Here is a 144,179-nt window from a genome sequence, read left to right on the forward strand (position 1 = left end):
AAAATATACCTGACAAGTCTTAGTGAGAAGCTTTCGTTAATTTTAATTAGTGCTTCTGGAAGTCTTGGAGCGCCTTTCCATAAGTGGTGTGAATGACAAGTGTTACTCTGACAACCTTGTTCACACATTTAATTGTCGTTTGCTGTTAAGGCAGCTGCAAATAACAAAATACTTTTAAGTCCCCCTCTCCAAAAACACAAAAAACATAAACCAAAAAGAACCACAAAATCAATAAAACGCAAAAAACCCAACAAAACAAAACTGGAAGAATTAGATGTGTATGTATGTACTTCTACAATTTTTTTTTTTTTAGTGATTTGTGAACTCTGAAAAGAGAGCTTTCTTACTAGAATATGATTCTCTTTGTGTAAAAAAAACATGTAATTTAGAGCCTATTCTTCACATTTACTTTTTTCTCAAAACTGAGCTGGGGATGAGAATGGGGGTGAGAAACTTATTTTTAAAAACATTCATGATTGACAAATGTGTAAACTAACAAAGTCTCCCAAATCATGCCTGCATTGCTAAGGTATTGATTTCGACAGTGATTTACCATACTTTAAAAATGTATGCAAACCTCATTGAAATTCTTGCCATTTAATTGTTTTAAATCTCAATGACCTGTTAAAACGTTTTGACTGATTGTGTTTGATAAATTGAAATTAGTATTGCAAAATAGTGACTATAGTTTTTCATTTGGGATGTTTTGGTTTTTTGTTTGGGTTTTAAAGAAAAATACTCAGAAAAAAACAAGCCCACCTTATTAAATATCAACTGGGAAACTTAGGCAAGGTTTAGATGCTTTTATTTGAAACTTTGCTGTGTAAATCTTTACCATGAATCACCCATTAATAGCTGTTGAGAGCTTACTGTCTGTTTGGACCTAATCTTGTCACTGTAGGCCTCTAGAAGTTTAAAATGTTCTCATTTTGGGGAGATAATATTATCACACAAAAAAACAGCATAGCACAATGCATTCAATGAACACATTGAACAGTATGTTCTACTTTTGTCTTGTAAGCAAGTACTAAGAGGCTCAAAACAAAAAGTAGCAAAGCAGTCTAATATCAAACAGAAACTTCTAATAATTTTACTGCTTTGAAAACTTTGAAATACTACAAATATATACTTTTTATAGGTTTCTTTACTACACATTCCTTCGATACCTACTCTCAACCTTTAGTTTTCTCAAGATGATGATGTGATGCGGTTTGCCTTCCTCCTTGAACTGAAGAATTACTTTTCAACTTTAATTTGTGAAGCATGACATATATGTACACCAAGGTAGTCCTGAAATTTAGGTATTTCCATGTATAACACTGTCATAGAATAAATTAAATATATGCAAAGACAAAACCTTTGCTTTCAAACTTTAATTGACTAGAGTATAGAGTCAAATTTAAAACACCAGAATAAATGAAGTATCTGTGGGAAGCAAAGTTTAAAAAGGTGTATTTTAGATGAGGTACTGATATTGACTAATAACAATTAATAACGAGTAGCAATTATTTATTGAGCACGTTACATACCTGAGAGTGTGCTAAGTGCTCAGGGTATAGGAGAGAAAAAATATTTTCTGTCTCCTAGAGTTCAGAGCTGGGGAGTAGGTAGATAAATAGACTAATAAAGTATGTGATAAGTACTATGGAAGACAAATGTAGGATACCTAACTCAGACTGAGAGGAACCTTGGAAAGTTTCCCCTGAGAAGAAACTTTAGCATGACTTTTGAAAGATGTGTAGATGCTAAAGGATAGAAGAGAAAGGGAGCCATTTTAGAGAATAGGAGGATTGCTCCTCCAGTAAGTTGGCTTTCGTTGCTTCTATGCTAGTAGAATTATACAGAGCGCTAAGGGAAGAGGAGACTGGAGACGTCAGGCAAAGGTCAGATGATCATATTTGATCATTATGTTTTGGGTTAAAGTGTGAATGAAAATGGATTTGTTAAAAATGTGATTGGTTTTAAAAAATGGAATGAATGAAGAGATTGTTATAAGGGGTAAAAATGATATAACCAAGGGAGGTTGACAGTAGGAATTAAAGATGACTAACAGGTTTCTGCCTTTAGCACCTTTGTGGATGGGTAACGAACATAAGCACTGACAGAATTCTGTAATTGTAGTGCTGGTTATTTTAAGGAATGGCAGATTATAAAACGAATTTTTTTATCTATTTTGAATATTTTTGACATGAGATGCCTGTATAGTGCCCAAGTGTGGTAGCAGTAGGCTATGTGAGAGAAGGATCTTTAGATGAAAGATACACATTTGAAGTTAGTAAGTAAATATATGGTGGGAAATTACCATAAGAGGATAGATAAATTCACTAAAGAAAGGAATATTTTAGAATCAGAAAATCATTGAGAATACAATTTGGGAAACAAAAGGAACAGAAAGTCAAATAAGAATTTTTTTAAAAAAAATTGGACCGCCCTGGTGGCACAGGGTTTAGATCTCAGTGCTATCAAGCCACTGTGCCATGAGTTCGATCCCCAGCCAGGGTGCTAACTCACATGGTGCCACAGTCCTGTCCTGTCTCACCCACTGCTCCCCCTCAGCAGTGTATTTCAGTAGATCTGCCTGTTATGCTCCCCACTCTGTCTCTGATGAATCCTCTCATCCCCTGCATCTCTGGCTTATATCCCAGTTCTTGCCTGCATAAATACATAAGAATAAATCTTTTTTAAAAAAGAAATAAAAAAATTTCAACTGATTTTACTAATAGTGGTTTATTTGTGGCTTTGTTTAGGGCAGATTTGATAGAACAGTAAAATAAAAGTCAAATAGTTGTGCTTAGAATTGAATGGCAAGTGAAGTTGAATATTCCAAAAAGGAAGACCATTTTACATTTTTGAAAGCTTTGCAGTGAAGCGGAGTAGAGGAAAAGGACAAAGAAAGAAAGAAAACCAAAGTGACTCCATCTTGTATCAATGCCATTACTTAGGTCTATGACCGATAATTGCCCTACCCTGGGAAAATAGCCAATTTCCCCCATTGTTTCTTTTATGTGTGTTAACCTGTACTTGTAATCCATATGCAACTCTATTAATCTTAGTAGAACAAAGATGCACGTGACACAACTCCCTGGACATCTGGCATCATTAGTCTTAAATCAGAATGATCACACACACTAAAAAGTGTGTAAGAATAACCCTTTCAAAGTATGTGGTGTGGATACTGCCTTGACCTGAAGTCCTGTCCACTGGCTCTGGCACCAAGAAGCCCTGTATGTAAGCTGCTCTTCATAAAATTTAATTATGATTAATGGAAGTGACTACTTCACAAAATTACCTTCTCAATTTGAGGGAAATTATTCGTTCCCACAGTCACGCAATTATATTTATGTGCATCTATTTCTGGACTCTTTACTCTGTTCTGTCTATTCTTTTTCTAGTATGAATCCTCTTGATTTTTGTACCTTTATTGGAGTCTTAAAGTCAGATAACTTCAGTCCTCCAACTTTGTTCTTCAGTATTATGTTGGTTATTCTGAATATTGTTCAGGTAGATACCTATAGGAGTGGAATTAGTAGGTCAGATGGCAGAACCATTTTCAGTCTTTTGAGATATCACCGTACTGTTTTCCATAAGGCCTGCAATCAGTCTGCATTCCCAACAGTGTAGGAGACTTTCCTCTTCTCTACACTCACCAGCACTTGTTGTTTCTGGTCTTTTCTATATGTGCCGTTCTCACATGTGTGAAGTGGTATCTCCTTGAGGTCTTGATTTGCATTTCCCTGATGATAAGTGATGGTGAACCTCTTTACATATGCCTGTTTGCAGTCTGAATGTCTTTGGAGAAGTGTCTGCTTAGTTCTTCTGGCCATATTTTGATTGGGTTGTTTTCTTTTTGTTGAGTTGAATATTCTTGTCTTTTAGATTTCAGTCAATATATTCTGATGGATCAGTTTTTCTCTTTATTGCTAGCACTTCATAGATAGGTTTGTCAATACCTTTTTACAAGTTTGATTCCCCAACAAAATGTCTTTGTTTGTCAAAAGACAAGAGTGTCAACATCATTTTTTTGTCGTTGTATTTTGTCTTGAATTGTGATTGCAATCTAGGGGAGGGTGTGTCTATTATGAGTTTACTTTATACCACATGTAACTCTTACTACTTTTTTAGTCACTGATTATTTCTTCTTTGTTTTAATTGCTGATACTTGATTATGGATTCTTTATTTTTAGTTTTGCTATTAAGTTTTCATATTTATTAATCTTTTAGAAAAACAACTTCTGGTGTTTGTTTTTAATTTTTCACCACTGAGTATGGTGTTTGCTAAAGGTTTGTCATATATATATTGCCTTTTTTTATGCTGAGATAGGCTTCTTTTAGTCCCAACTTATTAATTTATTGAGGGTTTTTTTTTTATCATAAATGGCTGCTAGATCTTGTAAAATGCTTTTTCAGCATCTGGATATAATCATAGGATTTTTATATTTTTAAGTTTTGATGTGGTGCATTGTATTGATTGACTTGTGTATACATTGAGCCATCCATTCTTCTCTGGGATGAATCCCATCCAGCAATATTGTTTTGATAATATATTTCTGTATTTCATTTGCCAAGATTTTTTTACATCGCTGCTCATTAATATATTATGATATCCATTTACTTTCTTTTACTAAAATTCCCTGGTAAATGAAGGACTTTAATATTACAAGTTTTCTTAAATTGTTTTATCCAAATTGTCATCAAATATCTGAATTAAAAATCCTTTTAATCCACCAAGAGGAAGATGTGCTTTAACTGCTGAGAGACATTTAATCATATTACTTACTAATTCAGCTCAACATGGATGAGTGAAACCATTTCCTAATATAATTTCGATTTCCTGCTTTAGGAATCTTGAAACTGTGGATCATCCATATAAGCTTTGATAACCTGATTTAGATGTTTTATTTTCTGGAAGTCCTGCAACTATCCTAAACATTGAAAGTATTGTAGAACAGACCTATGGTAAGTGGTTTTTCCCCCTCCTTTTTCTTCTGTCGGTTTCATGTTCAAGTTAAGTCTTATGAATGTCGTAATGCTGCTCCCTGCTGGACACAGTATAATTTTCTAAAGTTGGCACTTAATAGATGAGCATATAAGTAAGTGGATAGCTGGGCCCACTAAGAAGAGGAATGCTTAGTGAGATTCACACACACAAAAAACTATATACAACAAAAGCAACTCTTATCTATTTTTTTTTCACCTTTTAAAAGGACAGGTTTATTAGAGAAAGGAGAAAGAAAAATAAAAGCGCCTGCATAATCACAGGTGGGCAGGAGAGCTGCAAACTCTATTATATTAATATGTGATAATGAAAGTTCTGATTGTTTTGCTTCTAAATTTTATTGTTGGTTTCCTGTTTAGTAGCATCTAAAAGTTAATGAATTCATTGAAGAGTGTTTGGAGGTAATAGATCTTTTAAAATTTCTAAAATTGTGTGCATGTTTGTAGTGTAAGTTTAATTTTTTAAATTATTGCTGTGGTTGTTACTTCTTTTGTAATAATTTAAATTCCCTATGCTTTTGTTTGTCCGAAGGAAATATTTAAAACATCTCCAATTTAATTTGAGGTAGATATTGTTGGATCTGTTTTGAATGAGTCACCCTATATTACATTTTGTAAAGTGGACTTTAAATGTAAGTTTATCCATAATCCTGCTCACTTGTCTTCTGCCACACAGAGCGAATCATACTTACATAGAGTGACACTAAGCTGGTACTCAACTGTGGTGTCTCTGTCTGTCATAAACTTTCACATTGTGTGCGTACATAGATGCTCACAAGATTGTCTTTAAATGTGTGATAATTGAAAGTGTTTTTCTCCCAACTTTTGAGTTAAAATACTATACTTTTTGGAGGGTAGCCTGAATAAAATTATTACTTGGTTGTGATTTTGATTTTTTAAAAGTGAACACACATTTTCTTGATAAGAAGAGGAAATGATAGAAACAACATTGAGCTAAGCAGATATTAACAGGACAAACTGATTGCATATTCCTTAACAATCTAGCAATTGGGAGGGGGTAGACATTGGGAAATCTTGTGAAATACACTCAATTAGGATTTAGGGGAGTTAGGCATAGTAACTTACTTCTTTGTTACTAAAATGTTGTAGTAAAAATTAGTAATGTCAACCCCAAAAATAAAAGTGTTGTTAGAAAAAGGAAGAGCCTATATTTTTTCATCAAGAATATATTAATAGGGGCCTCCCCTGGTGGCACAGTGGTTGTGCGCTGGGCTGCGAAGCTGCCTGCAGCCTCTGCAGTGCCGGTTCGATCCCCACCAGCGAGGGTCCCACATGGCGCACAGACCTCTCCTGCCGCGCCCACTGCTCCCCTCAGCAGTGTATTTCGGTCCATCTGCCTGTTCTGTTCCCCTCTCTGGCTCTAGTGAATTCTCTCACCCTCCTGCACTTCTGACTGTACCCAGTACTTATATAAATAAATAAATAAATCTTTAAAAAAATTAGGTTTAAAAAAATACATATTAATACTTCAGAAAATATATCATTTAAAACTTTCATAGTAATAGGTAACAACATATATAAATATTAGCATATAGCAAAATGAATATGCATAAAACAAATATCCATTTATTCAATACTGGTATCCCAGAAACCCTTGATATAGTCTTCCTTTCTTTGGAGGTAATTAATATCCTGATTTTATGTTAATTTTTCTGTAATTCTCCATATAATGTTATCACTTTTTTTTATTTTTATTTTTTTAAAAGATTACTTATGCATACAAGAGCTGGGCTACAGGCCAGAGATGGGGGGGGGGTAGTTAAGGATTCACAGTGGGGAACAGAACAGGCAGACTGACTGAAACACACTGCTGAGGGGAGCAACTGGCGAGACAGAAGAGATCAGCTTCTCCATGTGGGTTTCTCTCTGGCCCACCGGGAATCTAACTTGTGCTGCAGAGGCTGCGGATTGCTTCATAGTGCAGTGCTTAACCCCTTGCGCCACCAGGGCGGCCCTAATGTTATCACTTATACATGTTCTAAGCATTGTGTTTATGTTTTACCTGTTTTTAATCTTCGAATTAATCTTTTTTAATCATATGAATTCTTTTGGCGGGGGAAGCATTTTTTATTTTATTGGAAATGTTTTTGTTATTTTGTGGGGAATACTATGAAGAAATAGAGATCTCAGAGTAAAATCAAAGATGATTGTTTCTAGTGTACTGGGAAACTTATGGATAGTGGGAGTTGTAAGAACTTAGATGTAGTATCAATTAGGTTGAGACAGGGTGGGTCAAGACTTGTGGCCTTTTAGGGTTAAGTGGGAGGCAGAATAGATTCTAAAAGGTCAGCAACTCAGAAAATAGGTAGACGGCATTATCCTTATGAGGTCTGTTGTGATGTGGTCAGAGGACAGTAATCACATTGAGTTGTCTCATCTGCACTGGCTACAATTCCCCAAACTGGTTCATCTGTGAGATGGTGGACATGTCTGAGATGTACATGTGGTGGAAATGAAAAAATGTGACAAAATGATACAACCCCATAAAAGACAAAATTGGTAATTTCTAGAAAAAGACTAATTTATTTACATTTTGTTATAGTCCCAGATTTGGGAATATATTACCAATGTAACATTGTACTAATGTAGAAAAATGTAAGTGTAGGAGTTTTCACTGTAAAGTTGTTTGTAGCAAGAGATTGGAAACATCCCCAATGTCTATCTGTGGGTTACTGGTTAGAAGAACAATGGCATATCTGTACAATGAGATACTATACTGCTGTAAACAATGAAAAGATGTTCTATGTATGTGGAAAGTTTTCAAATATACATTATTCCCTCCCCCTTTAATCAGTTGTTTTTTTATGGAGGTAACATTGGTTTACAAAATTGTTTATGTCTTAACACTATAGGATGTCCCCTTCAGGTGTTACCACATCACACCCACCACCACATCACGCATAGTCATCTACCATAGCCCATTGTGCTCCTTCCCCATGTTCTCTTAACTCTTCCTTCTCCCCTGCCTCTGGTTGCCTGAGTTCTACAGTCAGATTTCTAGGTCTTGCTATTAGTTTGGCTTGATCTGACCTTTTGTTTTGTTTCTGTATATTCCACATATAAGTGATGTCAGATATTGTGGATATATATCACATCTTTCTGATTTACTCGTCTGACTTTTTGATGTGTCATTTTCACAAGTGTGAGGTCAAATGCACATTGTTATTTGACAAACGAAGAGTTCAAACTATTGTAAACTACTTCTTGTATAAAGAGGTGTGCAATAGCATTTGCATAAAGAAAATCTGGAGGGTGTAAACTATCTAAGCCAGTTGTGTAAATGGGTGTGGAAACAGAATAGGTAGAATATTTTATATATTTTTAGCTTATTTTAATATTGGAATATGTGAATATATCCGTAGTTTAAGATAGTTTTGTTACTGAGGCAACCAAAAGACAAGGGTGGTGGAGTGGGAGTGGGGTAAGGAGGTCCCATGGTGGAGGATTATTTGGGCTTTGGTGGTTAGTATGATAAAGAGTTTATGAAATTTGAGGGCAAAGTTGGGGAGGAATGCAAGCATACATTGTTTATACTTCCTTGTCTCTGTGCTACTTTAATTTCCCACATAAGGGCAAATTTTCAGTCCTGAGACTATTTTGGAAACCTATTAAAAATTGCAGCAGCAGCTGCAGCATGTACTCCTGACACAAGGACCAGTTATCTCTGAAAAATGGAATTATAGGTTGGGGGATGAGAGAAGATGGTTTAGATCATAATCCAGAAAGACAGAATTCTCCAACACCAGAATCCTGAAGTATGAAATTTCAAAGATCACAAACCCGGAAGATTGAAATGCTTAGGTTGAAATCCAGAATGGCACTATTCCTGTGGGGCAGGGAAGTGGCTTAAGAGTTGAGAGCCAAATTGGTCACAGATGGGTGCTTCAGCTCTTCCAGAGAAGACATCTATGAAACTGGGAGGAGTTCTTTTGGAATTTTGACTTCAGGGTTCTGGCATTTGAGACTGTCTTTTGGCATTAAGATCAAGCACTAAAAGATAATAATGGAGTGAATGGCTACTGCTGCTCCATTTATAAGAATCCAGGACTTTATTTCAGCTATTGAATTGAAAGTTTTATTATTCAAATTAGTATCATAAAATCCTCCATTGTTCCTAAATTTCTTATAACGGGAATTTTGACATTACTGTGTATTTGTCTGTAAAACTGACTGATTGAATGTGTGTCCATCCATCCGTCCATCAATCCAATATATGTTTATTTATCTGCTTATGTTTTTATTCAGGTAACAGTGGTTTACAATACTATTACTTGTTTTAACAGCATAGGTTCTCACCTCTTCAAATGTATGTTACCACATGACATCCATCACTGAAGTATCAATAGCCATCCACCAGTCTGCTGAATTCCCTCCAACTTTTGCTCCCAATCCCTTTCTAAGTCTCTATTAGCCTAAATTCTGCAGTTAGAACAGAAGAGTTTAATTTTGTTTTTTTATTTTCCTTTGCTTTGTTTCTTTATAGTCCATGTGTCAGTAAAATCACCCCATATTTGTCTTTCTCCTGACTGACTTTTCGCATAATCCTGTCTAGTTTCATTAATGCTATCACAAATGGTTTTTGTCATTTATGGCCTTTATTATGTAGAAGAGGACATTATTATGTTCTTTCTCTTCCCATTTTATTGAGTTTTTTTAAAAAATCACAAATAGATGCTGAATCTTATCAAATGCTTTCTCTGCTTTTATTGATAGGATCATGACTTTTCATTCCTTTCATTCTTGTGACAAGTTACATAGATTGATTTGTGCATTGATTTCATTATAATTTGCATATATACACCACTTTTGTTTCTAGTTAGTCATTGGACACATAGGTGGTTAACATATCGTGGCTATTGTAATAGTATTGTAATAAAGATAGGCGTGCATGTGTACCTTTTTAATATACCTGATTTCAAATCTTTAAATCCATTTTGAATTAATTTTTTGTGTATAGTGTGAGTTAGAGGTTTAGTTTCTTTTTTTTTTTTTTTGCAAGTAGTTGTCCAGTTTTTCTAGTATTTGTTGGAAACCCCTCCTTTCTTCAGTGTATGTTTTTAGATTTTCTGTTGTAAGTTAATTGTCCATAGAAGTGTGAGTTTGTATGTAGACTCTCAGTTCTATTCCATTAACTTGTTTGTCTATTTTTATTCCAGTGTCAAGCTCTGTAGTATAGCTTAAATAATGCCATAGGACTATTTGATAGGATTGTATTCAATTTACTTATTGCTTTGGGTCAGATGTCCATTTCAATAGTGTTAATTCTTCCAATCTATGAACATAGTACATCTTTCTGTTTCTTTATAGCTCTTCTATTTCTTTTTTTTTTTTAAAGATTTATTTATACAAGAACTGGGGTACAGTCAGAGGCACAGGAGGGTGAGAGAATTCACCAGAGACAGAGTGAGGAGCAGAACAGGCAGACGGACTGAAGACACTGCTGAGGGGAGCAGTGGGCGAGGCAGGAGAGGTCTGTGGCACCATGTATGTTTCTCCCTGGCCGGCCGGGAATCGAACCTGTGCTGCAGAGGCTGCGGACAGCTTCACAGTGGGGAGGCCCTTTCTTCTATTTCTTTTAACAGTGTCTTACAGTTCTCATTCTACAGGACTTTCACCTCTTTTGTTAAGCTTATTACTAGGTATTTTAGCATAAAGGTGTTCACAGTAGTCTCTTATGATCTTTTGTATTTCTGTTGTCACTTCACTTTCATTTCTGTTTCAATTATTAGAGATTTCTTTCTTTTCTCTTAGTAGTCTAGCTAATGGTATGTCAATTTTGTTTATCTTTTCTAAGATCCATCTCTTTGTTTCATTCATCTTTTGTATTTTCTCTTTGATTTCTATATCATTTTTTTCTGCTCTAGTTTTTATTTCTTTCCTTCCACTGACTTTTGGTTTCATTTGTTCTTCTTTCCCTAGTTCTAATGGTATGAATTAGATTGTTTATTTGAGATTTTTGTTGTTTGTTGATGTAGGTCTTAGTTGCTATAAATTTCCCTCTTACTACTGCTTTTGCTGCATCTCATAGCTTTTGATCGCTTATGTCATTTTTGTTTGTCTCCAGGCAATTTTTGGATTCTCCTTCGATTTCCTTGTTGATATAATAGTTCAATAGCATATTGCTTAGTCCCCACATATTTGAGATATCCATATTTCTTTTGGTGATTAGTTGCTCCTTATACCATTGTGATTAGAAAAGATGCTTGTTATTATTTCATTTTTTATGAATTTATTGACACTTGTTTTGTTACTGAACTTGAGACAAATGACAGTGAAAGGAATTCACCTTCATTAAACCAGCCTTGAAAGTAACACTAAAGTGTAGATACAGCTTTGTTGTGCCTGTGAGGAGCAACTTCAGGACACTGCTAGTTTGTCATATATTGTGTATGGAAAAGTGATACATCAATTATTAAATGTCACCAAATATAGCAATATTGGATTACCAATTTAACAGCCAGATGGAAGAGATTCATAGGATATTTGTGTGAGGGGGCTTGGCTCTTTCTTCCCTTCTCTGTGTGCTGCTTGCCCCAAATCTCCATGTGTTCATCAAACCAGAAGCACTAAAACTGCCTTTTAAAAAGAAAACTACATGTATAGAAAAGTGCACATAAGTAGATGGTTCAGTGGATTTTTCATAAGCCAAATATATCCATGTAGTCAGCACCTAGATAAAGAACATGTCAATACTCTAAAATACACTTCATGCTCCCTTCCAGTCACTATTTCCCTGCCTCCCACAGGATAACTACTATCCTGATTTTTAATAGCATAGTTTAATAGAGCTTATTTTTTATATGTTTGTATTTATATGTATAATATATACAGTGTAATATTTTAATGATTGATTTCCTTTTCTCAATATTTTCTTGAGATTCATCCACATTATTGCATGTAGTTGCAGTTTGTTCATTTTCATTGTTCTAATTCACTATATGAGTATATCACAAATATTTTTATACACTATTATTAATGGCTACTTTGTGTTTTCCACTAATGCTACTTGAAACATTCTAATACATATCTCTTGATTAATATATTTATGTTTCTTTTGGGCATATGTCTAGGAGCAAAATTACTGGATGATAAGTATGTATAAGCTTTAATCAGTTCTGCATGTTTTCTAAAATGCTTTACATTCATGGAGATTTGTTTTTCCATATCTTTGCTAACTCTCAGTCCTCTCCTCCATCTTTTTCATTTTTCAAATTCTGGTGGGTACAGAAGAGTAAACCATTATCTTTTAATTTCTAGTTCCCTAATGATTAATGAAATTGCATGCTTTTCAATGTGTATATTGACTATTTGTTTTTTCTCTTTCATGAAGTGCCTGTTTGCTTCTATTACCCACTTTTTTGTCTGTCTTTGTCACTGATTTGTGGAAGTTCTTAATTTTTCAGAGTATGAGTTTTTGACTAAATATAGGCATTGCAAATATTTCTCCTATTCTGAGGTTTGCCTTTTTTACTCTATTAATACTTCTTTTCATGAATAGACATTTGTCTTTAAATTTTAGTTTATAATTTATGTGTATTACTTTTCATGTCCAATTAAGAAATACTTTTCTACTCTGAGGATTTTCTGTGTTCTGTGTTTTTCCTTAAAACTGCTAATGTTTACCTTTCATATTATAAAATTTTAGACTATATTTTTATGTTATACAAATTTGCTGTGTTTTTAAAACTTACTCTATATCTCTAGACAGAAAATAAGAGGTGGACTTGGGCTAATGACCATAATTATGTACTTGTACCAAATATCTATTTAAGAAAATGTGTTTATCTATGTTTACCTTACCTGCAGCTTTAATGTACTGCTTTATTTGTTTGTTTGCATTTAAGGAGAGTCTTCTCAGGGAAGAATTTTTGGGATGGGAAAATAAATGTAATGATTTTCATTATTTTTAGTAATACTAGTATACATGAAAATATTAATTCTTGAAACATAAAATTTTGTGAAGTATTTATAGACATAATTGCAGTTACCTTTTTGAGTATCATTCTCTCTGTTAAAGTTTAAGATACTTATTTGAGGGGGAAAGTGTGTTTTAAGACATTTCCAAAGCAATATAAAATACTGGATGTTGTATTTGAAAATTATTTTTATAAGCTTTCTTTAAATTATTTGGATTTTATGTCAGATTTCTTGTTAGCATCTATCTGTGTGCAAGTTTTGAACATTTAAAGGACTTTCAGTGATACTTTTTGTTAATCAAAAACATTCTTGATCTATGTTCTGATTGTGTGTTATTATTTATATTGTAGAAGGTCTTTTTATATACCCTGGTATTTTAGTTTTTATCTTATCAATGTTTACTATTAATTGTATGATATTGTACTACTTAATCTTGTAATTTTATAATGAGAGTGATTTTCTATTTAAAAATGTATTTTGTCTCTGATCACAGTGCTGCAATAAAAGAAAGGTGATTGTATTTGACTCTTAACTAAACACAGATATTTTTCACTTGTCAACTATATATTTTAGTTTAAAGCATCAAATTAAATATTTTATCCTGGCTTTTATTTTAATTCATGCAGTTAAAAACTCAAATTCAGATAAAAGATAGTTTCAAAATAAATTCAGTATATTATTTATGAGTGGAGCAACACATTAGCATTGGGTTCACAATAGATCATATCGCTTTTATTCCATCTTACAAGCTTAGCAGCACAAACAGAATAATCAACATATTATTTGGCTGTCATCTGCTGAACAGAAACCAGAGATCACAAGGAGGTTTTCCCTAGCTGTGGTGATGGCCTTTTTGTTCCAAGCCCCCATCTGGGAGGGCCATGGTGTGTTATCATATGGAACGCGGGGTTTTCTGTAATCTGCTTAGCTGCACTGCAGTTTGAATCTTCATTCCATGTTTGTGTAATTTATAATTTTAATGAGACCATGGCTCTTGTGGGCTTTGAAATATATTAAAAGCTCTTTTGTGCATATGCTTTTGTTCTTGCTTAATAGGCTCAGTGTATTTAAAACTGATGAATTTTTATTCATGAATTTGGATGTCAGGGGATTAACAGACTGAATATCATTGCACTCATCTATTGATATTTAGAAAGTTTTTTTATTGTTATTTTGTTTTCTTTAGTGTGTGTGTGTGTGTGTGTGTGTGTGTGAGAGAGAGAGAGAGAGAGAGAGAGAGAGAGAGAGATACTTGAAACTAGAAAATGAAGGAACTTATGTAATTTTAAAAGGCTAGGGAAAATGGCACAGCTAGGTCATAAAGAAATGATTTAGATTTTATCTGTGTTTCTTTTTTTATCGATACTTATGTTTCATCTTTAGTTTTAGTATTTTAGATAATTATCATAAAGCAATAATTACAGAAAAGCTACTTTTAAATGAGTTGATACCTTACTCAGTGCTGTTTATGTTGATATAATATTCCAAGGTGTGACAAAGATAGACTTTGTATTTTGATTATATAATACCACTTGTCTGTGGTCATACCAAATTAGACATTAACATTCTTGAATTTAATTAGATATATATTTTATATTTCGGCTCATTACACTTTTCCTTATTTTTGTAAAATCTTTTTCAATAATGGATTTGTATATAATGAAAAGACCAACCTAAAAACAGCCTTCTAATAATATATAAAATTGACCTTTTTTCTTTTGCTAAAATTCTGAAATATACTGACTGGTTCAAAATTCTATAGTTGTTACTTAAAAAAATTTAAATATAAATGATTTTATAGCACTAGGGGGAAAAAAATTTATGACCCTTTCTAGATCCAGGCTGTAGTTGTTGTCTCTTGAACACAGTGAGGGGTGTTATATAGACCTTACTGTGAAGTTTTTATGAAGTTGCAAAAATTGCTTTTTTTAAAAAGCCTATATTTGCTGGACCACAGCCTTTTTGTAACTATAAAACATCACTCTTTTTTGGTACACAATGGTCAGTAACTTGGCAGATTCTTCTTCTCTACTACTCTCAAGCTAGAAATATCAAGTAGAGGTTAAAATGACAGCATTTTATACTTTCTTTACTAAGCTTACCTATAAAATTCGACACTAGAATGTTTATTCTTCCATAACAACTCTTTGCTTTAGTACTTTTATTAGTTATAGAATTTCAATTAGTTTAGGAATATATTATTGAAAATATCTGATCAGCTAAAGTGGCGCTGTCCATTAGATTATAATGTGACTTGCACATGTATTTTATTTAGCCCACTACTTCTAAAATCTTATCTTTTCAGCATGTAATCATCATGAAATATTTTTTGTACTGTTCAAAATCCAGTGTATATTATGTGTTTATAACACAACTCAGATTTGACTAGACACATTTCAAGTGTTCAATTGCTATATGAAGTTAGTGGTTGTTACCTTATTGGACGGTGTAGCTCTAAAATATTATACATAAATACATATAACAGAAATGTATATTTTTCCGCCTTCGTTTTTTTTCGAGTAAACTCTTAAGACAATCATTATTTATGTGCATTGTAGTTGAACTTACATACAGTGTAACTTCCTTCGAGCTCTGCCATTGGTACTATTGAGGTATATCTGCCTGATTAATACACCAACTCAAAATTTTATCACCTGACGCCTGAGTGATGATAAAGAGATAATGGCTAATGTTATGAATGTGTTATATTCCTCCAAATTGTGGGCAAATCCAACTTTACAAATAAACCATATTTTAAGTTTATTATAGAGTTTAGTTTTACAAGAATCCCATGGGAAATCTTGTACCTTTTTTGTTTGATTATGCTCGAACTCCTCATCTTATCCTTAGCATTTTTCTGGATATGTATTTGTGTGACTATATAGGACTCTTTCATAAAAGTTTGCTTAGAATTGGTATTGAACTTCTTGGAAGCAAAAAAAAAAAACAAAGCTGTATATTGAGTATTTTTTCCTAAATACCTCTAGGATTCTATGCATTTTAAATATTATGTGTGTGTGAAAATATAAGGAGATTACTAAATGCTTTAAAAATACACAGTTAAGAATTACAAACCTTGACTTATGATTGATTTGGACAAGTAAAATATTTTAAAGTATGAAGTGATCAAAGAAACATTAAAAATATTGCTGCTATATGTATTTTATAAAATGTAGAGGCCTTCTTTTCCTGTGTAATCACCTTGCTCAAGTATGGCTTAGAGAAAATTCATGTGAGCTCTGATTTTTTCACATTTTCTAAATTTCGATGAAAATGACCTAATTTTTATTGTAAGCTAACTTTTATGTAGGTATGAGCTGGTGCCTATTGTATTCTTTTACTCACTTAAGTTTTTATTGACTTCTTTCTGTGACTTCTGTATTTAAAGTGTTGGCACAAAATGTTAAACTATTCTTTAAACAATACCTCTAGTTTCTTGTAGATGATAAATCCATCCATTGATTTCCTAATTTTATTATGTACACAGTCAATTGTAATCCAAGATTACAGCAAACAAGATGTTAATTTTGAGACATAATCTATGTACATTTCAATTACAGAGCATGATTGTTACAGAAGCACAGAATAAAAAGGAATAACATTTGTGCTATCCTCACAGGAGCTGTCAATAAAAGATGTAATAGGGGATTTAGGAATCTGGAAATGGCCAACTAATTTATGTGAATCTATTTTATTTCAGCTAGAAAGACCAAGCTCTTTTTCGTCTGCACTGCATATTGCAGAGCACAGGCTGTATATAGAAAACCAGGCGGCTGCATATGGATAGTCCCTTGATATCATTCACTTGCTGTGTAATCTTATTATGCAAAGTTCTAATCTTCACCTAGAATGAATGCCTCTGGGTCAGAATATAGTCATATCAGGGTTTTTGAGGTCATGTTTTGTGATCCTTAGCTTATTCTTCTAAGTAGGACTGGGATTTAAAGGGTATTCCCCAGACGCTAGCAGAGATAGACAGCAGAACCTGCTGCCTTTTTGGAAGACAAGACCAACATGAGGTCCCTGGTAGGATTAAAGTTGATTTGTAGCTGTAGGATTTTTTAACAGATGTATTATTGGACAGGGAATAGGGGGCCACCAGCACAGCAAAATTGAATCACGACTGGCATTCTCAGGGAGTTTGCTGCCTGCTAAAACAGCAGCTGCATGTGGATTTGACTTCTTTCAGGTGAAGCGACTTCCAGTCATTTGGAAAGGATGGGATGAAAAGGAACCTTGGTGATAATTTTGATGTCTGCAAGATTTGGTACCAGTGTAATGGGATTATCGGTAACACCTTCACTGCAGAAAAAGCCACCTGGCGCTATAACTGGCAGCAACTGAGAACTAATCCTTTCCCATCTCTTGGATGTCATTCATGAAGCTCAAAGCGATTTCTATCCTGCTAACTGTGATTAATTTTATAAACAACAACAAAAAATTCAGGTGATCAAGGCAAAGAATATGTTTTACATTAATTATTTAAAATACATAGACTTATTATAGACAATATGACTTATAAATTATGTGAGACATATTTAAATTATGAAATGCTACGTATGACTTAAAATTTATGGAAATATTCAAATAGAAAAGTAGATTACTAATGTCCTTTGTACTTTTCCAGTTAAATGGCATAAAGTATTTGCTACTGGTAAAGATTTATATTTGAGATTAAATATTAATTTAGATACTTTGTGTTTTTTTGGCTATAAGGCCAGTATCAATAATATAATCCAAATATGTTTTGATATAAGGAATTGGGATAATTTGTTATACATTTTACTTGCTTACATGACTGCTCCATTCATGCTAACTAAATATTATTAGTGAGTAAAACATTTAATGATAGGAAGTATATAGACACATATATTTTTAAAAATTAAAGTAATGCTAGATCAAGCTACTGATGAAAAAGGCTCTTCATGAAAGTGTATGATTATAATGTAGAAGTCCTAAAATAGTTAATACTGAATAATTTATTTTTTTATTTAGAAATCTTAGTCAAATCTTCCTTTAACAAATGGGGTTTGGTTATTTGTGATGGAATCATGCATTATTTAGTAGAGTTTTTTGGCATTTAATATCAACTAAAAACTTTTATCAAGTACTTTGTTTAGAGGTGTTAATTATTTTAATATTCTTCTCTTACATGGTCCAGAATAAACTGAGAGAAAATGAAGTGAAATTATCCCATCAGTCACCCAAACAGTATGCAACATAACTGCCAAGACTAGAAAAGATAATTAGTGTTGTCAGTATTATGATCCTGGAGTACTTACTTTTAAAATATTTATTCATAGAACTTGATTTTCATCTTACCATGTTTTTGACTTAGTTGCTTTACATTTAAAAAAATTGATGATAAAGCCTTAATCTTAAGGTTTCAAATCTTAAAATCTTAACTAAATATAGGTGACTAAAATATTTTTTTAAATTATAAGAATAATTAAAATATAAATATCCATCATGCATAATGTATTGGCTTCCTTGTAGCCAATGTGAGATCTTTATTAGAAAAATCAGTAACTGAAACATAGTGAACTTATATATAATTCTTTCATCCAACCTACATAACAGATGTTATTTTAAATGTATTTTGTTTTAACTGGTTTTAAACTGTTGTATTTCAATATGTGTTTCTTCATTCGTTATCATATTTTAAATGAATAAATGAGAAAATTTAACTGTATTACTATGGAACTGCACTTACTTACGTTTATAAAGGACTTCTTGAGCCTTTATGCTTTTACTATTTGAAAAGCTGTTTATTTAAAAAATATGCTATCACAGTGAAAAGATGTATCCGTGAAGTTAATGGACTAAAGCTTTTTCCTTATCCTTATAGCACAGCTACTTGTATTTTAAATATAAAATATTTGCTTTATGTGTAATTTCAAATTGTTTTGCCAGGTGGTATATTTAATCAAGGTAATTTCTGTGGTAGTTAATAGTATCATTTAATGTTTTTTAAAGAAACTTTTCTTTCAAAACAAAATTTGTTGGAAATATTTGTTAAACCTCATCACTGCTTACTTTGCAACTTTTTTATTTATCAGTTTGGTGAATGGCTTTGAGGATATTTTTTCCTTTTCCATTCTAGCATCATTTTTATTTGGTTAGAGATGATTATTTCCTTTGTAGTGTCCCAAGTAAACTTAGTTAAATTCAGTTAAGATAGACAAGGTCTTCTCACTGATTACATTCTTTATGCTAGTCATAAGATTCTTGCATTTAATATCTTATTGATATTTTATTAGAAATTTGGCTCATCTTTAAAATCTATAAATATTTATTTTATTACACAGGTAGCTCATGGTGATGTCAGGAAGTGTTAAGGGAGGTTGGAAATAAGAGAAAGGGATGTAGGGTGAGAGATAAGGAGTTTTTTTTTTTTTTTTTTTAAAGTAAGTCATGTGTAACTAAAGAGCAAGTTGGGAATTACAGAAATTTTTGATTATTTATGAGATGATAAAGTTTTTTCTCTTCTGGTTATTCATGAGACTTAATATCTTTCTGGGCTACACAAAAACTGTAGACTGGCACAGAGACAGCTGCCTATGGTAATGCTAAATGATATTTTTTCCATTTGAATGAATACACTTCAACGATTGCTTGTACAAGTTGTATATTGTTCTGAAATAGATGGATCATATAGCCATCAGGGGGTTATTGGTGGATGAATGGGGTGATTTTGATTTGTCAGTGTTTGGAGACTGGTACTTAATTGCATTAATAGTGTCAACTGCTTATTCTTTCTAAACATAAAATGAGCTTTGATTTTTGGATATATGTATGTGTATATTGCGACTTCAGACAATAATACTGTATTTATTAAATTCATTGAAATAATAGCATTATAACGTGATAAAATTTATGGAAACATCCCAGCATTAACATTCAGTTTAAAAATAACAAATGGTTAAGTTTTGTAAAGTTTCTAAAGTATCCCTCAGTTGTCTGAAAAAGCACAAAATCCTTTACTGAATATCCTTTTTTTGAGAGCTTATTAAAACTACAGATTCTGCAGCTTTGTTCCCATAGATCCTCATTCATTAGTTCTATGATGGGAGCCTGGGAATTTGAATTTTGAATTAGGTTCTCAAGTTATTTTGTTGCTGCAGTCAGACTGAAAGCCTACTCATTGCTTTAAACCTTAAAGTGATGGTAATTATTTCTTCTAGAATGAATCAATATCAATAGTTTTCAATAAAATTTTGTGGGGATCCTCGAATTTGCAGTTCTAGAAAATAAAATAAACTCCTTTGCACGTGTCTTCACTGTTAATTTTTTTTTTTAAGATTTTTTTTTTATTTATTTATACAAGCACTGGGTACAGTCAGAAGCGCGGGAGGGTGAGAGAATTCACCAGAGCCAGAGCGGGGAGCAGAGCAGGCAGAAGGACTGAAGTACACTGCTGAGGGGAGCAGCGGGTGGCAGGAGAGGTCTGCGCGCCATGTGGGACCCTCCTCAGGTGGCCGGGGAGCAGCCGGGGATTGAACCGGCGCTGCAGAGGCTGCGGGCAGCTTCGCAACCCACCGCTCAACCGCTGCGCCACCGGGGAGGCCCATTCACTATTAATTTTTTGATAATGTACATAGGCTCCCTTTAAAGGTCTTGATTCTCTATATTAATGACTCAACTTTTCAAAAATGGAAAGGTCTAGATAAAGAATAAAAATTAAAAAGTTCTGTTCCTTGGGTCGAATAAGAATATTTTATGCCAATGTTTTCTAACTTTTTTTCACAGCACGTGGAATATGGTAAGTTATATGGCAAACAGCACTAAACAACCAAGTCAGCAATGCTGCTCAAGGCTGGAGGTGGCCCTTGGCTACTTTGAGAGTTTAGAGTAATAGTTCTCAAATGTCACTGTGCTTCAGAATCACCTGGGGAAGCATCAGGTTGGAAACTGAGAACGGAATGGAAGGCATTTGTCAAGGAGTCTGAAAAGGAGTCTAAATAATTCCTGCCTGATTTATAATATTTACTACATAAGTTTATAATTCTTAGGCTTGTTTTTCTTATCTATAAAATGAGGATGATAATACCTACTTTATAAAAGTTAATTTGTAAACCCTGACATATGGCAAGTATTGAGCAAATATTACATATTGTTATCATTGATGTATTTTAGTAAAATCTGAGAATAGCATATTAGCCTAGGCTTAAGCCTTAGACCATAACTTGAGAAATGCTTAAAACATAGTTGAACAGGGCCTCCCCGGTGGCGCAACGGTTGAGCGCTGGGTTGCGAAGCTGCCCGCGGCCTCGGAGGCGCCGGTTCGATCCCCGGCTGCTCCCCGGCCACTGGAGGAGGGTCCCACATGGCGCGCAGACCTCTCCTGCCGCCCGCTGCTCCTCTCAGCAGTGTACTTTGGTCCTTCTGCCTGCTCTGCTCCCCGCTCTGGCTCTGGTGAATTCTCTCACCCTCCCGCGCTTCTGACTGTACCCAGTGCATGTATAAACAAAAAACAAACAAACAAACCAGCAAACAAATAAATAAAGCATGCGTCTATAAAAAAAAAAAAAAAAAACGTAGTTGAACAGTTTGTTCAACAGGTAAATACAATAGTTGCAAAAGGTAAATAGAAAGTAAGGCACAGGTAGTAGGACCAATTTAGATGAATAATATTAATGTTTTAAATATATATAGCTTTTCAAAATACATGGTTCTTTATGTTGTCTCATAATATTCATGTTTATTATCTCAATAGTTAATTGCTGACAACTGAATGTAACTTTATAATTTACAAAGCACTTTGACATATGCTATGAATTTGACTCCCAGAACCAATCTGTGAGATATATTTTCATTTTATTATGGCTCAGAGAGGTTAAGTAGTTTGTTGAAGATCACACAAGTTAACAAACCAATTTAAAATTTGCATTTCTGGGCCTCCCCAGTGGCGCAGCAGTTGAGCGCTGTGTTGCGAGGCTGCCCGGGGCCTCTGTGGCACCAGTTCGATCCCTGGCTGCTCCCCGGCCACCGGAGGAGGGTCCCACATGGCGCGCAGACCTCTCCTGCCGCCCGCTGCTCCCCTCAGCAGTGTGTTTCGTCAGTCTGCCTGTTCTGCTCCCCACTGTGGCTCTGGTGAATTCTTTCACCCTCCTGCGCTTCTGTTTGTACCCGGTGCTTGTATAAATAAATAAATAAATCTTTAAAAAAAAATAAAATTTGCATTTCTGTACACCTGCTCTAGTGCTTTCCCATTTATATCACATCACATTATGACAAGAACTGATAAAGTGTAGTAAGCAACAACTTTGAAAGAGTTACTCTCTTTTCCTAGTTATCTACCTTAATGCCAAGAATAAAAAGGAACAGACAAGTGTGAAGTCTCATTCATATATAAACTAGTGATTTCTGGATTTAATCTCAGATCAAAATGTTAGTGGCTATAATTTGCCATTTAAAATATCTAGCAGAAATGAAAAGAATGGCACTACTTTTCTGTACCAAGCTGAATTTGACATTTAATACATTCTGGATCATTATAAAATATTTGACAATAAAACTGTTTCTTAAATGTTTTAAAATAGTATTGATCATGAAACTTTTTAAAATTTATCATCAGGCCAATGGTGGCAGAGACTACATAGAAATATGCATCGTGGTGTTCTGGGAAAAACCTTTCGACTTGTTGGCTATACTATTCAGTATGGCTGTATAGCTCATTGTGCTTTTGAATACGTTGGTGGTGTTGTCATGGTAAGTTTTTACGTTCAAGAACAACCATTTTAAATTTATACTTAAGAGCTGAATAAGAGATGTTGTCCTCTTATTAATTAATTAATTAATCAGAGTAATTAATGAAATGAATAAAGTGTGAAAGTTAAAACAAAATCATTGTAAATTTTGGGATATAAATCATTCTAATTTTTTGGATGAATTGACACATATAAATATCTAAGAACCATTACTTAAATATGGTTCTATATTCTGTTGGGATGGAGCACAAAACTTCCTATTAATAATAAATAACAATAGATTTTGGCACTTATTGAATGCCACTTACTGTGTTTCTGAATGTGTTTGAGGTTTTACATTTATTAACTTATTTGATTTCTCACACTTTCTGAGATACTTATTTAGAAATCCACTGTGTATAAGAGGAAACTGAGCCTGAGAAGATGACTTAAGTAACTTGCTCTATGTTTTACAATTAGTAACAGACTTGGAATTTCAACACAGATTTCTACAATTTTCAGAACTTCTATTCTTAACCTTTGTGTTTAGTATTATTAAAACGAATTATTCTGCCTGTGTCAAAATTAAAATGTGGAGGTTGATCACCTCATGCCAATGCTTTTTCTTAGCATTGCATCACATAACTCAAAATCACAGTTATGCTAACCTTTCTTCATGTAAACAAAAGAATAAGTTAGTTGAGTGGCAAATCAATGGGTTTTGGTGATGGTGGTGGTGGTATTTTTATCAGGTTTATTCTAACAGAGTCAGTCATATACCCTCAAGTTGAGCTGGTGTAATGCAGATAAATATATTTAACTGAAATTTTCTGATTTTTCAGTTACATTGGTACTTCCAGAGGGCCACAAAAGTATTATTTAAATTTTCATTGTTTTATTTCTGTTGGAATAGAAAGTTTTAAGTAAAAAGTGTTATTTACATATTAAGTAGAATAAATGCTGACTTGAATTTTGACTTTTTGAGTGGCTAGAATACTTAATACAGTTTTGAGGTCTTTGCAGTGCATCCCATTACACTAGCAATTTCCAATAGAACCTGAGTTGCAGCCCCATCACATGATTAAGCTATTGTCTTAGACAAAAAGGAAAGGCATCAACTCATTAGGAAGAGTGTGATACCACTTAATAAATTACCAACATGGGCACTGTATGAATTTTGACATTTGTAAGAAAATAAATAAATCATTAATTTATTCATTCAACAGATAATTATCAAGGTTATGTCAAGCACTGTTTGATTTTAGTTATATAGGACAGGAGAGTTAACTTTCTTGCCCTGGAACTTATATTCTATACATTGGCCAAATTTTTGGAAACAGTATTATTTTATTCATGTATTATAATGTAACAGCAGTTGCAAATAACTATAATATCAGTTACAAATAACTATTTGTGAAGTGTTTACCTGTGTTTCCAGACTTGTTGGTCTATAGAGTTGAACTTGTCTGGGAACTGCCAATTATTAATAGTTATGAGTCATCCTGTAAGACTGAAGAACATTTGTTTTGATTTTTTTTATTTCAATCTTGCTCATATGACTTACATTAAATTTTAAAAATTTTGAACTCAATTTACCTCTCTTTTTAGTGTTCTGGACCATCAATGGAGCCTACAATTCAAAATTCAGATATTGTCTTTGCAGAAAATCTTAGTCGACACTTTTATGGTATCCAAAGGTAAATTGCTGTTTGCAATGAAAACATGTGTACGCATTGTCTTTTCTATGATTTCTTAACTTTATCTTTAAAAACTCTTGGAAATAATCATGTTAATGACCAGCCAGAAAATATTTTGATTCAAACATCTTTTTTTCGAGAAGTTTTAATAGTTTCTATAAGCATGAACAGCCTCTTGTGTCAGTGTGTCCCTTGCATTGTTGTCCAAATTAGATAACAGGTCCTCTTATAATATGCATTTAAGCTTATTTTACTTTTTTTGATGGTGGGAATTGGGGGGTGTTCTAGAATGTTTTAAATCAAGAACTGAGGAATTAGAAATTACATTACATATCCAAATCAATCATTTGGAATATTAATACTTAAAAATAGTCCTTTTTTAAATTGATTGTCTTCTTATTCTCTATAGCCTGTGACAGGCATTGTGTATAGCTGGGAGCCAGGAATATTACTTGTTATGGTTCTTTTAATTACTTACATTGCGTTGAAAAACTTGGCAAATATTGTTTGCCAGTAAACCTATTAAAATCCTATTCTAACTGGTGATACCAAATGATTTCTGGTGCTGATAACAAATACATTTATTAAATCCTTTCAAGTATGTGTATTAGTTAACATTCACTTAATGTCTGTTTTATACAGAAAGAGCACTGAGTTGTTGGGTTGCACATTAGTCCTACATTTTTGTTCCCTTCTTTTCCATGTATTTTTCTATTACATGTGAATTGTTCCTTCTTCCGTGAATCGTGTCTTCCATATATATGATATGCCAATTTATTTATTATGGAGTATGTTTAGGCAGCTTTTAGCATTTTATTTGATTGTATCTTTTGATAGTTTTTCTCTAATTTGCCTTTTTTAGCTTTACGATAAATTATCTAGGTTTTATAACTTAACATACCGCAATTCCTCAATTCTTTGAACTCTAGGGAAACACAGTTGATATTTCTACCTTCTTATGTGCTATACAGTCAATCAATACTACTAGAAAGGCAGTAAAAATTATTACATGATTTTGTGGTATTTACATGGAATTGTTTTTCCATAACTTTGCCTATGAAAATTTAGATACAGAAATAACAGTGCAAAAAGACAATTTTTGTAGGACCATTAGAAATTTTAGAATCTTCAAATAGCTTTTCTAATTCTCTCATTGTTGGATTCTGACCCCCTAAAAGTTAGTCACTGAGTTTCTAACTACTGGCAAATATATGGGAGTGTCAGTATGTTAGAGGATAAAGTGTGTAACTTTATTTGAGTTGCTTTATAAAGGTATTATAGCAGTGGCATGCATGTGTTTATGCTTAACAAATAATAACACTGACGCTTTTTTTTACTTTTTTCTCTCTCAGAGGTGACATTGTGATTGCAAAAAGCCCAAATGATCCAAAATCAAATATTTGTAAAAGAGTAATTGGTTTGGAGGGAGACAAGATCCTCACCAATAGTCCATCAGATTTCTTTAAAAGTCATAGTTATGTAAGTAACATTTCAATTATGTTATTCATTGGTATTGTAGTTGACTAGTATTAACTGAATAGACGGACAAAAGAGAATAACTTTTTTCATATTTTGAATATAAAATACTTCATTCAGTAGAATTTAATATATTTGTATCAAGAACAGTCTGGTCATTATATTGTTATACTTTAATTCCTTTTATAAATATCTCAGTAATAATAATGTAGGTAAGATTCACCAGTGGATGCTAGAATAATTGGGTAAAAGTTTGAGGAAAAAATAGTATATTTATATAGTTTCAAAGTATCTTTTCTGAAATATTTATTACAAAAGGAAAACTAGTAACTTCCTAGAAGAGGAACTTGGTACACATCACTTGAACTTAGTAGTCTAGGTTAATTTCACCAATAATAAGCTATATCAACATAATGTAGTCCTTAAATTGAAGTACTGGAAAGGTACTTTGGTGGTTTTCTTGCAAAAAAAAGGTATAAGTTCACTTTAATCATGAGAAAACAGACAAACTATGAGTTTTGCAACATGACTGACCAATAATCTTAAAAAAATCAAGGTTATAAACAACAAGAAAAGACTGAGAAACTTTCATAGATTAGAGGAGACCAAGGAGTCTGGACAACTAAACCCAATCTAAGCTTGTGGCTTAGGAAGTATTTCAACTGACTTGTTAGAGTAAAATCTGGTAAAAATCAAATAAAATATGAAGTTTAATTTTTAAAATCCTTTAAAACATTTTAGAATAAAATTACATATCATAGTTGATCTAGTCAACTTACCTATCCAGTTTGAAAAGAGAGCAAGGGTAGTAGAATGGAAGAATGAAGAGTAGATATATGTAATTTTTGTTTGTTTCTTTCACCAATTACATGGCTGCTGACAGAGTTGATTGTGGAGAAAGGTTACCTTTTTAATAAATGTTCTATGTCACTACCAAATTGTTAATACAGCTGTTACATCTATTATCTAATCTTAACTTTGAAAGGCCCTAAACATATACATAGGGTCTCCTGGTGGCCTAGGGGTTAAGTCTCAGCTCTGTCATTGCTATGGCCTGAGTTCCATTCTTGGGCAGGGAGCTAACCCACATATGGCAGAGCAGACCTCTCCTGTCTCTTCCCCTGTTCCCCTCACCTTGTATTGCAGTCAATCTGCCTATTCTTTTCCCCACTCTGTCTCTGGTGAATCCTCTCACCCCTGCACCTCTGACCTACACTCAGTCATTCTACCAAAAAAATAAAGTGGGATACCTGTTTCATCTTAAAAAAAATAAACATATAATTAAGGGTTAAATTGTCTTCATCATCGGAAATTTATTTTGAACGATAATAGCCCTCTAAGTAAGTTTGATCAATAGACTATTAAATAATCTATTATTTAATAGACTATTAAATAATCTAACTATCCATAATACACAATGGTTCAGCTGTGCCAAAGTTTTGTATATTACTGCAGTGCTAAACATACCAGTAATTGTTGGCTGATGGTGATGATGTTGAAAATGACAGAGTTGTATCAGGTAACCAGATTTCTTTGGCCTATGTCATGAACATTCTATCTTTTTATTCTTCAAAAATGTACGCTTTTGACACAATAGTTTCACCTGCATGTGACTATTATCATTTCATAAGGCAATTTAGTCATTCTAAGTTGCTTTAGAAACAAGCCCATACTTCAGACCATAAATAATTTTATCAACAGAACAAATAAATGATGTCATTCACTAATTACATGCTTAAACACCACATATTTGTTGTGGATTTTGTTGTTTTATTTTTTTAAGGGTTATTAGAGGAACAGTGTCAAGACAAAGGAGCTTAGATGAAATCTCTGTTAAGTAATCCTAGAAGACTGGAGATGTAAAATTTTTGAATATTATATTTAAGGAAAACATTCATTGAATTTTTATGTTTGGTGAATGGATAAATTAGAGGACACTGCCATTTGTTTGTTCTAGTTGTAGTCACTTCAGTTTGGTTTGCATGTTTACATGTGTACAAACATAAAAATTTTGTGATAATATTGTCCGACACTTGTTATGTACTTATACTGTACGAGGCGCTGTTGAACCTCTTTGTAAGTATTAATTTATTTAATCATCATGATGCCAACCCAATAGGTAGGGAATAGTGGTGCTTGACAGATGGGAAAACTGAAACACTTGGAGGTTTAATAAATTGCCCACTTTTAACAGTTTGTGAGAAGAGCAGTTGGAATTCAAACACAAATAACCTGGCTCCATCCAGAATCTGTACTCCTTACCGTGCCACTATGTCTCCTCTCCAAATATTCTCTACTTATCTAATTATTGTTTCTACTCCTATCTCATCTAATCTTACTCTCCTTAAAATAGATGTCTTTGTTATTTTAAAAAAAGAAAGGAAACTATTTCTGATCAGGATAGTATTCAGGGTTCTTCAAGAGAAGCCAGTAGCTTTTTTTTTTTTTGAAGATTCCCCCTTTCCTTGTAACCTCCAGTTTTTTAGGCTGTTATTCAGGCCATAAGACTTGTGTAGCTTTTACAGAACCATTTTAGCAAATGTGTTACATTCATCAAGGTGATTTATAACTAAAATTCATCCAAGTTTAGAGCACTCTGAAAAGATATCCATACTGTTTGCAGGGTCTCTCCCTCTAGAGTGTTCCATTTTCATATATCTGAGAAGCACAGTGGTGCTGTAGTTTTAGAATTAATGTTTTCTTCCCCTCACTTACCCTTTCTCTTAGAAAAATCATTGTTTATAAGATAAAGATATTATTGTTCAGATCTTGGTTGAACTGCACAGGAAAGATGATAAATATTAAAACTTGTGCAAAAAAACCCCATTATTTTCCTAAGTAGGTGTTTCCGAAAGCAAAACACCAAAAATTGTCATTTGGAACCTAGAAAGTAGGGTTTAGCATATGAAAGAAATAGCATTGTTCATAAGTTGGCAAAAAAAATATATAAACAGCTCATTGGTTAAGTGATGTGGAACCGTTTTATTCACTTCAGAGTTCTAAAAGTCCATGTAGCAAGCAACATTTAAAACCATGATTTATTTTTTACATTAAGCATTTGAATACCCAGTAGTCCCTATCAAGGTGCTATTGCAGTGGGTTTTGCTTATTTAGCACAGAGGCCAATAATTCTCTTTGGATTATGGACTAAGCATTGACTACTAGGATATGAACGTAATCTGTGACTCTCAAACAAAATAAATTGTTCTCAGCTCATATATCTTGAATAACTTGCTTTTTTGAACTACAAGAACTGTTCAATTTGCTGCTAGAAACCACCACTTGCCAAAAAATAACTTTTTGGAAGTAGATGCATTTAGCAAATAGGATATTCATAAAATGAAATGGTATTCTCCTGCTGAATCACACAGTAGGCAGAAGGCAGTGTAAAAGCCTATTTAATGTAGTCTCCATTTCCCCTGGGGAATATAGGGCCAGGGCTAGGAAATACAGCAAAATTTAGTTATAAAGCTAACAAAGGGCTAAATAAAGAAAAGCAATTTATAATTTTTTCTGAGGAAAACATTGTACGATATGTGATTTTAGTCCATAGTGCAACTGTGCTACATTTAAGCATTTTGAAATTCAGTAAATTCCCATTGACAAACAAACGTGCTATAAAATCTCACATATAAACAAACAGACTCCTTTGACACCACATCCTCTCACAGGGCAGAGTTGTGCATATTCACTGATGCCACTCTGGACTTCATATTACCTCTTGAACTCATCCAGTTTCAGGTTCGGTTACCACCACTTCACTGAAACAGTTCTTGTCAGTGGTGCCCAGTGACTTTTCTGTTATTGATCCTCTGGTCAACTTTTAGCCCTCATTTTATATGCAATATCAAAATAATTCTTAAAACTTGTTTTCCCTTAGTTTTGGAGACATCATTTTCTACATTTTCTTCCTCTCCTTCTGCTTTCGACTTTCCTTGGTTGGTTCCTCTAGACATTGGAGTAACTAAGAGTTCATGATTTAAAACTTCTTTTTTTTTGGTAGGTTGCCTCATATCTTTTTTTTTTTTTTTTTTTATAGAGGCATGCTTTATTTATTTGTTTGCTGGTTTGTTTGTTTGTTTTGTTTATACATGCACTGGGTACAGTCAGAAGCACGGGAGGGTGAGAGAATTCACCAGAGCCAGAGCGGGGAGCAGAGCAGGCAGAAGGACCGAAGTACACTGCTGAGGGGAGCAGCGGGCGGCAGGAGAGGTCTGCGCACCATGTGGGACCCTCCTCTGGTGGCCGGGGAGCAGCCGGGGATCGAACCGGCACCGCAGAGGCTGCGGGCAGCTTCGCAACCCAGCGCTCAACCGCTGCGCCACCGGGGAAGGTTGCCTCATATCTGATGCAACTCTTCCTGCAACCTGTTTATAAACTTTTATTGGAATACAAGCATGTTGTCTGTCACCGCGTTCACTCAAACAGTAGATTTGATTAGTTGTAATAGAGACCATGTAGACCATAATGATTAGACTGTTTACCATCTGGTTTTTTAAAGAGAACTACTGAACCTTGCTCTAGAATATAAGAATATAAGGTTCTTGAGAGCAGGGATTTGTTTTGATTGTGGCTGATTCCCTAGCACCTAAAGTATTGTTTGGCATCTTAAAAAAATGCCTTAAGAGTAAACGTATATGTACGAATAGGCTCCAACCATGTTTTCTTCTATCAATAATTCATTTCTGCTTACTTTCTATTACTAGTTTCTGCTGTAAACCTGCTCCCAAGTAAGTGCATCATGTTAGTATTTTTCAGTAAGATAGGTAGGTGTTCCTGTACCTCACTATACTGTATGCTCCTGCTGAAATTGTCAATTTGTGTTCATTCTGGTCTTTAGAGAAGACTTGAAAGCTTAGTTACTTCCGTGGCAGGGCAACCTGACCACCTTCTGCAGCTCCAGGTGAAAGTTGCAGAAAGTAGTGGAATGTGCCTGTTTCTTGTACCAGGACAAAATGCTGATTAAATGTCTCCTTCTTCAAGTGACTTCTAAAGGAGTAGTGGAATAGAGGTACCCTGGCTCTATCTTGCTTTTGAGGGTCAATGTGGTGCCCCAGAAATGCTATGATGATTTTATTATGATGAGGCTAAGTTGTCCTTGCAACATACAATACCTCCCAATTTGGTTGTATGGTAATGAGAGTTTTCTACATTTCAGTAGAAAATGTGTCTTTTAGACATATTTAGAGTACAGGTATTTTATACTTTGACCCACTTATTGGTTGCTGATTAATGATGGTAAAGTTGTTACCTGTAAAGTAACAACTTTACCTGGTAAAGTTGAAACCTTCTTTTCAGTGTCTATTTCATTACAAAATGAAGAATTACTTAAAAAATCTTCCAGTATTTAAACTATTAAATTATAGTTCCTCACCCATGAAATGAAAGGCATAGTAATAAAAATATGATTATGGAGATTTCAGAATATCACAATAGTTAAAACAGAGCACTCTTGCTATTGTTAAAGGAAACATCTATACTTATTAGAAAAATGCTTTTTTACTTTTATTATCAGTTATCAAAATATCAGGATATTTAAAGCTTTTTGATTGTTGATACCAGGTTCCAGTGTTATACACAGTTACATGATGTTTACCAAAGGATAGTTTGTTACCTTAGCAGAATGATGATGGATGAAGAAGGAATATAGTATTTCTTACATTTGTTTGAATTGCAGAGTATGTTATTAACAATAACATTGTTATTTTCAGAAATGTAAGAAATAGAAACAATATTACATTCCAGAAAGACCTGCTTAAGTGTTTTTACGATGTACAGGTGGTATAATGTTCTTTAAAGGAGAACTTGAAATGGGACAGTATTCTAGTAATAAAGCTGTTTTACAGTGTGTTGGAAAATATTTAAGTAAAACTGATTGACAAACTGAAAAACAGTCTCACTAATTGGACAGGATTAGAAAATAGTCACTTTGTTTAGTTAACGCTAATAGCCTCTTCATGTGTACTGTGCATTTAGGTTATAGTTCAAATCCTTGAATATCCTAATGCTGTTTTTCTGTTTGTTTAAATGTCATTTACTTTAGCTAAAAGACACAACCATATGGTCTTCTATTACCACTTGTATTATAAACAGAAAAAATACTTCTGTGTAGGGAGAGGAATCATCAGATTGAAAGGGCTTGTTTATTATAAGCTGCTGATACACTAAATCCTTGTCATTTAAATAGAAGAAGTACCTAATAATGTCACTTATTACAACAAGGATATCTAAACAAGGGATTTGCTTTTTGCAGACTGTAGTGATAAAAACCTGTGCTACACATCCATTTCTCAGCAACGGCTCCTGAGATAATCAATCATGGCATACTGTTAATGCCTTGATTGCCGCTGATGTGGAGGAAATATGTTTACTCTTTTGCTAAAGTGAAATTCACTGCGGTGATGACGTGACTTTTTCATCCTATAGTTAACACAATTCTGAAGATAAATTTGACTTCTTGTTTACAATTTCAAGGTGTTTTCCTTCAGATGTTAGCATTAAAGAATTGTGTTTGGGGTCACTACCACCTAAGCATTTTCTGATGTGTTCTCTGAACATTTTCAGAGAATTTGATCTTAGTTTAACTATAACATGGAATTTATAGAATTTCATTTTACAGAAATATATTTTTAGTATGTTTGGATATGTGTGTGTGTGTGTGTGTGGGTGTGTGTGTGTATGAAGACCAGTCTCTTGTCTCCCTGAAACTAATATACTTTGCTCACCAGAAAATATTGTAACCACTAAAATTGAGGAGCCAGTGCCACTGGTGTGAATCTCGGAGGGCAGTATGTGATACAATCAAATGCAAATTTACATGTGCTTGTATTAGCAAGTCGTGTTAGACTTCTGTATTTTAAGGTTACCTGAAAGTGAGTGGGAGAAGTTAAGAAGACTGAAATTGTTACACAGCTTTTCAGTGTAGACATCTGAACCAGATAGCAATTCTGATGGTATTTAAGGGAATATATTCCAAGTTTCAAGTGGCTTTCTAACCTGATAACATTGGTCATCTGGAAAGCTGTTATTGACTAGGTGGAATATGTTCAAATGTCTTTTGAAGTTAAGCAGAGAAGACAATATAGATCTTGTGTTACCATTTTTGGTAATTAAAATTCTAAGGCTTCTATATACTACTTAATTTTTCCCTATAAAAGCATTCTTACTCCATTGTTACCTGTGCAAACAGGTGGGCTCTTGGGAGTGTCCCCTCAAGAATGCAATGAGAACTCAAGATGCTGAGTGTCAGTGGGAGCACCATAATCTATTGAAAGTGAAAGAGCAAGACATAGAGCTCCAGCGATATCACTTCAAAGAGAAGATTCTGTCAGGTGCCCTGTAGAGATTATATGGGTGAGGGTCCCAGTTGTCTCTGCCTTGTCTTGCTCATTTTCTCCCCCTATTTTTCTGATTAATTATTCTTTTCTCTATTTAGTCAGATTCACTGGTCACAATGTCCAATGAATTCACATTTTCTGGGCTTACACTCACTTGAAAATCTGTCATATACTTGAAATATACTCAAAATATACCATGAGCCCTCTGGTGCCCACTCCCAGCCCCCTAGTGGGGAGCATAATAAAGACACTGCATGATGTTTTGCAAGAATATAAGGGGTGGCCGTCTACTAAGGGCCTGCAACTTCCTTAGCTTGTGATCTCAGCAGGATGTTCTGCTTTGCTCCACTTACCACAGTCATGTCCAATTATGTTTGTGGTCAGATGGGGGCTCCATCATTTGTTCCAGTTACAATTGGTGGTTTTCCTACTCCTGTCTCACTATTAGACTATTTACCTAAAATAACAGTGGAAGAGAGGAAGGAATAACACACAAAAGCAAATGTATATATTATAAGACAGATACAGTAAATTAACAAAAAAAATTGGCATTACTAGCCATTGTACTGCTATCCTAATCATGTGAAAATGTTTTCCTCCTATGTTAGAATTTTCATAACTACTTTAACAAAATTTAGGAATCTTTTAGTTTGGCATAGCAAGTGCTTGCATCTCTGCTAAACACTCATGCAAAGCCAACAAGAGACAAAGTATTTAAAACTGCAGGGTAAATAATTAAAAAATCTAATATGCAATTAAAGATTCTGATCTACTTCCTGTACATTGTGTATGTGAATCCCTAAAGCAGGAAGGATTAGAGAAACCTGTTGTCTGAAGAGACTTGAAATTTGACCTGACTTTGCTATGTAAAGAAAAGTCAAAGTAGATCTAGAGAAATAGATTGATAAAGACTTCTGTCCTTAACTCAAATATACCTAACCTCAAATCAGGCCCGGCATTTAGACATCTTCCTTAATAAAGCTGAACTTCAGGGGCAGCCAGAATCCCTGGACTTGGGGGCAGGGAGGTGGGGTGTGAGAGAAGACTTAAATGGCCTTCAGGTGAGGTAAGACTAAATTTTCCAGACATTACCTTCACAACTTTCCTTTTGCTTTTATTTATTCAGGCATTCATAATTCCACATACATATATTGAGTGCTTGAGGGCCAGCACCGTGTTATAGTAGATCACAGCCCTGCTTATAGCACTGTCTAAAGGAAGTTTGCAAAAATGGAATATCCTATATCTATCATCCTTTATACCAGCCACTAGGCACCCGTGGCTCTGGAGCACATAAAACATGGGTAGTGTATGTTAAGAAACTGAATTTTTACTTTTATGTAATTTGTAAAATTTAATACCTTCCTGTGCTACTAGAAGCTACCAGATTGGATAGTACATCGTTAGCAGCTTGTAGTCAAGTTGGAGGAGCAGGCAAGGAATTACAATATAGCAGAATTAAATACAAGGTGCTATATGACATAAAAGGATATTTATCTAGACTGAAGTAGGTAGGATTAGACTAGGCAGGTGAAACCAAAGTTTCACCTAACTTTAGAGGCTCTACACGATAAGTAGGAATTAGCCAAAGTAGCAGCATATTCAGAAGGCATAGAAGGGAGCTTTCAAATATTTGGGAATAAATCTAACAAAAAGAGGTAAAGGACCTATATAAAGAAAACTATAAAACACTGTTAAAAGAAATAGAAGAAGACACAAAGAAATGGAAAGACATCCCCTGCTCATGGATTGAAAGAATAAACATTATTAAAATGGCCATCCTACCAAAAGCAATATACAGATTCAATGCTATTCCAATCAAAATTTCAAAGTCATTCTTCAAAGAAATAGAACAATTATTGATGAAATTCACATGGAATCACCAAAAACCCCGAATAGCCAAAGCTCTCCTGAAAAAAGAAAAGAAGGGAATGGAGGCATCGCACTTCCAGACTTCAAACTATACTACAAAGCCATAATCATCAAAACTGCATGGTATTGGAACAAGAGCAGACATACAGACCAATGGAATCAAATAGAAAATCCAGAAATAAACCCACAGATTTATGGTCAACTAATCTTTGACAAAGGAGCAAAGACTATGCAATGGAGCAAAGAAAGTTTGTTCAATAAATGGTGCTGGGAAAACTGGGTCGCTACATGCAAAAGAATGAAGCTTGACCACTACCTCACACCATACACAAAAATCAACTCAAAATGGATTAAAGAACTAGACATAAGACCTGAAACCATAAAATACATAGAAGGAAATATAGGCGAAACACTACGTGATATTCACATCAAAGACATCTTTACAGACACATCACCCAAAGCAGTGATAGTGAAGGCAAAGATAAACAGCTGGGACTGCATCAAATTAAAGAGCTTCTGCACAGCAAAAGAGACAATAACAAAAACAAAGAGAAACCCCACCAACTGGGAGAACATTTTTGCACACAACACTAATGATAAAGGACTGATCACAAAAATCTGCAAAGAGCTGATGAGACTCAACAACAACAAAGAAAATAATCCAGTCAAAAAATGGGCAGAAGAGCTAAAAAGAAACTTCTCTGAAGAGGAAATGCAAATGGCCAACAGGCATATGAAAAAATGTTCAACATCACTTGCAATCAGGGAAATGCAAATCAAAACTACTATGAGATACCATCTTACACCAGTGAGAATGGCACATATTAAAAAAACTAGCAACAACAAATGTTGGCGAGGGTGTGGAGAAAAAGGAACTCTCCTGCACTGTTGGTGGGAGTGCAAACTGGTCCAACCACTATGGAGAACTGTGTGGAGATTTCTGGACCTACTAAACATAGAGCTTCCATATGATCCAGTAATTCCACTCCTAGGTATTTACCCAAAGGACACAGAAACATCAATTCCAAAGAGCACCTGCACCCCTATGTTTATAGCAGCACTGTTCACAATAGCTAAGCTTTGGAAACAGCCCAAATGCCCAAAAATAGATGACTGGATCAAGAAGATGTGGTACATACACACCATGGAATATTACTCAGCATTCAAAAAAGATAAACACATGCAATTTGCAGCAACATGGATGGCGCTGGAAGGGATCATGCTCAGCGAAATAAGCCAGAAAGAAAAAGAAAAATACCGGATGGTCTCACTCATAGCAGGAACCTAGAAAACTTAAATAAGGGACCAGGAAAATGAATAACTATGAGAAAGTGAAAATCAAAATCAACAAAAAAACTATGAACCAGAGACACTCTATGGAGGGTAGGGGGTGGGAGGGGAGGGATTGGGGTCAAAATAAGGGGGTTGCAATTGTATGGGGAATATAAAAATAAAATTTATTATAAAAAAAAAGAAGGGAGCTTTCAGTATTGTATTTTGGGGAACTGCCAAAAGTAAGTCAAAGAGTTTTGACTTTGGGAAGAATTATTTGGAATCCCAAAATCCAAATTTCGGTGGTAAAATATTAGTACATGTTTTACATAGAATGCATCTGAGAGCAGGTGAAAACTCATTAATTATAGTCTTATCACTTTATTCTACTACTCTTTGAGATACGTTGTATTTCATTAAATTAGGCTCATTTTTTTTTGGCATATGAGAACCAGAGTATACATCAGGCAGTGTTAAAATGAAAGTGCATGGTCTTGAAATGAGAATATAGGTTGATGCTGCTTTTAAATACTAATCTAAAAACAGCAGGTGTCATTTTACAAATGAAACAAAAAAGAAGTCAGAACAAAGTTGTCCCAGAAAAACTGCAACACTGGGACATTAGTATTAGTTATCTAGGGTATTTACCGGCTTTAGTCCCAACCCTTTTTTCCTTTCTTCACCTCCTGGATAGTTGGTAAAGAGATCTGAAGGAAGAGCTGAAGCATTTGATACTTAAAAAATATTGCTTGATGAAAATGCCTGTTAATAATATATTTCATTAATAAACTAAATTTCATTAAATCGATTAGCATTATTAATATGGCACTTAATTAATGTATATTTTCAATTATAATGATTCAATTTGAAGTCCTGGAAATAATCAGATCTATATAATTGAATGCAATGTAAAAGAAAATAAACAAAAATCATTACCAAAGTAAAATTACAAAGCACATAGAAAACTGGGTAGATAGGTAGACTATATAAGAGACGGTAAACAAAGGATGCCCAGCAGGCATCATTTATACCAGCAGCTGGGGCAACTGCTAATAACAACCACTAATGTTCAGTGAGTGTTTGCTGGGTGCCAGGAGCCCTATGCATTATTTCATTTGATTCTCATACTCTTTCTGCAAGACATTTATTATTCCCAGTTTTATAGAGTAAAGGTTAAATAGCTTGTCCAAGGTGCTTAACTAGTAAGTGGCTGAACTATATATAAATATATATATTTATATATATATAAAACTATATATATATATGTTTTTTTTTTTTTAAATTTTTTTTTTTTTTTTATAGAGGCATGCTTTATTTATTTGTTTGCTGGTTTGTTTGTTTTTGTTTATACATGCACTGGGTACAGTCAGAAGTGCGGGAGGGTGAGAGAATTCACCAGAGCCAGAGCGGGGAGCAGAGCAGGCAGAAGGACCGAAGTACACTGCTGAGGGGAGCAGCGGGCGGCAGGAGAGGTCTGCGCGCCATGTGGGACCCTCCTCCGGTGGCTGGGGAGCAGCCGGGGATCGAACCGGCGCCGCAGAGGCCGCGGGCAGCTTCGCAACCCAGCGCTCAACCGCTGCGCCACCAGGGAGGCCCTATATATGTTTTTTTTTACCCCAGTACATAATTTTATTGTCTGGTTCACAACTGAAATACATTAACATTTCTCTTCTATAGCACTTAAAATAATTGCAAAGTGCAGAAAACATAATTAAGAATTCTTGCTGGGGAAATTTAGAAAACATTTTTCTCCAAGAAGACTTCATTCTTTTTATATATTGAGAAAAAAGGAATGTCCTTGTATCATAGATTTTCTATGGATGATAGAAGCTTGCCCTTAAACTTAGCTTTTTAACTTACCAGTTACTTTCCTCTGTCCTGCCCTTCCCCAAAAAACTAACTTAAAAAGTAAGCTGTATCTGCTTTATCTGCATTGTGCCCAAGTCCTGCCTCTCTCGATAAGTGTAACTCTACCAAAGACTTCCTGTGTTTTAAGCAATTAGATACTATCTTCAGATGATTTACAGGCTAATCCTAATGTGGAACTGAGGATGAAGTTTTGAATAGACTTTCAAATCAATCAAGACAATGTATTGAAAAGAAAAGGAAAGGAAGCATCTTTAAGGAGAGTAAATGAGAGGGGAGGGGTTGATTTGAGGGCCAGGATGCTGGGGTAAAGGGAGGTTGTGGGTGCACTAGGCTGGCTATGTAGAGAAGAGGAAGCAAATGAACTGTATTTTTAACTCAGGACTATGGCTTAGTGATCTCCATCTTTAACCACCATGCTAAACAACCCTGCAGGGATTTTTCTTCAGACTCTGAAGGTATTGAGTACTTAGGGAGAAGATGAAGGAGCTTAGCTTGAAATAGCTATGAGATTGAGCAAGTCTTAGACTAAGCGCTGAACCTACCCAGCAGGGAAAAAGCTCAATAAAGAAAGAGAACCTCCTAGTAAAAAGCATCCATCTTCATTACCCCCACCCAGTGCTGTAGGTGTAGCATACTGGAACTTTGGTATAAATTCTTTTTTGGTGATAATTGGCTATGTATGTACCAAAGGTGGCTCCGTTTTTAAGTAAGAAAGGACAGTAACAGTCCCTAGGTATGATACAAATAGAATGTTAATGAGTTGGAATTTAAATGGGGAGAAAAAGAAGCAGGACTATATAGTACACATTGAAATAATCAGTGATATCTGTTCTGTGCCTGGTCCTTATGTTAGTCCATTTGTAATGCATTTGGAGATACTTCCATCAGGATTCCACATATCCCAATTGCTTCAGCTCAGACAGACAAATGTGGTCAAGAAGTTGTGCTGGGAATGTCAATGAAAATAGAATAAGAGAGAAACTGTTCCTTGAGTTTTACTTTTGAAGATATCCATAACTCACACTTCAGACAAACCTATTTTTTTATGTTAAAGATTAATAACATTATTTCAGTTTTATGCTCTTAAAAACTCTCCTACTTGATTGTTTTTTGGGAGGAATTTAATCATTTTTTTCAAATATGTCTGTTTATAGCTTTTGTTAGTGTTGTAGGAAGGGTAAACTCAGTTATCTACTGATGATGTTTCTAATTTTGCTGTTGCATGAATCAAATACTGTTTTTTTAAGTTCTCTATAAAACTATGTATTAATAAATTATTAAATTATACTAGCAGCTGAGTAGTTCTCTCTAGTAGCTTGCATGCATAGCACCTTACCATGGCTTCATTTTGGTAATATAAGTCACGATTAAGTAGACTAAGCATTAGTCTCATAATATAGTAATTTGACTTGGTTCTGCTTACCTGGAGGATAACAAAACATATAATAAGTACTAATTGTTAGACTGAAATGATATGTTATAAATGTGCATTCATTTTCCTGGGCAGGAAAAAAGTTTATTTGCATTTATCATTTCATTAGACACAAACACTTTAAAATATATGTGGAAAATGAAAGATTTTTAAGATTACAGTGTTGATGTGTCAGTCCCATTTGCTTTTGCCAAAAAGAAACTACCCAGTTGTTTTCCTAAAATCTATGTGCTTCTTTTTTTCTTATATAGTTCAGGAACAAAAATAATGTCAAAAGAGGATTCCCAAAATGTCATACTCTCCTTGCCTTTTATGCTGTTTGTTTCTGTACTACCCATTGCATTCTTTTCATCCAGTTATTTTAGAAGAATCAGTAAAGACAGGGCAGGTATACACCCTGCCTTTGCTGGTTTTAAACTATAAAATATGTGGCAAATAAAGGGTTAATTAAAAATCAATCTATTATTAGGATTTTGTGTTTCTTGAAACTTTTGAAAGGTTAAACATACAACTATTTTACCCTTCAGTCAGAACTTTTTCTTAATTCAGTCAACTTTGTCTTTGCTTAATCAAATAAATGAGTTTGATTATAGTTTAGTAAATGTGTTATTTGATATTGTGGACTCTTTCATCAGATTTCACTGGAATCAAGAAAGGTAACACCTGTAGGTTGTTTCACAAAAGCCTCTTTTGTTAGATGGACACCCGCAGGCCATGAGGCAATTACATTTGTTGCTTGTACTATAAAAGAGGCACTTAACTAGACCTCAGTAAGTATAGCTGGGAACTAGAAGCTTGATTCTTTTGTCCAGTCCTGAGATTAGGTTTTACCATAGCTTAGGAAGTAAACCTCTGACGTAGAAAGGAAAAACAGGAATGATTTAAGGGTTCTTTAAATGCTTTAGAATTTAGCTCTAAAGCTAGCTATATCTGAGATCCTAGAAAAATTCAGATTTGAGCAAAATCAAAATTTTCTATATGGCATTCATTGTAAAACATATATTCTTATTCAGTTGTATGCATTCATTCAACTTGGCATGGCAGATTTACAAAAGTATAAAAAGGAAAAGTAACTATTTTTTTAAAGGTTTTGGTTATGAGAAATAATGAACAAAGACATGGAATAAAGGATTTCCATTTTTAGTAATTTATAAAACATTTATTATAAATGTATTAAAGTAATATCCTTTACTACTTTACCTGAAAAGTTATAATAGCTTTTTAAAAATATGTTAATGTTTTATTATATTGCCACAGAATTTTTTTCGCTTATCTAGTTTGAATTTTCAGTTTAGTGATAATTAGTAGGTTAATCCAACAGACAATAACTGTGTTTTGAGTTAAAAAGGAAAAGTGTTCTGTTCCTTGCCTCACTTCATACCAGAAAGGTCAGATTTTCATTTTCAGGTCCATACTAAAGATGTGTTGTATTTCATGTTTGTTTAAATTAGTTCTTAACTGGACTTATATTTTAATTATCCAGAGATCTGATGACAATATTGCTAATTGCAGTCATGACTTACACTACAAAAAGAAACAGAAACTGCTTTGTGTATTAGAAGTTAGCCTCCACCCCTACCAAAGGGGCGGGTATGCCATTTTAGAAAATTCATCAAAGCAACTGTAGTCATGTAAAATCTTTCCATTAGTATATATATATATATATATATATATATATATATATATATCTGTCTGTTACATAAACTATATTTAACCTTTGCCTACTGAGGCATATTTATATTGTTACCAATTTTGAGATAAGCAATAGCTTGGTGAATTGTTCATACAGAATTGTATGCTGAGTTTGACAGATCTTTTCTAGAGATTTTGATAGGGAAAGGGTAAAAGAAATACACAGAGCAGATGCCACCGAAGAGTACACAAGGTGGCAATACCAAGGGAACACTTTACTTGCATAAAAAATTTTAGTTTCCACCAAAAGGATTCTCTTCATATTGTTACAAAATTCTCTTCATATCATTAAAAAATTTTACTTTAAAAATTTGATGATTTGAGTATCTTCATCTGGCAATGATGGAGTTTCTGGTGCTGAACTTGCCTTCCTGCCACTAAAGAGCAAGAAAATTGTACAAAATTGTTAAAGAACTATTTTCAGAGATTTCACCACAGACTGTATAAGACAGATCCCTGAGAGAAACAAACAAGGATGCCCTATATGTCTCCAACTTCTGCCTTAAGGCAGTTTTCAAATGGTACAAGGAAAAGAAAATTCAAACACAGCACAGTGGTCTTGATGAGTTGAGATAATAGATTACCACAGAGGGAAGTTTAAGAGATTGGAATTTACTATGCAAACTACCAGGGGATGACAGAGCTACAAAAATTCCAGAAATCTACATAGGTATATCCGTAGTTGGGGACTGAATACTAAATTGTGCTTATTTACGTTCCAACATAAAGGCGATGCAAAAAATATCAACCAGTGGGGACCTGAGCAATTCCCGGCACTCACATAGGGCTGAGAGGCTTTTTAAATTCTGACCAACCAGAATAGACAGATCTCATTGAATATCCAGAGCATATTCAGTAGAGACCCTGAAGTATCATGCCTTAGCAATACGGCTAACATAGCCTTAGAGCACAACCTAACAAGATGAAAAATAACCTTTAAATAATAATCCACAGCTAATATAACTGTCTTCCAAAAAACAAACAAACAAACAAAACAAAAGACCAACACAACTCCAACATTCAGCACTTTCTGAAGAATACAATCCCTTCATCAAATGAATTCCAAGCTCAATCACAAATACTAGATACGTGAAGTAGGAAAATGTAACCCATATCCTATACAAAGTAAGTTAAATAGATCCAAATATGGACAGAGATCATGGAATTAACATGGGTATGCTCTAAACCATCAATTTTAAATATGCTCAAGGACCTAGAAAATGAGCATAAAAATGGTAAATATAAAAAAGAACCAGGTGAAGTTTCTAGAGTTTAGAAATATATTGTATTGGTCTTTACATTAGAGTTGAAACTGCAAAAAAGGAAAGATTGGTGAATTTGAAGACATGGCAATGGAAATTATAGAAACTGAAGGACAAGAAAATACTGGGGGGAAAAAATGAATAGCCTCATAACTCATGGGACAATATTGATCAGATTAACATATTTGCTATGGAAACCCTAGAACAATGGGAGGGAAAGTAGGTCACCATACTTTTTTGTTCAAATTTGATCCAACAAGTTCAGAAAGTGTTTCTGGCTCAAAGATAGAGCAGGTGACATCATTATCAAATGGCAGAAAGTGAGTGATAAAGAGAAATATCTTCAAAACTACCAGAGAAAAATACACATTACATACAATATGAGCATAAAGAATTTCCTCTTTATCACCAGGCGCTAAGTAAGATAGATGACTATGGAATGAAATCTTTAAAATGTTAGAGGAAAAAACACTGTTCATCTAAAATTCTATATCTGGTAAAAATATCTTTCAAAAATGAGGGTAAAAAGAAAGGTATTTTCAAACAAACGATGAGAAAATTCACTGCCAGCATTCTCAAATATAAGAAATAGCAAAGGATGTTTCTCAGGCTAAAAGTGATAGAAATTTGAATTCACAAAAGAATATAAAGCCCTAGTAATACTAAACATATGGGTAAGTATAACAAACTTTTGGTTCTTGTTTTAAAATAATTTTAAGATTAATTAAATAAAAAGTAATAATTTACTGTGGGATTAATGACATGAGTAGAAGTAAAATGTTTAAAAACTATAGCTCAAAGACTAGGGGTAGAGATGGGGGATGGAAATACAGTGTTGTAAATCATACATAAAGTGGTATAGTATATGAAGATATTAATACTTGCTTGTGAAAATACTGATTAAAGATGTATATTGTGTAAATGTAGAACAATGATTTGAAAAAAAAGATGTATTTTGAATGTGCCAACAAAGAAAATAACATTTCAAAAAATACTCATTCCAAAGAAAAGAGAATGCGAACAAAAAGTAGATGCAACAACAAATACCTTACACCACACCAGAAGTTATCTTAAAATAGATCATATAACCTAAACATAAAGCTTAAACTATAAAACCTGTAGAAGAAATGTAGGATATATTTTCATGATTTGGGATGGGTAAACATGTTAATACTAAATATGCATGAAGCATAATAGGAAAAAAAAAGATTAATTAGACCTCAGCAAAAGACACTTGCTTTTCAGACATTTTGAAAATAAAAAGGCAGTTCACATACTGGGAGGAAATACTTGCATTACCTGTCAAGGGAAAAGTACTTAAGGTATGTAAAAGATTCAAGGTAAGGGCCTCCCCGGTGGTGCAGCGGTTGAGCGCTGGGTTGCGAAGCTGCCCACAGCCTCTGCAGCGCTGGTTCCATCCCCGGCTGCTCCCCGGCCACTGGAGGAGGGTCCCACATGGCGTGCAGACCTCTCCTGCCGCATGCTGCTCCCCGTGCAGACCTCTCCTGCCGCACGCTGCTCCCCTCAGCAGTGTACTTCGGTCCTTCTGCCTGCTCTGCTCCCCGCTCTGGCTCTGGTGAATTCTCTCACCCTCCCGCGCTTCTGACTGTACCCAGTGCTTGTATAAATAAATAAATAAATAAATCTTTAAAAAAAAAAAAAGATTCAAGGTAAGACAGACAACCCATCATAGAAATGGGCAAAACACTTCAATAGACACCTCACAAAATATGCTTATTACAGAAATGCAAATGCAAGTGAAAAATGCAAATGAAAAAAATCACAATGTGATATCAGTAGCCTACTAGAATAGCAAAAATAAAATTAAATTAAAAATTAAACTGATGGCGCGCAGACCTCTCCTGCCGCCCGCTGCTCCCCTCAGCAGTGTACTTCGGTCCTTCTGCCTGCTCTGCTCCCGCCCTGGCTCTGGTGAATTCTCTCACCCTGCCTCTATAAAAAAAAAAAAATTAAAAAAAAATTAAACTGAAAATAACAAGGTTGTGGAGCAACAAGAAGATTTGTACATTATTATTGGGAGGATAAAATGGTATAATCACTTTGGAAGACTGCAGTTAAGCATACTTTACCCAGAAATTCCACCCATAGGTATTTACTAAAAATAGACTTGCACAAGAATCTTAATAGTGCCATACTTGTAATAATCCCAAAGTACAAACAACTCAAGTATCCATCAACAGGTTTATGTATAAACATTGTAATGCACAGTAGACTACTCAGCCGTAAGAAGGAATAACTGATACATAGAACATAGATGCCATAAAAAGTTGCAAAGGAGGCACTGTGAGAAGTTAAGTGTACTATCACCACCCCAGCCTATCTTGGGGGTTCTGGGTTCCTTAACCCACCCAATTCTAGCAGGCCTCCAGAGCCTGTAGCCAACCCAGGGCTTCATGGGGGAGGATGATGTGTTGTATTCAGCACCAGTGCTGTGCAGGCAGCTAGCAGAATTCAGCAAAAATCCAATGGCAGTGTTTTCAGTAGGTATAATAGTTGACAATGATCTCTACCAATGGGAAGTCCTTGTTATAGGTCCTCCAGATGCATCTTATGAGTTTTTAAGGTAAATCTCACTTTCCCGAAAGATTATCTGCCCCCACCCCCACCCCTTGGCCTCCTAAAATGAAATTAATTACTGAAAAGATAGCACCCAAATGTTGATAAAAATGCTTATGTGCATTTCTAGTCTTCATGAGTCTGGGGAAGATAAATACAGTTATGGAAAGCCAAAGGAACACTGACTCCCTATTGATATCATGGAAACCGTCATGAGTGCGGTGCCATTTCTAGACTGGCAGACCCTTAATGGAGACTCACATGCTGATGTTGATGCTGCAAAAGGAAGGAGGGAAGACAGAAATAAGAGAATTCAAAAGGAAAGTGCGCACTGTGTAAGAAAAAGTGAAAAGACTGCTTTTAAGTGACATTTCATCAACAGCTTTAATTTCACTTATTTCAGGGTCTCCAATTGAAACAAGGCACAATTTTTCCTGCACTTACCTACCTATTGCTGGACTTCTGTTGTAACAAGTTGGCAAACACTGGTTGGAACTGGGCCGCAATAAAACATGCTGGTATTAATGCTGACAAAAGTCTAATGTTCCAATTTATAGATTATGCACTTCGAATTCTATTGAATTTAAAATTTTTTAAAAATTTTTATTAAGGTAACTTGTACTCTACCGTGCATGATTTAGGGCATTGATTGACACTTCTTCAGATGTTATTACACCACCACCAAAACACCCATAATCTGCCATCATTGCCCATTGTTTACCCCTTTACTCTCAAGCCCATACTCTCCCCACCTCTGGTAGCCTCACTTCTGCAGTCAGATTTCTAGGATTTGCTTTGTTTCCTTATATTCCACATTAGTGAGATTATCCAATATTTACCTTTATTCTTCTGACTATTTTGCTTAGCATAATCTCCTCCAGTTCTCCCCATGTTGTTGCAAATGGTATTATTCTCTCTCTTTTTTTTTTAATAGCTGAGTAGTATTCTATTGTGCATATATACCGCACCTTCCTTAATTCACTCAACTGTCATTGGACAGCTGGGTTGTTTCCATAACCTAGCTATTGTAAACAGTGCTGCAGTGAACACAGGAGTTCATATATATCCCTTCCAGTTACTGTTTCTGTATTCTTTGGGTAGGTACTTAGGGGTGGAATTGCTGATCAGAACTGTTGTAACCTTTGAGAAGAGTTGTAAAGACTTGTACATAAAACATGATTCCGATTGAATATATGCTTATTTATTATATATATAAACTGTTCATATATATCCACAAGTGTACCTTTTACCACAAGTGTATATCCACAAGTGTACCTTTTACCAAATAATGCTTTCTTGTAGAATAAGAATTGTGTAAATCTCAAAGATTTCAGTAGGGTTTCTTTCCCTATTATTTCTTTTTCTTTTTTTTTTTTTTTTTTTTGTGGGACCCTCGCCGGCGGTTGGGGAATGAACCGGCACTGCAGAGGCTGAGGGCAGCCTCGCAACCCAGCACTCAACTGCTGTGCCACCAGGGGAGGCCCCTCCCTATTATTTCTTAACAGTTTTAAAAGACTCCTTAAAGCATGTCACATGAAAAGCAATTAGGATGAAAAGTTTCCATATAATTTCCTTTAAACCATCAAGGCTTCATTAAACTCTCCTCTTACTAAACTTCTGTATCGTCTTTGTTTTGACACCCTCCTTTCTGCTTATGTCTCTTCTATCTGCCAGAAAGGTTTTTAATCATTTAGTTCAAATACTGAAATATTTAATAAGCAATTACTTGATTTTTAGTAACTTCGGAGGAGAGGTCTTCACTTGGTGCTTTGTCCTATATTCTAGTTGCATCCACTGCTTGGATTGGATGAAGCAACAACGTATTTTGGTTGTTGAGAGTTCTCAATCCCAGTCATTAGTCAAGAACTGAAATGAGTTGGTTGTGAATTAAACTCATTGATAATTAAAAACAAAAATTAAAAAAAAAACACCAAAAAACAAAAGAAAATTTCCCCTAACAGAAAATTCTGATTTGTTTTTACTTTTGCCCTGCACTTACCTAATGGTAAGGTTGGAGGAATGAAGTTTGCATAGCCCCAGGCTTTGAATTTAATTTCAGGGTTTGCTGTTAAAAATGCGTTTACCATCACACCCTTTTGGCCTTTATATTTCTCTGCCTCAATTTTTCTCTATTGCATTTTCCCCTATCTACTGTACAAAGGAATTGTAGCATTTATTTTCATTTCATATTTGTCATTGTAGTGATTCTTTCCAAAATATTTTACCAATAATTGTCAAGTTGTTGGCTTTTACTGTATTGAGTGATGGCTATAATTCTTTTTAAAATTGCTGAATGAAAGTCAGACACAAAATATTATGTACTGTAAATCTCATTCACATGTAATTTAGGAAGAAGTAAAATTTGTCTTTAGTTACAGATCACTAGTTGCCTGGGAGCAGATATAGGCATGGTAGGTTGACTGGAACAGAAGGGAACTTTTTGGCATGTTGGAAGTATTTTGTATCTTGACTGCAGTTGGTAGTTCCATAGGTATGCACATTTTTTCAAAATTAGTATCAAAACTTTAAAAAAAAAGAGTGCGTGTTACTCTATAAAGTGTACCTCTATAAAATTGATTTGAAAAGTACCCTCACCCCATACAAAAATAACTGTTTTAAAAGTGGAATAATTTCAAACATTATAGGTTTTTTACTGGGTAACTGAATAATCGATAGAAGCAGTCAGAAAAGGTGACTGCGTCAATTTTAAGACCCACACTTAAAGGTTTTCTTGTTTTTCAAGAAGCTTTTATTAAAGTTACCATCAGTGGTGAGGTTATTTTCTTGGTTTGTGTGCTTGATATCAAGTGTTGAGGTCTGTGAGATGTAGAGGTTATTCTTTCGCAGTTATATAGGTGGGGAGACATTCCAAGACCCCTGAAACCACAGGTTGATTGAACCCTATATATTAGTTTGTGTGTGTATATATGTGTGTGTATTTTTTCCTATACATACATACTTATGATAAGTCTAATTTATAAATAGGCACAAAAACTAATAAAATAACAATTACCAACGAAAACTAATAAAACAAATTCACAATCTGCTGTAGTAAAAGTTATGTGAACATTGTGGGTTTTTTTTCTCTGAAAGTGTCTTATTACACATAATATTTTCAGACTGGGGTTGACCACGAGTAGCTGAAACTGCATAAAAATAAAACCACAGTAAGGGAAGATGTACATGGATGCATGTATGGACTTCCACTACATAGGAGTTAGCATGTTCCATATTTGAACCTACTTCTATTAAATATTAGTAACAGTATTTCACAGGTTGTTTTAAGAATCAAATGAACTTTGTAAAATTGACTACACCAAAAAGCCATATATTTACATGCTGTTTACATTACTCTTCCTCATTTTTGTTCCACCCATTGTGCTTCACAGCACATAGGTAGGCAATGGCTTTGCTATTGCCTCTAGAACCTGCAACTAGTTTCCCTAATAAAAATGAGTTGATCTTAAATGTCTTTGTCTATAAATACAGATGTAACACTTAAGTATGTTAAGTGAAAATAATTAGCTTGAAGGCTTTTGGCAAATATTTCTACATAATATAGTCCAGAATTATATAATCTAATATAAAGTTAAATTTAAAATTTACGTTCTTGTTTAAATTTATTTTTTCAAAAGAAAACAGATCACCAAATGTTTTTAAGGACAATGAAAATACCCTTCTTCTGTAATGATGGATACATTTCATACACTCATCCAAACCCATAGAATGTACAACACCATGACTGAGCTCTAAGATAAAACTATGGACTTGGGTGATTATGATGTGTCAGTATAGGTTCACCAGTATAACAAATATACCACTCTGATGGGGGATGTCAATAACGGGAGTGGCTATGTATGAGTGGTGGCAGAGGGTATATGAGAAATCTCTGCTTTTCAATTGTGCTGTGAACCTAAAAAAAGTCTTTTAAAAAAACAATTTGTGACATGAAAACATGTAGTCATTTCTTATTAAATCCAATAGGAACATTTTCTTTCATATAAGGTTCCCAAGTAAAAGCTAGTCAGAAGAATAGTGCAAATACATTTGGGTTTGGTCAATAATTCAATTTTGCTGGATAACAAAAACTTGTAAAATGCTGTTGTAATGATTGTTGGATAATTTATAAAGTTTATATTGAATAGATATTAATGGGCAAATGTCTTGAGAGACTTTTCTAAATATTTTTATGATTTTCATTGAGTAAAAAATTAAACTTACATTACTTACCAGTTTATATAGGACATATAGGAGATAGGGTCTTTTAATATAGTAGAAGGTCACCATCATTAATTTTACAACTGATGATTTTATAATAGGTCCTTCTAGGTTTTGATGGTCATTATTGAAGTATAATGCATGAAAGATACGGCTTGTACAAAAGAAGAACAGGAATCTTAATTAGAATTCTGACAGGCCTGCTCCAATAAAATGATGAGATTATTTGTAATTGATGTCACAATCAATTACCATTTAGTTCATCATGAGCATTCTAATAGGTCTGGCCTTGGTACTGGCCCCAGGATGTTGCTGAGTGAGTGGCTGCCCTGCTTATGCTGTTATTGAGACAGGAGGGCACATTTTTAGTCAGCATCCTAATGACCTCTTTTGAAGTCTATTAAATTAATGACCCTGTCACACTATTTGAGCTCTTATAACCCCAGTTTGGGGATTGTGTAACAAATTAATGTTTGGGGACCATATGGCAAAAAAGATAGGTCTTTTCAAATAGTTGAAATTCTAATATCACTTGCACATATTTAGTAAAAGTTATTTTCCTTGTAAGGATAAAAGCAAAAATGCAAATTATTGGTTGTATATCTACCAGAAAAAAGACAAGTTTAGGACATTTCTCCCTAATCTGAAAGACATGCTTTTTATATAGTACCTCTTTTTTTTGTTTTTGTTTTTTAAAGGGGCTGTTTTCTTCTTAATTGTAGGTGCCAACAGGTCATGTTTGGTTAGAAGGTGATAATCTACAGAATTCTACAGATTCCAGGTACTATGGGCCTATTCCATATGGACTAATAAGAGGACGTATATTTTTTAAGGTACTGTTTTCTGATTAAAACTAGGCTTTCTTCTCTTAGTTGAAAAAATTCTTTTAAAATAAACTTTGAAATCATCAGGCTGCCAGTGGACTTCACTGTTGCAGTAACTACACTGTATGAATAAGTTGGCCTTTATAGCTATAAACATTACTCCTTCCCTAGATGAGTAATTTGAGATTTTTTTGCTTGACTTATAAAGTTCAAACTACCTTTATTGTAGCATTAAAAAAACCTTTAATTTGAATGGCCCCAAACATATATTACTCTGCATTTGTAGAAGCGCAGTCTAGAGTTAAACTATCTGTAATGCAGGGATATTACAGCTAATTCAGTGAGTAATTGACTCACCATAGTGTAGAAAATGTATGAACCTTAGGAAAAATTACTGTTTTCACAGGCTTCTTCTTTTTGTACATGCAGTAAAAATAAAAACAGACATGAATACTAGGGGTTGTTGGATAATTTACAGGATTCTTTACACTTAAACAGATGTTAGATTCAAGTACTTACTTTACAGTTAATTCTTATTTGAGGGTTAGTAAAGAAAACAGACACATTCACACACTGCAAACCTATAATTTCTTATATATTTGAATGTTCCAAACTTTAGAGTTTAAATACACACACACACACAAATTTATTTTAAAGTCTTATTTTCATGTAGAAAATTTGTTTCTGGCAGGAGAATGAGGAGGAGGTATGGCATAGAGAAAAGGGATACATGAAATAAAAAAGTATGATGATTCTGTAACATCACCTTCATTAATTATCTTCAATCACATTTTGATTTTACAGATATGGCCTCTGAGTGATTTTGGATTTCTGCGTGACAGCCCTAATGGCCACAGATTTTCTGATGATTAGCAAGCATTTATTTTGATCTGATTACTGTCTCCTGTTCAAGTTAATTTCTTATTGCTACTGAAACCATGTACCTAATAATAAACTATTTGTATTCAGCTTTAGTTATTTTTAATTGGGAAAAATAATTCAACACACACTGTGAAAGCTACAGTACTTCAAAATATATGGATAAAAATGTAACCCCAAATCATTTAAATTTTGATAGAGTTAAAATATTTTTAGGGGGAAAATCTGGATGACTACCTCACTGAATTTTTTGTTTTATAGGTAAAATGAGAGTATCTCCTCTTGAATATGCCTCATACTTTAGCTACATTTACAAATCAGATTAGTAATAGTGTCATTTTTAAGTCTAATCCAACAATAAATACCAGTTTGTTCTAATAAAAAGTTGCTATGTCACATGCTTTGCTTACTCATTTGAAATAGAAGTTTAAACAATCCCCAAAAGAACCCTAAAGTTCTTTAAATATGTACTCATATTGTACATAGAATATGAACTATATAGAAAAATAAAATCTTAAGACTATTAAAGTCATTAACAATATATATAAAAGTCTGTTTCATCATAACAGCAATGCAGTGGTTTCTTATTCACAAATATAGGCATTGCTACTCTAATACTTTGAATAATGTACCTGTTTCAAATTATTTTCTTTTAAGCTACCATTTCCTAAATCACATTTAAAGTTGTGGACGGTAGTGCTGAAGAGCATGTTCCCATTAATACTGCCACATGAAGATTTTGAATACAATGCTAAGGTTGAAGTCAAGTCTTCTGATTCCAAAGCTATATTTTTTTACAGCTGCCACTTTGCCTTCTTTATTAACTTTTATTTACTTTATTAACTATATCTCATGAAAACCCCTATCTACTCTTTATTATGGAAGAACTAAGTTTATGCTATTCACAAAGATTATAATTTACTTTCAGTGACTTGAGAATTTGAAATAAGTATACAGTAGGCATGCAGCTTTAGCAGCTAGAAACATCATCTATTACATCAAAAACGTAGTAACTACAAAGGCACATGATAATCCTATGACCCATTAAAAAAAGGAGCTATGAGTATTTAAAAAACAAAATTTTTATTTTGTACCAAGGAAAAAAGGATACAATAATAATACAAGTTCTCAGATGGGAATTTATGAAATATAATTTATAGTTCATGTTCTCCCCTTTTTGGTGACCTGTAAAATATAAATTATAAATACACAGAAAAACCTAAAATGAATTTTCTATTAATATGCGGTGGCCTTTGTTTGACAATTTCATATTTTCTGTGCAAATATGAGCAGATTGAAAAAGAAGCCCACTTCTTATCAGCTTTATACATTTGCTTGATGCACAAAGTTGGAACGGATTTTTCTCAGCCTGTCTGTATACACAGTGAAAGAAAACATTATGTGAACAATTTCAGCTATAATGAAGTATTTCTATAATTAGTGAACATGTATCACAAGAAACCAGGGTAACTTCCTCTGCTTCCTCCTTGGAAACACTGTATGTTCCACCACATCGGCAACTTAGAGAAAAAGAGTGATCATCTGCAAAGAAAACAAAAGAACACTTTAAATGAGTACAGTGGGTCCTCCCTGGTGGCGCAAGGCGTTAAGATGCAATCTATGAAGCTGTCCTCAGTCAATGCAGCATGAGTTCGATCCCCAGCCAGGGAGGTGGCCCACATGGAGCAGCAGACCTCTCCTGTCTCACCCGCTGCTCCCCTCAGCAGTGTATTTCTGTCAATCCGCCTGTTCAGTTTCCCACTCTGTCTCTGATGAATCCTCTCAGGCTCTGCACCTCTGGGCTGTACCCCAGTTCTTGTATGCATAAATAAATAAATCTTTAAAAAAATGAGTACTAGCATTTTAAAAAATGCTGTTTGTTATACACACACACAAAATGCAAAGCAAAAGAAGTAAAAAATGTATAAGATGTATGTAAATGAGAACTCAAAAAAATATTCTTGTCAAAGGGGCAGTGTTTCTAAAAATCATCTACTGAAGCATCTTTATCTGCACAGGAGATGAGACAAAGCTAAGAATCAATAGTTAAAGTACTTGGGATGACAACATGCTGCAATTAACTTGAAATCTTTGGTTGAGTTCCTCAAAACTCATATAAATTTTACATTCTTTTCAATATGGTATTTGTCAAAAATATTATAATGATAAAATAAAAACAGTCCTACCATCTTACTGTTACCGTTTTACTGTTTTTTGTTTTGTTTTGTTTTTTTTACCATTTTATTGTTAAGAAGGATGCTTTTGCCTAGATTATATCCTTTTAGAGAAAATTGCTAACTTGACTATTAGCTTCAAGTTTGAATACCAGCTGCTTTGGTATCACATTATTTCAAGAATTATTTCAAAAATACTATGGTGTTTTTGTATGTGTGGAGGGTGTGTGCACCTATTTGTTTGTTGTTTACAAGCAGCTTAAGAACCAACAGAATAATCAGAGATACTCAAGGGAAGCAATTTGATGTAACATTCAGCCTACTAATAATGGTGGGTATTTTATTAAATCATCTTCTGGGAAGCTGAATGCTTGGACCTTTGATTGAAAGAATCTCTTATCTACTGGTCAGTTTTACTGTCACTGTGAAATGACTGTCAAAAATAACTATTGATCACATTATTTTTAGACATAAATGATGTCTTTCATAATTTTTACACATAAATGAACTAAGTCTCAAGACATGATTTCCTACAATCAAATATAGTTAATTGTTAAACCTCATTTTTTAACACTTCAAGCTCAGATACCAATGAAAGAAAGAAGAAAGGAAAAAAGGGAGGAACGAAGGAAGCAAAATTCAACTGTTTTGTAATTGTTCTCTAACCCAGTTTACCTTGGAAAAATTAATTAAATTAATTTTAATTTTTTGAAAGTTTCTTTTATTAATTTAAAAATCATGTACTCATTCACTCAAGCCTGCTTTTTATTTTATTTTTTGCCACAATGCTTTTCTTCTCCATTTAGAAAAATGGAGAATTTTAAAATGCTAACATCTTCCCCGTGGAAGCTAACATACATATTTCGGACAGCATACTTTCACAGTGAATTGTTTTTTTTTATTATTATTATTATTAAATTATTTAACAATGTACATACCCTAACCATTCCTGTTCTTAAGCTAACTCTCTTGTTTTTTTTACTACCTCAGTGAATGGGGAGAGAGAATCTGAGGTGACGTGGACTCAGTAAATGAGGCAGATTCCATCTTAGGCTACTGTGGGGTTTTGTCACAGATGATTCCAAATATTAGTATTAATGTTCACTAAAAACTCCCATCTTGTTAAATTTCTTCTTATTCGTCCGTCATTTCACAAAGTGATATCGTCACATGAATCATTTTAAATATACTTAATGAAGATGCACAAAATGAAGTTACATGACAGGATAACTGCAAGGGGAAAGATTAACTTCAATCTCCTAACAGTTTTTCAGGTATGCCTTTTATGCATAAGGTAACACATTGTTTCCTAGAGCCCTTGGATTGAGAGGCTGACAATTTGGCTATTTTTATCTGTAGGATTTTACCCACTTCTTTCTTGTAGATTTTCACTTGGAAAATGACCAATTAAGGAACCCTCCATTTTTCACTTGCCCAGTTGATCATATTTTTATTTAACTTCATCTGCTGAGACTGTTCAATTGCAAGGAACAATTCAAAATTGCAAATTCAATTGCAAAACTTACATGGCTGGATTTTAAATATTCCTGCAAGAATAATGGCATGCAGCTGCTCAGTATTTTCTCTCACAAGGATAAGGATTATTTCCGGCTTTACAATTATAAAAAGCCCTTAATTTAAATAAGCTTCTAAGGACATCTTATACTTTTAAGATTAACTGTAGCTGCTTATAACTGATTCATTGGTTGTGCTTAGGATTCTTCTATATATTTTTTACAGTCAAGTTTAGGGAGTCCCAAGGACAACAACACACAATAACTCTTGATGATTTCACATTGTACATTTCCTTCAATATCTTGGCAGGTTCCCTTGTATCAGAAAGCTCACATATTTGTTGATGGCACAGATGCTTGAACCACCGATGCCTATTCTTTATTTAAAATGTGTTGTTATACTTTTAAAAGATTACAGAAGGACAATTTACAAAAACCAGGTTTCACTATTTTCACATTATAGGAACCATTAGTAAACAAAATAGATTTGACCTGTCAACTACAGGAAGAACTAATTTATCCAAAAAGAGATTGAATGCACACACACATAACTGATAGAGGAGGTGGATGCACTGTATTTTTAAGAAGTATTTTTAGCTGAATGGATCTTCCTTATTGATGACATATTCTACTCCATCCCTTTCATGACCTAGCAGTGAAAGTCAATGTCACTAGTCTATGTTCATAGCAATAGCTCTTTCTGTTATGTCTGATGAAATTATCACCATCACTGACCAGGAAGCCTCAAAACACAAAACCTCAAGTTTTTCAATCATTCACTGCAAATGAGAATTTACCCTAGAATTTCAATTGGGGGTTTAGCAGCAGTGTAGTCCTTAGGCAAAAACATACCGACCAAGTAATAGAGCTTGTGCTCCAACTTTCTATGAGCACTCATAAGAATTTGCCATTAAAAAATATCCTAGTTTACTTGGTTTCAGGAAGAATGGCCTTTTTTATCTTTTACGTATTCCCAATCATTAGTAAATTTTTATAGACCCATAGGGAATCTGTACCCCAGGTTGAACAGTAAAGTTATAAAGTATATATATAGGAAATATTATTATTATTCTCATATTACACAGAGTAAACCAAAAACCAGAGTAGTTTAATAACAAAAACCTTATGAAACCTTCTGTCTCTAACATCTAATTAGAATGGGAAAAATAACTGGAAATGAGTCACAAAGGGAGATATCAATTATTAAAGTTTAGGAAATAGTAAGATTTTCTAGAGAAACATGGAAGTGCATTGCCTTCTTAGTTAAAGGAGAAATTTAAAAAATTTTAAATTCTAGTAATAGGGAAGAGGGAAAGACATAACTTCATGAGGTTTAAGAGGAGTAACAAATTTTCGTTGCTTCCTAGTACACAGTCAAGAGGCGGGTACATCCAAACTCCATTAGACAAGACCTGATATTTCCATGCTTCATATAAAGAAACAAACAAAATTCACAGGAATTCTTCTAAAGTATTAAATAAGGCTGGGGAAAATGATCTTTAACTTTTTTCTCATATTACACAGAGTAAACCAAAAACCAGAGTAGTTTAATAACAAAAACCTTATGAAACCTTCTGTCTCTAACATCTAATTAGAATGGGAAAAATAACTGGAAATGAGTCACAAAGGGAGATATCAATTATTAAAGTTTAGAATGAAATAAAAATTCTCTAAACCAAAACACCACACACATATATAGAAAGCCAAGCTATTATTTCTTTTTAAGATTTCCAAGTATCCTATGAAGGTCCTTTTGTTTCCTCACAGAAAATCCCCCATGTTTTTTTATCAGTATAGTCGAGAGAGAAAAAAAAAAAAATCCAACCTTCATTCCAAGACATTTCTTCAAGATATACTTGAGCATCTACTGGTCCCAAATTTCTTAAATCATTTTCTGTAAAATACAAAATGAGTGACTTAATTTTGGTACTTTAACCATGGAGAATGATGGGAAGGCAAGTCCAGTGCCTTCACTACAATTCAAACTTAACATTTAAAAGCTTTCTACTTTTTTTTTGAAAAAAAAAAAAAAGATTTATTTATTTATTAATACAAGCACTGGGTACAGTCAGAAGCACGGGAGGGTGAGAGAATTCACCAGAGCCAGAGCTGGGAACAGAACAGGCAGATTGACGAAACACATTGCTGAGGGGAGCAGTGGGTGTGGCAGGAGAGGTCTGTCGCACCACGTGGGACCCTCTCCAGGGGCCAGGGATCGAACCAGCACTGGAGAGGCTGGGGGCAGCTTCACAGCCCAGCACTCAACCACTGCGCCACCAGGGGAGTCCCAGCTTTCTACTTTTGACAGCAGTTTTAAGGCAATCTGAATTCAGCTAACTGAAAGACCCAGAACATATCAGTTTTAGTAATCTTTAACAGTAAAAATCTACCCCATCTTTTAAAAATATGCAACATGAGAAGCCTTGAAGTGGATTTTGGTAATTCCTTGTGATATTCTAATGATCTCTATTTTGTGATAGGAAAATTTTTTTGTTGATAAAGTATATCTAACTAAGAAAGACAGTGTGGAGTTGGGTAAAAACTCTATTTGAACCTCAGTTGTAATATTTTACTAGTTTTCTAACCTGAGGCACAGTGTGTTATCTCTTCCCTATCAACCTTAGAAGGGCTGCTATGGCCTGAATTATGTCTTCCCCAAATTCCTATCTTGAAGCCCTAACCCCCAATTGTTAGGAGCTACTTATGGTTAAATGAGGTCACAAAAGTGGGGTCCTAATTTTATAGAATTGGTGATCTTATAACAGAGAGGTCCCTCCACAGTCAAGTACCAAATTAAGTATCAGGAGAGACAAGAGGCTTTCTACACGCCAGGAGGAGAGTCCTCGCCAAAACTATATTGACTGGCACCTTGATCTTGGACTTCCCAGACTACAGAACTTTAAGAAATGAATTTCTGTTGTTTAAGATACCTGTTTAAGGACTTTTTTTTATGGCAGAGCAGATTAATATGATTATTCTTCTAATCAAATGAGATTAAAGTACTTTGAAGAATAAAGGTGTATCCAAATGTAAGTGGCTATTAGTCATCTGATTTTTAATTGCTTGCAATAGAATACAAGCAACTTAAAGCAAAAATTACTTTAAAATATTTCAAGAGCCCTTTAACACATCTGTATTGTATTGATGTTCCATTGCTGTTTTCTGGGTCCAAGTTTTTCCTAATAAAGAGCAGGTCCAAAGAAGCCTGGAAGTCCACTGACCTGAGTAAGAATATGACCTAGGTAGGAAAAGCATGTACTCTTACTTAAAACAAGTGTACTTTGGGACAAAGAAAGCAACTATAGATGAGAAGCACTTGTCTTTGTTTTTAAAGGCATGTTATATTTCCTGTATGCTTTTATTGTTCTTCTAGAAGTCAATGCTAAAAAGAAACTACTCAAATCCACCCCCTACCCCAATGAAAATTTCTTTAGCTGTCTCACTAGTCTCTTGTTCACTTGCTGAGAATGCTTTCCTTTGTTCTGTTGTGTGAATGCCTGCAATTTAATTATATTTAATAACTGCCTGTTCAAAATTTATTGGTGAGTTACACAATTTTAAAATAGATGAAAAGATTATACAATATTTTGAACTCACCATAGATTTATATTAAGGTATGTCAAATATTATATTACTTTACATTTACTGGGTATCAACAGTCTATTAAACTGTTCCTAAAATTCAAAGATATAGACGTATGCCCAGTGGTCAAAGACAGATCCTCTATTTACACGTGCCCACTAAAGGGCTTCTGTGGACTTTATCAACATGCTAAGTATTTTCTGAATACAACAACTGAATTTCTGCATTCCACATGAAGTATACTTGACAACAGATTACTCCGTATACCTAAATTTAAGGAAAAAAATTCTGCCTAACAATCTCACAGATGGAGGAAAAAAAGCTGTTATCATGTTTTAATTTCTTATTCAGGAGGACCAGAGCAGTCTCCTTGAATGGAGGAAACACTGTTTTAGATTTGAGGTATGGGAGTAATTGGTACTGAACAGTCATTTTAGGAGGAAAACAAGTAAATAATTTACAGTCAAATTGTATATATGCCACGGTATCTTACAGATTTTTAAAGTAGTTTTGATATCAAAGCAATCAGACAAGGCTATGGCAATGACAAGATAAATAAATAAACCTTATTCTTACCTATCCTGGACACCTATAACATATTAATTGTAAAAATAGTGAATCTCGGGCCTCCCCAGTGGCGCAGCAGTTGAGCGCTGGGTTGCAAAGCTGCCCGCAGCCTCTGCAGCGCTGGTTCGATCCCAGGCTGCTCCCCGGCCACCAGAGGAGGGTCCCATATGGCGCGTAGACCTCTCCTGCCACCCGCTGATCCCCTCAGCAGTGTACTCTGGTCTTTCTGCCTGTTCTGCTGCCCGCTCTGGCTCTGGTGAATTCTCTCACCCTCCCGCGCTTCTGACTGTACCCAGTGCTTGCATAAATTTATGAATGAATGAATGAATGAATCTTAAAAAAAAAGTGAGTCCCCGTTATGGTATATTTATTTTATTATTTTTTTAAAATTTATTTATTTATGCATACAAGAGCTGGGGTGTAGGCCAGAGTTGTGGGAGGGTGAGAGGATTCACCAGAGACAGAGTGGTGAGCAGAACAGGTGGATCCACTGAAAATACACCGCTGAGGGGAGCAGTGGGCAACACAGGAGAGGTCTGCTGCGCGGTGTAGGTCAGCAACCTGGCTGGGGATCGAATTCATGCTGCAGTGGCTGTAGATTGCTTCACAGTGCTGAGACTTAACCCCTTGTGCCACCAGGGAGGCCCTGGTATATTTATTTTAAAATAATATATGATAACTATCTAGACAAATACAACTGCCAGACAAGTCAGTTTCATATTGTTCTATGGACTGGGAAGCTATTGTTTTTCTCACCTAGTCACTATTTCATGTGAAACCCTTCTTGTTATTCTACCTAATTAAAAAATTGACTTCTACATTTTCACTATTTTTTCTTCTTTAATTACAGGGACTGCACATAAAGGAGAGTTAGAGTAGCTACCTATTCCTTAGCTGAAAGGTTGTATCTTACGGTCAAAGGGAAAGCAACATAAAAATAAGTAGTACCATCCCCAAAGTCAGTGTTAAAAGGAATATATAAAATATTCTTTCGTTTTTGTGGCTGCCTAAACACGGATTGATTGATGCTTCTGTGGTGATTCTGGTTTTAAGTCAGTATCTGACACTAAAGAGACCATACTATATAAATACCCATTATAGAAAATGAAATAAGCAAAATTACTTAGTGGTGTTGGGTACGGGGCAGTGAGTGGTGACTAGGAGTCACAGGAGACTTCGGGTGCTCATTAGAGGGCATGTTTACTGTGAAAATCCACCACGCTATACATTTAGGATCTTTGTACTTCTCTGCGCGTATATTCTCTGTATTACACTTCAGTACACTTCTTCTGCATTATACTTCTCTGTGTTACATTTCAATAAAAGATTTAAGGGTAGTGTACTGGGACTCTAATGATACAATTTTTCACAGAAATAAGAAAAATTAGGGGAGATAAGAGTCTCAAATAGGCTAGGGTGATTAACTCAGGGGAAAACCGAATCCCTCAAGAACTGTATAATGAACAGGGAGTACATACAAGTAAAAGGTGAATCTAAATGGGGAGGGGAGAGAGGAGGTGACCAAGATCCTTTGTTGAGAGGCAGGTGTCCAGGGAATGGGGCAAGAGCAACACCCGACCCCCTCCACTATTATTACAAGGAAAGAGCACAAACAAATCAATGTTGTTGTTTTTTCAACAATGATCTCTGCTTGTCCACCATTGTAGTTATAATTAGAAAACTTAATTCATCCCTAGCCCTTAAAGTAACTCACAGGAACCCTGTAATTAGCTTTGATAATTGTCTACTAATCAGGCATGGCATCTGCAAAACAGATAAGTTCCTTTTCTTTTGAGTATAACATTATAAATATTTTTGTCTATTACAATGAAATATTTTAATAGATATATGAAAATGTAAATTCTACCTCAAAATTCTCCTGTTAATATAACACTACTAAAAGTGTTGCGAAAACAGACTTAGAAAGTCACTAAATTAAAGGAACAAATCCAAGATGTAAATCTGAAATTGTAGCTACAGAATGGTAATAAGTGGAAAAAAAAATCTAGACATTTACAAAGAAAATGTATTGCCTAGCATTTGGTGTACTCTATTTTGAATCCAATGACACTACACAATTCCTAATTCTTTTGAAGTGTATGGGTTCAACATTTTTTACACTTTCTAGTAGCAATAAGGTTCAGTCATTCATTCACACCCTGTGTTGTGCTTGCAAGCTTAGCCAAATATGTAGACAAGAAAAAAATTCAAATACACATACATATAGAAAGCATATATAGATTCTTGAGGACTATAATGATAAAATCAAATAATTTATGTGGTTACTTGAAAAAGAATCTTTCAACCTTTAGAAGTTTAGGCCCTTCTGACCTTGTGTTCTATTGGATTTGTCTGACAACAAGAGGTGAAAGAATTCTGTGGCTCCATTGTCTCAACGGTGGGATCTAAGAAAACACTGGCAGGACTCATCAGAGAGGTTTATGAGCCTGCAATTCAAAGAGATTAAAAGGAAAATCTAGGGAGATTCTTTCACACTGAAGAATAACATTAAATAACGATTAGCAGCTTGGTTCAGTAAAGCTTACTAGAGCTCTCGCTGGGTCATTCACAACTTTCTAAAAGAGGAAAGGTTTTTTTCAGCTCCATTTGGGAATCAAATATTTCTTACTTCTTACAAGACAATGGAATTCCAGTCTTTTAAAACTTCCTCCTAATGATAGTAAAATTTCTAAAACAACTCTTTGCTGTCGAAATAATTACACTTCCTAATCCCAAGAAACCTTTTCTAACTGTAGCTACAATTCAAATAAATAAGTAAAAATAAATAAATAACAGCAACAAAAAGCTATAGAGGGAGGAATTTAATTTTATTCATTATAGCTGAGATTCCTAAAAGTCTCATTCAACCCCATATTGACCAACAGATCAAGTCCATCTGCAGCTCTGTCCCTACCATTCATTCCTGTGTAGCAATGTCATGCTACTCAAGTGGTCAAGTCCCCAGAATGCTCTCTGTTAGCCATTAGTCCACTGGTTTATTTTCATGCCACTGAAAATACTTAAAGTTTATTTCAACCTAAGGTTATCTATGTGTGTTCAGTTAAAAACAAACAGTAGTGTTTTCCTCCAGGTCTACCCAAATAATTTAAACAATTATCTTGTTCTTTAAAACCATTTCAGTATACATAGTTCAAGTTTTCATGTCGGAACTAACTTAAAGGTAATCAGTTTCCTTATCCTGTTCTTGGAACAGTCTCTACCTTGATAAGAAGAGATTCAGGAACAAGCAACATTTAATTTGAAACCTGCTCATTTAATCATAAACTCCACAATCCTTTTCCTAGATGAAATTAAGAGTGCAAAGCCTGCCATATTGAAGAAAAATTACAAACTTGGGAGTTTAATTACGGACTAGAAGAACTGCAGTGCTTTGATAACTGAGTATAAACTCGGTGCTGATGAAAGGTACCAAATGAAACCTTGAAACTGAATTCCATGCTTCACTACAGGACAGGTAGAGCAGCAGACACAAGCCTGGTCTTTCGTTCTAAGGCTAAAACAAACCTTGTTCATGACAATTTGTAACTAAAAATAGCAGGTTGTACACACCTATTCAAAACTATTCAAGCCCAGAACAGTGATTAAAAATGGCTTTGAATTCTTAGAGAGAATGGCTCTGAATTCCCCTCTATCAATTACTAGCTATGTGACCTTAATCAAATTACTTATCATATCTGAACCTAGACTTTCTGAAAAACAGATATTAATATCGCCTCCACAAAGTTGTTAAAAAATGATTATAAGACAATTACCACAGTTCTAGTTTCAATAAAGGCAGCTGTTTTAACTGTTACTATATCACAATACTTGTGTTGACCTGTCAATTCCAGACCATAACAAACGGACTAAACACCAATCCATTATTAAGAAGGAAAAAACCTCCAGTACCACAGTGTAGGAAGGCAGCAACTCTTGACGCTGCCTGGATTTCTAAGACTGGTATTAAGTTTGAAGTACTTTGCTGATATTGGTCCCATTAAAAATGACCCATTATTATTAAAATCATTGGTTATATAATTAAGCTTTGGAAAATATCAAACACAGGACCAAAAGATGGGACTCACAAGAGGGAAAAATCAGAATAATTAATTTGTATATAAAATTCAGTGGGTAGAATTGAAGGATTAGAATGTTAGGGAAGGCTCTTTGTAGGGAGTTGGGGGGGAAGAGAAGAGAGGAGGATTTGAGTTGGACCTACAGCAAAGAATAAGTGGTGACGAATATAATGGATGGATGTTCTAAGTAGTGACAAATAGCATGAGCAGATGTATTTATTCGCAAACCCCTAAATGGACCAGGGGAGAAGAGTCACATTAGTTCTGAAATTGGACATGAGGTTGGAAAAGGTTAAGAGCTTCTGCTCCATTTAGATTCCAGTGACTGGGTAAATGTTTCGTTGAGGGTTGGTGGTTATAAAAGTTTTTAAACGAGGAAGTGAAAATAAAAAAAGCTAAGCCAATCACAATGTAAACAATGTGGGAGAAGGCTAGCAGCATGGAAATAACCTGAATGTGTTATAATCTGGGCATGGAGTGTGGTAGCTGTGAGAATAAAAAGATCACATAAATAAAAAAAATTAAAAAGTAAAACATTGAAAAAGAAATGTCAACACTCATTTCAAATTCATTGGTTGTAATTTAACAAAGTAGAAGCAATCAGGGTATCATATGAAACTAAGATTTCAAGTCTGAGGAAGATAAAGCAATGAGAAATGACCCAGTTTAGTGTTGGACACACAGATTTCAATTGGGTCGAGTAGAAACTAGGAGAGAGGTTATAGGTGGTGATAAAAACTTTCTAAAATCCTAAATCTCTATTTAAGTTAAAACTTCCAATATGTCCAAGTATACCAGAATTATATCTATAATTCTATTCATAGTTTTCTATAATATTTGAAAATAACCAAATTTTTATTCCAAATCATTGAGAAATTGTCTTAATATATTTTCATTGCAAAAAACAGTTACTTGCATTCAAATAATAAGAGTAACAAATAATGTTAACTGTCACCTTCGTGTGGAAATAAGATGGAGCAGAATCTTCACAGAAATTTTTATCATACTCGCTTCTTCCTCTGAAGAAAATGCCAGTCCCTAACTGTCTAAGTGGATTTTCTGCATCATTTCACATACTTACTTTTCCCAGAAACAGTCACCAAAAAAAATACCCCCTGATGCTTATCTGCAAGTTTTACCTGAAGCGCATTTTTATAGCCAATTTTCAAATTCCTAAAATGAAATGGAAATACCCTTACAATCATAAGTGGAAACCCTATTGTGATCAAAACAAATACTTTGTAAGGGTCAGTTTTAGCACACAGTTTAATATAAATATCTATTGGCTTAATGGCTAAAGTCATTCCTATCAATTAACCCAAATTTACATTATCTGCATTTAAAAGTATTATTTCCTTTCGTAGGGAGTTAATCAATCTTTAAGATCAAATTGCTTTTCAAGAAAGATTCTTATTTTGAGTTTAAGAAATAACATGTTAATTCATTTATAGGATACATGCATCTTAAGCTGTGTTCCTCAGTTGGTCCAAATTTTTGCTTACCTACTATTCTCAGAAATTTATCCTAATCAATACCAGAAATGATCCTTTATTCCTACCTAAGGGAGAGTAGCTGATTAACTTTAAGTGAAAAATAACTTTCCAATGTCTCAAAATTCTGAGCCAGTCTGTTTTGAGTATTTAAGTATTTGGCCAATTGAGTAGAATGAAGAATTCACATTACCAAAATAATTCATTAATAGAGAGCCAACATACATCTTAGTATAAAATAATATATCAGCAAGGATTTCAAACACAATCCACTTATTTTTTTAACAGCATTAATTTGACTGATTTCATTTGAAGACAATTTATTCCTCTTTAGGTCATAGAGAAGTAACCTATTTCAATACTATAACAGTCTCTAAAGCCACTGGCACATCAGGTATCTGTGTGAGACATTACCAAGTTATTGCAAGAGCCTTCCTATTTTCCCATGAGATGCTTTCTGTTTTATAATGTGTTTAATCTACAAGAAAATTCTCCACAAGAAAATTTAGGCACCAAAATCTATTTAAAAGATATTATAAATGTAAACATTTTGTAAATCCTGGAAAGATTTTTCCAAAGTGCTCCTCTGGTTGTCTGAAATCCAAAGCCTAATCTTGAGTAACTACATGCTTTTCAAGGGAACATAGGAAGCAGTCTTTGAAAACATCCTTAGAAACAATACGGTAAATATGCCAACTGGAACTAATTGATTAAATTCACTAGCTGACATTGCTTTCAAAATGTATATCTGGGAACTGAATATTACTCATTTTTTAGATTTGCTTTTCTTCAGCCTGGTCAACATTGCCCTAAAATGTCAACTAAGTACATATGGGAGTAGGGAAGAAAAAAAACCCATGTAATATACTTTAGCTATCTGCCCCAGGCTTTTCCTTGATTTAAAAAGAATACATTTGATAAATTCTTTTGTGAAGCAAAGAAATATGGATGTCAAGGGCTCCTTTAAATGATCTTTTAAAGAAATAAATGGTTGTGCACAATATCGATGTGGTTTTCATTACAACAGATCAACTCTGAGTTGTGAAATACAAGAAGGCATTCAACATCCATCAGCCAATAAAACACCTCCTGCCTCCTTCCATATTACAGAGCCCAAATTTATTTTATACTGCAAGTTAATGGAGGACAAGAAACAAACTTATTTAAAGTACAATCTATTGAAAAGAAAGTTCTATAATGAACTATCACCACATGCAAAAGGGTTCTGTATAACAAAGCTATTTCTATGACCCCAGGGGGTGCCCCGGGGAAAAAAGTGCTTTGACCTGGTTATAACAGATTCTCTCTCTCTTAGTAACTTATCCTGCTCTTTAACAAATTATCACTCTCAAAGGTTTTCCTTCTATCAAATCCAAATCCTCACGGTTAGAAGTTCAAGTTCATTTCCTTCTTTTGAGGAGTCATTTATTGAAATGTTGATTCAAAAAAAGTGACAACACAAAACTAAGCTTTTATGAAATTTTTAAAAGAAATCTAAAATGGCCAGTTTAATTTGGGTAACGGACTTCTCTACTTATCATCTAAACGGTAAACAATCTCAATTTGAAACTGAAAACATTCTCACTTTTGGATTCTCTAGCCAAAAAAAAAAAAAGGGAAACATTTAGCTTGTAGACTGAGGTCCGAAATAACATGAAAAGTTCTATTTCTAATGTCCTTTTAGTATGCAGCTCAATTCAGTATTTACCTGCCTGAAAAATTTGCAAAGTAAACTGACATTATATAAACTCTAAACAGAAGATCTGCCTACATATCTGAATCATGAATGAGGTCCAACTTTTACTGTACTTGTTTTGTCTAAACTTGGCTGTGAACTGATCAATGATCTACATACAAGAATCCCAGTGATATAGTGGAGTACATAGCTGCTTCCTTAAAACCAAGGGGCTCAAAGCACAAAAGAAATTACCATTAAAAACAAGTGCTTCAGGGCCTCCTCCTGGTGGCACAGGAGTTGGACACAACCTATGAAGCTGTCCTCAGCCACTGCAGCATGAGTTTGATCCCTGCCAGGGAGCTGCCCACATGGCACAGCAGACCTCTCCTGACTCGCTCGCTGCTCCCCTTAGTAGTGTATTTCAGTCAGTTTGCCTGCTCTGTTCCCTACTCTGTCTCTGGTGAATCCTCTCACCCCCACCCCGGCCCCCGCACCTATGGCCTGTACCCGAGCTCTTGTATGCATAAATAAGTGAATCTTAAAAAAAAAAAGGCATAAAACAAACCAAAACAAAACAAAAATCACAAGGGCTCCAGTATTTAAACAAATCATTTACGAAGTCTAGGTATCACAGCACAATGCTTATTAAGGAATAATATTACCAGGGGCCTCCCCGGTGGCGCAGCGGTTGAGCGCTGGGTTGCGAAGCTGCCCGCAGCCTCTGAGGCACCGGTTCAAGCCCCGGCTGCTCCCCGGCCACAGGTGGAGGGTCCCACATGGCGCACAGACCTCTCCTGTCGCCCGCTGCTCCCCTCAGCAGTGTACTTCGGTCCTTCTGCCTGCTCTGCTCCCCGCTCTGGCTCTGGTGAATTCTCTCACCCTCCCGCGCTTCTGACTGTACCCAGTGATGTATAAACAAAAAAAAAAAAACCCAAATAAATAAATAAATAAATAAAACATGCCTCTATTAAAAAAAAAAAAAAAAGGAATAATATTACCAGTACAACTTCCTCTGAAAATAAACATGGATATTCTTTCTATATGTACCATTGGCTCTATCCTCTAATGTGCTTTACCAATAAAGTCTTATTTCTCAAATCAAATTGTCATAACTTTAGTAGTAGGAACCTTGAAATCATTTTGTGTGGTTTGATGATAGGCCAGAGCAGGGCATGGAAGGAGTCAATAATCAACTATAGAGACAGCAAGCTTTTATCAACACATGCGAGTCAATGCTGAACCTGGACAGCTATTGCAGAGTGCAATTGAGTGTTTTCCCCACAGGCTATAACTGATTATTGACTCTCCCCATTAACATGTAGGGTGCATATTGAATAAAAGGCTGAGGGACTCCTATCCCTCGGCCAGTGCTGAAAGACAGACTATCACTTCATGTAACTGCAGTCCATGTGTGACAAACCTGACCTACATTTCTCCCTTTCTTTTCCACAAGAGCTTGTCACTGTTTTAAGAAGCAATTTTCTGAAATGCATATAAGAAATGACTTTTAAAACTTCCTAGGAGATGTGTAGTCCTAAAATATCATTTATAGTAATCTCTTAAGGAATAGTTTACCCAGGTGGTAATCATGAAACCCAGCCTAAAATATGATCAGAGACAGAAAAGATGTTATGATGTTATCCTATATAGTATCTTCCTTTAGAATGTCATTTATACAGTATTTAGTCTTAAAAGTGCTACAGTTAAAATTTTAATCAGTACATAATTAAACTTAATAAAAAAGTTTTTAAATATATAAAACAACAATTAGGAATGTATAATTAAACATTTTTCATTAGTTATAAAAAGTAGCTTTCACAGCTTCACAAGAAGACAGCTCCTAGTAGTTTTGTTAACTTCTCAATGGATACACAATAATCACTACTAAGAATAGGGCATAATTAAAAACAATGATGGAGGGGAGGAGTACAGAAGACAATAATAACTTAGTGCAAATGCTGGAAAATGCTCCCCAGGAATGGCTGCAGATTGTGATTCAGAGGTGCCAATGTGCTGTGGCTCCTCACCACAAGTACCTACCGAGGCGCTGCAGGTCATACTCTTTTTTTGTCTCTTCATTCCCTAGAATTTTCCATGCTTGATCAATTTCGATGAACTTCTGTATACATTCCTCCACTGTTTGTGCTGACACATCTGCACTTTGTTTATCTGGATGATACTGCCAATCAAAAATAAGGGGGGCAGTGAATAGAGAGGATTGGGTGGCGGTAGGTAAATTTAAAAAAGTGTACTCTGAGCTTTAGTTAAGAGAAGGTAATGAGGAGACGAAAACTAAGATGCCAAGGCAACCAGACAACAGTGTTGGGCACAGGAGACAACTGCCAGGTTAATTAGACCACTGGAGTAGCTATAAATCCACCAGTGACATGATCTGTCACAACGTGCAAAGACAGCATTTTCTGGATAATTTGCTAATGGAATCACTGGTCTCATGGACAATTTACCTAGAGAGGATGACTAACACAAACAGAAATAGGTACGTGCAGAGGAGCAGGACATGACAAAAAAAAAAAAAAGCACAAACTATTCAGAGGCTGAAGCTTTCCTAATATAATGTGCTTGGCTTTAGATATCATTACAAATAGACTCCTAGGTTTTTCTTTGGAAATTAGATTGCACAATCATCATTTAAAACAAAACATCTTTCATCTTCTAACTCAACCTGAAGATTTCTTAAATTATAAATCCCCAAATATAAATGTTTACTGAAAACTGGCTATTCTAGGGCAGATTTATAAGAAAGAACTTTAAAAAACTCAATAAAAAATTCAAATATAAACTAATTCATTGGTGAATCTTACCTGTATCCTCTAAGAAAATGTTAAGATTATTTTCAATGTCAATTTTTTCTTTAATAACATTTCATCAAAATCAGAAAATCTTATGCCAATTCATCAATTTTCAAATGCTAATGTAAATGTGACTTACTGGGAACTTTACTTATAGTATACCTTCCTTTCTTTCTATGTTCTCTCATTTCTTTTTATCTATACATACTTCTGAAAGAATCTCTATTTCATTTACTATTCAGCAGTCTCTAAACAAACAAGTAAGGAAAGTTTATCTAAATTTACAGACATTTCTTAAGTAAGCTGGGAGTAACACCAATAGATATTCAGGTATGTAATCCTTACACTCTGAAGAAATAAGGAACCACTTGAATGTATTCATTTATAATTTTCAACTAATAATTTTACTCTGAACACTTTATCAAATACATTGCAGAACATAATTTTAAAACTTCAGGAATTTCTTTTGAATTAGAATAGTTTCCCCCCTTTATTTCTAATACTCCCCTCTCCAGTTTTAATAACAGGCAAATTGCCATATCCATATTTTAAGACATGAGTGTTAGTTCACATATTCATCCATTAATGGTACAACTGTATACATTCTTTCATTAACTGTTTTATACACACTGAAATAGCACAAAAATTTAAAAGTACATGTCGTGATTATTTAAGTCGCTAAGGCCAAAGTTAACCAGTAAATTGTAACAAATAACACGAAGTCAAATGACTTCAATTTTCAATCCAGAATTCAGAAAGTATCCAGTTTGTAATCATAAAGTAGATTATTTTGGCTTTGAAAGTGGATCCATTTTCATGCTGAAATTCCCCACACTGATGATCCTCACCAGCAGAGCAAAAGCCATTGTGATATTTTGGTTGCATCAGAACAGATAAACATCTTGCATCATCTTGCATGCTGGGAGAAAGATTACAGGGAAACAAAGAGGCTTCCATTTTTCCTTTTGGCAAATTCTAACTCCTTCTATGCTGACTCTATCAACACTTAAATATTTAAACTAATATAAAGTTTCAATTACAGGTCTATTAGTAAAACAGTGTTATTATCATGCACATTCTTAACTTTAATATCTGCAATGAGATTCTTACTGCCCATGAGAAACCAAGTCCCTAATACGAGGTTCTGAGATTTTCCAATTCTAAAGTGAGTGTTAATTTTTTCCCCCTTAATATTTCTGTATCTGACACCTCAGAAGGAGGCTCAAACATTCATTATCATTCTATATGACTACAGTCATTGTCTTTATGTTGTTAGGGCTTATTTTATTCTTTGCCTTTTTTTCTTTAATCTTCACTAGTTCAACCTTCCTACTTTTTTCTTGTGGGTGATAACAGAATTTTCTTTTTTAAAAATAATTTAATGCATCAATAACATATACACAGTTGTTATCAATTGAACTTTGCCTCCAATGTATTTCTAAACAATACTAAACACTATTGTACTTGCACCGATTACACTGTTTTGTTTGTTTTAAACAACAATGACATACAGTTACTTGACAGCCCAAAGCTGTTCTTAGTCATTCACTGATCCAAGGAAAGATATGTAAAATTTAAAGCATTATATATATAGGGTCTTACTATATAACTGAGAAGCCAGAAGCAGCCACACACACCAAACACTTGTATGTATTCCTTATTTTAGAAAAATGGCAGCTAAATCATAAACACAACAGGGAATTCTGCAGAAACATTCTCTAATCAAAAAGAAAATACTAAAACACTAAGGAACAGAATAGATATGTACTAACATCAGTGTGGCCAAGTTCATTTATTTTAACTAACATCCGTTTTCTTCCAGCACTAAATTGAAATTCCTTTTGTTGAAAATGGAAGAATTTAAATACATGAACACAAAGAATGCAAAATCAGTAAATTTTGCAGCAAATGAAATTCTAACTAACAATGTGATCAAGAAAAAAATACCAGGAAATATTCTGGAATACACCAAATGAATGATGTAAAATACTTCTACACTGAAAATTCACGAAAGCCACTGAAAGAAATCAATGAAGACCTAAATAGAAAAAAAAATAAGTTCATGGGTAGGAAGAACATGTCCATTTTCCTTAAACTGATAGATAAATATAATGCAATTCTCATCACAGTTCCAGAGGGCTACTTTGAAGAAGCAGACAGGATATTTATATTTAGTAGACAGAATGATTATCATATTTACATGGAAATACAAAAGATCTAAAACAGGCTAAGACTCTTGAAAAGGAAAAAGTAAGAGAAATCAATTACCTGACTTTAAGAGTTATAAAGTTACAGTGATTATAGTACTGGCATAAATAAAAACAATCAGATCACTGGAAAGGAATAAAGAGCCTAGAAATAGACCCTAAAGACACAATCAGTTCATCTTTAACAAACGTGCCAGGACAATTCAAAGGTAAATGGATAGTCTATAACAAATGGTGTTGGAACAACCCAATGTTGATATGGTAAAAAATTAACCTCAATCCCTATCACATTCAATACACAAAAATCAGCATGAATCGTAAACAAATACAAAACACAGAACCATAAAGTTTTTTTTAAAGACTTTTTTAAAATTTATTTTTGTGTAGAACTGAGGTGAAGGCCAGAGCTGGGGGCGGGGTGGTGAGAGGATTCATCAGAGACAGAGCGGGGAGCGGAACAGGCGAATTTACTGACATACACTGCTAAGGGGAACAGCACACGAGATAGAGGTCTGTTCACCTCTCCACATGTGGGTTAGCAATCTGTCTGGGATGGAACTGAGGCTGCAGTGGTGATAGTGCTGAGACTTAACCCCGAGGCCACCACAGAGGCCCCAGAACCATAAAGTTTCTAGAAGGAAATACAAAAATTATTTCTGGTCTTTGGAGTGGGCATAAGTTGCTTTGACAGAAAAAAAAAAAGCAAAAACTATTTGATGCAAAATTAATAAATTGAATTTCATCAAACTTCAAATCTTTCTGTTCATCTCTCCCATGGATTGGAGATGAGGGAAGGAACTGACTAAATACTTACCTAACAAAGATCTTGTATCCAGATTATGCAAAACCAAATCTTATAAATTCATGTTAAAAAATATATCCAGGGCCTCCCCGGTGGCGCAGCGGTTGAGCGCTGGGTTGCGAAGCTGCCTGCGGCCTCTGCGGCGCCGGTTCGATCCCCGGCTGCTCCCCGGCCAGCGGAGGAGGATCCCACATGGTGCGCAGACCTCTCCTGCCACCCGCTGCTCCCCTCAGCAGTGTACTTCGGTCCTTCTGCCTGCTCTGCTCCCCACTCTGGCTCTGGTGAATTCTCTCACCCTCCCGCGCTTCTGACTATACCCAGTGCATGTATAAACAAAACAAACAAACAAATATAATAAATAAATAAATAAAAACATGCCTCTATAAAAAAAAAAAAATAAAAAAAAATAAAAAATATATCCAAAAAATTTTTTCCAAAAATCTTCCAAAAACAGACACTTAGGAAACAGTGCTCAAACTTTTTCAAGAGTTGTCAGGAAACAGTTTGTTTCTGTTCATATTAAAATGGGTAAAATAAAAAAGACTGGTAATACCAAATGTTGGAGAGGAAAGGGATTAACAACTCTCATTTGTTGTTGGCAGGTTAACTATTTAGCAATTTCTTATAAAGTTATACATACATCTATTCTGTGGCCAGTCAATTTCACTTTAGATATTTTTCTGAGAGAAAACATAAAAATGTATGTCCACAAAAAGTCTTATTAAAAGATGCACCAACAAAACATAACAGCCAAAAACTGGAAGCAAAGGTCTATCAATAGGAGAATGGAGAAGCAAATTATAGCATGTCCACAAAAAGAATTCTATTCAACAACAACAAAAAATCCACAAAAACCCAACAACTATGATAGACTCAGTAATATATATAGATCAATTCTAAAACATTATTTCGAGCAAAAGAAGAAAGAACAAAAAAGCATATACCATATGATTATGTTGATAGGAAATTCAAACTCAGACTAAATTAATCCACAGTGAGAAAAATCAAAAGTTGGTTTCCTGGTGACATCAGGTGGTATGAGTTCACTGAAAAGGGTGTGGGAAATTTTCTGGAGTAATTAAACTGTTATATATTTTGTGGCAGTTACATGGTATCAAATATCTCCAAACTGAAGACTTACCATCTATTCATTTACCATTGTATGTTACCACATCTCAATAGAAAAACATCTTTAGAAATGTCTACATTTTTTAAAAGGAATTTAGCAAAAGCTTTCTAACCATAAAGGAAATGCGAGACATTTCTTCAAATATTAATACAGAAAAAGTACAATAAAAACATTGAACAATAATGAAAAGACTAATAGGAATTGGTCAAAAGTTTGAATAATAGACTAGTTTATGGAAGTGTAACTTTATTACTTTCAAGTACATATAGCAACCTCCATACATTTTAAAACATTTAAAAAAGTTAAGTATTGTCAAATAGAGAACTAATGCATACAAAATTAAAATATCAAAAAATAATTCAAAATTCTAAGAACCTGCCTAGTAATTAATTATTGCACTCATACAGAGGTATCTTTTTGTAAAGTTTTAGCAAATTGCTTTTTATAATATTCCCAAAATGACTTGACATTCATAGGATATATGCTTTTTAAATTCCTATGTCTTTTGCCATTTGAGGAAGAGAAAAATGAACAGAAACACAAGATTAAGAAATAGTTTTACATAAAAATATGAGACCACTCATGATACCAGGAGATATCAAAAAATGATGCCAAGATTGATACACACATATTATCTTTTTCATAACAGATGACCTATCTAATTGGTAACCAACACACTGAATATGAACTCAATTCTGACTAGCTGAGATTTTATAGTAATGGCTTGTTTGATATGAAACATTTGATTTTGATTTTAGATTTTCTCTATATAACACATCCAAGAGCTTTCTAAACTACTAATACTGGAGTGACTATCACAATGTGTCTGCCCTATGCTACTCAAACTCAGGTTTTCAGTGTCAGCATTATCTTTTTTAAAAAATTAATTTATTTATTTTCTTACATTGTGGTCATTTTTTTATAGTTACTGTTCCCCTTAGGTGCAGTATCAGCATTATCTGAGAGCCTGATAGAAGACAGCCCGGTCTACAGAGCTGGCCCTGAAATCAATGTTTGCCAAATTCCCCAGGCAATTATTAGGTATGCTTAAGTCTGAGAAGTACACCTAGTCTCAGCAGCTTTAAATATGGAATTAAATTCAAGTCAGAAAATTAGTGCTCCATGAAAATTTTCTGTTGACAGGTGCATCCTTCCAAGCATGTATAAAAAAAAAAAAAAAAAAAAAAGAGGAAAAAAAATGATGAGTGACACTGCTCAATTGTTAACCTATAACACCATGATGAAAATTACATTACGCATTCCAAGTCAGAAATTTTTTGATATTTGATACCTTTTGTTCACTAATCATAAATGCCAACCTCTTTATTCCATTGTTTGCACAAATGCCAACTCACTTCAGTGATGAAGAAGCTGATGAAATCTGAACGTGCCAGTGGTTTCTGAACCTATTGATTTTTTTTTTTTAAGAAATGAGGGGGTCATAATTTGTATCTGGCCTCAGCTACTGAGCACAGTGGTGTCCACTGATAAATTTAACAGAGACATGTGTTTTTGCTACTTGAAGGGGAAAATAATGTTTAAGTTGTGAAAAGACCATAATCCAATATATTGTGAAATTCTACCAATTTCTAAAAGGCTTTAGTGAAAATTTATATATTCATGACCTCCAAATGATATTTCCTATTGGCTAAGCAACATATAAAGTTGAAAAGAAATGCTATTTTTTGAAAGTAAATGCATAGGAGAGTTTCATGGTAAATTGCCCACCATACCATAATGTCATATTTCAGATCACCTAAATAGTGGTCCATCTGCTTTAATGCCTTTCTAACATTCCTTTTAAAAGAAATATTGCTTTTTAAAAGAATTATTTGAATAATATATTTGCTAATTTGAATACAAATTTCGGGAAGTGATTAATTAATCCTTTCATACACTGTTGTGATTATGCTATTTTGATTTGTAAAATATTGACTGAAAATAGGAAGTAACCATCCAATCTGAAAAGGACTCTGGACAAATATGATTAAACAAAACTTCACAAATATATTATGTGATCTACCAATATCAACTCAGATGACAGAGACTGGTTTTTCTCTATCAATGATGATTTAGTTTAGGATACCAGCTCTCTCTCTCTATGTTCAAACTTTTTTGAACTCTAGAACCAAATTCCAAAATGCCTTCTAAAAGGTATCTTATCAACACTACAAATTTAACATGTCAGAAATCCGAATTTATCATCTACACTTTAAAATTAGTTCCTCCTCTTGTTGATTTCTTGTTCTGCTAAAATCACCAGCACAATCATTAAATGTTGAATGAATGAGGGAAAGATAAATTTCCTAATAATTCAGGCTATAGTACCTCTTACCTAGTCTCCAGCAATCATCTAGTAGTTCTCCAGTCGACTTACCTGTTTCCAAATTCACCTGTCTTAACTTACAATCCTGAACATGTCATTCACCAGCACAAAAATTTTAATTTAATTTAAACCCCGTGTTGGGGTTTAAACAAGTGCTGAAGAGGATGTGGCAAATGAAGACCCTTATTACACTGATGGTGGGATTGTAAACTAGTACAGCCATTTTGGAGAGTGATCTGGATTTACTTTAAAAAACTAAAAATGTAAATACTGCATGACTCAGCTATCCCACTCTGGGCATCTGTCTATCCAAATAACATGAAACCATCAATGCAAAAAATGGAAGTAGCCTAAATGCTGACTGGTAGACGATGTGGTATATTCACACTATGGAATACTATTTAGCCACAAAAAAGATGAAATACTGCCATTTACAGCAAAATGAAGGGAATTCAAGAGAAGAATGTATAGTAAAACAAGTCAGAATGACAAAGACATATGTTGCACATTTACATAGAGGATGATTTGGTATAGTAAAATACTTATAAAAAAAATAGAAGACATTAACAAATGAAGTGAGAGTTTTGAGGCAGGCAAGTGAGTTCTCTCTCAGCCAAATGGTAAACACTATGCTGTGGAAGAGCAGTTTTCTTCTGTCATATTGTAATACAACCAACATCCATAAAAACACTCTAAAGAAGGACTTCTCTAGGAAAGAGATAAATAGGGAAGCCAGAAAAGAGTCTAATTTCCTTAGATGCAGGAAGCACCTAACTCTTAATATTTCTCCTTAGTCTTGTTTACTGAAACTGGTGATGGTTATAATCCTCCCACCAAATGTACAAAAGTTTAGGATGATGGGGGTGGGGGATAAGGGAAGGCTGTCCTTGTATCATAAATCAGAACACATGGCACAATTCTTATCAAAATCTTACCTCCAGCAGCCTCCCTGGTGGCGCAGGGGGTTGGGCACAGCACTATGAAGCAATCTGCAGCCTCTGCAGCACGAATCTGATCCCCTGATGGCCAGAGAGCAACCCACTTGGAGCAACAGATCTCTTCTGACTTGCCTTCTGCTCCCCTCAGCAGTGTATTGCAGTTGATCTGCCTGTTCTGTTCCCCACTCTGTCTCTGGTGTATCCTCTTACTCCCCACACCTCTGTCTGTACCCCAGCTCCTGTATGCATAAATAAATAAACTTTAAAAAAAAAAATCTTACCTCTAGCCACTTTGGAAAATTTGAAATTCCTAAGTTGATATACTTTAAAAAAAAAAAAAAAAAAGGAAAAGCACTCCCTTTTTCCTAAATTTTTCCCAAGTTCACTGCTACTTCCATTTCTTCCCCCAAAGTGTGTGTGTACAAATGTATGTATGTATGTGTGTGTATATATATCTATTTCTATATCTGTTACTTTAAATGCTGGATTACCTATGTTTATTGACAGCTTGATTTTAGTAGACCTATTAAACAAAACTTTGAAGAAACTAAACGAAAAATATCAAATAAAGTTAACCAAATGAATAGTAAGTCAAAGCACTGTTTTGAGGTCAGACAGGAAGACCTTGTGTGAATAGATCATAGCGGACCCTAAGGAGTAGGATCTATATTCTTTAAATCCTTTTATTGAAATTATTAAAAATCAAAGTTACTCTCTTTGATGAAGATATTTACAGAGTTAGGCAAATATCACTATCATCTAAGTTCACAGCATTTTCATAATCCTCCCAGAGAAATCTTGAACACATTGGTAGGCATTTTCTATTCCCCTTTCCACCAGCTATGCCCCCTCCACCAACCCTACCAAGCTGATCTATTGATACTTTCTTTTTCTGTGGATATTCATGTACCGGACACAAATGACAAACATACACGATCACACACAAGCTCATGTATATATGCAAATATAACTAAAAAGCACATTTGTTACTCTCAGGTATCTTTAAAAATTAACCTTCCTCAGTTCCTTTGGGAATGTTGAGGAATAGTTAAGAATGTAAATATGGGGGCCTCCCTGGTGGCACAAGAGGTTAAGCGTCAAAACTATGAAGCAGTACATGGCTACTGCAACACGAGTTGGATCCCTGGCCATGGAGGTGACCCACATGTAGCAGCAGACCTCTTGTCTCGCCTGCTGCTCCCCCAGCAGTGTATTTCAGTCAATCCACGTGTTCTGCTCCCCATTCTGTTTCTGGTGAATCCTCTCAGACCCCGCACCTCTGGCCTACATCCCAGCTCTTATATGTCTAAATAAATAAATCTTAAAAAAAAAAAAGAATGTAAATATGTGTGTGTGTACAAATATATAAATGAATACACACACACACACACACACACAAACAATATACCCTCCTCCTAGAGCTCAATATTTGTCTCCAAACCTAACAATAGATCTTACAAAGTAATTCATGTGAATAGTTTTATGAATTTGTTTCAACATGATCTTACATATAACAGAATCTTACATATAACATAGTTTCAAAGTCCCCCGCATCTTAGGTGTGATTACATGGCAGCTACATTTACAGAACAGTATGAAAATGTATATAGTTCTTTACTCTACCCGAATTGTTAAGGATTGCCTCTACAGATTTCCTCCACTATTTGAAAGTACCCACCTGTATATGTTGTGATTTGGTAGGTTACTTTTTGGGTCTGGGGACATTATACCATACTTTACATGGAAAAATATGTGCGTACTCCCAGACCCAAAAAATAACCTACCAAACCAAACAGGAATGTTCTACTTTCAGACAATGAGGGAACACTGTAATTTCCCAAAGAGCCATGGTAACACCATCAATATTTTTAAGAAAACTTAGTGTATTTTAAAAACTCCTGCTAAATGTCACTAAAACAATGACAGCCTTTGAAACTACATTAAGAGACTCATTCTGAGATTACTCGTGCTGCAAAGACAAAAAGGATGAAGAGAAGGGGGGAAAGGAGGAGGAAAGAGATAGGAGGGTAGCAGGAGGAGGCGGAGGAAGGGAAAGAACAGGAGTGGAGAAAGGGGAGATGACAAAAAGGGAGCAGAACAGAAGACGAACCAGAGAATAAGGGGAAAATTAAGGGTAAGGAGAAAGGGGAAGGAAGAGACTGAAAAACAGAAGGAAAACAAAGCGATACAATACTCAGTAGGTTCTGAGGATTTTCAAATAAAGATTTAAGAAGTAGATTGTAGGAAGTGGATTCACAAAAATAATAAATACATAAGAGGTAGAATGATATGTGGCTGAGTAAACTAATCCATAGCAAAACCTTTTCAAATCCAAGACCAACCTCTGGAATACAACGAGAACTGTGAGATTAATTAACTATTTATTTATGCATAGAAGAACTGGGGTAAAGGCCAGAGGTGCAGGGGTGTGTGTGAAAGGATTCACCAGGGACAGAGTGGGAACAGAACAGGCAGATCTACTGAGTTACACTGCTGAGGGGAGCAGTTGATGAGACAGGAGAGGTCTGCTGCGCCATGTGGGTCGGCTCCCTGGTTGGGGATTGAACTCATGCCACAGTGGCTGACGATATAGCTTGATAGTGCTGAGACTTAACCCCTGTGGCACCAGGGAGGCCCAAGATTAACTAACTCTAAAATATAATCTTGTACCAATTACTTTTGCCAGTGACACATGCAAGTGTAACATAATCTCTGCTTCTTTGTACATAAAATATGAAACACTTTTAATTCTTGTACAGTTTGTACATTATATCCAAATTAAGTGTAAAGTCAGACTCCTCCCCCTTCTACCCCAAATCATTTCAGACAAGTCTTCAATGACATAACCCGAGCTACACACACAAACTTCCAAGATAAACACTATTGCTTATATCCCCCATCCCATGGTAATTAACAGCAGTGCACTTGGTAACTTTCCCTACTCTCTGGGTTCAAGGAAGGCAAGGTTTTTATATAATTAAGGAATCAAGAAACTGATGTGAAACTGAAGTCATCCCTGCTCAATAAGCATAGTGAGGAACATCTATAGACCTTAAAGATGTTGCAGAGCTCCTGCAGCAATTCTGAGCTCTGCTCTATGGCCATCAGGTACTAATTAGGTAGTATGTTGTATCAACATGTTCATGCTCTTCTTTTATTAATTGATCATTCAGCCACATTAATGATACTAGTGCATGGGCTTTGAATTCCCTCAAGTACTTTACCCCGAGACAGAAAAGAAAGTGAAGAAGAGATGAGACAGAGAACGCTACAAAATTCACCTTTCTCATATCTGAATCAGCACAAAACCAGTTTCCTCAGAAGCTATCTTATTTCTTTTATTTACAGAAATACCCCTGTGGATCTAAAATGTACACACTCACCTTAAATATACCTCCTATTGATTTAACCTTATAAGCTGTAGCAACTACAATGGGAATGAATTGTATACTACAAGCATAGGCATTTTCACAAATAAGTGTTGAAAAATTAACATTAGGATCAAATGCAAAAGACTTGAAAAGGTGGTGGCAATTCTTAATTCTAACTACCTAATGATAAGGAAATCCATCTGAAATAAAATTCAATAAACAAGTGACCTTAGTACTAATAGGCACTGATGAAAAAAAGGATAAAGCATTTAATAACTGTAGTTAAATTCAATGAACTTAATATACTATTTTTGAGATAAAGGACTAAGTAAGCTTCTTAGGATGCTGAGAAAACACATATCCTCTGAGATAATTTTTGGTTTTCCTTATTGCAAATCACTGTTATTACGAAGCAGCCGTTGAACAGTTGGTGAGGAAGTGCTGTTGAGATGGTGCAGTAGTAATTCCCTAATGAATCTGAGTACTGTTTAGGTAGGCAAGAGGGAAAGACACTTTGACTGACATGGCTGTTTTGCTGTGGTTTTGTTTTGTTTTGTTTTTTTCCATTTTCTGTAAGCTGCCTACTAGCTTAAAACTGATCATGTTTTAAAAAGTTGGGTCTAAAAGTACTACAAGTGTGTCCTTTACACTTTGACACTATATTAGGATTATGAAAGCTAAAAAACAAAACAGTTACAAAGGTAAAGTCAAGTACAACACACTACTGCCACCTAATGCTTAGGAAAATACTGCCAAACGAAGCAGTCAACAACTGATTTGCTTTATGCGGCAATTAACAATTGAAACATTATTTTTAAAAATGTTTAAACATTTCAGGGTTTTCTGACTCACACAAATAAAATATAGTCCATGTGTAAGACTAGTGGCCTAGGTGTATTCATGTATTCAAAAACTGCTCATTAACCCCTTACTACCAGTCAGACACAGCATTAGCCAATGAAAACTCAATGATGAATAAAACAGTATCCCTGTCCTTGAGGGACTCAGAGTAGTGACGGAGAACAGACATGTAAACATTTAATTATAATGAAATAGGGATGAGGTGCTAAGGAAAGATGGCAGCATGAAACTTAGAATAAATTCAGTAAAGTTTCTTAATAAAGGTGACAACTGACTGGGTTTTGAAGGATGTACAGGAGTCACATGTGGAGGAATAATGGAAAGATAGAATGTAAGTAACCCTGTATTTCCACTAGAAGCAATGGTTTAGTATTTGCTGATTCTGTGTTTATGGCAACTTTATAACACACAACTACAGCAAATAAAAGTAATCGATTGCATAATAATATAAAAATATATATTATAATCAACTTACATTCTTTTCCCATTAGAGGGCTTTCTCTGTCCCTATTCCCATGTCATGAAGTCCTTAGCTAAATGTGGCTTTCTCTGTTTTGCTGCATTCTGGCAAAAATCTCCAAGAACTCATCCTGCTTTTCCATGTAAACATGAAGGTATATTTGTTATAAAGTGTATTTTTCATATAACAGAGCATATTTTATCTAACATGTTAGCTTGATTCGTAACTTTTACAATTTTAAGCATCTGGTATATAAATCCCTATCTGTATTCCTTCTCTAGGCATAAAAAATATTAGGACTATTGGGAATGGACCATGTTAATATTATATTATTCCCATCGCCTTTTGATAAACATCAAAAGAGGAAGAAAAAATTCAAGAAACTTCCTCAGATTTTTAGCTTTACTTAACTTGGAAAAGGTACAACTCTTTCGATGATGATTTAATTTATAAGATTTTCCCTACTTTGCTTTCAGGGGGGTCAGAGTTAAATATGTGGTAAAATCATGAGTGACTCAAGTTTTACATGTTTAATACTGTCATACATTTTATACAAAAAAGCCAAGGTATCTTTTAATATATAATTTATTTCAGATGTTTTTGTGATACATTCCTCCAGTAGGTACATTAAAGGGCATTAAAATAGGTAACAGGTTTTTTTTTTTTTTTAAAAAACTTATGCTAGTCTTCTAATTTCAATAGCTATTAATTCCTCCTTCCTAAAACAAACTATTCTTCATTTTGATAAACTGCAAGTTATATGGTTATATTCCCAATTTCATTTTCCTTACTATCTCATTCACTTATTCTTCCCAGTCTCAATATTCTCTTTTGCCACAGTACTTTAACTCTTCAAAAATATGTCTTCAGTTTTGAAAAACTGTAGCAAAAAGTGTTCCACACTCTTGGCTGAATTATTAAATATGAAATGTAACAGCTGGATAGCCTCTAAGGACAGGTGTAGACAAAACATCGGTTCAAAGACTGCCACAGGTCAGCTCTCTTCACATGCTGTGGTTCTATTCTGTCATCAGTTCACATGGGTCAAGGACTAGCTAACACCATCACTGAACCCACAAGGGAAAACAGAAAAGGGAGAGCAGTATGCAGGCCACTGAGGGAGGCCTAAATAACAGGAGTCAACTCTCTCCTTAACCCTTCTATTCTATTTCAACAAGATCCAGTACACTTCAACCGACGCATGTGTTGAGAGTCTATTATGTAAAGTATCCACGGATGATGCTGCAGGGGACAGAAAAATAACTGATAGGATTCTGGCTTCAAAGGCTCTACTTCTCACTGAGAAGAAGCTATAAGCATAAGTAATTATAGTGAAGAAAGGAGGTAGTCAGTGGGATGACAGAGTTACAATATATCAATGGAATACATAAGGGGAGACTTTTGACTAGCTGTAAGGAGAAACTTCAGGAAGGAGAAATTGAATTGTACTTCAAGAAGTGGACTTCCCCCAACTGAATAGGAAGGAACAGAAAGAATAGGAGGTGGTGGGGTCAGGTTATTCAAATCAACCTTCCCACTAATCATAATGCAAATACCTATATAAAACATTTTAAAAAATACCTTAAAAGTATTGAAGGACTGATAAGATAGCAAAGAGAGAACAGATTATGGAATAGAAAATATGAAGGCTGAAACTGAGCCAACGGGTAGCTTTGCAGAGAAGCCCCATTCTGTTACATCAGGATGAGAGTGGGGTCCAGGCTGGGCAGGCACTGTTTCCACACTTACTGCCCTTGTCCTTGTCCTCACAAGACAGAAATGCCCAGGAGAGTTATTTCTCTTCCACAAATGAAAAGCAAAATTTGCTGTGTAACCTTGCTCTCCCGCTCCTGTAATCGATTTGGTAATAGCACCAATTACCCAAAATAGTAAATAACTTTTCTAACTCAACACTCAGAGAGAAGAGGAGCAGTTTTCATAGGTGTTGAGGTGCTAAAGCAATATAAAAATGCCATTCACTCAAAAGTACCCTTGAAAATTTTTAAATTTTCTACTTAGTATAGTTTGAAGTTTAAGGAATACAACTCTATAGCAGTATTTATAAAATTATAACATATACGGCAATGAATACATTAAAAAAGCACACGTGTGCAAATATAATTTTATCATTTCAAACCTCTTTTGGCAGAACACTAGTAATTAAATTTGTATGATGTCAATATGCTATATTTTTATATGGCCCTGTATGGTTCTCCCAACTGCATGATTTCTCATGAAGATGATAAATATAAGTCACCACATGCAAAAACACTGATGAAAGGCTTTAAACTCATCCTTTAATCTTTTTTTTAAAAAAAAAAAAGAAAATGAAAAATCTTTATCTCCAGTTTTGTAGGTAAGGAAACCAAGGTTCAGAGAAGTTAAGTCACTCCCCTTGGATCACACAGATCATATATGGCGCAGGTAAGATTGAAAGCCAGGGCAAAGTGATACAAAGCCAGGTCCTTAGTCATTGCACAAAATGTAGGCTTCCCTATGAAACCACATTTTAGAATTTATATATTATATGCACCATAATATTTACTATTCTAGATAGAAGTATTTAAACATCTGTGTCTTCCTCCTAACAGCAAACTCTGCTATATCCATAGTATCTAGAATAGTGCCTAGAAATACACTAAACACTAACCCTAACCAATGTTGACTAAATGGGTGAATAAATGAAGACATAATTAGACTTTTCCAATCCTTATAAATAGATTTGAATCCAAATATTTAACTAATTTGAAATGTATAATTTTTAATTTAAATAGATGGAGTTACCCTCAGGGGCCATAAGAATTATATTCTGTATTTTAAAATATTTTAAGATAGTCAAAAGGCAATGGCTACTCTAAGTTGCTGCAGGGAAGAAGACATGTCTCTTCTGGGCTATCTCATCCCACACACTGCACCAAGGATGTGCTCAAATTACAATCAATATTTTAAAAAATAACAATTATATTTCACTACTCAGTTTAAGACTTTATTTGATTTTTTTTAAACATTTATTTACTTATGCATTTGAGAACTGGGGTACAGGCCAGAGGTGGGGTGTGTGTGTGAGAAGATTCACCAGAGACAGAATGGATAACAGAACAGGCAGATTGACTGAAATACACTGCTGAGGGGAGCAGGAGAGACAGGAGAGAGGTCTGCTGTGCCATATGGGTTGCTCCCTGGCGGGCCGGGGATCAAACTGGTGCTGCAGTAGCTGCAGATAGCTTCATAGCGCTGAGACTTAACCCCTTGCACCACCAGGGAGGTCCCCTCTATTTGATCTTTAATTAGTAGATAGCATAGGCACAACAGCATTAATTTTATGGTGACACAGAAAATAAGTCAAGCATACATATATGTAACATATATTATTATAGCTATTAAGAATAAATGAATTTAAAAATAAAGGAAAAATTAGTCAAAACACAAATAACCTTAACAAGTACGAGGGGATTAATGAGCTAAAATCCATGATTTACTTGAAGGCAAATTTTAAAGGTGTCTCCTCTCTCAGATGACATGGTTTTATGAATACCTTTTACAAGATAATAGTTACTATTTTTAAATTAAGTAAAGCTCAGGTAAATTACTCATAACACCTCAAATGTGCTAACTAGACTTTTTATACATTTTTGAAAGCATATTATCTAATATATTATTAAAAGGCTTAATCTTCAGGAGTACTTTATTGTATACATATTATACTTCAGTAAACCTGATTTTTGTCATGTCTGAAAGAAATGTATTCTAAGGACCATAATAAAGTTCTAGTTATTTTACATGGTTAAAAGAAAAAGTCTAATAATAATGACACTCCAGTGAATTCCATCACATTAACAAAAGTGTGATATTCACTCCTCTGGGAATCACTGGGAAAATGTTCTTTTGTTTATGTTTTGTATCTTAGAATAACTGAAAATAATGTATACCAAATAATTTACAGCACAAGGAAATTCTAAATGTAAATGTATTTTAAAGCACTTTTTCCAATTCAATTTTTGTTCAACATGATGATTTTATCCAAGTTTTAAAATTATTTTTGGACTATACTTCATATATTATTTGATTTTGAGTATTTGTAGCTGTTCCACCCTTATGTTTTCATTTCTCCAATCTAAGTTTTCTCACATTAAAGTTCCTATATGTTCTGATAATCTATGATTCTTTTCATCCAGGCTATGAGATAAATATAACTCTGTCCTAAACCACTCCTTCATGAATTTTCTGTCAGCTAGACAAATCAGATCATAGAAAGTTATTTTGAGATTTGTTTCTTTCACTTTCTGCAAAAGCAAACTGTGAAGCATTTACAGTTTGAACTTGAACTTCAAAAGGCCAGTCATTGACAGAATTTAAGACATGTCTGTGAAGGGAATATTTTTTATCTTAAACATATGGGAATCTAGAGACTGAATACTATAATGGTCTCAAATAATATTACTTGTTTTGCCTACAGTGTGTGCATTATGAGTCAAAACAATCTTGTATCACCAAAACAAGGTTATTTCCATATGGTCACTAAGGAAAAATTTTCTGACACTTGGGGGAGTCAGTGACAAATGAAGATATAAGAGAAAACAAGATAGAAGAAAAAATTCTAGGGCTGGCTTAACAAAGTACCACAGTTAAGCATCTTGTTTTTACAGAAGACGACCCCTAGACCTATGGAATTCATGCGACCTAAGTTTAGTTGGCTAGGCACAATTTTGGTGGGAATGGTGCATTCAAGACAAGATGACTTCTCCTCCCCCTTGCCTCCCACTCAGCTTTATCTGAGATATAATTGACATAAGACATTGTCTACATTTAAGGTATACAGTGTGATGACTTGATACACACATATATTGTGAAATGCTTGCCACAATAAGGCTAATGCATTCATCACCTCACATAATTATCTTTTTCTGTGACGAAAACTTTTTTTTGAGATTTATTTATTTATGCATACAAGAACTGGGGCGTAGGCCAGAGGTGTGTGGGGGGGTGAGAGGATTCACCAGAGACAGAGTGGGGAGCAGAACAGGCAGATCTACTGAGGGGAGCAGTGGAAGAGACAGGAAAGGTGGGTTAGCTCCCTGGCCAGGGATCAAACTCATGTTGCAGTGGCTGGTGATAGCTTGATAGCGCTGTGTCTTTAACCCCTGCGCCACCAGGGAGGCCCTATGATGAAAACTTTTAAGGACTACCCTCAAAAATTTTCAAGTATACAATACACTGTCGTGAACAAGAGCCACCACGCTGTACATTAGATCCCCAGAACACATTCACCTTAGAAATGGAAGTCTGTTCTTTCACCACCTTCACCCATTTCCTCACCTTCACCCTTCCCAATCTTTGGTCCTGGCAACAACCAATCTACCCACTATTTCTCGGAGTTCAGGATTTGTGCCTTCTTTTTTTTTTTTTTTGAGTCCACAGGAACTTCTTTTTCTTTCTTTCTTTTTTTTCCATGATAAACTTTTCCCTCCTAAACTGGAATTATCATTTTTTTTCTTAAAAATATTTTTTGGTGGTTAGTTTACAACACTAGAAAGGTTTCAGGTACACATTTTCTCACCTTGGCCATGGTATATATCCTGCCACATCCATCAACAATGTTCTCACCATCCACTACCAACCAATGATCTTCCTTTACCTTGTTCTGACCCCCACTGTCCCCTCCATCATTAAACATTCTGTCACTGCAAACACCTGTATAAAACATTTTTAAAAATTTTAAGGATTTGTTTTAATTTTGTTTATTATTTGCTTTGTTTCTTAATATTCCCTAGTAAGGGGAAAACAAACAGCAAAAATATGATGAATTTAGTCAACAATAAATATAATTGAGCTAATCACCTTTTGAGATAAACTCTTTTCCCAATTTGGAGAAACACAGTTTTTCTAGATGGTACATTATTACATGTTAGGTAACAATTATTTCTAAAGCTAAGAATAATTCTTTGTGTTAAATCTTTCATTCATTTGTTAAAATATGTATTTTTTTTTCTGAAATAGGACAGGCCTCTAACTTCTTAAAGAAAACATACGTAAGGCATAATTATACCTATTCATGAAAAGCACTGCACTGTACAATTACTACTGCCACTGACAAGGTAACTCTTGACTACTCTAACCAGTTTTCAGAGCATATATAGAGTGCATCATAATTTCTCACTACTATCCAGTGTGTTACTTAATCTCTGAATCTCAGTGTCCTCATCTATATATTAGGGATAATAATGACAACTCACCTCACAGAGCTAAATGAGTAAATACATGTAAAGTGATTGGAAGGGTGCCTGAATCAGTGTTCTGTATTAAAACTAATATATAGCTTAGTGAAAGTATTAAATTAAAATGTTAAAATAATTAAACTTAAAATGTCTTATTCTTACGTTGTATATTTTATCATGGAAAAGGATAGTTTGTAAGAGTCTCCATGAAATGTAAGCAATTTATTGCTAAATATCTTGCACTCTGTGATACTTGGATGACAGCAAAACAGTTAACCACAGTAACAAAAATTAGAATGTTCGCTACAAGACAAGGTATAGCCTTCTGATTTTACTTACAATACTTCCAGATCTTTTCCAGATCTTTTCTCTTAATGCCTTACTACCTTTCCTATAATCAAGATCATTTGGCTTTTGTAATATAGACAAATGACCTGTTTTAAGAATTGTTCTTCACTCCCTTTTTTGATGTGATAATTTTCCTCTGATTATAGCAAAGGTACCCGTTCTACTTTCTTCTTAAAGATGCTAAAATGCATTTCATAGCTAACTTAATGCCAATTTATAATCACTTGTCATCAAAAGTGGCCCTCTGAATGCCCACAAAAGTGTTCTGTGGCATTCCATACCCTTTCTACACTGAGAGTAAGAACATCCTGTACATTTCTGCCTCAAATTATATATATTTTCTTTAAGATTACAGAACATACTGTAACAGCAGCATATAATTTTCCAACATAACAATTCTTTTCCAGTTGAAAGGTATCCTGTAATATTATCAGCATCAATGGGAAAAGACCCCCACTTTTCAATTTGACAAAGCTTGGGGGGGGGAACTTAATCCTTAGTAAACAGTTTTCACACACAAAACTGCAGAAAAATATGGGAAAAATATAACTACTCATTCTTGACCCCTAACCATTTTAGGCAATGGATTATTATCCAACTTGTATTTGTGGAAAATTTCAAAACTGATTCATAAAGTGAACAATGCAATTTTACTAACATGCAAAACGCCTTATTAATAAAATGCTGCTGAGAAATGCTAACTCAATTACCTTTATTTTTTATATAGCAAATGATCAGGTTAACAGACTTAAAGGTATGTGAAATAAATGTTTTTCAGGATAATTTTTCACTTTACATCAGTAAGTATTTATATATATATACATTAATATTTACTTTTGTACATATTTTTAAAGCATTTTGAAATATCCCAGTCAATAAGAATTTTTTCAGTATCAGGACTTTGAATAAGCACTACATTTACAAAAAAACTTAAATAAGGAAACAGTATTTACTAAATCAACATGTTTTGTAAATTTAGAAGCCTACGAAGTAGCAACATTTTATCCCAACAACTAATTATGTAGGAGGTGTTAAATTCAAACTTGGAAACTACATGTTATAAATGTGCCTTTTTTACAAAAATTGGATTGAGAATGGTATTTGTCAAATGAAATTTTATTCTCCAATTGTTTTGTGACATTGTTGAAAAACATAGATTGAAAAAATATGGTAATTCAAATAGGAAAGCCAGAAAAAAATAAATGCGATAAACATTATAAATACTATGATTATCCCTTATAATTCTTCTGACAAATTTATTCGTAACTCTAAATTTATACAAAAAAATAAGGAAAATAAGTTTCACTGCTTAAGCCATATATAAGCTACATCCCTTCAAAGATAAAACAGAGTGGCAATTATATCTGACATTCTGTAATAGTTCGTTAACTGTACATGACTGAGGTGTTCCATGGAAATCCAGGAAACTGAAAATTATACTTTTAAACGACTGTAAACTCTTGTGGCTGGTAATTTCGATAAGTTTGACAAAATGGGGGAGAGTCTAGAGTCAGAGGACATGTGCCCAAGCCTTACTAATTGTGTGTTTCAGATAAACCACTTAGCTATAACTAGGTCTTGGTTTTCTCAATTGCAAACAAGGGGATAACATTACATACCTTATGGGACTGCTGAGAGGAAAAAAATCAGATAAGATGTGAAAGCATTTGTAAACTGTGAGGTACAAACTATGAAGTATAATGCATGTGTTGCTAATTATGTGCTTACTACTACATACTTCCATGCCTTCTGAAACAAAATACACAGAACATAATTTAACTCATGGTGACAATTATGAATAAAAATTATTGCACCAAACTTCAGTAATAAGGAACTAAAGTCACTGCAACCCAGACAAATGGAAGCCAAGACGTCAGGCTTTTTTGGTACCTCTTTAGAGCTCTGGTTGCCTTTGGTACGGCTAGTTGTTGGTTAGGATTGCATACTGCTATCAGTATAACATAGCTACCTATAAAGAACCATCCCAGTATAATACAAGCTGAAATTCTTTTTCTGTAATTTGCTATTCCTCTTCCTTTCTCAACTTCTCTTAACAGATAACTGTCTTCTTCACAGAGAAAAAAATAAGCCACCAAATGAGAGAGCACCAACTTCCTGCCACCAAAGTGACCAAATAACCAGCTCTTGCAGTCATCCTTTCTTCCTGCCACCAGTGGAGACAGGTTCTTCTCATAAAAAAGCTAATCTCTCTACCTATGCTTCAGAGCCTATCCTCGATGCCTTCTGTTAATTATTCTCTCTCCTATAACTTCAATCCCAAGTTTTCTTTTGATCACTTGCCATAAAATTTTAACAAGTTTAAGTCTCTCTCATCTAAAAGGCAGGAAAAAAAACAAAGAAACCTTCAACCATCTATCACATCCCAGATATCCTCACGCACCTCACCTGATGGTCATACTATACCTGTCCTACAGACCTAACGCTAAATGAACTTCTACTGGGGGAGGGGGACATTCCAGGGTTTAGGGGAGGCAGGGGTTACAATTAAGAAACAATGAGTAATAATTAATCAGGTGTGAGGTAGGGGAAAGGACACAGCAGAAGAGGGAGAGACAGCAGTAAATACAATGGCATATGGCCAAGGGATGGTATCTGGCCCCAAGAGGGTGGTGAGAATAGTTCACGGCTTTTACTCTGTAATTCATTTCACCAAAGAATGGAGTTGGATGAAAAACAGTATATAAACTGGTACTATTCAACAGAAATATAATGTGATTTATAAATGTAAGCCTCATATGCCATGTTAGAAAAAAGTTAAAAGCATCAAATGAAATTAGGATATTGTATTTTATTGTAGGTGCAGAATATGCATCTTCCCTCAAAATGCTTAACACAAAATAACTTATATATCCAAAATATTATCATTTCAACATGTAATGGGCATTAAAATTTTTTAGATTTTACATTTTTTTTACTAAGTCTTTGAAATACAATGGGTATTTTACATTTCAGCATACCTCTATTTGGACTAGCCACATTCAAGTGCTTGATAGTCTCATGTAGCTAATGGCAACTGCATGCCAATTCTGTTTACTGTATGCCATATTTTTAAGCATTTTACATTAATTATTTCATTTAATGTTCTCTGAAGTACATAGAGGGAAAAGGCATTTGTTCAAGTTATCAGTGATAAAACAAGAGTCTAACTCAATCAGGATGACTCAGATCTCCTGTTTCAAACCACCCTGTTATTCTATCTCAAAACAACCTTTTTTACATTACTGAAACTCCCAAGCAACCAAATTAATTCTTTGATTCATATATTCATTTTGATGTCATATATTCATTTTATAAAAATCTAAATTTCTGGTTACATATAAAGACAAATTATCCCCCATGATTTAAAACTTGAAAAGACTTACCATTAACACGAGTTTTTGATACTTTTGTTTCAGATCTGACACACTTGCAGATGGGTCTGCCCCTAGAATGCTGTACCAATCCTTTATTGATGTCTGCTTCAATGCCATCATCTATTGAACAAGAGGCAGGCCTTTTCAGATTAGCTGAATAGAAAATATTGTTGACAATTAATTACAGTTTTCGTGTCTCTAAGAAATAAGTACAGCTTTTTAAATTTTTATACTATTATTTAAATCATGATTAGAATGCAAATCTGATGAAATATATATTTTCATTTAAAATACCAAAGAATTTCAAATGTTTACATACAGAGTTTACATTACATTCAAGTAATGGAAAATCTATTAGATGTTTCACGAAATACGTTTACATCTTAAAAGATATACAACAAGTGCCTCCCTGGCGGCGCAAGGGGTTAAGCACAGGACTATGAAGCAATCCACAGCCTATGCAGCACGAGTTCGATCCCAGGCCAGCCAGGGAGCAACACACATGGCGAGGCAGACCTCTCCTGACTCGCCCGCTGCTCCCCTCAGCAGTGTATTTCAGTCAGTCTGCCTGTTCTGGTCCCCACTCTGTCTCTGGTGAATCATTCCTCTCACCTCCCGCATCTCTGGCCTGTACCCCAGCTCTTGCATGCATAAATAAATAAATCTTTAAAATATATATATACAACAGCACTCGCAAAATAGAATTCGATCATTAAACCGAGTGATAGTTCTGATAATCTGGCAAAAGCTGTACACGACACGTACTCAGTAAACACACTAGAAGAGCTTACTAAAGGTTTACAAAAGGAATGTTTTATTTTTTAAAAATAAATTTTATTTTTATATTCCCCATACAATTGCAATCCCCTTATTTTGACCCCAATCCCTCCCCTCCCCGCCCCCCACCACCCATAGAGTGTCTCTGGTTCATAGTTGTTTGTTGATTTTGATTTTCACTTTCTTATAGTTATTCATTTTCCTGGTCCCTTACTTAAGTTTTCTAGATTCCTGCTATGAGTGAGACCATCCGGGATTTTTCTTTTTCTTTCTGGCTTATTTCGCTGAGCATGATCCCAAAAGGAATGTTTTAAATAAGCAAAAACCAAAGGACTAAAATGAATATGAGGGCATTTCCTCTTAAATTTTCTAGTTCAACTGTTCCATATTACTTTGAAGACTACCAAAGAGCGCGGAAAGGCGGAGAGGAGTCCCTTGGCTTTTTGCAGGGGCTCAGCCAAGAGACAGATCCCTTCTCCTTCCCCCTCCAGGATACTCCAGCCTTCCAGGGAAAGAGACTCCATGAGGAGCCTCAGACACCAGGCACCTCTTCCCTCAGCTGTGAACTGAACGAGACAGCAGGGGCGCCACAAAACGGCGAAATGGGAATCCACTACAGTCCCGACTGGCTCTCCTGCCCTGTCAAAGGACAGTACCCTTCCCCGTCCGCACGCGCCATGAAACTTACCAAACTTCACAGGAGTGTGCGCCCCCCATGCCCAGCCCGCTTAGACCCGGGCTCGTCACCGGCTTCTCCTTCCGCCGGACGTGACCAGGTTTCCAGCCGAGCCGTAGAAGCTGCGGCACCGATCGGAAGCGGCGCTCCGCCCTCCGCGATGCGGTCGCTATGGTAACCAGTCGCGGATTCTGGAGAGTTTGTTAGCCGTAAGTGCCCAACCTGTGGAAAAAGACGCCCTTCGCCTCATTTTTACTCCCCGTCCCTGCTTCCTCAGTTAGCATCTTTGTCCCCTTGGGCTGCTTTCGCCTTCCCCCAAACTTCCTTGGTTTACCCCCGCCCAGCGCCGCTCCCCATCTCTTTTGTGTTTGTTTGTGGGTACCACGGCGGGGGACGGGGAGGTGGGGGCCGGAGGAACGGGGGAATGTTGGGGGGGTGGGCGCGAAAACGATAAGGAGGGCTAGTCCCTTTCCTGTCCCTACACTTTTCTTAGAATGTTCTCATTCGAAAATTAGGAGAAATGAAACCTAGGCTAAGCAATTTTTTTCGCTTTTTGAAATTTTTTTCTGCAAACGATGTTCAACCTAATTTTTTTTTTTAAATTAGCACTTCAAAATCTTTTCAAAGTCCTTTCATATTTATTCCTTCAATTTTACTTCAACAAGGTGAGGCAACCCAGTGGCTCTAATTGGCTATCAGGAGACCAGGGCTCTTAACAAGGCTACATGTTATTTCCAGGGTAGTTATGCTCAGGTACTTCAGTTTTTATAGCAACAATACTTTATTTTGATTTACAATTCCATTACGCTCTTGTGTTTTCTCTTTTAAACTAAATTATGAAAAGACTAGTCGCAATAACTCAGTTTCCTCAATTCAGTTTTTTTACATTTGTGTTTGAAAAATAAGAGATACTCTTTTCTTGCCAGCAAATTCCAAGAGTTCTGGCATTTTTATTTATTTATTATTTTTATTTTTTTAAATTTATTTATTTATTTATACAAGCACTGGGCACAGTCAGAAGCATGGGAGGGTGAGAGAATTCACCAGAGCCAGAGCGGGGAGCAGAGCAGGCAGAAGGACCGAAGTACACTGCTGAGGGGAGCAGCGCGCGGCAGGAGAGGTCTGCGCACCATGTGGTACCCTCCTCCGGTGGCCGGGGAGCAGCCGGGGATCGAACCGGTGCTGCAGAGGCTGCAGGCAGCTTCGCAACCCAGCGCTCAACCGCTGCGCCACTGGGGAGGCCCGAGTTCTGGCATTTTATCTCTAAGTATTTCAGTTTTCAGCTTTTAAAAATCTCCGTAATGTCATTCCACCTAAAGGATCAATAATTCGTTAATGTCATCCAGTATCCAATATCCAACTTCCCTAGTTGTCCCGAAAGCGTCCTTTTATGGTTGTTTGAATCAGGATCCAAACAAAGTCGTTTGGTTTTTCCATAGCTTAAATATCTCTGAAGCTATAGCAGCCCCTCTTCTGACTCACTTTTTGTTTTGTTTTGTCTTTCCTGCCATTGACTTATGGAAAAACCAGATTGGTTAGCTTACATTCTAAACTTTTCTGTATGTTTATACCAGATTAAACATTGTAAAACTCTTCTACGTGAGCTCTGCTTCTATTTTTTTTATATGTAAATATATATTATGTTTATTTCTGACAGATATGGCCTTGTGTTCTGAGTGCCTCCTATCACTCTATTTTTTTTTATACATTTTATTGTTATATTCCCCATACAATTGCAGCCCCCCATTCTGACCCCAATCTCTCCCCTCCCGCCTCCGCCCCCCTAAAAGTGTCTCTGGTTCATAGTCCTCTGTTGATTTTGATTTTCACTTTCTTATATTCATTTTCCTGGTCCCTTATTTAAGTTTTCTAGATTCCTGCTATGAGTGAGACCATCCGGTATTTTTCTTTTTCTTTTTGGCTTATTTCGCTGAGCATGATCCCTTCCAGCATCATCCATGTTGCTGCAAATTGCATGTGTTTATCTTTTTTGAATGCTGAGTAATATTCCATGGTATATATGTACCACATCTTCTTGATCCAGTCATCTATTTTTGGGCATTTGGGTTGTTTCCAAAGCTTAGCTATTGTAAACAGTGCTGCTATAAACATAGGGGTGCAGGTGTTCTTTGGAATTGATGTTTCTGTGTCCTTTGGGTAAATACCTAGGAGTGGAATTGCTGGATCATATGGAAGCTCTATGTTTAGTAGGTCCAGAAATCTCCACACAGCTCTCCATAGTGGTTGGACCAGTTTGCACTCCCACCAACAGTGCAGAAGAGTTCCTTTTTCTCCACACCCTCGCCAACATTTGTTGTTGCTAGTTTTTTTAATATGTGCCATTCTCACTGGTGTAAGATGGTATCTCATGGTAGTTTTGATTTGCATTTCCCTGATGACAAGTGATGTTGAACATTTTTTCATATGCCTGTTGGCCATTTGCATTTCCTCTTCAGAGAAGTTTCTTTTTAGCTCTTCTGCCCATTTTTTGACTGGATTATTTTCTTTGTTGTTGTTGAGTCTCATCAGCTCTTTGCAGATTTTTGTGATCAGTCCTTTATCATTAGTGTTGGGTGCAAAAATGTTCTCCCAGTTGGTGGGGTTTCTCTTTGTTTTTGTTATTGTCTCTTTTGCTGTGCAAAAGCTCTTTAATTTGATGTAGTCCCAGCTGTCTGCTTCTATTTTTTTTTCATTTTTTAGAGCAGTATTGTCCAATACAAATGTAATGTCAGCCACAAATGCAAACTACAGATATGATTTTGTATTTCCCAGTAGCCACATTTAAAAAAGTAAAAAGAAACTAGTAAAATGAACTTTAATATTATGTCTTATTTAGCCCAGTATATCCAGAGTATGATATATTATTTTAAATGCAATCAATTAAAAAATGAGATACTATTTTACATTCCTTTTGCATAGTAATCTTCAAAAACTGGTATTTTACCTGTATAACTCATCTCAGTTTGGACTATCCACATACTGATTACTCAGTAGCCACATCTACCTAGTGACTGCTGTGTTTAACAGCGCAGGTCTAGAGGATAAGCCTTAATTTACTAATCACATGCAGTTTTCTCCCCCATAATGATCCTTAGCTTTCTAGCCTCATCATCTATTATTTCCATACATGGAACATTTCAACAATTCCATCTTGGTATTTAATAATTTTGCTCAGATGGTTCTGCTTGCTTATAATACTAGCTCTTTTCTTCCTCCTATCAGTTCTAGCCCTCCTTTGAAATCTCTTTCATCATGCCTTTTTCTGAGTTTAGGCTTTCTAAAGCCCAGTTTTTAGAAATTACTTCCTCCTCTCAACTTTCATAGTAAGTCCTGTGTGTACTCATTTACACTCGTCCCACGGTGTATTGTAAAACACTTTAGGTGTATGTTCTGATTCCCTAATTGGATTGTAAGCTCTCTGAGGGCAGAACACCTCTCAGAGAAACTAAACACAAGCTGTCTTGCCACATTATCTGTAGTTGTAGTGATGTGTATCAATAATAGCTTTGTTTCCGCCCGATTTTAAGAAAATTTATCCATTTTATGTAAACCTAATGTAGCAGATATATAAACTAGGTTAGCATAGTGTTTAAGAACATGAATTCTGGTGTCAGACTGCATAGATTTGAATCCAGATGCTGCCTTTTACTGGCTATATAAACTTGTTTAAGTTATATTAATGTCTATGCCTTGATTCTTCCTCTGTAAAATAGGAATAAAAATAGTATTAAGTTGTTGTGAAGATAAAATAAGATAACAGAGCCTGAAAGTAGTAAGTTCACAATAAAGATTAGCTCATTCTTTGTTGACAGTGAAATATTTGTTGCTCATTTTTGATATATTAGAGCACCGAGAAGTCATAGAAGTGTTTTAGGAATTTCCAAACAAAACAATGAAAGCCATAAACTATTGAATTGGGAGAAATGAAAACCAATACCAAATATCTGTTGAGCTGTAGTTTGCAAGATGAAAACATGGACAAAAATTCTCAATTCCTATCATCAGCATCTAACTTAAGAAAATAGGCAAATGTTAAATACTCGATTTAAAGATGATTGCTCAATTACTATGTCTATAGTTAAATATGGATACAGATCATTATAGCAGGTTCTCAGGACCCTTAGCTGTAGTTTGAACAAACAAACAAAAAAAAAAATCACTTTTTTTTTTCAATTTATCATTTCGTGCTTGCCTGCCCATAAACTAAGTGGTGTTCACCAGACACAAACATATAGCTAATTTGAGAGTGCTTCTTACTGATGGATAATATTTGCAATATATACAAGTGTTCTTCTGCTAATTATTTCTTATCCTAAGATTATATGTACTTGGCTCTTTTTATTTAATGTTGAAGAAGTAACATTGCATTATAACATGCTAGAAGTTTCTGTATACATTCTTAAAAATCAATTATGTGTATATACTACATTAAGTTTACCACTAAAAATCCAATTCTGTCCTTCCCCAGACATTTGACCCCTTTTACCTGACTTACCCGTTGCCTCACCTTCCCTTCTGGTTACTGCTAATTGGTCTTGTAATCCAAGTTTATTTTTGTTTTATTTAGTTCGTTTGTTTCCTTTGCATACTACATATGAGTGAAATCATGCAATGTTTGACCTTCTCCATTTGACTTATTTCACTAAGCGTAATAACCTCTAGGTTCATCCATGTTGTTACAAATGCCAGGATTTCATCTTTTCTTTTTTTATAGCTGAGTAATAGTCCATTGTGTGTAAATACACAAACATAATATATATATATATATATATAGTTGTATATATGTATACATATATATGTATATATTTTTATCTAGTCTGTTCATGGGCACTAAGGACTTTTCCAGTGCTTGGCTACTCTAAGTTGCAGTAAAAATGGGGATGTATGTATCTCTTTAAATTAGTGTTTTAAAATAAAAAATAGAAACTCCATGTGACCCATTCACCCCATTTCTGAATACTTACCTGAAGAATACTCGGCTCATTCCTGCTAGTTTCATCTCCAACTCTTCTTTAATTTCCTTGATATTATTTACCTCTGCTATTTTAAGATTTTCATATCATGAACTAGCTGCATTTATTTCTGTGAACTACAAAATATTGTTGTTATGTTCTGAAATAAGATTATTATTTTTAGAAAAATTTAGAATCTACCAAGAAGGTAGATGAAGACCACCAAGAAGTAGCGTGTGATAAGGTTAAAAAAAAAGAGATAGTACATTTAGCCTTTATTCACTTATTCATTCAGTCAACAGTTATTTGTTGAACGTCTGTATGTGTTCCACACTCTGCTAAAGAAACAAAATGCGTAGTCAGCTGTAGCCCTCTCAAAAGCTTAGAGTTTGTCTGGGTGGCCAGGCAATTAAATAAACAACTGAAACAACCAGAGGAAATACAGGTGCAGTGACAGCTATTGCTTGTAGTTACATGAATAGAATAAGGCAGATTACTTGAGTGATTAAAATTGTTAAATTAAAGCTAATCCAGAAGATGTATGGAAGTGTTAAGTTTTAAATAATGCTTTGAAGAAGTGAAGAGATGAATGGCTAAAATTAGAGAAATTTCCTTTTTCCTTTTTCTTTTTGGCAGATTATCATAAAGCTCTAGACAGATTATCATCAGCTCTAATGGACAATCTCACTTCATCTTTTAGAAATTTTTTTTTTATTTTTCACCTACTGGTCATCTACACATGATCTATTCTCTCTTTTTGTTTTTACAGCTATAGTAGAATCAGTGAACTTTCATTGAGGTGGTGTGAGATAGTGCGCTACATAGCAGAGATAAAGAGGTAAATACCTTTCACTGGCACCATACCTGTTTTGGTGTTTTTCTTGTTTATTTAACTTCAGTGGTGTTTGTGTTCTTTGGAGCTTGTTTCGGATCTCTCAAAAGTCATATAAAATAATATGGGATTTTTGTTCCTGCCTTCTGGCTTCTTCACATCTAATGTTTTAATCATCTCATGAGCCTATTGAAGATACTGTATATAATCAATCTTCTATTTCTAATATTAAGTAATCATAATACATTCCAATTTATTATTTCCATCATTCATTCTTCTCTCCATTCTCTTTATTCTGGCCACTTTGACTCTTCAGTGCACTTTCCAGTTACCCTAGAATTTGAAACCTTATCATAATCTTTTCTACCCATGTGGTGACACTAAGGTATATGCTATTTTTTAAAAAAACATTCTCCCTTACCTATTTTAGTCCTTTAAGCTTGAATTTCTTTTTAAAAGTTTATTTTATTTTTGTCATGTAGTTGACTCATGGAGAAAGGTTAATCTGAATGATCAAGGGGTGTTAATTTGTGGGTTAAAATGTGTTAAACAGTTGATATGAAGTCTGTTTAAGTCAATTAGAGAGTATAATGAAGATGTTTCCAGGGTGTTATGGAACCTTTTGAAGTTAGTTTGGAATTCACTGGTGTATATCAACCATGACACTTGGCTAAACATGCCATTGCATTTGGATTTTAAATGTGTGTGTGTTCTAATAGATACAGTATAGGTTTACACATATAAAAGAGGTTTGATTTTAATGCTAAGATTCTTAGGTTTGTTATTGAAAATTAAATCCATGATTTTACTCATCATTAGAAAAATTAAAATTAGTAAAACTGTCACCTTTGTTACTCTATTTTTTCCTAAAATAAAATGCAACCAGACTGTGTAAACAACAAAAAATTTATGGGTTTTATTGCTTATTTGTTTATGTGTATATCTCTTGCTTTTTAATACTGATTAGTGCCATTATCATATTTTTTCTAATGCCACATCTAGAAATGTAACATTGATAAAAATATGTAAAATTTGCTGTGGTCAGTTTGCCTCCTACCCCAATTTATTTGAAGTGATGCTATAAAACATTTTAGTATTGGTTAATATTTTTAAAATTTCAAAAAGTTAATATTCTTATGTTTAATGATATGCTCTATATCAATAGTTGAATATAATTTTTATAATGATAGCAATATTCAAGATGAATGAAGCATTGGAATTTCAAAATTCAAATCCACAAGTTATAAGTGTAAAAATCAAATTTTAAAATATATTCTTCACTTAGCATGAGGGTTACTATAGTACTATTTATTAGTTATGTCAGCTTACTAGTAATAAACACATTTAGCATTTCAGCTTCTTCTTGCAACCTTTCAGTTTAATTATTTAGAGACTGATGAAAAACAAGTCTTATATGCTAAAGGGATTTCTGCAATGATGGATTAGATGTCAAAATAATGAAACCACACAGCTTAAAAAATATCCTGAAGAATAGATGTTTTCTGATGAATTTCCACAAAATATCATATTTTAAAATATTTTAAGCATTGATAGTATTACTTTTTAATCTACTACAGAAACACCATGAGTATAGTCTTTTGTAGCTCATTAGCAATTTCTTTAATGAGTTTTTTGTGTGATAGATAGTTAAAGTAACAGACAAATGACAGATTGTTTGCCTTTAATGATTTCCCTGTTTCAAGCCCATTACAAAGCAATTAGAAATCTGACAGCATTTTCACTCTGCATTACTGATCATCTAAAGTGATGAGGAATGAGAGGTGATGAATATTAATTGTATATTTTCATATGATTATCATAAATTATTACCTTGTCTGATGTGCTGCAGGTGAAGCAGCAGCATTAGAGAAAGACAGACAGATATTAATTTGAAAGAATATATAATTTAAAAAATTCTTTGTAGTGTAAAACCTGATCTACAATGCTAGTCTCTAGCAAATGTTTTTAGATTCTATCTTTATTTGCAGTAACTTAAATAAGTTTTTTTTTTAATTTCAGTACAGGAAAAAATTATTTCATGGAACAATGTACATAGATGTGTTTAAGGTCAGAATTTTAAGGCCTAATTTAGAAAATGAGATAGTGAATTTTGTTGGTATAGCATACTCACTGACATAGATATAATGAATAGCTATGTCAAACAGAGAAAAATATACTTAGAAATACATCTTAAGTTAGTCATAGGCTACAACCAGGTAATTCTGTAAAAGAAACAGTAAGATAAGTAAGTATTACCAGATATAAAAGGAGGTTTTTCTAGTCCTCAGTAACAATTCTTTGAGTCTTTCCTTGAAACTGAGTTCTCTTATGGCCACACAGTTTACCTCCTTTACATCATATCACTTTTCTAATCAAATGATACTATTTCTTATGTTCTTCAAGTTTCAGGTGTTTTTACAAGCACTTGTATTTAAACACTGCTTTGATACTTAACACTTTGTCTAGTTAAAGGAGATCCTTGTAATTCATTCACAAAAGCTGCTGTCTCAAAATTTCTACCTAAATTGAGTTTATTTCTTGTCCCACTACACTTAATAGAAGCTGCAGGTCATTTCCCTAAACTTTAGCGCTCTCAGGGCCCTGATGTGATGCAGTTAAAACATACAGGAGGCTAAGATTCCTGACTAGTCATCAGTAAAGACATTGACTAAGTTCTGAACCAGATTCTCAAGAGACAGGTATCAAGTCATTGGATTAGCATTGAAGTTAGTTTTTAAATCTTTTCTTTACAAATAATTTTTTTTCAACCCTGGATTAGGAAGTGGAGTGAGACTTACAACCCTGAAATAGATAACACTGTTCATGTCTTACTTGGTAATATGACTGTCATTCTATAAAAAAAGATACTAAGTTCATCTGACATGGTTGGCTTTTCAGAGATGTTATGTTGGTTATTTTCCAGTATTTTATGTGCTTCTAGTATTTTATGTGTTACTAATTGATAGTTTAATTTGTTATTGCATGTTCCCAGGTTAAACTAAGCTGTCTAATTACCAAAATCATTTCCCCCTTGTTTTAAAGATGGATATGTTTTCCCTTTTCCAGTCTGCAAGAACATTTTGCCATCACGTTAAGATGGTGAAAGCAAAGAGAAACAGTTAAAACAATTAGGAGGGAAGAGTAGTAAAAAGGTGATACTTCTTTTTCTTTTTGTAGTAGTCATGACATGTGTGTCACCTATTCTATTTTGATAGTCATAAGTGTTCTACTAATTAATTCATTCTTTAGACTTCTTTGGACTTTACTGTCTCCCTGATGGCAGGGGGAATAATTTCTCTTAAAAAAAAAGTAAATAGGATCATGCATATGTCTAATGAGTCTGTTCTAATTATTTTTCCTTTTGTGTCAAGTTCAGTCAATCCTTAAGCCATTACAATGTGTGGTTTCTTTATCAAGGAGAGAGCAAAAGACTAGTCCTGGAGCGACTGTTTTGTCACCTCATATTTGGCACCCTAACTAGATGATGATCTTTTAAAATTTTTAATTCTCACTCTAGGAGAATGTTGCATAATAGTTGTTATTGGCAGTCCAAATTTATGTGTTCAGATATAAAGAATTTGTTTCCCAGTAAAGTTGAGCAACTTTCCCAATCTGTGTGATTGACTTATAAATACCTTTCAGTAGGTTTCAAACTTCACATCATAGCTTATAGAACTGCTCCCTTCTCCAGCCCTGTAAAATGTATGTTAAGCTCTTTTTAAGCTGTAAGTATAAAATTTAGAACACTTTGTCATTGTATATCCTGTGTCTTCCAGGGTACCTGTAAGGGGAAAGGAGAAATAAAAGAATTCTTTGAATTCCAATTTAACACATTGACATAAGGATGTTTGATCATTTAATATTCAGTTAGTAGCTCCTGGGTTAGCATTAAACTTTCTGTGTTTCTTTATGATGAACAAGACTTTCAGCTTTCCATGGCCAAGTGCTACATATAATGCACGGGAATAACAAAATTATGGGGAAAAAGGGTATTTCATATTTTGGAGGTAAAGAAATTTGTGCATTTTTACCCTTACCTGAAGAACAGACCATTAAAGTTACATAGAATAAAAGAAGGGTTTTGGTTTTTTTTTTGGTTTGTTTCTTCATTTTGGAAAATTCACATAAAAACCTTAATATTTCCCATAATTGTATTTTAAAACTTTAAAGCCTGCTCCATTGCTCATGATACTCTTTTATTTCTAAAGAAGTAGGTGTTTCTGTCTAAAAGGGGAGCTAAAGCAAGGGTTGGATAATATTTTACCTCTAAAATGTGCATGTTTATGAAAAAGTGTATACATTTGAAAAATTGCATGTATTTTAATGCTCCTATTTACTTGTTACTATGGCAACAACCACACTGCCTAGTATTTATGTTGTCTAAGATTCAGAGCACCTTTTCAAAAAAATAAATATGCCAGAACCATGTATTGTACTTACTATGGTGTTTAGAAAAATATTTATTCTAATATATATATACTTGAAGAAAAATAACAATAAATAGTGTAAACTTCAGCCTGCCTTAAATGGTATTTTCCTGTGATATGTTTTTATATAAAAATAACTACATTTTTCCTTGTTATAAAAATCAGAATGAAGAATAGATATAATGAATCTTTAAAACTCACAAGGTAGTTTTTCTTTGACTTAACATTTTGATTTATAGAAAATTTTTGAAAGTATAAAAAATGAGCTCTTGCACAAAATGCTTAATGCTATACACAAATAAAAAGTATAAATAGTTTGCATTTCTGATTGAAGATGATTCTTAAATATTTATGAACAAAAGATTTATATTTTATATTGAAATGAAAGACAGGTAGTTGCTATTTTATATATTAGTTTAATTTTTAAATTGTTTTCTGAGATAGGTGATACATAAATATAATTTCTTAAAGTTAAGCATCAGAATGGAAATTATGAACATAAAATCAGACATGTTTCATGTCACGTATTACCTGTTAAGAAAAACTGCAACACAACACTTAAGTACAACAGAATAGTGAGCATATTGTCTCTGATACTTGTAAACAGGATGGATCCACAGTTTCACAGTTTATGTTGACAGTATCTTTGTGGGAAATGTAATTATCAAATGAATTATAACATGTCCTGGTATTATGATTATTAATAGTAATTTTAATTGCCTTTTTTCAAGATAATTGGATATGTAATCATAAGTATATAGGAAAAGGGGCATTGGGCTAATTAGATATTTTGAACTCAGTTATCTTTAAAATATCTAGAAGTTTAACATATACTATATTTTAGGAATTTCTTTTAATTAAGTGACTTTCTAAATTGAATTAAGATAATTTATGATCCTCACTGTCCCTTGAAATTCCTCCTTCAAGAATATGAAGAAAAATTGTAAATAATAGTAAATTAAAAATTAAATTTTCATTACCAGTTGGGAAATTATTATAAAATGAGCAAGGTTAAGAAATACTGGTAGAGGGACTTTAATATAATATTTATGGTTGTTTTAGAAATTGGTACATTTCTAAAAAGCAATTCAATATGGAAATATGCATCACATGCCTTGAAGTTGTTCATACACTTTGATGTGGTAATTTAATTTCTACAACTTCCTAAGGCAATAGTCAATGGTATGGTTGGGGGTGTGTTTGCAAAAACAATAGCTTTTTTACAAAAGAAACATTTCAGAAACATTTTTAACTACCTAGGTTATTAACAAATAATAAAAAATTATATTCTCAACAAATACTTAATAACATCGGAATAGTACCATTAAGTGAACACCGTTATGTATAAACAATCATTAATATGGTCACACTTTTGTTTTACGAAAGAATTATAGTTCTATAAAGTCAAGAATGAAAGTCTGAAAACAAATACTCAAAAATTACACTGGTGTCTAACTCCAAGGGTAGGAGATTATAAAAGATTATATTTTTGTACTCTTCATTTGGATTTTATGTTGACATTTCTGTTGTGGATAATGTGGACATACCAAGTTATCCAGAAGTGCATCACTCAGTTATCATTCAAATTATTTGTAGTAAGAAATTAAAATCGTGTTTGCATTCATTAAAATTCCTCCATTATAATGGAGGAACAATATTGTGTTATACAACATTGAATCTATTGTCTTTTTTTAAAGTCTGTACATAGTTGGCATACAGAAAATATTTGGTGATTGAAGTATGGATGACCATTTCAGGAATTAGTCAAGTGTTAATAGGGAAAACACCCTTGGAGGGCCACAGAGATGTAGATTTAATGAAGAAACCAAGAGTCATCCTTCCCTGAATTGAATGGTCACCCTTCAGGGAAATTAGTGAGGTGTCAGTTAAGGTCTTTGGCCCATGTTTTTACTGGGTCATTTGTTTTATTATTGTTGACTTCTAAAATTCTGCCTTTGTTTGTCCTCTATCAGACATTTCTTTTGCAAATATTTTCTCCCTGTTTGTCCCTTCTCTTCTCAAACTTTTGACATTGGCTCCCACATAGCAAATACTTTTGATTTCAATGAAGTCCAACTTATTAATGATTTCATGGAGTGTGCCTTTGGTATTTTACCTAAAAAGTCATTGTCATACCCAAGGTCATCTATGTTTTTTCTTGTGTTCAGAAATTTTAACAGCTTAGTCTGTAAGTGATTTTTGAGTTAATTTTTCTGAAGGGTGTAAGGTTTGTATTTAGATTTTTTTTTGCGTGTTTATAATATATCCGATTGTTCCAGCACCATTCATTAAAGAGACTACCTTTATTTATTATTTTTTAAAGATTTATTTATTTATTAATACAAGCACTGGGTACAGTCAGAAGCACGGGAGGGTGAGGGAATTCACCAGAGCCAGAGCGGGGAGCAGAGCAGGCAGAAGGACCTAAGTACACTGCTGAGGGGAGCAGCGGGCGGCAGGAGAAGTCTGCGCGCCATGTGGGACCCTTGCCCGGTGGCTGGGGATTGAACCGGTGCTGCAGAGGCTGCGAGCAGCTTCGCAACCCAGCGCTCAACCACTGCGCCACCGGGGAGGTCCGAAGAGACTACCTTTAAACCATTGTTCGCCTTTCTCCTTTGTCAAAGATCAGTTGACTGTATTTATGTAGATTTATTCCTGAATTCTCTGTTGTGTTCCATTCTCCTATTTGTCTGCTCTTTTTCCAATACCACATTGTCTTAATTACTATAGCTTTATAATAAAGTCTTGAAGTCTGGTAGTGTCAATCTTCTGACTTTGTTCTTTTTCAATAATGTGTTGGCTATTATCAGTTTGTCAATGTCCTCAAAATAACTAACTGGAATTTTGATGGGGATTGCATTGAATCTATAGATCTAGTTGCAAAGAACTGATATATCATGACCACATTGACATTTCCTATTCAGGAACATGGAATATCTCTTCATTTATGTAGTTCTTTTGGTTTATCAATTTTGTAGTTTTCTTCAAGTAGATTTTGTACATATATTGTTAGATTTTATGCCTTAGTATTTCTCTTTTTCTGAGTGCCATTGTAAATGGTAATGCTTTTTTAAATTTCATATTCCATTGGTTCATGTTTGGTTTTAGTATGTTAACTTTATATTCTGGAACCTTCCTATAATTACACCTAAAGTATATTAGGATGGTGGTAGTCTCAGACATGTTATCTTCACTTGCATCTTTCTCCCACATGTATGCTTTCCTCTGCCTCCCATGTCTCCAGGTACCATGTAATGTGAGTTTGAATCTTCAATTATGTTATATAAAATAAAGTGATGAAACTAAGAAAAATGTTGAATATTGGAAGTAAGCTTATAAGATATAGGTGAAATTTGTAGAATATGTTATGTATAGATATGAGTAAGCTAGTAATTTGAGGAACAGAGAATTGAGAAGATGTACTAAATATATGTTGTAAATAAGCTGGTAACCTATAAAACATACCAAGATAAATAGAATATACCAAACCATCAAAGATTGCCTAATAACTTTCCTCCTCAAACTCTTCCAAAAAATTGAGGAAGAGGGAATCCTTCTAAACATATTTTATGGGGCCAGTTTTATTCTCATACCAAAAGCAGACAAGGTCTATAAACACACACACACACACACACACACACACCCTGCCCCACACACAACAAACTGTATATCAGTATCCCTCATAAACAAATATTTAAAACTCAACAAAATCAACAATATATTAAAAAGATTATGCACCATGACCAAGTGGGAGTTATTCCAGGAATACAAGGATGGTTCAACATAAGCATATCAGTCAATGTAATTCACATCAACAAAAGGAAAGATGAAAATCATATAATCATGTCATTAGAGGCAGAGAGCATTTGAGAAAAGTCAATACTCCTTTATGTAAAAATTCTCAATAAATAGATAGGCCAAATATGACAAACCCACAGCAAACATCATACTCATTGGTGGAAAAAAAGGTAACTTTTCCTCTAAGATCAGGTATAAGAAAAGATGTCTACTCATACTGTGACTATTACACATAGTATTGGAAATCCTCACCAGAGCAACTAGACGAGAAAGATACAAAAGAAACCCAAATTTGAAAAGAGAAGACTTCACTAAAAAAACTATTAAAAGCAATAAATCAGTAAAGCGGTGGGCTATCAAATCAATGTCCAAAAAAATCTGTCACGTTTCTACATGCAAAAAATTAACTAGAAAAGGAATAAATTAAAAAATCCCACTTAAAAATCACATCAAAGCAAAGTCCTTAGGAATAAACTTGACACAGATCAGGCATTATTAAAAGAAATAGAAGACATAAATAATATGAAAAGATATTCCATGTTCATGGATTAGAAGAATTAGTGTTATTAAAATGAACATCTTACTTTAAGTAAAACACAGACTTAATGGAATCCCTATCAAAAGGTCTATGGAATTTTTCATGGAAGTAGAATAAACTTTACTGAAATTTGTGTGAAACCACAAAAGACCCCAAAGAGCCAAAGTGATCCTGAGGGGAAAAAAAAAGGCAGATATTACACACCCAGACTTCAACCTATATTATAAGGTGTGTTCCCAAAGAGGATGGAATGAAAGACAGAAAAACAAACCATTGGCATGTTCTTTTCAGCAACATATTCCTCATGTGCGTTTGTGTGTATGATAAATGATTTTCTAACAAACTGCAAGAATTAAAATGCTTTACAACAAATTATAATTTTTTCTTTTTTAAGTAGGATTATACTAAAGAATTAGATTCATAATTTTGTCTTCATTTAGGCTCTCATCTCTGCTCATTTCTATTGAGATTTCACATTTAGTAACTGCCGCAAGGTCCAGAACATGTAGAAGTAAATTGTGATTAATGTCCAGCCTCAATTTATAACTGTAAATGTTGCCTATTACCAGGATTTTGCACTTTAAATATTATTCTTTTTCATTCTTAGTTGAAAAATGGCAAAAATAGAAACCGAAGATCACAGAGTATCACTTTCTCAATCTTCTTTATCACCCTTGATGAAAGCTACAGAGATATCACAGCAAAGCAACACTGAAGACACTTTAAATGGGTGTATGATGGATCCAATTTACAAATATAATTCAAGTGACTTAATGAGGTAAGAATATTCTTTCAGTAGCTTAAACTGAATTCTGAAGAAAGTAAAAATGCTTCTAGAAAGTTGTCCATGTAAATGTTCATTATTTAATGAAGATATCAATAATACTGTGGAGATATGCTGGGCTATGAAGGTTGTTTAGCCTGAGTCTTCAATTTTTTCTATTTCAAAGGAAGAAAAAAAGATGGATGATGCAATAAACATAAATTATCGCTTGGTTCTGGATAGGTAGCATAATGTTAATTGTAAATGTGGCAAGACAGATAATCTTTGCTATAACCCTCATTTTATCTGTTTATTTCTCAAAACAACACTGGGAGGAATGTAAGACAGATAATATTTTAATCATTTCCATTTTACCTATGAGGAAACAAATACCTAGAGAAGTTAATTAGCTTGACTAAGATCATACAGCTGGTAAGTAGAGAAAGCATGGTTTGATCTCTAATGGATCTAACTCCATAGCCAGAACCCTAAAACAACTGTATTCCACAGTGCTTTTCAGAAGCATTAAAAAAGAGGAACATGTATTTTTCCTGTACCTTTTTTCTATTAGAAAGTGAAAGAGGGCCTCCCTGGTGGCCCAAGGAATTAAGCAACACACTATGACACAATCTGCAGCCTCTGCTGCACAAGTTCATCCCCTGCCAGCCAGAGAGAAACCCACATGGCAAAGCAGACCTCTCCTGTCTCGCCCGCTGCTCCCCTCAGCAGTGTATTTTAGTCAGTCTGCCTTTTCTGTTCCCTACTCTGTCTCTGGTGAATCCTGTCACCCCCCGAGTCTCTGGCCTGTATCCCAGCTCTTGTATGCATAAATAAATAAATCTTTAAAAAAATAATAAAAAGTGAAAGAACTAAAAAGTATCTTTCAGGTTTTGATAAACTACTGATAAACTATTGGCTGGCTAAATGTGATGCCATAGTTTTTATAATAAAATATGGAGACTATAAAGGCATAAAAGGTAATATTCATAAATTTGGGATGAGGTTAATCTCCATATAAAAATGCCAGGTCATATCTGTTTCTGACATAGTTTGAGTGAGAGAGTGTGTGTGTGTGTGTGTGTTTGTGTGTGTGTGAGAGAGAGAGACTAAGTTTAAATGAGAGTGAAATATAGACTTCCATCTAATCTCTGTTTTGCATTATTTCTCTGAACTCCGAATGTATATTAGCCATCTGTGAGATTATTTACACAGTGTACTTGCTATATGACTAGATATTTTCTTAGAAAATCGTTACATTTTAGTTATATTGCAGAGGCATGAGTTACTTATACAATTCTTCCCAATAAGACGGTGGGAAAGATTATCTAAATAAAATTTTAAGTATTCCTTTGTACAAGTGCCAGTTACAATGTAATGTATATTTGCATGTTTTTATTACCTTTTAAATTTATTTTTACCAGTTTTCCTTTTGACGGTGATACTAAATTCATTTTTTATTTCACCTATTTTGTTCATTTTAGATACTTCATTTTTTTCCCATTAGAGTTAATTGTACTTTCATTTGATTGTTTCTTTCTGTTTTTGTTTTTGTTTTTTTTTTTCTAATTTTCTTACTTTGATTCTGAGTCTCTAAGTCTGGCTTTATTAGTCCTTTTAAAAATATGTCAGTCAGTCTTTTCATGTGACACTTTCCTGTAACCTTTTTAAAAATATATTTCAGTGTGCTTCTTTTATTTCTTTGTCTGACTCCTAACTTGTTTTCTGTGACAATTCCCTGTACCATCTGCTTGATTATGATGTACCTAGAAAATGAAGTAAGCCTTTTCTTGGCAATTGACTGGCAAAACACAATGTCCATGAAAATGAAGTAAATGATGAATTTCAAGAAAATGAGTTTCAACATGAAAAGGATGAAGTTCATAAAGGCTAATGGTGATCTAATATTCACTGAAATTGGTATGAGTATCAGAAAGAGGCAATTTTCTGTAAGAGTAAAGACATTTTCCACCTAACTGAAGTTAAAACTTCTATACTTTCATTCTTGTTTTTCTTACCTTTCTCCCACCATTTTGGGATCTTTTTATATGAATTACTAAAATATTATCTATTTGTTGACCCTTATATCATGGAGACAGCTCTTTTCTAATCACAAAATATGCCCACATATATTAAATCCATTCATTGCAACAATACTTATTACTTCATGTTCCTCTTATTATCTGAGGCTAATTTACTCTTTAATATATTTACATTATTCGCTGTTCTTTTTTCTTAAGTATATTTCTCTGCTATTCTCTATGCTACATTTGTTTGTAAAAGAGTGAAAACTGTTGTGCCAGAATCCTTCCCCCAACAGAAAAACTATCCACTAACAGTGTAATGATTTTGTGCCAGGAAATATTGTGCCAGGAAGTCTGATTCTTCTATTTTATAACTCCCCAACTGGAGGTCAGATGACTGGAAAAGAAGTAGTCACGAGAAGTGACTACTTGGGAAATAAGCACAAAAGAAATCTTTTCCTACCCAGCTGTAGTCTGATGAATTCCTAGGTGATCTGGAACAGGACACCAGCCTTTGCAAGATGACTGGCAGACGCTATTATTTATTGGTAATAGGTATCCTGGGAAATTCTGCCATGTTTATAATGGTACCTCTGAATGCTAAGTGAAAGATTGCTAAATTACAGTTACATTTTAAACTTAAGAAAATCTAATAAATCTCTTTTTATCCCACATATAATATGTATTGTTTTAATTTTTTTCTAACTGATGATCCTCTAAGATTATAATTTCATGATTTTTATAATAGAAACTTACAGTATATTTTAAAATCTTGTCAACAGCTGACTGTGTTACCACTCTTGTAGTTTAATCCTGAGGAGGCAAATTTGTTAAATGAGGATTTAAATCAGTTTTAAAAGTTAATTAACAGGGTGGCGCAGCGGTTGAGTGCTGGGCTGCGAAGCTGCCCGCAGCCTCTGCAGCGCCAGTTCGATCCCCAGCCCCTGGCGAGGGTACCACTTGGCGCGACAGATCTCTCCTGCCGCATCCGCTGCTCCCCTCAGCAGTGTATTTCTTCGTCAGTCTACCTGTTCTGCTCTCCCCTCTGACTCTGGTGAATTCTCTCACCCTCCTGCGCTTCTGACTGTACCCAGTGCTTGTATAATAAATAAATAAATCTTAAAAAAAAGTTAATTAACAACAATTTTTTCTTAAAGATTATCTGGATTTTGCTTTTTCTCGGACAAGTCTTGTTTTTAAGGAGACTAATGGCACTTTATCTAGTCATTTGCCTTTTTAATGATATTTTAGTTATCTTCAATCTCTTTAGTTGGAATGAAATACAAACATTTGGTTATATAACCTTTTCTAAGAACACTTTAAGTTTAGTAATTTCATTATTCTCAAGATGATCTCTGTTTCCTTGTACCATGGGACGGGCAATGGAAAAGAGTGAGGGGGAGACGGCAATACTGAAGGAAATGAGGAAATACCTTCACTGTTTTTGACTTCTGTTATCCAACAAATTATTTTCCTATCTCGTGATCTTTTAAGAGCTTTCCTTCAAGCTTCAAAAAAAATCTCTACAGAGCTAAATATTAAAAATATTTCCTTTTAATGGTTAAAAGACTAGACTACTGTTTCTTTTCGAAAATTTAAATTTCCTGGAAAAGATGTATGTGATATTTATAATCTCCCTCAATTTTAGATTTAAGATGTGCCTTATTTTTATTCCTTTGTACTTTTGCATAGCACAAGTATTCTTTTTCTTCCCTTTGGGTGGAATGATTTATGACTTCAGTCCTATCCTGAAATCTTAGAAATTGTTCTTCTTATTCAGAATATTCTTTATTTACAAAGGCAAACAAGATCAATTTAACAAACATTGAATATCTCATAGTGTGTGTGTGTGTGTCTGTATTTTTGAATACATGGTTATTATATAGTCATTGAGTTGTAAGTAAAAATTTGACATTATCTGTTGTAAAATAACTTGAAATTGTTCTGCAATTGGAATACCCTTACCAAATTAGACATATTTTCTTATGGTGCTGGAAATAAAATTTTGGAGAATCATTCACTTTTTATTATCATCACCTTTATAATTCAGTTTTTATGATGTTTACATCACATTTCATTAGAAAATCTGGCAATTGTAGAAGGCTATTTATATCTTCATTGGTTATTCATTTCATCAACTTGGAGAAAAGGAATGATAAAGTTTAATGAATTCTTCATGCTTTGTGTACTCCAGAGATTTTATAAAGTTTACATTCATCAAACATATTTGGGATTATTTCTTTTATTGGTTGCATTTCAGTAAACTGGTAATTATTATTTAATGTATTTAGGGTCACTTTCCTTTGTGTTTACATTTCTTACATGAATTTATTCTAATTAGAGTTTAATTACCATTAAAGTGGTCATGGGATAAAGATAAGTTTCACAAATGAAAATATTTTAAAAAATCCTCAATTTTTTTTTAAGATTTATGTATTTAAGCATACAAGAGCTGGGGTGTAGGCCAGTGGTGTGGGGGATGAGAGAAATCACCAGAGATAGAGAGGAGAGCAGACGGGCAGATCTACTGAAATATACTGCTGAGGGGAGCAGTGGGCAAGACAGGAGAGGTCTGCCGTGTCATGTGGATTAGCTCCTGGCCAGGGATTGAACTTGTGCTGCAGTGGCTGTGAATGGCTTCATAGTGCTGAGACTTAACCCCTTGTGCCACCAGGGAGGCCCAAATCCTCTATTCTTTATGAAGGTTTTAATGCTGTAAGAATATAAAGATGAGACGTGATGCTTGTCAACTATACAATATAAATAAATAATTGAGATGAAAATGGTTGACTTCATTTAGCAGAGACTACTAAATAATGAGGGATTAAAGAGTGGTTGTTATTTTTGATGTACTTCATTGTATATTATAAGTAATTGCTATCCATAAAAATTCTATGGCTTCCATGTAAGAAAAAGAGACAATTTGACAGGCAATACTGGTATGAAACAACAGCAAGTACAAATTCTTGGCAACTGTCATTATCCTGCTGTTGAATTCTCATCTAAACTGTGTGGTAACTTAGACCTGCATGTTTGTTATTGAACCATGATCTGTCAAAGTAGCCACACTTCCTACTTATGAATAGAATTATACCATATGCAGATTTCTTCCATAGAAATCTAAACTTAACAAGGTTACTTTTTGTTTTGAAAAGGAGGGATATAAAAACTTCATGTCATTTTATGCTTTATGCTGAAATTTCTGGTTAAATATTTCTCATTAACTAAAAGATATTAGTTTATGTTTTAAACATTATAAAAGTAATTCATGATTGGTAAAGATTTTGAATAAAACTAAGAGTAGCGCAAACATAATTTAGATTATTTTTTTTAAAAGATTTATTTATTTATTTATACAAGCACGGGGTACAGTCAGAAGCGCGGGAGGGTGAGAGAATTTACCAGAACCAGAGCGGGGAGCAGAGCAGGCAGAAGGACCTAAGTACACTGCTGAGGGGAGCAGCGGGCGGCAGGAGAGGTCTGTGCGCCATGTGGGACCCTCCTCCAGTGGCCGGGGAGCAGCTGGGGATGCAACCGGCACTGCAGAGGCCACGGGCAGCTTCACAACCCAGCGCTCAACTGCTGCGCCACCGGGGAGGCCCCATAATTTAGATTATTAATGTCCAGTACATTTAATGTGGTTTTCTCTATGTAGGTAGTAGAAAACTGATTGTTTCTACTATGAATAGAAAATAACAAAAAACTCAATTGAAAATGACTTTTTAAATGAGGAACATTCATCATCTCACACAACAAGAACTGCATAGCAGGGTTAAATTCAGTGGTTCAAGAGTGTTATCAGAGTCTGACTCTTTATCTTTTACTCTGTCATCCTCAGAATATTAGCTAGTTCCTTTTGCATGACACCTGCTGCTGCATGTCAAAAGATTCATCATGTATTCATTCAATAATCTCCAACTGAAGATGGATATTTGATAACTTATATCTCTTTTTAATTAGGATAACAATCCTGTCCCAGAGGACTTCTGTCTCTTTTGCTGTTTACTTAACTGCAACTTTCCTGCAAGGGAAAAGGGCATGTAAGAAGGATGAATCCTTGAATATAATTGAGGCTTTTTATCTAAGGGAAAAAACTGGGAAAATAAGTGTTAGATAAATAATCAACATTACCCACATTACTTGGCTTTGACTTTTTTATATTTTATTTGTTAAATTGTGTTTGTTTCTTTTCAGCAGCATTTTTGTGGCACATTTTTAAAATAGTATCTTAAAATTAAGGTAACATTGTTTTGCAGCACTGTATATGATTCAGAAATATAGGACCCCACTTCTTCGGGTGTATGATGCCATACCACATCCATCATCAAGGCACCCAGTCTTCCACCATAGTCCGTTGGCATGATATCATAATTACCAAACAGTAATTCTTGCATATCAAACTCCAATTGAGAGCCTCTGTCACTGTAAAAGATATAAAATATCTACCTTACCCTTGCAGAGTGGTATTTTAGAAAATCATCTGAAATAATATCAATCACAAAGCAAACATCTCTCAAGTATCAAAACAATACAACCAGAAGGAATGATTTAGAATAAAGAATGGCTAGAATCTTGTGGGGTTAACTCCTCCCATGTGTTTTCTCACTTGAACAGCTTTGTGGAGTCTTTCTCTGTGTTTCTAACCCCTGAATTTCTTCCTCACAGTAACCAGAACTTTTCCTTCATACTACTAAACGCAGTCAGTAATTAAAAATTTATGTATGTGACTATCTGGTTAATGTTTGTCTCTTCCACTAAGAATTATTGTATTATGGAAGGGGCTCTAGAAAACATAAGCAAATGAGTTCAGAATCATTTATTAAAAACATATTGAAAGATGTGCAGTAATGGTTATAGATTGGTTTAGTGAATACCTTGGCAAAAAGGTATACAGGTAAGAACTGTGGAAGACAATGTATTGCAGTTAAAGACAAAGGATATTACAGGTAGGCAATAGCAGCACTAATTAGTAGAAGTCTTTAGATATGAGATCGACAAGTATCACTTCAGGAGTTTTCCTCAAATTGCTAAGATTTACTAATGCTATTAAAGCAGAAAATGAGAAGAAAAATTGCTCCTGTCAAAACTAGAGTCATACCCTTAAATCTTATCATGGTCTATTTATCTGATTTTTCTGTACTTCTCCCTGAGTATATTTTCTTATACTTCTACACTTCAAATCTTTATTTTGTTTTTGCTTTGTGAAGCAAAAATTGTAAATTAGATTTAATGAAAATCTCAGAAATTAAAGCATATTTACATACTAGCTTGGGATATAAAGGAGTTTCAAAATTCTATAATGTATAAGACCTATCCCTGATAATGCCGTTGATTGTAATATGAAGCCAAATGTAGACAAGGTATATAGTACTATTGGAGAAAACCAGAAAAGCTTAATCTTTTTATTTACCTTCCATTTACAGTCATTTTATTATCGGTAGAAATTTGTTGAAAAGATTCATTTATCTAATGTTTTATAGTTTCTAATTAACTGATTTTGGCATATTTTACTTTATCTCCCCCTAAACACATGCAATTCTTAAATATTTACATATTTCATATAGATATAGACACCCATAACTATATTTCCTCTTGTCCTTTATATTACCTAATTTCTAAAGAATTATTCAAATTGCTAAGATAGACCTGATACTGATAATAAACTAATTCAGAAATGTAGTTTTTAAAAAAGAAAATACTAGAACACACATTCAAGTTAATCCCTTTTTCCTTCCCTCTTTAAAATATCCAGTTTAGGAAGTAATTTGTTCTCAAAATATTTTTTCTTAAAGTTTCTCTTTGGATTTGCCATCAGAATCTGTTGTATAATTTGTCTAAATTTCCTCAGTATTGAATAATGAGAAAATTTAAATTTAAGTAATCCCATTTCCAGAAAATAGAATATTTGGATCTTATTATTATGATGGGGTTAAAATTATCATGTTGGTATTTTTTTGCATCAAAGAGCACCATCCTACCATGTAACCTGTATGTCTTCGGGCCAACATTGACAGCCAACTACTGGGCCAACTAGTCCAAAGACTGGGCTTACAATCACAATGATATATTCTTATGTTTCTTTCTGATTAGATGTGTGACTAATATTAAAATAAGCAGAAAAATCAGAATAGTCTGTGAGTAGTAGATAGGCTATGTAGTGTAAAAGACTTCTGGTAGTGATTTAAATTGTGTAATGTCCTTTAGTGTTTTCTCAATCTATATATAGTGTCTCTACTTATCTCAGTATCATTATACTAATAAAAGTCTTGCAAGGTCCCTGCCTAATGTTTTTCAGTTTTGGGAGATATTAAAGAGCCCACCTTACCTTGTCTCCTCTGAACATCATTCTACTGCCTCATCCATAGCTTTTGGAACATTAATGTGTACTTTTTTCATCCACAGGTTTGCAGTGTCTTGTATCACTTAGCTTGAAGGTTCTATCCACATGGGTATCTGGTACTGGATAGTAATGAAATTAGTTTTTGGGGAAATGAATGTGAATCATAAAGACAGAATCACAAAGACAGTATCATAAAGGCAATCATATTCCACAGTAGCGTGGAATAGCAATGTGGAAATACGTTAAGGGAAGTTGTTAGTAGAAGCCATGAGAAGTGAGGAGGTTAGAGGAAGCTTTGGCCATAATGATGTAGGAAGAGGAAGCAGGAAACCACAGAAGGAGAGATGAATTTGCGGAGTCAAAACACATAGCAGTCTCTTAGCATTGTTATGAAATCATTGCATATCCTGGAGAGCAGTGAATGAGTTTGTGATTTTCTTTGTGCTCTGCTGGAGTGGTTTTATTTCCTTGGCTTTCTCTATATCCTGGTAATAAGTTCTATCACCTGAAATTCAAATGTATGTTTGTTCCCCACAAGCTGAACTACTCTACCATCTTTAGTTCCAATATTATTTTAATTTAAAGAGTTTGTTTAATTCCCATGTGAGACAAGTTAGCTTTACCATGTTCTGTGACTGTCCTTTCACACATCTAATAGCTAGGCAACACATCATTTATTGTAAGAAGAATATAAGAACTAGTACAAACTGGTCATCAAAGTTTATGAAATAAAGCCAGAAACACAATTCAATCTTTTTTACCATTTACCAGGCAAATCTCACATAATTTATTGTCTTAATCCTATCAGAATCATTGGAGTTGGGGGATGGAAAGGGAGAGAGTTTCCCAAAAGGATTCAGTGCTGTTGCCAGAAAACAAAAGATACATTGGTAAAAACAAAGAGCAACCCCTGCTTAGTTAGGTTGGGAAAGGCAATATATACTTGATAAAATATTACATTCTAGTGAAATCTATAAAGGCCATATATAGCAACCTAGGAAAATGGCTTAAAAGAAATTAAAAAGACAAAGTAAAGGCCATAACAAGAACCAGAAAGGCAGATTAGAGAACAAGGTTGGATGGGCCCCATCAAAAGAATTAGAAAGGCAGATTAGCAAGGTCTGGTGGGCTCCATAAATAAAAAAAAAAAAAAAAGAAAGAAAAAAACAATGTATTAAATTGAAGGTACATGATTGAAACTTTGAAATATGGAAAGATAATGACCTTTCACTTTGTGGTGGTAGTATATGGATTATTGCATAAAGTTACATTTGTCAAATATTTGACAATAAACAAAATGTATTCATTAAAAAAAGAAACTGCATTCTGCATTTAAATAAATAATTCCTTTTTGTCTTTACATGAGAATTTGTTCCCTAAGTAACTATTTATGGAACTGTTTATGAGATTTGCATATCTTTCCTTCTGGCTGTTCACTGCCCTTCCTCCAGGTGGATGAACGTGGTGACCATTTACAGCTCCATTGCTGTTGCTGCAGAAGCACTGCCACCATGACATGAATACTGTCACATACCACAGCCCTCAAATTCTGAGTAGCTCAGATGTTCTGTAGGGAAGTCCACATTTACAAAATCTAAAGTCTAGTGATCTATTCAAGACACTGTTTGCCACTGTTTTGAACCTGGGTAGAGCCTCAGATTGTAGAAATGGCCACTCTTCTCCCCAGTGCTGTCTGTGCTCAGTGGAAGGCTGGCTTGCATAGAAACAAGTGATGATAACAATAATAACAAACTGCATTTGCTGGGATCTCAGTATTTTACCTCCTGGGTCAGCACGTGCACGTGCACACACACTCACACACACAATCTTCCCTGTAGCATGTGACTACCTTTCCCTCTTTCAGAGGAAACAGGCATTTTATGCAAGTTTTACACATTTGTGAAATGAGAAGGGCAGGCTAGACGATATAATTTTGATTATAATGACATTTGAAAAAAACTTAGGGAAGGTATTGTCTGTGCCAAGCTTACTGTACTAAGCTTACATTATTTTATAATTGGAAACTAGCTAATTGGAAAGAGATAGATTTGCTTTGTATAAAAATAGTCCCAGGTCCAGTAATACATGGATACTGACTCTTCTTTATACCTAATGATCACACAGCTCAACATTCTCAAATATGTTAAAGCTTGTTTTACTTTATTATACCAATAAATAGTTCATTTAAATACTACTCCAGCTTTATAGAATGTAGGATGACCAATAGTCCTGGTTTGTGTGAGATGGTAGGACTTCTCAGGAGGAGTGACTTTAAATACCAAAGCTAGGTCAGTCCTGAGCAAACTAGCATGAGTCATTTACCCTAATCCCACCTCTGCTGTTAAGCCCTTACCAACTTTATTCGAGTCACACTAAGTTTACCTTCAATGAATTCTTTTTGTATTTAAAATTTATACCTACTCAATGAATTAAAATGTTTACTTACATTATTTCAAGCATTACACAAGCTTTCTTCTTTAAAAAGTAGAACAGTTAAGTTTAATGGTTTTATTTTAGGATAGGCTTGTTTCAATTTTCCATTCTGTTTACTTACTATGTGAGTTTGAGCAAGTTAATTAGTCTCTCTGAGGCTTAGTATCTTAAATCTGTAAAATGGGATAAAAAGAGTTGTTTTTTCCCCCCACTTCCCAGGAGTATTGTAAGGATTAAACAAGGTAAAGGCTAAGTGTATAGTATTGTTTTCTAGCATACAGCATACAATTTGTTAGTATACTGTAGTTAGTAAGTTATTACAAACCAGTTTCCTGTATTCTCCATGCATTGTTATTTTTTTTTCCCAGGGAATTTAAGTCATCCCAGGCAAAAGCAGTTATTAAAACTACTGAAGATTACTTGCAGCCTCAGTTTGGCCCCAACAGACTTTTGCATTCAGCGGCAATATCAGAAGGGTCAGGACTTCAAGATTGTTCCACACATCAAACAGCATCAGATCACAGCCATGATGAAAAATCAGACCTAGACAGCTACAAATCAAACAGTAAAAACAATTCTTGTTTTATATCATCATCCAAGAGAAACAGACCTGTCAGTGCTCCTGTGGGTCAACTGAGGTAATCAAAGCTGTTCTCTGTTCTTTTTAACTGACTGTTGAAGCTCTTTCCTTTAAGCAGAATTTATAATGATTCAGTTGACTATTTCAGACATTAACATGTAACACATCTCTAGGGTTTTGTTTCTGTTTTTGTTTTGTTTATTTTTTTTTCCTATGAAAGCACTGAAGTAGAATGCTGCTAATTACACTTGTGGAAAACATGAGATACACTTCAACCTGGATAATAGGGAACACTGAAAAGAATATCAAAGCCAGAATCAAACTAGGATCATGACATATTTTTGGCTAATGGATATGTATTTTGAGCTATAAATGTATACTTTTGATAGTGAACCAATATTTAAAAACAAAAATCAAATTGAAATGAGTTTATTGTAGAACCATTTTGTGTGTATGTTTTCATATTGAAACTGTTATTGTTTTGTTTATGGAAGGCAGAAATTGTTGGTAAAAACAAAAAAACGAATAAACTGGTACTTCCATAATTTTTTTATTTGAATTGATGAACATATTGTGATTTTCATTTATGTAAAGTTTTTATTTCAAAATGTTTGCTTCCGTGGCATTAATAATTAACAGGGCTAGAGAACACTAAAGTCAAAATTTTTATATTAGTCATTTATCATGTACTTTAGCATGGAAAATATTGAGAATTAAAACTGTTTTTGACTAAAGACAAACTTAGAAATCTTTTGCTTCCCCCAAGAAATTTTAAATGAAAGCAATTTAAATTAACTTTACAATAAAAAAATTTAGTTATAATCTATATATATTTCAGGTCTTTTTTAAAAGATAAAAAACTTTGATAAACATGATAACCTTATAGAAAATATTAACTATTTACTATTTCATGACATTACAAAACATATTGCTATTTTTTGCTTTCTATCAGAACATAGTAAGTATACATGCAATTTTAAAATGAATGTTATATTTTATAAATAAAATGATGAAAATGGTTTATTCTGACATATGTGTCTTATATGACTATTTTGGATTAACTGTTTTTAATTATTTTTAAATATTTACATGGGTATGAGCAATCTTATGCTAAGAAGTTATTTTAAGGAGTATTTATATACACAGGAACAATCATTCAGTCTTCTATCTGTAAAAATATCCAGGATATTTATCTAATGTTTTTACTAATTAATGTGCACCAATTTTTGTGATTTTTTTTTTCTTTAGACTTAAGAAGATCTCATCTTTAAAATCCCTGTCAGCCCAGAATTGGCATAAATTGTCTCAAAGACACAAACTTCAACCAAGAGTGATTAGAGCAACAGCTTACAAAAATGGATCTAGAACAGTCTTTGCCAAAGTTACTGTATCAACCATCACCTTGGTAACTTGTGTTCAGAAGTTTTCAGTACTGTATTTCTTCTCTTACTCTCTTTATCATATAAAAAATGAAAAATATGTTGTTAATCTTTTTTTAGTAATATAAATCTTTAAATTGCCCACATATACATAAATTTCACAGCTTTTCATTACTTTTCTTTTTTAAATGAATGTATAAGAATTATGCTCGAATAAACAGGCAAAATAGCTTTCTGTCTTGTAGTTATTATACTGACTGAACATTTAAACACTAAAATTAGAAAATCATTAGATATTCTTGGTGCTATAATTTAAATTTTATTTGTATTTTCAACTGCTAGAAAATAATTATTTTGGCCAAGTTACTTGAGTTACTTAACTTGGCAAGTGACTGGATGGTTACTATGTTGATCATTAGCACCTTTTGTTTCATGGAAATGTGTTACTTTTATTGTCCTAAATCACTGTCTCTTACCTCTTGTTTTCTTCTAGTTGCTGGAGGAGTGCACAGAAAAGCTGAATCTGAACATGGCCGCACGACGAGTGTTCTTGGCAGACGGCACAGAAGCCCTCGAACCTGAAGATATACCCCGTGAAGCCGACATTTATGTTTCTACAGGAGAGCCCTTTTTAGATCCATTCAAAAAAATTAAAGGTAAAAAAGAGAAAAAAATTACCCTACCCCCACACAGTAAATTGCTTAAGGGGTGCAATTGAAAAATGATTTTCATCCTGTCTTTTTTGCATGGTTTAACAAAACTAATGTTTACGCATTTACAGCTCAGTAAGAGGATAATGTGCTTAATGAAAGAAAAATCCACTGACAGCCACGTTTATTGCCCTTCATTAGCATTGGTGCTTAATTTAATATAGATCTGAATAGACATTAGGGAGCCTGCAGGAGGTTAAATGGTGAAAATATAATAAATTAAATCAGAGATTATTGAATTTACTGTTTAGTTTCTGTGACACCCAACAGACTTAATTCATTAGATTTATTCTCTCAGAAAATAGTTTGAAGTTTCAAGTATCATTTCTTCATTTGCACTGTTGATCGTTTTTTCAGATGCATTAACATAATTTTGAAAATGTGGCCAGTAATGAACATATAATTCTTACATACCTGTGATTTTCCTAAATTTTTTTATAAGATAAATGCTGCTGCTTAATAATTTTTATTTTATAATGTATTTATGTATTGTTAGACAGATTTGTGGGTAAGGTCTTTTTTTAAGCCCATTGTCTAACATTACAGAAATGTGGAGATTTTCTAAAATAAAAAATAACATTTTCTTTACTGGGAAAAATATTTTAATAGAAAAATAAAAGTACCATTACTATCTAAGCATATTGTTTTAAGCATGTCCTACCCAGAGTCTGTTATCAAGTGCTGTGTATGTTAATCACATTCAAATGACATAAGAACTTTGCCATAAAAATTCAGCATGTCTAACTACTGTATGCTCCTATGTTTTTTATATTTTACTAGAATTTTTTTTTTTTGCAACTGCTATAAAGCTGGTGAATCAAAGGCAAGTCTAGGCAGTAATTGCATAAGTAGAGGAAAAGTAATTCTGGAGTTCATTACAGATGAGGTGATGAAAATTCTTCTTTTATTAATGTTATTATATGAAATTATACAGGATTTCTATTCCTTTGATATTACTTGATTATCAGGAAATAAATAGCTTACTGAAATCAAAAGGAAATTCAAGATAATTTCATCCTTGTAAAGAAACTTGTTGCTGCAATACTCAGTTAAAAACAGCCTAGGGGATAGTGTAGTCCCATTTATTCTTTTTCAAATTTTACTTTAACTTTAGAATATGATGCTTTTATTTTATATTCTTTGAATCATCTGCTTGTATAAAAGCATGGGTCTTTGTGGGTAAATATTTCTATGAGTTTTTTATATTCAGATATTTATCTAATGAGTACTTCATTAAGATCCTTGATTATTTTTATTAATAAGAAATACTTGCCTTTCATGTGATAATGGTGTTGTAAAAGAGATAAATAAACAATAATTGTGCTTCTTAGAAAATCTCCTGGACATATATGCTTAAAATAACAATTTTATACACATGACTAAGCTTAGTGGATGATTTTTTAATGTACAAACTAATTTCCTCCTACTTTGGTCTTCTCTTTTGTCCTTTTTAAAGCCAAGTCCAGAACAAAAAAACTTCTCTGCTTTGTCTGCATATCTTTGGCTGTGTTTCATTGTGACATGCACTGCTGTTCTTTTAGCACCAAAATGTTGGCACACACTCCTGAAAATTTCACACCATCTCTTGCTGGATCAGCAAGCTTAACCCACCAAAATCTGGTGTTGTGCAATGGTTTTTGACTGATAATCAATCTTTATGCTGCTCGACAGTTGTTGCTGGGACACGGAGTAGAGCAGGTGGCAGATGTGCCTTGTCTTTTGAGAAAAGAAATTGTAGGTGAGCTTGGACACAGCCTAGCATATCACATGTCCATTAAAAAGACTTAGGATAAGTATAATGGGGGAAAAAGCCACTTGTCTATTTTAAGCTGAGAGATAAGCCTAAAGACTGATACTTGGTTTCTTTCAGAACATTAAGAAGATGAATGTACATAAGTGTTTACATGTATATCATAACCTTTAACATGATTTAGCTATTAAGAGGAACATGGGAAGATTATATATATCACCCATATATTCACGTATACCTTTTGAAGTCAGGTTAACATTACCTTTCTTGCATGTGTTTATGGATAAATCAATACTTTTTCAACTTGTCACAAATATTCCATAAAAATAAAACATGTATGAATAGCTTTGAAGGTGGTAGATGAATTTAGAGTAAGGAAGAACTCTCAGAAGTTGTAAAATTGAATATTGTAACGCTAAATAAGGCAAAAAAAGTTGGTAGAATTGGGTGTACTCTGTTTCGTTGTAAATGAGCCTGAATATGTTATATACATTAGCCAACAGATATTAGAATCAGTAATTGGTCATTATTTTAATGTGCTGATTTTCATTCATTTACCATTCATTGAGAATCTACATTACATGGCAGGTAAAATGCCAGATCAGAGACAGATAAAAAAAGGGGTTCATGGTCTGACTTCTTTCATCATTTGATTTTAAACTCCTTTCAATTCAATTCAATCTAAATTTAAACTAATACATATTTATTAAATATCTACTCTGTTCCTAGTCCTGGCATAGTGAGAGAAGTCCTAGTCTTTCTGGAGTTTAAACAGGGTGAATGCTGTAGTTCTTAAAAGTGAAAACACTAGTCAAAAATATAAACCAAATCCATCCTCCAAAGGAAAATTTACTTCAGACTCAGGAAGGTCAAATAAATCGTGTATATTTTGGCAATTGTATTTTTGCACTTTAGTCTTGTTCTTTCGAGAGGGAGTATAGATAGTGAAAATTACTTTGGAATTGTTTCCACATTTGATGAGATAGGAAAAGTCCTACAAAATATCTGTGATTTTCAACTGTTTTACCACTCCTTTTGAGTATCACGGTTGACAACCACTGGCACTGGACTTAATAGAAAGTGAGAGAGCTATTCATCTCATACCTCAAAACACAAAGCGTTCATATAGAGGTCAGGTCAAGGTCAAGACTGACTTGAAGCATTCACTTTGGAAATGCAATATTAGAATAATTCTTATATTTTGAAGTTGACTGCTTAAATAGAAACATTAAACATGTATGGGGAAAATAGAAATTTTTTTTAAAGATTTATTTATTTATACAAGAACTGGGTACAGTCAGAAGTGCGGGAGGGTGAGAGAATTCACCAGAGCCAGAGCAGGGAGCAGAACAGGCAGAAGGACTGAGGTACACTGCTGAGGGGAACAGCGGGCGGCAGGAGAGGTCTGTGCGCCATGTGGGACTCTCGCCCAGAGGCCAGGGATCGAACCAGCGCTGCAGAGGCTGCAGGCAGCTTTGCAACCCAGCGCTCAACCGCTGCACCACCGGGGAGGCCCGAAAATAGAAATATTTTTTATAAAGACTATTGATTAAAACCAGATCTTATTAGGTCTTGTAATTCTGGCATTGAAGAGTCTAAAATATATTAATGGTTCTCTAGAATTGTAAAGATAGAGTTAATGACTTTTTGCAGTCATTTAAAAAGTTTTCAGAATTATAGACCTGTAATTTAGGTTTTACTCAGTTTCCTAAATCTTGTATTTAATAGTGGCACAGTGAAAATTCTTGCATCAGCTCCAGGGGGTTTGTAAAAGTTCAGCTCCTTTATAATTACTAGGAGCTATGGGTGAGACAAGCATAGCATAAAAAATGGCTCATGCCCTGTAAATGCTTAACTGTCTTAAAAAAGATGGGGCAAAAAAAAATATTTGGACTTAATTCATTAGGTTAAAATTCCAGCGCATGGAACTCTGATTGTTTTAATTTTTTTTTTAGTTTTATATTACCATTCTTTTTTATGTATGCTATTCTATTTGGCTTTCATAGTTATCATTTACAGTTATTAATTTCAGCCCTGGGTTTTCTTACCCAAAAGTGAAAGTGAATATTCTGAGTAGGATTTTATATCTTTTATATTCTGTATTGTGAAGATGTAGTCAAAGAAAAAAAAAATCTGTGAAAAGAGTTCTTGATACTACACCTAAGATCTAAATTTAAACCTAGAGATTTTCTGTTGTCATGTGATCTGCAAAATGAAATAATTTGCTGTGACAGCTTGTGATTGACAAGAATATGTGTGAGCACATTTAAAATAGGCCATCTTTTTATGTAGAAGTAAATGTCAGTGAAATGATGGATTCTCATCATTTTAATTATTGATGATTTGGAAATACTTCAATTCCACGACACACAAGACACATACTAAATAGCAGTGTAACACTTTTTCTCATATCTGCGTCAATAATGAAATGTTCTGTCATAGTTTGTTTTTCAAAAAATGCATTAATTTAATGAACTTGGATTCATGCGTTATATTCTGTTCCATTATGTTTCCTCAATTTGTTGATTTTTAAATGGTTATGTTAAAAGCAAAAATTTCAAGAAATGATCCATTACCCCCACATTATTATATCACACCTTATTATTTTTGCTGCTGAATCTCAAGACAATGCTGCAGTGCTGTTTATATCAATGGCTGATTTAATCCTGCTAAAACTACTGCTGGACTTTGTGATGTTTACCTGCAGGGTGACCACTGCTTAATTCAGGCAGCTACAGAAGGAGTTAGGGTATGATTCCCAATTTTCTGTGATTGTATTATTTGAATTATATTATTTGTATATATTAGGTGAGATATTTTTTGGCAGTCCATTTTTTTCTCCCACTTAACTATAAATACTTAAAAGCAGGAAAATGACATTATATATAGGAAAAAAAGTCCAATTTCTTCTGAGACAGCATATAATTCTTTTTATCAAATGAGGGTAAAGCTATAGGTATATTATTGTATCTGTTTCTCTATTCCAAAGGGCTTAAACCTGTAAGTAAGCATGTATCCTTACTATATAATTAAATGAGGATCTGAAGACAATTGTAAATTGTCTTCCAAGAATGTCCTTAGCCAATAGGAAAACATAACGAGGCATGCATCAGCATCTCCCTATGCTGTCAAAATATCAAATAATTGAGAAACATATAAATGTATGACATACTCATGAAATGTTGAATTTATATACACAGAAGATAACCTTGTTTAAGAAATATGCATGCAAACCTCTAAATGCCCTTATAATAAGCATGTTTTTTACATGTCATTTACTTAGCTATGTGCTGAAAGTATATTTACTTCTCACAACCCTAGTTAGTGGTACAAGTCCATAATCTCTTATATGCAATTCCAAAATCCAAAATTGCAGAAGACCATTTTTTTCATCTCATAGTAGAAACTTATTCAGTATAACTGATTATTTTGTTCAAAAATTCTTTTGTTCAAAAACATTGTTTTTGATTATGGGTTGTAATCCTAGACCTTGGCTACTAGGTGTATTACATAAGGTATGACATATGCACCATTAGATGTAGACATCTCACTAACTTTTGAAATCTAAAAATTTCTATTTACACAATCACATCTGATTTTAAGGATTTTAGATATTTTTGTCATGGATGCAAAGAAGGTAATTTTAATTCTTATTAGGATATCAACACAAAAGAGTCATGAATATTTTCCTTATCACCTTGAGTTGTTTGCTATGTGGGTAAGAATGGACAGAGAGAATACTCACTATAGCTGAGAGTGTGTGGAAGGTAATTAAAAAAAAAAAAGTCATGATTCTCTGGCTAAGGGGGCAAGGCAATAGTTAAGAAAGAGAGACCATGAATTCACTCAGACATTCACTCATCAGACATTTCCCAAACCCCTACAATGTGCCAGCCATTGCTCCAAGTCTTAAGAATGTGATATGCACAAGGTCGCTTAAGGAACTTAGGTTTGGTGCAGTAAAAAGGAGTAATAGACAATACAAATATGAAAAACTAAATAAGGTACTATATATTAGCAGTGGTATTGTAAAGAAAATAAAAATTATGGCATCATAATATCAAATAATGCCATGGAAGCAAAAGAAGGGAGTTTTAAAAATGAAACATTCTTGTAACTTTTAATAATATCTCTTAGGCAGTTGTCTGCCTAAGTTGCTGTCACTTTTACTTAAGAGTTCATTTATGTATTCAGTCTATAGTTAACTCTTTCAGAAGTGTTTTATTTATCAAACCATTCATTTTTGAAGCTTTCAGATCTTTTAGCAGAGACAGGATATTATTTAGTGGAAACAAAAATGGAAGTCAGAATATCTTGCAAGATTCTAGTCTCTGTTACATGGCCTTGGGCAGATTGGTCTGTGTGTTAATGTTCTTACCTGTAAAGTAGAGGTAATAATATCTTAAAGGACTATTGAATATTATTTTGTTTTTCTCAAAAAAAGATATACTGTTTGAAAATCCCTAGCTAATAAGAACACTGAGAGTAGCATTTTAGAAACATAGTTAAGATTCCAAATACTATTAAGATCCTAAGACCCTTAATTTGGAACTTGTGTCCACTCCTACCTTTCCAAAATAGCTGACCTGGTTCAGGAAATAACATCAACAAAACAACATTTATCTAGTCTTTCTTCTTTAATGCCAGGGAAGAAAACTACAGTGTGAACCTGGGCAAGTCACTTCACTTTTCTAAGCCTCCGTTTCCTCACCTGTAAAGTGATCTTAATTACACACCTCACATTGTTGTTATTAGGAGTAAATAAGATTATGTATAAAAATTGCTTTCCACATTACAGGTGTCTAAAACATTGTATTTTCACCCACTCTTATCTGTTTTACTCCTTTCACGCTGTTGGCTAAATATGTTTTCACTGGTTTTTCATATAGTCTGTATTAAGTATTTGATTTTACTACCAAAGGTATGTAGCCAAAGTCAGAACCTTTAAACTCTCACTATTTTGTGTTTTTTGCCTTGAGATTTTTTTCTAGTGTATTAGTCAAAATCAAGTCCTTTTATAAAAGGAGCCTCAACTGGCCTTGCTCTACTCTGTTCGAAGAGTTGTATTTTAAAATGTATCTATGACCCAAGGCTAGCCTTAACTTTAAGCTGCCATAACTTATTTCAAGAAAGTTCATAGAAAAGTTCAGGGAATGGGTGACAACATTATGATTGGCACAGTAGATTGGATGTTTGTAATTTTAATCAAATTTAAATTAAAGACATACTTCAAATGATATGTCAGACTAGTGTTACTGAGTTAAGATCTAATGACAACCACTGTCATTATTAGTTAAATATAATCATCATGCCTATAGTAATAAGTGATGACACTTAAGAACATGCACAAAGAACTCAAGTATTTAGAGAAAAGGGAGTAACTTCAGAAACTCAGTTGAACACTGGAATGTGACCTACATTTAATCTGTTTACCAAACATAAAAGCAATTGTATTGTGAGAAGATGATGTAATTGACTATAACAGTATGTTTTCTTACTGTCAGAGCATTTATATTTTATATGCTCCTCCTGCACCCATGAAATGATGTGCTTATTTATATTTAATGTTGTTATCTATATCTACTTGACAGTCAGAACACTGTGTTTTCAAGTTTATTGAATGAATTTTTAAAGCTAAGATTTTTTAAAGAAGCTTATGGATTTGAAGTTGCAAGTTTGCTCTTTCTAGTGACAGAAGGAGGCAGTGGTCTTTTTGCCTTGCACGTGTAAATGGAAAATTACAATAGACTGATTTAATTTTATGACAGGCAGTGGTTTTTTTGTAGTAAATTGAGGAAATGTAATGCTTCTAATCTAAAAGCATGCAGAAATTGCTGTATCTTTTTCATGATTTGGTTAAAAATAAAACTGTGAAAATAAAATAGGATACGGAGTCTTCAAGATAAAATATAACCTATATTTGGAGCATAACACTCTCTGAGTGCTGCAGAAGAGTAGTGGGAAGTGTCAAGGGAACTGGAAATCCCTGAGCAGCTGGGGTATGGCCTACTGGAGAAGTATTTTCCAAAGCTGTGTTAAGCCGTAGAATGCAGTCTACACCCCATCAAACCTAGTTGTCTCTTAACTTTCTAGAGAGAAGTGTCTAAGGAGAGTAAGACTGGAAAAGGTCTGCTGGTGACTGCTTTGGAGCCTACCAGATGTGGCTATCAAATTTAGAGGAGGCAATGAGGTGAGGTGAGAACAGGGGACCTTCTTTGGCAGTTAGGGGTATAGGGACCGAGATTTACTGAGTACATTATTGACAAGGTAGAGATTCAGGAACTCTTCAAAGAGGACCACCAAGTTTTCTACACTTGCTGTTCATGCATTTCAGGCATTGTATATAGTCTCACTCTCTGGGTAGCTCCCACTAGTAAGATATGCTCCACTTCATTCTCAGTATTCCCTTTTATAATCACCACATTTGTAATTACTTGTGAAATGTCTATTGTCACCTTTAGATCAAGTTCCCTTAGGGCAGAAACTACAAAAGCCTTGTTCACCATCATTTTTTTGGCACAGGTTGTAGCACTTAATAGTTGTTCAATAAATGTTTAATGGATGAATGAAGGACCAAATGAAATAAGTGCCATGGTGAAGCATCAATATCCCAAGGAGACAGTGGTGAGAGGGGAAGGGAAAGACCTCCTTGGAGCAGTTTGTTTGCCTGAAAACAGTGCATAGACTTTTAGGAGGAGTATATTAAAAATCTCCTATACCAAATTCATATGTAGATTTGTGAATGTTCTGGCAGGGAGCCAGAGTAAGCCAGCCCAAGAATAATTACATTGCACAGAGGCTAATGGTTATGCTAATGTTTGTCTGAGACCAGACAATGGTCACAAGTGAAGTGATGGGATAAATGATTCTCCCAGGAACCTATGGATCTGAGATTTTCAGCCTTCCCACATCCTCTCAGGAATGCCCTGTCTTACCCATTCTCTCCTCTCAATCTTTTTGTTTGTTTTGGTAGGGGGTGGTGCTCTACTTCATTTACCACTTCCCTTTGTATTTCTCATAGTACCTTTCATGGAGTAGGTGCTTATTATCTATCATTGAAAGTAAGTAAGAAAGAGTAGACAGTATGACCTTTGGGAAGGTTCAGAGCCACTGCCTGCTGTTGTGCTCAACTGAGAGACTGTGGAGCCAGACTCTTTATAATTCCAGCGTGGGTTTGTTAGCCGGGCATTTTTCTAATTTGTAACGAGAATACCGGATAGACTCATTCCTGGGAGGGATGTAAGGGTTTGAGTGAGAAAGTTAACAAAACAGAGGTGTAGAAAGCAGTTATTAGCAATGGTTAATATGTTTTCTTACAAGTTCTGGTGGGTTTAGATGGTACTCAGTTTCTTGTTTTAAAGCTAGGCCTGTCTCCCTGATCCACATACCCTTTAGTCTCCTTTACGTGTGATTACTCCTCATTCCACCCACTCCCAGACTCAAATTAATCCTCTTCCTCATCAGGGCTAAAACCTAGTCAGGTCTTTGTCGGCAGCCTCAGATTCTCCATGCTGGTGTGGAACAATCAGATTCTGTTTTTCTTCTTGCTCTTGGTGTAACAATGCCTACCCTGGCTAACCACACTTCTTCGTATCAATACATGTGTTCCTAGAGCTCTGATGTATTGAAGAATCCCTTATGTTGATAAATGTGAGGGTTCACTGCTTTTCGAGCTGATTCTTGTTTAGAAGGCCTATAACCCACTGCCTTAGAGCTTTTTCTCATTTGTCCTAATAGCTTTATTTCACTGAAAAATGGGTTTTGTCTACATGTAAGGAAGATTATTCTAGTAGTCCCATCTGTCCAAAGACTGGAATGGCCTGCAAGTGCATGGGGCTTGTCAGCATTGTGTACAAGGCTCTGATCTGGTTACTTACCACCTTTGAAGCTCCATCTCTGGTTGTTCTGTGCTCAGTGGTCCATCACATTGCTGTGTGACTCTCAGCCTCTACCTACATTGTTTCCTCTACCTTTACTTTGCTACTCTTTTGCCCATTCCAGGCATTGTTTAGTTCTCATGTTCTTCTGGGAAGTCTTCCTTGACTACTGCCAGCTATGGCAAAAGCCTGTGCTCCATGCTCCCCAATACCCTACATACACTGTGACCTGGCACCTGTCTACTGTGTATTGTTTTCCCCTTTTGTCTTCTCAAATACAGTGAGGACTCTTCAAAGTCAATGTGCTGGAGGCTCATTGATGAAAACATATTCCATGACCCTGAAAAGCTCAAAGACTAACAGGACACACACTTAAAAACAGGAGAAGTTTGGTGAAACCTGAAGAGGGATAGGTCAAAGACAGTTTCTTGAGGGAGGTGGTACTGAGTTGAGAAGAAAGGGAGATTTCCAGCAAAGAGGAAGAGAAAGCCATGATCAAAGCTTTCAATCAGTGTGTGCCAGTAACTAAATCTATGCAAAGGGGGACTCTCAGCCTCTTCTACTTAAATGGTTCTCAACTGAAGGTAATTTTGACCTACATCCCGCCAAAAATATTTGGTAATATCTGGAGGTATTTTTGGTTATCCAACTGAGATCTAGTGGGAATAGGCCAAGGATATTGCTAAATATTCCTGGTGTATAGGACAATCCCCATAACAAAGAAATGGCAGCACTTGCTGAGGTTGAGGAACCTTACTCCACTGCATCAGACTATTCTCATTGACAGTTAGACACAAAGATTTGTAAACACAGCCACAGTATTTTCGTAAAAACATTTTGACCAGCATGTTGCCTCCAAAGGGAGCTACTTTTAGATGGTGCTAAAGCGGGACTGTGGTAGAATGTGGGAAAGCATTCAGAAGCATGGGAAATCCAATCATTTTAAATTAGAGAAAATCTTTTGTTACTTTTTAAGTACTTGAGGAAATGTGTTGAGTCTTATTTAAGAAAGCAGGCTCTGGAATCACTCAGTCTCGTCTGTACTTTGATCTACTTAATGGATGTATAGTACAGATCCAGTTACTTGATTTTTCCAAGTCTTGTTATCCTGATCTATAAAACAGAGATCATATTACCTGCTTTCTAAGGTTGTAGGGATAAAACAGGCTAGTGCTATATAAGGCATTTAATATACTGCCCTTCATATGTTAAGTTCTTGATGAGAATCATGAGGATAATAATAACAGTACACATTTACTGAGTATTTGCTATGGACACATAAGTGTTTTATTTGAACATAAGTGTTTGATCTGAAATTCCTTTCATCTATATAACAAGAAAGGGCGTTACTGTTATTGTTCCCATTTTTTTCACTTAAGAAAACTAAAGTAAATGTGATTGATTATCTTGTGCAAGGTTACAGAGTTAGTGAGAGGTAAGGCTAAAATTTAAATTCAGGAAAGAGCAGTCATGTGCTTATCTGCTAGGTTATGGTACCTATCCAGTATAATATTGATATATTTTAGTAATCATTAGTATTATTAGGCTCCTCTACAGGATGGTTTAAAATTTTTATTTGTATAAAAAGCTTATATACTCCAGTAGTTATTCCATCATTATCAATATCAATGAAGATCTGAAAAGTAAGATTACTTTTTAAAAACTCTATGTCACTGATAAATGATATTTTCAAATTTCTTTTAAATATGCCTCAAATATGATCTTTTTAATATTGCATTTTTTAAGGAAAATTAAGTATCTTTAGATGTTCTCAGGTAATAGAATTATGAATATATTCATTATATTGGAATAAAGTGCAAACTTTATTCATTAATTTATTCAGCAGTTACTGAGCACCTACTACGTGCTTCAGGTAAGCATTGCATGTTTAGCCAAATAAACACTTAGTGATAGTACAGTGGGATAAGTTCAGAGAGCAAGACAGAGGGTATCAGAGTTGGAAAAGGCTTCTTAAGAGAGAAGACACCAAACTGAGTCCTGAGGAATATGTAGGAATTTACTTTCAAATACTTTGAACTGATTACAGTCTACTCCACTCCTTTGAGGCCTTCCTTTTTTAAGTTTGGCAAGTTTTCTCTCTTTCTCAAAGAAATGTTCTGTCATTGTGATCATCAGTGAACATCAGTGAACCATCAGGTGATAGATCAATCATATTTAAGTTTGTATAGGGTAGAAGTAGGGAATATAGATAGTAGGTAACTACCATCAATAAAACTTATTTTGCATAATTGGTATGTTATGAAAAATGGCATGAAGTTAAAATTCTCTCGAACATTAAAATGCATAAGAAAAATTCATGTCCAGTGTCTATAGCATGTGGCATAAACTTGTCAATACTATGGGGCAAAGAAATATAGACTTGATTCCTACCTAAGGATTTAGTATGGAAGCAGAAGTAGGATATTTATTTCACAAGCATCTACAGAATAATTCCAAATGGTTTGTGATCTTTCCTTAGTACCTATCATAGTGCCTGTGCAGGTTCTTAGGCATTATTGGATGAATGTATTGGTGGGGGTAAAGGTACAAGTGCACAAGGGATTCAGTGAGATAACAGGCTCTTGTGGAGCAATAAATGAAGATATTTAACTGGGTCTTGAGAAGGACTTGAGTCTGAATAGGATGGGATTAAAATAATACTTATATATTCATAGGATAATGAACAGATCAGTTTAGGTAGAATAGTGCTTTAAACTATGGTAAGATAAACCCAGGAAGTTTGAATGGTGTCAGATTGCCATCAAACTCTCTTGTTGGTCATAAATTTAAGGAAAGAGACTATTTTTTCATAATCCTTGCACAGGGTCTGCACACAGGATAGGCCCGCTAAGTATTTGTTGACTACTTGACACATGGAGAAACTGGCTGACTAACTGATTAGTGGGAGATTTCAAAACTAGTTCCAAGAGCTTTTTCCTTCAATGATAAAATTAACATTTTAGAAAAAGCCAACTGTTATTGAAGTGTAGAATGTCAGATGTAATGGAGTAGGGTCAAATAAATTAAGAGACTTGCATTTGATTGAAGGCTGAGACAGCAATGGATAAGTGGGTCCATCTTGATATGGAAAGGAATGATGTTTTAAGAATTACTGCAAAGAGAGATTAGCTGAGCTGTAGGTTTCCCCTTCTTTGACCTGGACTTGGGTCAGTTTCCCTAGAAGCAGAGTCTGAGCTGGAAATTTTTGTGTAAGGGATTATTTCGTGAGGAAATACTCTCAGATGGAACATGTAAATGAGTGAGAGAATTAGCACAGTGTAGAGGAAAAAACTCAGCCAAGTTCTTCATCTGGAGTGGGAAACAAACCACAGAGTTGCCCCCTTCTAAAGGTAAGAGGACTCTAGCAGTTGTGTCCTCCAGTCAGTCATTAGCTATGGGATCTACTCTGTAGGGGAAAGAGGTCATCACTTGACAGACATTTCTTGGCTAGCTGATTGTTCCTTTCAGCCAAGGGCAGGTCTCATGAAAAGGGTCTCTTGTGAGGTGGTGGAGGTTGGAACTCAAAGTAGCTGGAATTTTGAGCATACTAGGTTGTAATAGGAATCTGGCAGAGCACCACCATTGTCTACTGTGTTCCACTATAATATTATAGTGGAACATTATATAACATTCTTCACATGCTTTTCTGCTGAGAATCTTCTAATAGCATCCCATCATATCTAGAATTAAATCCAATATTCCTGGCCTACACAAGCTGGTCCCCTTTTCCACCTCTTTGGCTTTATCCATACACATTTTCTCTCTATCCAAACTTATTTTTCTTTCTCAAACAAGCTAAGCTCATTATCACCTAAGAGACTTTGTGCTTCATTTTCATTCTACCTGGAATACTGTCACCCTGGTGTTTCATGACTAATTATCAGGCAGGCCTCTCTCTCAGATGTCACCTCTTCAGAGAGGTCTTCCACTGTCTGTCTCTCCCAAGAAGTCATGATTTGCACCTTGCTCACAAATGTTTACAACTGTCAACAGTGCAGGTGCAGTGATAAATGGACACCCAATAAATATCATTGAATGAATAAGCAACTGGTTGGAAGAAAATGAATAGTAGGCAAAAGTTCAAGGACTTCCTGAGATAATGGGTAATTGTGAAAGAAGTAGAAGCACTGGCAGAAATAAGAAATGTGACAGGTATGTCAATTGTGCAGAGATTTGAGAGTTTGTTTTATATATATATTGAATTTGAGACAAAAAGCGTGGTAGAGACCAAATGTGTGTTGATTAGGAGGATGGTTTCTAGAACTCAGTTTATTTTATTTATTTATTTTTAAAGCTTTATTTGTTTATGCATACAAGAGCTGGGGTACAGGCCAGAGATAGGGGGGTGAGAGGATTCACCAGGGAGAGAAAGGGGAACAGAACAGGCAGACTGAGTGAAACACACTGTTGAGGGGAGCAGCGTGCAAGTCAGGAGAGGTCTGCTGCACCATGTGGGTTGCTCCCTGGCCGGCCGGGGGTCGAATGCATGCTGCAGAGGCTGTGGATTGCCTCCTAGTGCGGTGCTTAACCCCTAGCGCCACCAGGGAGGCCCTAGAGCTCAGTTTATATCCCAATGCTAACACCTACCAACTGCAAGATATAGCACAAGTTACTTAATGTCTTTGTGCCTCAGTATCCTCACCTATAAATGTGGATAATGACTGATATTATATATCCCATAAACTTATTAAGGGAACTATATGCATCAATACCTATAAATCATATAAAATCATATAAAGCAGTGTCTAACTATTAGTAAGCACTATTTTTAATAGGATTCAGGAGTTTTATATATACAAGAGATAGCCAAAGTCAAAGCTGGGACTCGGGTGAGCCTGATGAAATACCTACTGAATACAATTTAAGGTGTCATTCACTTTGAGGGTTTTGCACTTCCATCACTCTGAGGGTGCGTCCTTAAATTTTGCATTCTCGGCCCTTCACTTACCTCACCCTAATCATGGAAAGGGAAAATCCTTTATTGGTAAAATTCTCTAAGTCCATCACCCCTATCATCTCCCGTTGACCACTTCCAAAGAAGTGGTTTCTTGCTCTTGCTCTCTGTGGATTTCGTCACTGTTCTTTGTTGCCTCTCAGTTTATACTTGTCACATAGCCAGTCCCTTTCATTCAGTCCCCTCTGTTCAAATACTGTGACTCGATTCTTTCTCTGGTTGGATTCTGAATGATGTAACGATAATATACATTAGAGCTCCACAGGATTTCAGAGACACCAGTATTTGTGGAGTGACCTCAGAGTTTTGGGTATTTTTAAATAGAGTATATTTAATCCTCATCAGGTGGTGGAGAGGTGCCCACTGCATACTTTGTAGATGAGAAATCAGAGATTCAGGGAGGTCGAACTCATTCAGGGGGACAAATAACAGAGCTGAAATTCAAACCTCATTTGAAAGTAGTTTATCCCCTTTCCACTCTGCAAAGCATCTGTGGGATGTCCAGATTGAGAGTGAATACTATCAGACTTCCCAGTGAGAGATTTTTTTTTCAGAGAGAAATTAACTATTAGTCTTACTCCACCATCCACCTCCCTTGGTCCTCATTTATTATGGTGAAATTTACATAACATAAAAATAATCTTTTTAAACTGAACAATTCAGGGGCATTTAGTAAATTCTCCACATTGTATAATTGCCACCTCTATCTAGTTCCAATGTAGTTTTCATTATTACAAAATAAAACCCCTTGCCCATTCAGTTTCTCCCCACTCAGCTCTCCTCTCAGCCCCTGGCAACCATCAGTCTGCATTCTATTTCTACAAATTTACTTATTTTGAATATTTTATATAAATGGAATATATTGTATGTTTTCTTCTATGGCTGAATTCTTTTGCTTAGCATATTGTTTTGAGGTTCATCCATACGTTAGCATATATTAGTACTTCATTCCTTTTATTGCTGTATGATATTCCATCATATGTATATTCCAGCTTTTGTTTATCTTTCCATTGGTGAACATTTGGTTCTCACCTTTTGGCTATTGTATGTAGTGTTGCTATGAGCAAGCTTGTACATATATATTTTTTGAGGACCCATTTTTAACTCTTAGGCATATATGAGCTATTTAATTTCTAGTTTATTTTTCTAACTCTACGTACTATCAATTTCAGACTACAAAATGATAACTTATAGTAACTAATTTCTGCAAAATATTTTTCTCTTCTACAAGGCTTGGTTATATGCCTAATCAACTGGTTGTACTTGATTTTGAAAGTTTTGTTTATATTTCTGCCCTCCATTCGTGTGTATGTTCATGTGTGTAACTGTACCTGCATGTAAGAGAGAATGAGAGAGAAAAGTGTTTTATTTTTTGAACAGTTAATGTACCAATTCTGGAGCTTTAAGTTTATTTACAACCACTGGCTAGTGTTTCATATCAATACTAGCAAATTTCATGTAAAGCACTGTTTCTAGGTAAAAGACATCATGCTTCTTTCAAGGTAAGAAGCAGTATGGAAGGGTTGGAAATTTGTGCAAACAAATGCAGCTATTTTCAGTTACATGCAAATAAAATTTTATTTCTCTCATTAGCACAAATAGAGAGTAGACGATGGAGGGATCATTGTATTTTTGCATTTTATATGAAAAGAAAATATTATCTAAAGCATATTGATTTCACAAATTAAATAACTCAGGCACAAATTATTTATTTATGAAATGAAACCTCTTGAAAAGGGAGGGATGGTGACAACAACTTAGTATGCAATATACTACACTTCTATTCTCATTCTTACATTTTCAATGTCATAGATAGTAATTTAGTTGCACTACCATTAACTTTAGTGGGAGTTTTGAAACTTAAATTCATGCATGCATTTTTGAAAATATACAGGTCTAAGTAAGCTGTAAAAGAAAAAGTGTTTTTCATTTTTCATGAAGTAGTTTTAATCTCTCACTCAAGATGTCCTAGAAGACACCTTCATTCTAGTTATAGGAGAATTATGTATGGGGTTACTATTTGGAGGTCATCATCTTTAAAGCAACATGGATAATAAATCATATTAAAGAGAAAACAGTGTTTTCCCAACCCCAAAGAACACAACAGTTCAGAACCCATGTCGTTTTATAGTAAGGAAAGGACCTTGGGCCCTTTCAATGGACCCTTTCAGCCCAGTGCATCTGATCAGTGATAGAGGCATGCTAAGGTGAATTTTAATTAGGACTAAATTGTGGTATTACTCTTTCATACCCTGAACATCTGTTCCCTTCAGAAATGATGATTTATGCAGGCTATCAGAGCAGACAGCTTGCTACAGCTTCTGCCACAGTTAGTGGGAAGCTGGTGGTAGCATTTCAGAAAACCAGCATCTAAATGAAGACTGGCCGGTGTATGTGATATAGGTAGTAGGAGGAGGGGAAGCGTGATGTGTCCATTTTTAATTTTGAATCCAAATATTGACTCTACTTTAAAAAAAATTCCCTTCTAGACCATCTGTTGTTAATGAAGAAAGTAACCTGGACTATGAATGGGCTGATGCTTCCTACTGATGTCAAAAGACAGAAAACCAAGGCTATTCTTTCTACTAGAATGAAGAAACTTACTGAGAAGACCTCAGTCCGAATCCTGTTCTATCAAAATGGCATGGGGAAAGATGGGCATGAGATTACAGTGGGAAAGGAAACAATGAAAAAGGTATTAAAGTATTGGAGTATAAATTAAATTTCAAAGTTTTATGACTTTTAGTGTTCTGTTTTTTCTTTTTAAATATCAGTGCAACTAATAGATTGAAATATTAAGAAATCATTAAAAAGAATCAACTGTTTATACTAATATGCTCTTTACTAATATGATATAATAATACTTGTATATAAATTACCTTAATAAAGCAACAATGCTTCAGGAAATTATTTGGCTAACATATTGCCATTCACCTAGTTAAAAGTTATCTTTACATTTGGGGAAACATTCTATATAGTTACTTATTTTATAAGCTACTTAGATTGAAACCAATTCGAACTACTTCAGATGTGAAATCTTCCCCTTTTCACTGAGAATAGTAATAAGACCTAGAAGCATTCTTGTTCCTTGAAAGAATAAGATCCCAAACAACTAAGATTCAGTTCATATATACATTTTAAAAGCAAATCTGAATGGGTCTAAGAAAAATCTTACATCAATGAAGCAAACTTTAAAAAAAACAAATTTAATGTGTTGCTTGTCATGTGAATGCATGTTTTTTAGAAGGTTCCCCCAGATCACCTTTGATGTTAAAAACATGGAGGGACTAATAGAAATTTAAATAAAACTTTTTAAAAATGAATATGGATTTTTCAACCAACATTAAGGAAACATGATACTAATGCTTATAAATACAAAAATAACTAAACTTTATTAAGTGAATGTTAGAAAGAAAGTAAAAGATAACATAACTCTCTAGGTGTTTTTTTTTTTAAATAATAAATTTTATTTTTATATTCCCCCATACAATTGCAAACGCCCCATTCTGACCCCAATCCTTCCCCTCCCGCCCCCCACCCCCCAAAAAGTGTCTCTGGTTCATAGTTTTTTGTTGATTTTGATTTTCACTTTCTTATATTCATTTTCCTGGTCCCTTATTTAAGTTTTCTAGATTCCTGCTATGAGTGAGACCATCCGGTATTTTTCTTTTTCTTTTTGGCTTATTTCGCTGAGCATGATCCCTTCCAGCGCCATCCATGTTGCTGTAAATTGCATGTGTTTATCTTTTTTGAATGCTGAGTAATATTCCATGGTATATATGTACCACATCTTCTTGATCCAGTCATCTATTTTTGGGCATTTGGGTTGTTTCCAAAGCTTAGCTATTGTAAACAGTGCTGCTATAAACATAGGGGTGCAGGTGCTCTTTGGGATTGATGTTTCTGTGTCCTTTGGGTAAATACCTAACTCTCTAGGTTTTAATCCTGTCTTCTACTGACGATCTATGAGATATTGAACAACTTGCCTTCTCTAAACTTGAACTATTGTTATAGGGATTCTCTAAACTTGAACTATTGTTATAGGGAAAACAATAGTGCCTGCCTTGTAGAAATAATGTGAAGATTTAGTGTGAAGTTATGCGTGTATACACCCATAGGTATGTCTGGCACCCAGAAACTTCCTGAAAAATATTAGATATTATTGTCTTTATGACTCATAAACACACATTTAATAGTTGTAATGTCTTTTCATACTAAAGGGAAACATTCATTATAAAATACAGATGGGGCCAATCATTTTGTTAGGTCAGACTATTTTGAAGATGAATATTGCTTGAAACAGCTGAATAGTCAACTAGATAATTAGAAATTTTTGTTACTGAACTGTTTCTTTATCTACTTATTTTTGTGGGTATTGTATAACTATGACTGTGTAAGAGCATTTGCTGAGGAACTGGGAAATCCAGTTTTATCTTCTTATCTGCAGATTTGGATTATGAGTAAAACAGGGATATTACACATCAGAGCAAATTGCTAGACAAGTTGTAACATCCTCCCTGGAGATTTTGAAAAATAGAGAAGATAGACATATTTCTTGGATTGTTAAAATGCAGTCATTCTTAGAGATAGAAAGTAGATTAGATAACCCCTCGAGTTCACTTCAATACAATCTCTGTAATTCTGTGCCTTGGTGGTAAAATTGGGGTAATAGTCACTCTTACAGATTACATGTTCTTAGATGAAAGGTTGAGTTTAAATAAAAATGTCACTAGTATTTTGCTTTTTGACTCTAGAGAAGAATTTATTTAAAACTGGATGATCAAGAAATTTTTTAGCTTATTTTCTTCTTATAATTTATATAATTTAAAGAATTTTCACAATTTATGAAACTCAGATAGGACATGATTCAATAATAAATGTATTTGTAAATATTTGTCTAAATAACACATTTAAAGGTAAGATAAAGAAGAGGTGGCAATGGAATGCTGCCCTTGGGTTTGATAGAAATTTTTGGAGGGAAAAAAATAAGACTAATTATTTTGTAAATAAATATTTATTTAAAATTTGAAAATTTTGTTGATAACCACAGGATAATGCCCTATTTGTAGATATAATATCAAATCAGTAATAGTAATAAAAAGGTGGCATACTCAGGAGAAACAAATTTTCTTTTTTATGATAATTAACTAAGAATGTGGGAACCAATAGCTTTTTGTGGAAATATTTGCTAAGTAATATAAAATGATATACAATATAAAGGACTCTAGTATCAGGAAATTTATTGAAGTGGGATTAGGAGAGAATTATTGAAGAAGGTTGTTAAAATAAGGTAGTTAAAGCATAAATGTCCTCTCTGAGCCAAGGGGAAAAAGCTACTATACTCTTAAATGAAAAATAAAAAGAAAATCTATTTATTTATTTTGGGGAGTTAAGTAATGAAAAAATTTGAAATGAGTGTCAAAGTGATGTTTCTTTACTAAACTCTGGAATTCCAGAAAAAGCCTATCCTTTTGCAGTTTGAATCAAGTGATTTTAGAATTACTTGGTATGACTTTAGTCATCACAGGGCATCTAAGCTAAACATATACATCCATAGGAAGAAAAGGATATTAAGATTTGTGGACATGAGATACAAAATAAATGGAAAATGAAAGATGTCTGGTCCAAAACTTTTTAACGTTAGCATTGTGGTGGGTTAAGTTTTATTTTCTCTCAGTTATCTTTGGGGATCATTGTCAGAGAAGTGCTATTAAGCCGTGTGTATTCTCCAGGATAGTGATTTCCTTAAGAGAAATTTTTATTATTTTCCCCAACAGTTAATTATATTTCAATTCCTTTGCTTTTTGCTCAATTTTTTTTCCCTTTTGGTTTGGCATGAGATTGAAATGGTGGGAAAAAAACCATGAAAAAGATAAACAATGAAAAGTCTCCTCTCTTCTCCCTCCAGTGAACTGATTGTCCGTATGAGCCTTTGCCCATCAACCTGATTATTTTTCCTTCTCTCCTGTCTTGAAGTCCTCTCTTTTACTTGCCTAGTACTTGCTCTATCTTTACTCTTTTTTGTACACATTCCAGTGGTATTTGTAATGGAGAAGTGGTATAACTGCTTTTTTATAGAAATAGTCAAATCTTTCAGCCCCACTTTTTAGATACCTGATGATTCAGATTTCTGAGCCTTTTGGGGTTCTACAATGCAAAGCAAGTTTGCTTCTAACTTCAGTTTTGACAGTTCTGGTGTACTTAATCATTTACCACCTCCAGAATTTTTGTTATCAATGTTTTCTTTCTGATTCTCTTTCTCTCTCCTCCTCTGTCCCTAGTGCCTCATCAATATTTTTATTTAATATCAATGAAGCTTATCTTTTTAGATAAGAAGATAATTCTAATGTCCTCTTCCTATTCCAGTAGATTGTTCTGTCTGGTCTTATGGGGTTTGTATACCTTCTTTGGAAAAACGTAGTTTCAATGAGAACAGTATGCTTTTTCCTATCATCTGGGAGTATCATATAGTTACTGCAGGCAAAATGACTTGCAGTTTTTCTCAAAGTATGGTCCACAGAGCACCTGTATCAGAATCATCTGGATTATGTATTAAAGCTTCAAACTTCAGGGCTTCACCTGAAGCTTAGTGAATTAAGATTCTCTTGAGTGTGGAGCCTGGGAATCTTAATTTCAGTAAGTGTCCACAGATGATTCCTGGCACCATCAAAGTTGGAGAACTCTTATTTTGGTTGTCTAAAACTTCAAAGTGAGTAACAGAAATCTTCAAAGATGTCTTGTTTGTTCTCCTATATTTCTTATGTAATTGATGAGAAAAAAAAATAGGTTCTGTGGCGCAGCGGTTGAGCGCCGGGTTGCGAAGCTGCCCGCAGCCTCTGCTGCTCTAGTTCGATCCCCGGCTGCTCCCCGACCACCAGAGGAGGGTCCCACATGGCGCCCAGATCTCTCCTGCCACCCGCTGCTCCCCTCAGCAGTGTGCTTCAGTCCTTCTGCCTGCTCTGCTCCCCGCTCTGACTCTGGTGAATTCTCTCACCCTCCCGCGCTTCTGACTGTACCCAGTGCTCGTATAAATAATAAATAAAAATAAATCTTTAAAAAACAAGTATTTAGAGAACATCTGAAGATATTCAAAAGGGAGCACCTCGAGTCACAAAATTTGATTAAAGATACTCAACATGGATTATGACAAGGAGGTCATGCATATGTTGGAAGCTTTTTAAGAGCTTTCTGAGTTACATAAGGAAAAGCCATTGATAATATTTTCATCAAAAAGATTAGTCTAATGATATATATATATATTTATATTCCCCTATATTCCTCCTATAAGTGAAACCATCCGATATTTTTCTTTTTCCTTCTGACTTATTTCACTGAGCATATTTCCTTGTAGCTCCATCCATGTTGCTGCAAATGGCATTAGTTTATCTTTTTGTTTGCTGAATAGTATTCCATTTATGATAAACCACATCTTCTTGATCTAGTGCGTGGGTGAATTGGTGGAGGAAATCTTATGGGGACTACACCTGAGGTGGTGGGGGAGGGGAAGCCAACATTGTTTAAAAATGAACAATGATACAAAATATATATAAATAAATAACCTAAAAAAATTAATGTAAGAGTCATACCAGAAATTAATATCATATTTTAAAAATATGAAACAGATTTTTTTTAAAGTACAAAATATGGCAGTGTAGTTTATTTTCAAAAGATCATCAATAGTCAATTGTCTTCTACTTATTTGGGCATATTCTTACAAAATATCGTAAGTAATTATTTGGTAGCCAGAATTTTTTTTCATAATGAAATCTTAGGGGGAAAATATATTTCTTTAAATAAAATAAAACCAGTTAAGGATACTTAGTCTAAAGATTAATTTACTGTACCAATGGTAGTTAAGGGTAGTCCTTAATATTTTGTCTTAACTCTCCTGAGCAGTTAAGATGACATTTGATCTAAAAAGGTGCTTCAATTTTGTTCTTTTATTAAAATTATCTTATAGTTATCCTATTTACATTTTATATTTTTGACACATTTTAAAGGCTAAGAACATACAGCAATAATGGTTAAATAAAAGGGTTTTAAATTAGTTTTCATACATAACTTACCAATAAAGTATGTTTGGGTAACTTTATCTAATTTCTTCACATTAGAATCACAGAAATTATCTAATCAAGCAATTCAGAGAATTGAGACATAGAGAGGTGTTAGCTTCTGTATCCACAGTGGCTCAACTGGAATAGCTAAGACTAGATTTCATTTTCTGACTTTAAGAACAATCTTTTTTTTTTCATTATTATTTTTTTTAATAATAAATTTTATTGTTATATTCCCCATACAGTTGCAGCCCCCCCATTCTGACCCCAATCCCTCCCCTCCCGCCCCCGCCCCCCCTAAAAGTGTCTCTGGTTCATAGTTTTTTGTTGATTTTGATTTTCACTTTCTTATAGTTATTCATTTTCC

At 34.5% G+C, this 144,179-nt stretch overlaps 3 protein-coding genes across 4 annotated transcripts in view; 2 read left to right on the forward strand and 1 right to left on the reverse strand.

Moving 5' to 3' along the window:
• Positions 1-4,910: 4,910 nt before the first annotated feature.
• Positions 4,911-51,023, forward strand: IMMP1L (inner mitochondrial membrane peptidase subunit 1; the record flags this gene model as incomplete). Of its 2 annotated transcripts, none has more annotated exons than XM_084244280.1 (6): positions 4,911-4,956; positions 22,511-22,644; positions 24,231-24,319; positions 25,672-25,798; positions 50,049-50,159; positions 50,955-51,023. In XM_084244280.1, exons 2-6 carry the CDS (start codon positions 22,540-22,542, stop codon positions 51,021-51,023), a joined length of 501 nt encoding a protein of 166 aa, XP_084100406.1. In that variant the 5' UTR covers positions 4,911-4,956; positions 22,511-22,539. The 2 variants fall into 2 exon arrangements, with proteins under 2 accessions (XP_084100406.1, XP_084100405.1); XM_084244279.1 differs by lacking the exon at positions 4,911-4,956 and adding an exon at positions 17,303-17,379.
• Positions 51,024-52,440: 1,417 nt separating this feature from the next.
• Positions 52,441-91,071, reverse strand: DNAJC24 (DnaJ heat shock protein family (Hsp40) member C24; the record flags this gene model as incomplete). Its single annotated transcript, XM_084229200.1, has 4 exons — positions 52,441-52,571; positions 56,543-56,611; positions 68,151-68,289; positions 90,961-91,071. The coding sequence occupies 4 exons, from the start codon at positions 91,069-91,071 to the stop codon at positions 52,441-52,443; spliced, it is 450 nt and encodes a 149-aa protein (XP_084085326.1).
• A 16,494-nt stretch (positions 91,072-107,565) lies between these two features.
• The window catches only part of DCDC1 (doublecortin domain containing 1), a gene marked incomplete at its 5' end in the record, with an annotated part of 338,819 nt that continues 302,205 nt past the window's right edge, over positions 107,566-144,179 (forward strand). The window contains 5 exons of the mRNA XM_084250604.1: positions 107,566-107,729; positions 118,877-119,146; positions 120,337-120,493; positions 120,961-121,123; positions 138,248-138,453. Coding sequence (XP_084106730.1) covers positions 107,566-107,729; positions 118,877-119,146; positions 120,337-120,493; positions 120,961-121,123; positions 138,248-138,453 — 960 coding nt within the window. The remainder of the gene's footprint in view (positions 107,730-118,876; positions 119,147-120,336; positions 120,494-120,960; positions 121,124-138,247; positions 138,454-144,179) is intronic.

Source organism: Talpa europaea, assembly GCF_964194135.1.
Source record: "Talpa europaea genome assembly, chromosome: 1".
Taxonomy (NCBI): Eukaryota; Metazoa; Chordata; class Mammalia; order Eulipotyphla; family Talpidae; genus Talpa; species Talpa europaea.